Source organism: Canis lupus, chromosome 30 (assembly GCF_011100685.1).
Source record: "Canis lupus familiaris isolate Mischka breed German Shepherd chromosome 30, alternate assembly UU_Cfam_GSD_1.0, whole genome shotgun sequence".
In the NCBI taxonomy this organism is placed as follows: Eukaryota; Metazoa; Chordata; class Mammalia; order Carnivora; family Canidae; genus Canis; species Canis lupus.
Genome location: NC_049251.1, coordinates 39,071,871 through 39,211,184, shown reverse-complemented (window position 1 = coordinate 39,211,184; position 139,314 = coordinate 39,071,871). Strand labels below are relative to the sequence as shown.

Genomic DNA, 139,314 nt, shown 5'->3' with positions numbered 1-139,314 from the left:
TGGGTGTCGGGCAAAGCTCGGGTTTGGACACCGTCTCCCCCCTAGGACAGCACAGTCAAGTCTCCAGTATTCTGAGAGGAGGGCACGTCCATGTGACCCAAGGGGTCAGGACCACTGGGCTTGCGCCCACCTTGTGGCTCCTTTGCACTTGGCCCGGGAGACCCGCCGTTGCTGAGCTGATGGGATCAGGGTCTGATCGGGGTGAAGGACGGTCACAGAGCACGGCTGATGGGAAGTCGTGAGGGCAGACCTGACGGTTCACAAGCCTGAGGTCAGCGCAGGGGGAAGCAGAGAGAGCTAAGGAGCTTGGCTGTGATGGGGCCTGGGGAGGGGGTGCAGGGGGAGAGGCGAGAGGGGCTCCACAGGGCCCCCTTACCCCACCCAGCCTTTTTTTTTTTAAAGATTTATTTATTTATTTATGATAGACATAGAGAGAGAGAGAGAGAGAGAGAGAGAAAGAGGCAGAGACACAGGAGGAGGGAGAAGCAGGCTCCATGCCGGGAGCCCGACGCGGGACTCGATCCTGGGACTCCAGGATCACACCTGGGCCAAAGGCAGGCGCTAAACCGCTGAGCCACCCAGGGATCCCCCTGCCCAGCCTTTTGAAGTGTGTTTGTACTTAATTTTATGATCTTATGATCTTAAAAATATTTAACCATATACTCACATAATCTGAATACATGAATACATTATCCCCACAATGCACAAGCGTGTCACACGGGAGGCTTCCTCTCCCTACTGAGTATCCTCCACTGTTTACCATCCTTAACAGTTCGGGATGTCGCTTGCAGACTTCTCCCCACATATTATATTTATATACAAAATAACTGCCTGTGGAAAAAAATAAAATAAAATAAAAAATAAAAAAAGATAACTGCCTGTGCACTGATACAATGTTCTTTAATGACATAAATAGGATCCTGCTAGATACATCTTCGGTTTTGGAATTTACGTTTTTTCCCCAAAGCTTTGGGGTTCTTCCCACGTTATTGTGTGTAGATCTGCCTTCCTTTTTTTAGCAGCTCCCAGGTGTTTCTTACAAAGCATGGACCTTAGTTCTTTTTTTTTTTTTAGAGATCTTATTTATTTATTCATGAGAGACACACACAGAGAGAGGCAGAGACACAGGCAGAGGGAGAAGCAGGCTCCATGCAGGGAGCCCGACGCGGGACTCGATCCCGGGACCCCAGGGTCACGCCCTGAGCTGAAGGCAGACGCTCAAGCACTGAGCCACCGGGGCGTCCTGGACCTTAGTTCTTTTTAACAATTTCTCTGCTGATGAGCACTCAGGCTGTTCCTGGTTTTTCACTGTTACCAGCAGAGGTTCTGGGAACACCCCGGAGGACCCCGCTCCCGTGGGCTGGGCCAGTGGTCCCCTCAGGCTGCAGGTATGTGGGCCCCCAGCTGAGAGGAAGTGTCTGATCCACAGCCCCCCCCAACCCACCCAGTAGGAAGGGCAGAAGGCCTGGTCCCTCCAGGGGAGAAGCCGAGTGCTGAGCCCAAGGGCAGCCTGTCCAGCTCCGTGCTGGTCCCCGGTGAAGAAGCATTTCGGTGGGGGACAAACGAAGGAAGCCCTATCTACCCCCTGTCAGAGAGCCCCGGCCAGGCCTGGTGGACAAATGTCAAACCAAGCCAGAGTTTGGACTCGGGCTGCAGGGGTGCAGGGAAGGAGGCAGCCCAGGGCCCTAGATCCAATAATGAATGAGGTCTTCACATTGGCAGACGGATTTAGCAGCACACCAGCAAGACCGGCTTCCTGGAGGAGGAGGACGGAGACTGCAAGCCAGCGGGTCTCCTAGGGTGTGCCCTGGTGCCGGACACACCTGGTAATCCTGCCCCCTCTCACACTGGATGCGCTGGATGTGCGACAGCTGGGAAGTTGTGAAAGCAGAGGTGACGGTTCACAGCCCTGAGGTCAGAGCGGGGGGAAGCAGAGAGCTGGCTTTGCCTCCCCGCGCCAGTGCCCTTGTCTATAAAACAGGAATCATAATCGGTTTAAACCCGGAGGGCCGTCGTGAGGATCCCAGTCGTTTACGATGGTGCCTGCCTGGCACAAAGAAACTGCTCAACAAAGATGAGTCGTTTTCGTGATTATTTTCATTAATGTAGTTCGAGGATGGAGAGAATCTGAAAACGTGAAGGTGCCATGTGCACTCCAGGTGGCTGCCACCGTGGGGGGAAGAGCCCCAAGGCTGGAATAACCCCAGAGCCGCCACCTACCCGGGAACGAGGGAGGCCAACGCCTATTCACAAGCAGCAGGAGTATCTAGCGCCTCCAGCACCCCCCACCTGGGGACCCAACTTTGCCAGCTTTCACCCCCACGACCGTCCCCACCCTAAGATCCAGCTCGTGACGGGTGGAGGCGAGGTACGGTGACGGTTAGGGAAGGTATTTGGGGCTGGCAGTGGGGTAGGAAGGAGGTAGGTGGCCACCCACTGTGTGCACAGGGTCAGCTCTCCTGGGAGGGAGCAGGTGGGCTGGTCAGTCAGTCAAAGGCTCTCGGGGGACAGAGCAGGTGCCTTTCCTGCTCTGGGCCGCTATTTCCTCATCTGTCCGACAGGAGGGCGGTGGCTGGAGCTGGTGGCCCAGCTGTCAGTGGCTGTCTCTGAGCTGGCGGTCCGGGTCAGAGGAGGGATGCGGAGGGTGGAGTAGATCTGACCTCGGGGAGGCCCACCCAGAGGGAGGGGTGGCGGGAAGCTGGACTAGGACACACCCTGTTCCTCCCTTCCGACTGCCCCACGGGTGACAGCTCCTCCACGCCCTGAACAGGCTGAGGCTGACTGACAAGAAGGCTCCAGAGCCAGGCTGTCAGCAGGTGCCCCCTGCCACCTTTGCGTGGCTAATTTGCATAAAATTTGCACAAATCTGCATAATTTAGGAAGCAGCCGGCGCTCATCCTGGGCAGTCCAATTCACTGTGATTGTATGAGCTTGGAAGCAGCGCCTCTTCTGCCCACTCCCCCCTCCTCCCTCTTCCCTGAGTCTGGCCTGTCAGCTCCCACTGCCTCTCCCGCCTCTCCCGGGCCGGCGGCTGGGCCTCCCGGCTGGCTCGGGTCCCGGAGGGAGAGCCCTCGGAGGCTGCTGAGGGTGGCCAGCGGCGAGCCTGACGTAGGCCCCAGCCCGCCCCTCCAAGAGGCCTTCACAAGGCCGTGTGGAGACGCTGAGAAAGTTCCATGTGGTTCACCAAGAATGGGGCAGGTCAGTGACAGGGCTCTCAGGGGCAGACTGTGTCTAGGTTCCTTTGAGACTTTGCACCTGATGTCGGTAAGGCCAGGACGGTGCCCCGAGGCTCGGTGATGGGGCGAGCGCTTGGACGGACGGGTCAAACAGCTGTCCCCAAGGGAACCGACTCATGGATTATTGAGGGTCCAGACAGGTGTCCTTACGGCTGTGCTGCCAGGCTCTGTCCCTGCCCTTTCAACATTTTTTTTTTAAATTTTTTTTTAAATTTATTTATGATAGTCACACACAGAGAGAGAGAGAGAGAGAGAGAGGCAGAGACATAGGCAGAGGGAGAAGCAGGCTCCATGCACCGGGAGCCCGACGTGGGATTCGATCCCGGGTCTCCAGGATCGCGCCCTGGGCCAAAGGCAGGCGCTAAACCGCTGCGCCACCCAGGGATCCCCCTTTCAACATTTTTATTCTTGGATTAGTCAAGACTCCTCTGGGTGCAGATGACACTAACTCAATTCCAACTGGCTTAAGGAAAATAAGAAAAAAAAAAGAGAAGGGGGCATTTATTGGCTGATATAACTGAGAAATCCAGGGACAGCTGGATCTAGAGGCTCAGTTGCTGGATCTAGAGGCTCAGTGGCTACCATGAGGACATTGTGTCTGTGCTCTGCTTCCCTTGGTGTTGGCTAAAGCTGTCATCGGCCCTGGAAGCTCCTGTGTTACATCCTGCTAGCTCCGAGTCTAGAAGAATCAGAGCCTCTTCCCAGCAGTTCGAGTCTAGAGTGTAGTCATACGGGTCTCGCGGGGGTTGCAGCCCAAAAGCTGAAGGCATTATGGTGACCAGAAGCACGTGGCCCTCCTGCTGGCCAGGCGCAGGTCACAGGGCCACCGGCTGGGAAAGAGTCAGCCCTACTACCAGGACTGAGAGTGAGAAGGGGGACCCTTTCCTGACGACACCGGGCGCACAGTGCTTTCCGTGCAAGGATATGTGGATGCCAACCTGAAGTGCAGGGAGCTGGGGACGGGCAGGGGGGGCTCTGGGAGACCCTGGAGGGAGGGTGCATGGTGGGTGCCTGGCGACCTGAATTCTCCTTCCTTCGTAAGCTAAGACAGGACTTGGACAGGCTCTGGACCCAGCCCCACTGGTACCCGGGCCCTCGGCGGGGAGGCCGTGGTATCCAGGGACTGCGGAGCCCGAGCCCCGTGGCCTCTGCAACACAGAGAGCGTGAGCACTGCGGGGCCGAAGGGACTGCAGCGACCGTCTGGCTAAGGAACAGGGGACGTGCATTTAGCTCTGATGGACGATGGACAGGGAGACCCTGGGTTTCTTTCCATCAAATGCCGACCAAGCCCTGGCCCCTAAAGCTAGGGAGGCAGAGAGAAGGGAGTAATTACAGTCACAAGAAGCTTCCATCTGAACACATTCCTCTATCAGTTGCAGGCCCTCCAGCCCATCGGAGGCCAGGACTGCTCCCTCCTGCCTCAGGAGCCCAGCACTTGCCCTGCACACAGGTCCCTGGGCTGCCCTGGCTGTGTGTCCGGCTGGGATGGAGGCTGGAGCTTGGATCTGGGGCTCTGAGCTGGGTGCAGGGGCTGGAGTTCACGCCACAGGTGGACTCTGCTCCCCGCCTGCCCACGTGCTGTCCATGGTTTGGGGCACACGGACGGGGGCCTTATTTCTGTACAGGGTCACACTGCTTTCCGGGTTTGGGCACCGAGCCCTCCTTTGGAGGATGTCAGCGGTCCCCAGGGCAGGAGGGGAGCCCATCTGGGGTCAGCACAGCCTTACATGTGACCAGCAATCTCTCCTTGAGCCCCTGTCTTCTCCCAGAGGGAGCTTCAGATGAAGAGGCCCAGGATCGGGAGCTTTCTACCAGTCGCTGCTCTCACCAAGGTGACAAACTGCACCTTGAGGGGGTGAGCTTCCCATTCCTCTGGATGTGCAGGCAGAGGGTGGACGCTGTCTGGTCTGGGCCACCGCACTGGATGTCGCCCTCCATGTGAAGTCATCCCGGTTCGCCTCCAGCGTCCCCCCGGATCCTTCACAGCTGATGGCCCTGGAGTGTCCGGGCCCGACCATGGGAGCTGGGGGTGCGCTCCCGGAGCCCCTCCAACTCCACTATGCAGCCCTGTCTCCCGTGGATGCCGTCCCTGCCCCAGGCTGTCCCTGGACGGAAGCTGGGCCCGCAGGCCCTTGTGCGTGCCTGAGGCAGGAGTCCAGAGCAGGGCCAGGGAGAGAGGCTGGGCGGGGAGAGAGGCCGGGGCAGGGGATAGATGCTGGGCTGGGGAGAAAGGCTGAGGCTGGGGAGAGAGGTCGAGGCTGAGGAGAGAGGCCAGGGCTGGGGAAGAGAGGCCGGAGCAGGGGAGAGAGGCTGGGGCAAGGGAGAGAGGCCACAGCTGGGGAGAGAAGATGGGCCGGGGGAGAGAGGCCAGGATGGGGAGAGAGTCCGGGCCGGGGAGAGAGGCCGGGTGGGGGAGAGGCTGGGGCGTGGGAGAGAGGCCAGCGGAGGAGAGATGCTGGGGCTGGGGAGAGGCTGGAGCTGTGGAGAGAGGCCGGGATGGGGAGAGAGGCCGGGGCTGGTGAAGAGAGTCCGGGGCAAGGGAGACAGGCCGGGGCTGGGGAGAGGCCAGGCAAGCAGAGAGGCTGGGCGGGGGAGAGAGGCTGGAATGGGGAGAAAGTCTGGGGTTAGGGAGAGAGGCTCTGGCTGGGGAGGGAGGCTGGGGCTGGGGATAGAGGCCGGGGCCGGGGAGAGAGGCTGGGCCTGGGCGGAGAGAGGCCAGTCGGGGCCCAGAGCGGGGAGCAGCCCTGAGCCCTGAGTCCCGAGGTGGCCCCGCTGGCAGTGTGGGGCTCCCTGGGAAGCCGCTGTCCCATCTCCGCCTCCACCTCCCGGGGTGGGGCAGCTTCGGGAGGATCAGTGCCCACGCAGGAGGCCCCGGGGCCCTGCCCGACTTCTCCGACTGTGTCTGATTCCGAGTCCTGGGCTGCCTGAGTTCCCTCCACGTCCTCAGTCCCGCAGACGCCGGCTCCCAGGGCCACTGGTGGTCACGCGGCAACGCAGCAGGTCCCCGTGCCTAGAGGCCGGCCTGTGCCCCCATCCCTGGGAGTCAAGCAACCCCGTGGGCTCTGCCTATTTTTTTGAATATCTGGAGACTAAGTAAAAATAACTCCACTCGGCAAAAACCTTCCTGCAGACCCCTTGTCTGAGGGCTTTGTATTTAGGGACTTGGCTGGATCGCTGGGGGGACTGGCAGGGACAAGGAGGGGATGGATGAGAAGGCGGCTTGCAGCAGTGGAAAGAGGGAGCCGGGCCTTGGGGTTTAGCCTGGCTCCCCAACCTCTGGCAAGTGGAAGGGCGGGCCCTCCCCGTCAGATCTGCTCTGACCCAGAGCCTCCCGTCTCAGCCCCTGCCAGCAGCACCCCCAACGCTCCCCCCAGCTCCACGTGCCTCCTCCCAGGGGTTCCAGGGCTGTGCCCCCACTCCCACCTTTTCCTCCGCCATTCAGCACCCACAGGCACCCACCCACTTTTCCACGCCATTCAGCACCACCCCTTTGGCAGCCCCCAAAGGCCCATCAGAGCCCCACGCTGGGTCCTGTGAGCCTGGAGCTCTCCGGGTGCCCGGCCAGCCTCCCCACCCCCCCCAGTCCCTCTTCCCCAACCACTGCTCCGCCCCCTCCTCCCCGCCCTCCCTTTCCCGTTCTGGGCTGTGGCTGTCTCCAGGGGCTGCGGCCTAACCACCCTGTCTGTGGGGAGCACGCAGCTGGCAGGGGCACGGGGGCACGGGAGGGGAGGACACTCCCTCACCAAGCATCTGATGGGACGAAGCTCAGCCTCCCCTCCGAGGAGAAAGCCAAGGCCCCCACCGCAGCCCATGTAGCCCACGTGGTTTGGTGGCCTCCCCGCTCCACTCTCCCCCTGCCAAGTCACTCTGCCCCTGCCCTGCTAGCCTCTCCCAGGGTCCCCACCACGCCCCACACTCGCACCTCAGGGCCTTTGCACCTCCTGTTGCCTCATCTCTGATTCTGTTTGCCCCGCCCCGTGGGAACCACTGCCCCCCTCCCCGCCCCCCGCTCCTGTTCTCAGGAGCCACCTTCTCGGCGAGGCCTTTCCCGACCATCTGTGGAAACAGAACCCCCAGGTTCCCGCTCGTTTTCTTCCACGGCACCTATCGCTGTCGTACATAACATCCCTCGCGTCCCTCCTTGGTCTGGTGCTGGTGTCCCCTTAGAATGAAAGCCCAGGAGGTGAGGCCCTGGTGGCTGCTCTCTCCGCGGTGCTGGTGGAGGGTGCGCAGAATGGACTTTCCGGAACACACGAACGAACGAGTAAGTCACCGCAGTGCTAAGAGCACCCGCCCCTGTACGGCCAGCCCTTTGCACCCCTGTCCCTGCGAGTCCTGCCCACTCCGTCCGGCTCATGGGGTGAGAAAACTGAGCCTCAAGAGCTTAAGTGGCCCCTGAGGTCACTCGGCCAGTGGGCGGCTGAGCCAGGCCGGGAGGAGCCGGGGCCCGGACGCACCCAGGCGCGGTGGCCTCTGCGGGAGGGGCCCAGGCCTGCGCTTGGCGTGGCTCGCGTGGCTGTGGCCTGGGCCTCCCGAGGTACCTGCTCACCCTGACATTCCCCACCGGCCATCGGTGGCGGGACCCAGGCTCACAGGGACGGCGGGGGGTGGGGGGGAGAGGAGCTGGCACCTGTCCTCCGTGCGATGGACCCCAACTCTGTCCCCTGCAGGGGCCGCCTGGGCCCAGGCCTGTGACATCCTGTGGGGCTGGCCTACCTGTGCGGCGCAGGGTCGGTTTTCCCAGCCCACCTCCTTCTGAACCTACTTGTCGCTCTCTTCTCCTGCAAGTCCCAGTCCCCGTTCCCCACCATCCTCCACCATCGCCTCCTCCAGCGGGGGCCCCAGGTAATGCTGTATATAAAATTACTGTGTGAAATCCAATAAAAATTTTCATTTGGTCAACATCATTATAGGAAAAGGAAATGATGGATCTTCCCTGGGGCAGAAAAAAATGTGAGGCAGCCCCCTGCCCCCGCCAGTCCATCAGGGCATCCGTGTGTGCACCCACCCCTGCCGATGCACGGGGCCGCCCTGCCTTGGCACACACGTGTGCGTGCTCGTGGGGTTTGTGTATCTCAGTGTCAAGTCCCTGGAGCCCACTAGGCCTCGGTTTTGCCATCTGTACGATGGGGAGTTCAGGGCTGTACTTCAAACCCCTCCCAGCTGGGAGGCTCCGCAGGCTGGTGCTGGCTCGCAGGGGTGCCCATTGTCACATGGCCCCGTGGACGCGGCTGTCTTGCCCCACGCCGCAGACAGCGACCATCTCAAGGCATAGATAATTGAGTCTTATGCCCCAGGCCCCTCCCCAGGCTCACCCCTAAACTTCGTGGGGTCTGGGGCAATGGTAAAAATGGAAATCTATATGCTGTACATCTAGATATTTACATCATAAATCAAGGGGCAGCCCGGGGGGCTCAGCGGTTTAGCGCCTCCCTTCAGCTCAGGGCCTGATCCTGGGGTCCTGGGATCGAGTCCCACATCGGGCTCCCTGCATGGGGCCTGCTTCTCCCTCTGCCTGTGTCTCTGCCTCTCTCTCTGTGTCTTTCATGAATAAATAAATAAAATCTTTAAAAATCAATCAATCAATCATAAATCAAGCTAACAGATTGTTAAGCACGTCCTGGGCTCCTACTCTCACAGATATACCTTCAGAGTGCCCTGAAAGGCCAGGTTCAGACATAGAATTCTCAAGAAGAGCCAGTCCCTGGACTCCAGCTCTGGGCCCTGATCTGCCCCCTGTCTTTTCCCTCTACCCTGGCTCTGTCCCACCCTGCAAGGGCCATGCTCTGTCCCCACCCCATGAACACAAGCCCTGAGTGTGACAGCAGAGGCGTCCCAGGGAGGAGGCCCCATGGAAGGGTTCCAGGGCCAGAGCAGGGTGTCTAGAGTGCAGGGCTCGGGGCAGGAGCCCACTTACCTGGGTTTAGGGTTTAGGGCCCTGCCCAGGCCTATGGGGTCGGCTCAGCAGGCTGCCCTTAGGCCACTCTTTCCCACACTTGTCTCTGGTGCTCCCTCCGTGGCTGGCATATGGCATTTAAGGGGTGCACACCCGGGCGACTCTGGCCACACGGGCATGAACCGGAGAGGATAGGAGGTGTCTCCGCATCTGCCCTGGTGGCGAGCCTCCCCACTCGGGGATGTGGGCGGAAGCCGGCCGTGAGGACACCCGCGGAGAGCGATGAGCAGCCGGGCCCTCGTGTTCTGGAGCTGTTGGTCAGGGCAGATGTGCACGTGGGAGGAGCCGTCACTGCCCCGGAGGGTGTTGTGTGGGCACTTTAGGAGCCCTGCTCCAGGGATCTCCAGGCTGCCAGAAACGCTTCGTGCCTGTGATCCTGGAAGACGTTTGTATTAACCCACTGGTGCCCACTGGTGCCCACTGGTGCCCACTGCCCCACTGCAAGGTGCGGGGTCCTGAATGCAGACAAGGGAGGACAGCCTCCCTCTGATTCATTTCCCTGTTCATAGCATGGAGCAGTGATCCTGGCCACTCTGGGTTCCTGGGGCAGTTACGGGGGGCTGCATCTCTGATGTGGATAGGGCAGGGACAGAGGAGACCCCCCCCCTTCTATACCCCTGCCTCTACCTCCCCTTCTGACATTCACAAGTCCCTGCCTGTCCTCTCCTTCCAGGTAACACCTGAGCTTCCATCTGGGCCAGCGGGGCAGTCTGTTGTTTTTTTTTTTTTAAGATTTTTTTTTAAAGATTTTATTTATTTATTCATGAGAAACACAGAGAGAGGCAGAGACACAGGCAGAGGGAGAAGCAGGCTCCATGCAGGGAGCCCGACATGGGACTCAATCCCGGGACTCCAGGATCGCGCCCTGGGCCAAAGGCAGGCGTCAAACCGCTGAGCCACCCGGGGATCCCCTTTTTTAAATATTTTATTTATTTATTTGAGAGAGAGAGAGACAGAGAGAGCGCGAACGAGGGGAGGAGCAGAGGGCGAGGGAGAATCAGCTCCCCACTGAGCAGGGAGCCTCACGTGGGGCTCGGCCCCAGGGCCCTGGGATCATGACCTGAGCCAAAGGCAGAGACCTCACCTGCGGGGCCACCCGGGTGCCCCATCCGCAGGGCAGTCTTGAGGGCGCGGTCGGGAAGCTGCTCGGCCTGACCGTGTCTGGGGGCGGGGGGCAAGCATCTAGAGCCCCTGCCCTCCCCAAGGCTGGCAGGAATGGAGGGATGAGTGAGGGGAAGTAAAACAGAGCCAGGAGGACTGGGGAGGCTCCCCGGCAGGCACAGCGCCTCTCTTCTCCCTCCTCAGCTTCCCCCAGGACCCCTCCACCGCCCCCCAGGATGAAGAGGCCTTGGCCCCGGGCCCATCTCTTCAGCTCCTCACTAGAGTAATGGGGCCTGAGATTGCTCAGTGTCCTACGCCAGCCCTTCCCCTTCCTCCCTGGCCTTCCCAGCCCTGGCCCTGTGGCCTCCCCGAGCATCAGGGTCTGGGATGAAGGGGGCAGGGCTTGCTCTCTGTGGATCCCCAGGCCCCCGGCAGTCCCTGCAGGCCTCCCTCCCTCCCTCCCTCACCTCACACCGGGTGCAGAGAGGTGTAGGCAGCTGACGCCCCAGGAATGTCCTTAGCTGTACCCAAGGGCCTTCTAGTGGCTTTGCCCATCTGAAGAAGAATCAGTTACTCATGCTTCTGTCTGCGGCCATGGGCTAGGCCCCGGGCAGTCATGAGTGACCCCACCGTCAGGACAATGCAGTAGGATAATCAACGATGCTGCCAAAGAGGGAAGGAAAGCTCTGCCGAGTGTCTACTACGTGACAGGAGCTGAGCTACTATTATGTCATTTAAAGTCCAAAAAACTATTCCCATGTTAGAGCAGATCAAGGCTCAGAAGTCACATGACTTTCCGAAATGCACCGTGTGGCGGGTGCGCCTGGGCCCGGCGCACGGCCCCTTCATCCCTCACACGGCCCCTGCTTCCGGGCAGACGTTTACAGGTCTTGGCTAAGAGCTTCCTCTAGCCCAGGAGCCGGCTCAGCCTGGGGGTGGGGGACCCCCCAGTGTCAGGTGCTAGCCTTCCGAGGAGCGCCTCAACCAAGGGGCAGGGCTGGGGTGGAAGGGGTAACTCCTCCAGGCCTCCCCCCACAACAGCACAACCCTGAGGGCCCCCAGAGTTCTCTGGGCGGAGGAGGCCCTGGCTGCCCACCGGGCGCCCGCGCTGGCTTCCTCCCCTCTGCCCTCCCGGTGCCTCCTAATCCCCCTCCTGATTAAACTCTTGCATTCGAATCCTTGTTTCCATGCCCGCTTCTGGGAAATCCAGCCTGAGACAGTCGTGTGTGCGAGTGTGAGTGTGGGCGGGTGTCAGTGTGGGTGTGAGTATGGGTGTGAGTGTGGGTGTGGGTGTGAGTGTGGGTGTGTGAGTGTGTGAGTGAGAGTGCGGGTGTGCGGGGCGAGTGCCAGCTGGGACTGGATCCCTAGGGCGCAGGGGAGCCTGGCCATCCCACGGAGCGACACTGGAGTTCCGAGCTCCTCCCGACCCGAGGGCGCCCAGGTCCCGGGGCACCCTCCGTGCTCCTGGGGCCCCCGCGCTCCCCGAGCCTGCAGCCGTGGGGCGGGCCGGGCGGAGCTGCACCCGCGTGGCACCCACAGACTTGGCAGGCCGGGTGAGCGCAGGAGGCCGCCGGCCGGGCCTCAGGGGTTCGGTCCCCTCCAGGAGGGCCTGGCGACGGTTCCGGCCGAGGAGGCGCCGCCCTGGGCCACGAGCGGGCGAGGATTCCTCTAGGGGCCTGCGGAGCCGCCCGGCCGCCCCTGCCCACCTGCAGGGACCCTGCGCCTGAGGGCAGCGTCCTGGTTCCGACGTGGGCCGGGGCCTGTGTGCAGGCCGCGGGGAGGGCCGCAGGGAAAGCCGGGCGCCGGAAGGAGCCGCCGAGGGGTGCGGGCGAGTAGTGGGGGCCTCGGGGCCTGTCCCCCAGGAGGCGGCCCCCCACCGAGTCTGTGACTCCTTCCAGGAGTAGAACTGGAACCTCAGGGCCCCCCCCACCCGGGCCTGTCCCGTCCCTGGGGCTGGAGGGACCCCGGGCAGGGCCCTGTGCACTCTCGCTCCCACACCAGGGCCTGAAGAAGATGCCACCTGGGAAGAGGCAGGCAGAGGTGCGCCCCCAGATCCCCGCTGCCCGCTGACTCGTGAGCGCAGCTTTCGCACCTGGAGCCCGAGAGCGACGCCTGCGCTGCACGCAGGGCCGGGGGGCAGGTGCCTTGTTCCCCCGGAGCCCGCGTGCCAGGGGCCACGCCGCCGGGAGGCAGGGGACCCAGGCAGCCGCTGCCAGGCCGCAGGATGGCCAGGCATCCGCGCTGGGAGGACCCTGGCAGGGGGCCCGGCTGGCGTCGTGGAGGCGCTGCTGTCTTGGGGGCCAGGGGGGCCGCGCGGAGGAGGCCTCATCGGAGCAGCTTCTGCAGGAGGCAAGGGGAGAGGTCGCAGGGGTCCTGGAGGGGACAGACGGGGGCAGCGAGAGCAGGGCCGAGGGGCGGCAGGCGGGCGGGGCGAGGGCAGGGCGAGGAGCTGGGCCTCCGTGGCCTCTGCTCCTGTTCTCCGGGGAGGACGACAACACCTGACATGACAAAGCACCTGGGCACCGGGGGACGCCGAGGCGGGGCGGGAGGAGGGAGGCGGCGAGGTGGCCCCCCTGACGGCCCACGGCCCGGTGGCCCTGACGAGGGGGCCTGGTGATGCCCGGGGCGGGGAGGGCGGGGGCACTGGACGTGAAGGACGGGCTCGTCGTCATGTCCTTACACTGTCACTTGACGGGAACGTCATTCTGCCTGCAGCTGGTGACAAAAGCCTTCCGGAAACACAGAGAAAGTCTCCGCTGGCTCAGCGTCAGCACCTCTAACTCTCGGAAATCTCCCCTTAAGCAAACACGACCAGAATGACAGGCCCCAGACTCAGGACCCCCGCCTTCCACCACTAGTTAGCATCTCAGGATGGGGCTCCATCTTTATCGCTGCCGTCATATTTGGGTTTACACGTCCCTTCCATTTATGAAAATCGAGACTAGATCTTCTCTGAAGTTATTAGTAGAAAGGTTGTTTTTTGTTTTTTGTTTTTTAATTTATGTATGTGTTTGAGAGAGAGGGAGCAGGAGCAGGAGGGGCAGAGGGAGGGGGAGACTCAGAAGCAGACTCCAGGCCACGCTGCGAGCCCACCTCAGGGCCGGATCTCAGGACTCTGAGATGATGACCTGAGCAGACACTGAGAGTCAGAGGCTTACCTGACTGTGGCACCCAGGCGCCCCTGGGAAAATAGATCTTAAAAGGAACCTTTCTGGGGCTCAGGTCGTGATCTCAGGGTGTGAGATGGAGCCCCAGGTGAAATCCCACATGGAGCCCACGTTGGGCTCTGCGAGTGTGGAGTCTGCTTAAGATTCTCTTCCTCTCAAAAAAAAAAAAAAAAAAAAGATTCTCTTCCTCTCCCCCCCTCCCCCCAGCTCTCTCTTTGTCTCTCTCTCAAATGAATAAATAAATTAATTAATTAAAAATAAATTTATCCAAGAGAAAAGGAGGTTAGCCTAAAGAGCGTTAGAAAAAGCATACGCATAGTATAAAGGTTCAGCAGAAGTCGTGCAAGGAAGCCTGCACCTTGGGAGGCTCCCACAGGAGGTGGGGAGCCTGTTTCCACAGCTCACTACGTCTGTGCTTCCCCGGACGCGGGACAGACAGGGATGTGCCAAGGCCCTGTGGCCCTGAGCAACACTTTGCACGTCCCTGTGATGCCCAGGCCTCGCCCAGCTGCCCAATCCCGCCAAGTGCCTGCCGGGACCCAGGGACCCAGCCTGCTCTCTCTGCCCCTCGTCCGGCCTGCTCTGGAGAGGGCCCGCGGGCGGGTGGGCCGGGCCCGGGTTGAGAGCGGGAGCGAGGGCGCCGCGCAGGGGAGAGCTGGCTCAGCCAACCGACACTGGCTCCTCCCGCTGCCCCTCAGCAAGAGGCGACAGTAGCCTCAGCCGCCTGCCAAGGGAACATCCCTAAGACTAGGGGGAGAAGGCAGTGGAGTGGGGAGGAAGCTGGGGAGGACTTCAGTCACAGGACTGTCCCGGCCGGACCAGCCTCCTGTCCCACCAGTCCCGCGGGAGCTGAACCACTGTCACGGTGTCTTGGCCTCCTCTTCAGCCTCAACCAGCCCCTACCCCCGCCCCACTACAGCCTGTGCATACCTTGAAGACTGGCACCAACCACAGGGGACGGAGGCAGGGAGGGGAGAGCCTGGGGAGAGCCCTGGGAAAGGGGATTGTTTGGGCCCCAGGGCAGCCGTTTAGAGGCTCGGTTCAGGAAGGACGGGCCTGGACGGCCACCACCCGGCGGCCTCGAGGCTGGCTGGGGGCCTCTTGCCCTGCCCTGACGAGTGTGGTCCGGGCCAGGCCAGCTGAGCCTGGGGGGGATCATTTTGAGCCACGTCAGGGTCGCAGCCTCTGACCCCATTGTCCCACCATCCATTCTGCACACAGCGCCCCTCGGCTCCTGTTCCTGCCATGCTCCTGCCCATGCACTGGCTCCCTATGGCCTATAGATTTGGATTCAGAGCAAGCATACCGAGGACCTCCTGCACCCCAAGCAAGATTCTGGGTGCTTCCATAAATATCACCCCTTCTGAAAGACTCTTCCAGGATTCCAAGGCTGTTTGGCATCTCTGACTGAAGGGCCCCACTGCTTTCGGGCCCTCCTGTGGAATAACCTAGAAGACGCACTGTCAGCTTTCTAGGGTGTTCTGCAGCAGCTCTGCCTGGACACCAGGCATGACAAAGAGAATTCCCAGGGGCCTTCCTGTCCTAAGGATTTAGAGTGCACCAAGGATATGGGACCAAAGGTCGAGAGGGTGGGCGGTGCGGTTATGGGATGGTGGTGGGAGGACAACACAGGAAGCCTGAGAAGAAGAAGGTGTGAGGGCTAGGCCATGAGCAACAGCAGAATTTTACCAGAACATTCCAAATCCCTGGGTCAAGGGTTTAGACATACCCAGTAGTGTATGACAAGGGCATGCAAAGCAAATAGGCCCCAAAGGTGGTGCATCTGGGAGGAAAATCCTGGGATGGCCTCGGGTCAGGCAAATCAGTTCAGACCATGTTTACCCAGAGCAGGGGCAGTGGGGAGGGCGGGGGGCCAGGCAGTTAACAAGGCTTCACACGAGACGCTTCCGAGGGACCAAGGTCCTTCCATCCAGGCGTCTTGGCCATGCACCCACACTGGAAGCATCTAAGATGTGATGACAACCCTGAGTGAAGGTCTCCAAGAGTCCACAGCATGGCCTTGAGCCTTCCCGACTCTTTTTTTTTTTTAAGATTTTATTTATTTATTCATGAAAGACACAGAAAGAGAGAGAGAGAGACAAAGACACAGGCAGAGGGAGAAGCAGGCTCCATGCAGGGAGCCCGACGTGGGACTTGATCCCAGGACCCTGGGGTCACAATCTGGGTTGCAGGTGGCGCCAAACCACTGCACCACCGGGGCTGCCCAGCCTTCCCGACTTGAGGCCCCAGTGTCCCTACCTTGCTGGCATACACCTGGGGCCTGTCCTCCGTCCTCCGTGGGCTTGAGAGAAAGGTGGGGAGCCACCGTAAGACGTCTGTGCTGTTGGCTCTGAGCGTCCGAGGTCTGTGAAGGCCAGGCTCTGGTTGGTCTGGACAGTGCAGCCTTTGCTTTTGCAAGGGACGAGGTCATTTTCCTTCTTCACTGGGCTGGGCCGGGCCTGCTGGGGAGCCTGCCGCGGGGCGCTGCGTCTAAGGGAGCTCCCAGCATGATGGCAGCAGGGGGCTCGCCAGGAGGAAGGAGGACCGCTCCGCTCACGGATCCAGTGAAAGGGAAGGGGCTTGCCTCTGGGGAGAGCCTACCTTCCCGATGGGCAGATGGGCAGCCTCTGGTTTGGCTCGCTCTTCTCTGCCCCCCAGGACACCCCCAAGTTCAGAGCAGCGGCGGCTAGGTGCGGAGGGAGAAGAGTGAGCAAAGGATGGGGTTGGAGCTGGAGTCTGGCCTCTCTTGTCCTGGTCATGTTCTTGCAGGCCTCTCACCTGCCTAGACCCCAAGGAACAATCTCCCAGGCTCGGGCTCCTCCCCTCCTCTCTCCCCAGGAGGTGGGGGATGCACCTGTTCCCTGATAGTCCTCCCTGTGGTTTTCCCCCTCCAGGCCCCTGCTTGAGCGGACTCGGAAGTAGGCACTTCACCTCCCTTGTCGTAGTGTTTTTGTTTTTTTTTTTTTTTTTGCGTATTATATGATTTTATTCATACAAATGCTATAAAAACCAATCTATACTATAGTGACAGAAAACATATGAGCAAGTCTGAGCGGTTGTGTGACTGGAAGCAAACATGGGGACTTTGAGGATAATGGATATCGTCTGCTTTTTGTTCGGAATGGTGGTTAAAGGTATATGCACTTGGCAGGAATTGAACTGCACACATGAGTGTATTGTATTTGAATAATACATCATTAAAGTTGGTCTTGAAAAGTATGTCTTAACCATGATGGCCAAGAATTAACCCTGACATCAGTAACATACTGGATTTCCTTCTCTTTCTCTTTTTCTTTCTTTTACTTGAAAATGGACATAATTAGGGCAGCTCGGGTGGCTCAGCAGGTTAGCACCACCTTCAGCCCAGGGTGGGATCCTGGAGACCCGGGATCGAGTCCCCCGTCGGGCTCCCTGCGTGGAGCCTGCTTCTCCCTCTGCTTGTGTCTCTGCCTCTCTCTCTATGTCTCTCATGCATGAATAAATAAAAGTTCTAAAAAAAAAAAAAAAAGAAAATGGACATAATTAGAATCTGCTTAATTATCGTAAGAGATATTTAATCACCCAGAGGAGGGCAGTCTCATTTATATACAAAATATAAAAGAGCAAACTTAAAAAAAAAACTTAAAAAAATAAAATAAAAGAGCAAACTTTACTATATCACATTAAATCAATTTAATACATAATTGCAAATGTACCTGGTTCTTGTTCTGGATTCATTGTTCCAGCCTGTAAGCGCATTTCTTCTGGCTGGAAACCTGCAAATGGTGGATATGTGTGTGTGTGTGTGTGTGTTTATCACACCCCTATAATTATTAGATATATAGCTTCCTTACCTTGTCGTGGTGTTTTAATGGGACGCAGAGTGTGGCCGCCCAGGGCTGCGAGCCGCCCAACATGCAGCAACTGATGCACTTGGGATGTGGTTCATCTGAGTCGAGATGTGCTGGAAGTGGAAAGTGCACACCAGCTTTCAGGGGCCGACACCTATAAAAGAATTTTAATACTGATTCTATGTAGAAATGATATTTTGGACACATGGGGTTAAATATACACTTAAATTCATGACACCTGTTTCTTGTTCTCTTTGAATGTGGTCACTAGCGATCTTCAGTTTTGTGTGTGCCTTGCACTGGCGGCCCTTGTATCTCAGCTGGCCAGCGTTGGTTTAGGGCTTTCAGACACCCCGGACCCAGAGCTGTCCATGCAGGAGAGCCCAGGCGACACGGAGGTGCTGACGGCGTGAGTTCCGGAGGGCTTTTCACCTCTCACCTGACAGCCAGTTCTGGGTTTGTGAGGAGCTCTTGTGGCAGGTGTGGGGCGGGTGGGACGGGGACTGAGGTCTTTACTGGCTCCGGTGCCGGAGGTCACAGACTCTGCCCTCCAGGGCAGCCCTTGGCAGGGAGGCCTTAAGGCCAGGCCCTTAGCATTTAAGGGCTCTGCTGGGTTTAAACCCGAGATGGCTGCACTGCGTGCCTCAGTTTCTTCGACTTTAAGATGAATACCTCAAAAAAAAAAAAAAGATGAATACCTCTCTCACAGGCTGTTTACAGGATTAAATGGGTTAATGCACATAGAGGGTCAGAAGAGCATACAGTCCACGGCGAGTGCTGAGCATGCAGCAGCCAGCGGCGTCGGAGCCCCAGCCTGGGCCACTCTGAGGGGAGAGGAGACAGGAATTGGGGGGATGGGGCAGGGCAGCTGCATGGTTATTTCTGCCATGGCCTCCGTGTCCTCAGTTTCCTCCCTGTCCCACGAGGGCCATCAGAACCCCAAGAGCCCGGGGTGGAGACGGTGGCCCCGTGAGCACCCACTCTCCCCCTCTCCTCTTGCCCCTGAGGTGCCCCACCATCTCCCCCAGGAAGCCTGCGGGGAAGACTAGAGTCCCACGCTGACCTGGCCAGCGGGGGAAGGTGACCTTGAGGCGGGTGGGGTGGGGGGCAGACCAGGCTGGCGAAGGGCTAATAGCTGGAGGACCCAGGAGCCTCGACTCAGCCAGCCCCTTGGAAAGCCTGATCTTAACACCACTGGATAGTCTTAAGCTGGGATTTCAGTTTAATTACATATTGATTAAATGGAACAAAGGCACAGAGGCTCCAAGGAGCAGGCTCAGTGAGTGCCTGATGGAATTTCAATTCTGCTTTTTCCCTGCCTTTCTCTCTTAGAGCCTTGGAGCTCTCCCCACCGAGGAGACCTGGCTCTCCACGAGCTCTGCGGGCATCACAGGCCCCCTGTGAACAGAGGCGCAGCATGTGGCCCTTGGCCACACAGCGCTGGGCTCACCTCCCTGCCTTGGCTCCCAACATTCCCATCTGCCCACCAACCCCAAGGCCTGGTCCAGCCCAGAGAGGTCCTGCCCAAGGACACACCCAAGGTCAGAGGGAGATGTGGCACTTGACCTTGGGTCTCCTGACCTGGCCTCTCCCTGTGCAGGGCACTACTCCCTAGAAGGGCCTGGTGGCCAGGGGACCTACTCTGTCTGCCAACCTCAGCACAACTCCGCAGAGAGAAGTGCCCGAAGATGCTCCTATTCAGCAAGTATTTATTAAGCACCTCCTCTTTGTAGGTTCTGTGCCAGGCCCTGGGCAGTGAGTCTGCTGTGGTGTCTGTCCCTCATGGGGTCCTCGATCTGATGTCGCCTTCCTATGGAGATGGCATCTGGCCCGAAGCTTAGAGGACAAGAGAAAGTAGCCAGGCAAAGGGGAGGACAGACTTCCAAGAATGGGAACAGCATTCCAAGAAGGAACAGCATGTACAAAGCCTTAAAGGCAAAGGGGAGACTTTAGCGGGTCAGAGGAGGCTAAAAAAGTGGGAGGCAGGGTGTGGCAGGGGTAAGCTGGAGGCATGAGCTGAACCCATCACAGGAGGGCTGTGGAGGACCCTTCCCCAGTGCAGTCGGGGAATTGACCTCAACTCAGGGGAGTGCAGTGGCCATTCTCTACTTTACCGGTGAATGATGGGCTCAGGGATGACCCAGTTCTGGCCAACGGGAAGTGAGAGGAGGCCCACCTACTTCGACTTCATGTTCTATGAGCCATTACCTCTCTTCATGGTTTAAGGCACCACTAGTTCCACATTTTGTTACTTGCAGCAAAAACCATCCTGACATATATCCCCGTAGACCACCGGAAGGGCTTCGGGCTTCACGTTAAGAGCAGTGGGGAGCCACCCAAGAATCTTAACATGAAAATATTATGGTTATATTGGCTTAAATAAACCACATTATTAAAATTAATTTCACCTGTTTCGTTTCACTTTTTTAATGAAGCTACTAAAAATTTTAAATTACCCATGTGACTCACATTATTCGTCTATTGGATCCGTTGCACTAGAACAAGGATTGACAAACTAGGGCCCATGGGCCAAACTCAGCCAGCAGTCTGTTTTCGTGCGGCCCATGAACTAAGAATCGTCGGTGCATTCTTAAAGGGTTGTAAGAAAACAAATAAAGACGAATGTGCAACAAAGGCTGTATGTGGCCCATGAAGCATAAAATATTTACTTCCAGCCTTTACGTAAAATGTTTACACTAGACTCTAAGATTGACAAAGGCAGGAGCTGTTCTCGGTTTTGTTTTTCACTGAGTCCCCAGTATCGACAGCCAGCAAAGCACTGCCTGGCACACGGTAGGTGTTGAATTAACACTCGAGGAATGAAGGGATGAATCATTTCTATCCTGGACGCTGCCGCACCAACTGTCTGGCTGCCCTTTCCCCATGTACCCCCGTGCGTTGGGGCGGGGGCAGGAACAATATACTCGGGGTGGTGTGCTGCTTCCTCCCACCCCTTCAGAGGCCCAAGTCAGCTCCATTATTGCTGCTGTTCCATCATCCCTGCTTGGGGAGTGGGGGGGGGGGAGGTGAGCAGAATTCATCCACCCTTTAAATCAGAGAAATCCAGATCCCTGTAAGGGACCAATCTCTAGACAGAGAGAGGGAATCAGCTTTGGCCTGGGCAGCTGGGTTTGGGTTATTTCTTCTTCAGGGTCAGTTCTTCTCTCAATAGATGGCAGTTGTAATGGATTATCGTCATTTCGGAGACAATTCCCTCCCCACGGGCCAGATAAGAAGTCTAGATAGCTCCCACCTGCTTGGTGTAGCCAAGAAGCTCTCTGGCTGGAGGCAGCATAGCTCGTCTTGGGGCCAGAGATGACCAGGAGGTACCAGTGTGAGGACCATTCTCCAATCTGAAAGCCTCCCTCCCACCACCTTTGTCCTGGCTCTGAGCTCCCAGGATGCTACAGCAAGAGGCTGGCATTATCTGCACCCTCCTTCCCCCTCTCTCCCTCTCTTGTTTATTTGTTATTTGTTTCGTGAGCTGTAATTAAGGAGGAAAAATCTGTAAAACATAAGTGATTCTGAAGGTGCTGAGCAGGGACTTGGGAGGGAGTGGAGGGAGGCTACATCCTTCTTTCTTGCCAAGGGCGCTTTGGAGAAAAGGTACTGAGGAAGCTCCTAGAACTATTCCCTCCTTGCTTCTTCTGGAAATCCGAAAAGTGCACCTCTGTGTGCCAAGAGCTGGGTGAGACGGACCTGGGCTCTGGTCTCTCAAGTACATGGAGACAGACACCTAAATAGACAACCACACTGCAGATGACAGAGGGAAGGTGGGGCCTTGTTCTGACCTTTTGCTTTCTTCTTGACTTGCTTAGGAACAAGCCCTTTGGGGGCAATTCCTCATGGAAAAAGTGAGGTTTCTTTAAAATTTGTCTAAGACGTTACCTTGAGTGGTTCCCTTAGGTGGCCCCAGAGAGAGTGATTACACAACTCAGCCTGGGGTGGGGGGTGGTCAGGGAAGCCTTCCTAGAGGAGGTAACATTGACACAGGGTTTTGAAGGCTGCTCAGGAGTTTAGCAGTCTGGGGCAGGGCTAGGGATAAAGCAGAGCTGAATTTCTAGTCAGAGGAAATAGCATGTGCAAAGCACAAATCTGTTTAGGACGGGGTTGGGGTGCAGAGGACGGTGGGGGAGTAACTAGAGAGGTGGAAAGAGCCAGGCCAGGTGGCCTGAATACTGGCCTTAGGAGCTTAGAAACCTTGGTCTAGGCGGGCCTGGGTGGCATCCATCAGACTCTTGATTTCGGCTTAGATCATGATGTTAGGGTCATAAGATCGAGCCCCACGTTGTCAGGCTCTGCACCCAGCAGGGACTCTGCTGGAGTTTCTGTCTCTCCTTCCCCCTCTTAAATAAATAATCTTAAAAAAAAATCTTGGCCTGTATGTGATGGAAGTCATGGTGTTACAGTGTGTGTGTGTGGGGGGGTGTGGAGCAAGGGGCATTTTTGCCTCAGTTTATAGGTGAGGGCTCTGAGATGTGAAGGCCTTGCCTGAGTTCCCCCAGACTGTGGGCTGGGCCTAGAAGGCAGGCGCCAACCTCTGCTGGCCTCTGATAACAGTGTTAATGACTCTAATTCACTTAAGTCCATTAACGAGTCTCCATTGAGCAGAAGCAGGCGCCAGTAGTGAGTGGGTGTGAGCTGCCTGTGGGCGCTCCAGAGCCCTGCCCCCAGAGAAGATGTACACCTGGGTCACCCTGGGCAGCCATCTGGGAAGCCAAGGTATCTCCTCCTGGTCCCTGTCACCACCCCTGGGCTGCGGTGCCCCCACACGTCCCCCTAGGCTAGTGAAGCCTTTATTGAGGAAGTAGATGGCAGACAAGGAGATGGGACCATCCCTTCAGTCGCTTATGACCTAGCCTTAGCCTCCTCCCTCTTGGGGTCCAACTGAGGCCTCGGGGAGGTGATGGGATGTGTGGGGCTGATGCAAGTGTTCCTTCCCACCAGGTGGAAGGTGCAGAAGCACCAGAGTAGCAGCCAGAGGAAGAAGGAAAGCATCCCCGCACCCCGAGGAGCTCCCTGATCAGCTTCCCCCTTCAGCTCCCCGTGTGTGTTGGTGTGGAGTAAGGTGGGCCTCTGGGTGAGCCCGAAGGAAACCTAGAAGGAAACCTAGAAACATAGGGCTGACAGAAGGGTCCTAGAGCGCAGAAGGACCCTTGCTGGAAAGCCCTGCCTTAGCTCAGCTCAGAATAGGAATAAATCATACATATGCATGAGACCTCATGACTATGCATGTCCAGAAGAAGCCTAAATGCCCCAAGGGGCTGGCTGAGCTGAGCATCGGACAAGGCAGGGGTCTCTGGCCCCACCATCCCTGTGGCCCTAGGACTCCAACTTAGGTGGCTGACAGCTGTCAAAGCAGTTGGAGCTGGAGCCAGAGCCTCTTCAGTTCCTGCCTTGGTTCTGCTCCTGTCTCCTGCTTTGGCACAGGGAAGATTACTACCCTGCATTGGGCCTCAGCTACCCCATCTGCAAAACCGGGATAGGTTTCTGTTCCAATGCCTCTGGGGATTGTGCTGAAGGTCAAACCAGGCAATAGCTATCACTTGGATTGGATCCCCCCTCCCCCCGGGGAAGTTCAAGAAGAGTCCTTTAGAGTCAGGGGTTGCCCGGGACTCGCGATGAAGGTCCCAAAGAAGCAGGGCTGCACAATTAACTCCTTGAAAACGATGGCCCAAAAAAATAAATAATAAAAAAAAAAAAAAATAAAGAAAACGATGGCCCAGAAAGACAGAGAGACTTGACCACGGTTACACGGGTGGATCCTCAGGCGGGAGGCCTGGGTCCCCCGGGCAGGTCGACTTCAGCACCACGGACAGGGGCGCCTGGGCCACCCGGGCCACCTGGGTCCCGGACAGGTCGACTTCAGCACCACGGACAGGGCCGCCTGGGTCACCTGGGCCGCCTGGGCCACCTGAGCCACCTGGGCCCCGGGCAGGTCGACTTTAGCACCGCGGACAGGGCCGCCTGGGTCATCTGGGCCGCCTGGGCCACCTGAGCCACCTGGGCCCTGGGCAGGTCGACTTCAGCACCACGGACAGGGCCGCCTGGGTCATCTGGGCCGCCTGGGCCACCTGGGCCACCTGAGCTACCTGGGCCCCGGGCAGGTCGACTTTAGCACCGCGGACAGGGCCGCCTGGGTCACCTGGGCCACCTGGGCCCCGGGCAGGTCGACTTCAGCACCACGGACAGGGCCGCCTGGGTCATCTGGGCCGCCTGGGCCACCTGGGCCACCTGAGCTACCTGGGCCCCGGGCAGGTCGACTTTAGCACCGCGGACAGGGCCGCCTGGGTCACCTGGGCCACCTGGGCCCCGGGCAGGTCGACTTCAGCACCGCGGACAGGGCCGCCTGGGCCGCAGAGCGCTTGCGGCCCTTTGGCCGGAGCTTTCCCAGCCATTGGCTTTATGTCCGCGTGTTGGGCGGCCTGCGAGCACCGCGGCGTCCGCCTGCGACTGTAAACTGACAAGCGGCGCTGGCGGACCGTGGAGCCTGTCAGCCCGGCAGCCGCCTGTGAAATTAACATGATACCAAAAGCGTCAATGTTTATTTACTGGAGATATCTGGACAGGATGCAAAGCAGGCCCGCGGCGGCTGCCTCGGGGTAAGGGCGAGGGTCACTCCCGCCCGCCTCTTTGCCAGCCACCAGGCCCCGCGAGCAGAATCAGCCGACCCCCGGGTTAAGACCTCCCCCTCCTCTTGCGGAAGAGCAAGCTCTCCTGCAGCAAGTGTGGCTTCGTTGAACTCCATCCAAAAGTGATCTCCCTCCTGTCCCAGAGTTCCAAGGACGGTGTCCAAGAGCAGGTGAACAAGGGTGGGTCCTTGCTCTCCACGGCAGCCCGCCCCCGTCCCCAGCTGAGGGCACCTGGGCCAAGCAGAGTGCGCCTTCTGGGAATTTAACATCAGGGCACAACTGTTAGGGCAGCTGCAGGGGCTCTGGGCAGGGGCTCCGTGTTGGGTGGTCAAGCTCAGCTAAGTGCACGCTGGAAAGTAGAAGAGCTTGTTGTCAGAGATGGAGAGGAGGATGGAGCGGGTAGGACAGAAGAGCCGAGGTGAGGGAACTTCCAGCTCCACAGACAGATGGTTCTCAGTTTTGAGGCAGAAAAACCTGGCAGCTCATTGTGCACCGGGGTTTCTTTAAATTTCTCTGTAACCTTACGTTCAAAGGGCATTTTTTTTTTCTGGAAAAAGGAAATAAATCCACTGAAACTGGCCTTAAAACAGAGACTGAGCCTAGGACTCACCTGATAAGAAACAGACTCTCAGAGGAAATGTGGAGTTAGCCAGGAAGGGGGTAGTCAGCGCGAGCAAAGCCGCCAATTACGCTGTGCCTGCAGTTGTTGGGACTCAGAACCGGGGCCCCTCAAGAGCCAGGCTCAGGGCACCACAGAGAAAGGCAGAAGCAGGGGCTCTCCCCGCAGCCTGCCGCCGCTTCTCCAGAAGCTTGGCTCTAGGAGCTCCAAGGTTGGCCTGTCCCGGTCTGTGCTCCAGAGAAGAACCAGTATTGGAATTCTCCGGCTTCAGGTTCAAATAGCCTAGGGAAGGCTTCTGATTTGGCTACACTTGGGGTGGGTGCCGGGGGTTTCCTTGTCTACTCACTCCAACAAGGAGACGTGCATATGGTTTGGCTCACATGGGTTGGGTACCCTCTCCTAGATGGAGCCATGAGCAGGGCAGAGGGTTCCATTAGAAGACAGCAGTTCTGCGTCTCACCACGCGTGGGGGGCAGGCACTCACGCAAGGCAGACAGAACAATGGCTGCATGTCCGTTGCGTGGATAGTGGATAAAGTCACCATTTAGCTCCGTGTCCTCACCCTGCTAGGTGACGAGAATCAGCAGAGCTCCTCTCCAAATATTCAGATTCGGTAGGGATGCACCGGACCGCCCAGTTAGGATTCTGACCTTCTCTTGTCTGGGGGATGGCTTGGGAATCACTGACTCAGGCCACAGAGGATGAACCTCTCATCTGGCTTGAAGGAAGACCAACCTAGAGGGACGGATGACACCGGCAGTGTGGACCCAGCCAGCCCATACGTCTTGAACGTGATGGTCTATACCTTGGCTGCACTTTAAAATCACCTAGGGAACTCTTGGAAAATTTTATTACCCCGGCATCACCCCAGGCCAATGAAATCAGATTCTCTGGGAGTGGGAGTTAGGTAGCAGTATTTTTTAAACCTCCCCTGGTGATTCTAGCGTGCAGCCAGCTTTGCGAACCACTGGTCTAGGGAAAGCCACCATTTCCACTCCGCTCACACTCCTACTTAAAGACCCCACTCCTCCTAAAACCTAGAAAAGATGGCCTTCCCTACCTTCCAGTCCCTGCCTCAGCTGACTGGACAAAGGGTGGACACTTGACCTCGTCCTGGCCCATCGAGGTTTCTCTTAGGAACTTGGAATTGAGCACAGAGGCTATGGGGAGCGGAGGCTGCCCTCCTGTACTCAGTCAGACATCCCCTGGTCATCTCTGCAGGGACAGACCTGAGACTGTGCAGTCAGAAGCTGAGTCACCAGGACAGAGGGGACGCTGGCTGTGATGGGCTTCCCTGGGACCATCTGCTTACAGAAAATCCCTTGCGAGAGTACACCTTTAAGTGAGTTTCTGCTCATTGTAGTCAAATCATTTTGGATACAGACAGCACTGAAATCTAAAATGTATCCCAGCCTGGAGCCCCATGGTCCGGGAGGGCCCAGAAAAGGACTACAGCTGGCACCTACTGGGCCCATCCCGCAAGCCAGGTATTCTCCATGGGAATTGGGGCCAAGCTTCCTAACAAACTGTAAGGTGGGAACGATTATCCCGTTTTTAGGGAGAAGCGCAGCATTATGCTCCAGGGCGCCTGGCTGATTAGCGTGGAGCACAGACGTAAACCTGGGTGTGCCAAATCGCTTCCGATGGATCTCACCGGAAGCCAATTATGCAAAGCAGTGCAGAGTGGAGATCCTGCTGCGATAGGGGAGAGGGGGGGCTGCTGCCAACCTACCCCCCAGCGTGGGGATAGGGCACAAGGGGTTGAAAAAAACACCACTTGGCCCCAGCCCCGAGCGAGACTGCAGGAGAAGCAGAGGCAAGGCCCGCACACAGGGCTTGCTCGGAGGTGGGGCACCTCTCCAAATCACTGTGGCTGTCACGCAGGCTCTAGGGTGCTCCGTGAACCACTCCTCCCGACCCCCATTCTGTGTGATTTCCTGTAAGGCACAGTTCTGACACCTCTGATTACAATTTTTATTTGATTTCAATTCCAGTATAGTTAACTGATTGCGATTTTAAACTATGTATTATATGAGGGACTGGCTGGTTGGAGTCCATATACCCCACCAGACGCTAAGCTCCTCAAGGGCAAAAACTTTCCCAGTCTTGCTCCTCATTATATCCCCAGGGCCTGGCGCAGCTTCTGGTGAGAGTAGGTGCTGAAGAATATGTGGGAAGGAGAGAGAGAGGAGCAGAGGGGGTGCTCAAAAGCAAGAACAGGGGATCCCTGGGTGGCTCAGCGGTTTGGCGCCTGCCTTTGGCCCAGGACGCGATCCTGGAGACCCGGGATCGAATCCCACGTCGGGCTCCCAGTGCATGGAGCCTGCTTCTCCCTCTGCCTATGTCTCTGCCTCTCTCTCTCTCTCTGTGTGACTATCAAAAATAAATGAAAAAAATTAAAAAAAAAATAAAAGCAAGAACGATGGTTCCATCTTCTAAAGGGGGGAAATGAAACCCAGGGAAGGGAAACCAACGGGCCAGGGCCAGGCATGATAACAGACGAGCTGGGCTGGGTCATGACCCGGAGTAAGGAGCGAGGCCCAAGAAGGCAAACCAGAAGTGAAGCTTTAGGCATAAATAATCCTGGGGAAATGAATAAGTACAAATTGATGGTGGGATGAGAAAGTGCTGAGAAGGCTCTGAGCAAAGGCCTCCCTGTGACTGAGACCTCTGTCTCTCTCTGGCAGGGAATAGCCTCCCCTTCGGACCGGAGCAGGTGCCATGAGCAGCAGCAGCTCTCTCCAAGGCCGAGAACCATAGGCCATCCCAGGGTGAGCAGGAGCTTCCCGTGAGCTGGAGAATGTGAAAGGAGGTCCCCAGAACCTCCCTCGGGCCTGTTGGAAATCATGCTGGCTTTTAACACTGGGAGGGAGGGAAGAGGGAGAGAGAGGATCAAGGATCAACTTGTCCATTCAATAGGATAAAAGACTATTTAATTGCTTGTCACCATGGACTCTTAATTTCTGCCCCAGTGGAACAAATTTCCCTCTTGCTCAGGGCACCCAGTGTTACAACAGGTCTGGCTGTGTGTCCGGGGCCCCCTCCCTCGCTCACCACCCTTGAGTCTCCTGATCGTGGCTCTGAATGGGGCCGGGGCCTGGAAGCTGTGTGGGGAAGGTGGCCTCATGCATAATGGGGAGTCCATGAGAAGAAGAATACTAGAAGCATCTACTGGCCAGGTGCTCTGTACCAGACACTGTTCTGAGTGCTTTGCAGGCACGATCTAATTTAATCGTCACAAGTTCTGCAGGCAACTTGCCCAACGTCCCACACGGATGGAGCCAGGTCGTCTGGCTCCGGATCCCATCCATCCCTATGCTCAGCCCCTCGGACCAGCCTCCATCTCTCGGGATCCCCTGTGTTTCGATGTGACTCAGATGCTCAAGGTGCACCTGGTCCTGGTGATGCAGCCCCGAGGCTCTAACGCAGGGGATTGATTTCGAATGGGGTGCGGGGGTGGGGGGGCAGGGACGGTGGTGGTGGGGAAAGGACTATTTGGAGAAGTGACCTCTACCACGAGCTGAAGGCTGCCGGAAGAAAAGAAGTGTGCGAGCGGGCCTGGTGCAGGAAGGGGTGAGGAGGGGCAGCCAGGCGGACAGACACCATGCGGGGAGGTCCCCAGGGGCAAGAGCTTGGGCACTTGAGGAAAAGAAAGGAGGCCAGTGCAGGCTCTCCAGATTCTTCTAGAGAGAGGTGGCAGGGGTGGGTTGCCCCCCCCCCCAGCCTTCAAAGCCAGGTCCTCCCATAGACCCCTGGGGTTGGCCACACAGGCATCCTGGCCAGGATGCTCACCTGCCCCGGCCCCTCCTGGGGACCAGCGTCATTGGGGTTCATGTGGGGCTCGACACCTGCCCCAGACATCTCTGTGGTCCCTCCCCACCTCGGGGAAGAGTGAGGGCCTGGGGCAAAGGGGTCCCCGGGGCCACGCCCCCTCCCTTCCCGACCCTCTGGTTGCCTAGGAAACGGCTCCCCGCGAGCTCTCATTGGCCAGCCGCAGCTCGGGGGCGGGGCGAAGCTGCGTGTGCACCTGCCTCTTAGGCTCCCGTGGGGGTGGCTGGGTGAGCGAGCCCCCATCAGCCCCCATCAGGGCAGGGCGTGGGCCCAGGGGCTGCCCTGGGGGCCTGTGCGGATGCTCGGGTGAGAGGGGCGAGCAGGCGCCCCAGCGTCCACAGGTATTACCTGCACCCGTGCGTGCACTGAGGGTGTTGCTTGCTCAGGTGTGTGCAGGGCTTCTGTGCGGACATGCAGGTCGCTACGTGTTTGGGGGGGAGCACGGGTGAGGTTGTATACACCCGTTTGCACATGCACCTGCTGCAGGTGTGCGCCTGCGTGAGTGTATGTGAGCACAGATGTGCCCACTCAGGTGTGCATTCTGGGCCTGCGCTTCCGCTGCGCCCACACCTCAGATCTCTCCTCCGTAGACTCTGAGAAGCGTCCCTCTCCCGCTCAGTGCCCGTCATAGCTCCCCACGGCCCAGCCGGTGCTCTACAGAAGGCCTGCCTTGGCTTCCACAGACCGGCGGGGGCCCTGAGGGGCTCCTAGGCGAACCCCAGAAAGGTGGCAGCCAGGTGTGTTCGTAGAGCGGGGCTGCGGGGCTGGCCGGCCTCTGGGGCCTTCAGCGGTCCTGGCTCCACAGTGGGAAGCGCCAGAAGGAGGCTGGAAGGAGGGGGCAAGAGATGGCCTCCGCCCTGGGAGGGCGCTGGGCTGGGAGGCCGCGCCGGCCTCTGTTCAGGTGACTGCATGGTCGGTGCCAGGCATGGTGAGGGCGATTTATGGGCTCGGCTCAGGGCCGGGCAGTGAATGTCGTGCTGCTGGAGAGGCTGTAACTCCTCTGCAGCAGCGTGGGGGCAGGGAAGTGGGATGAGGGACACCACTGAGGTCTGGGGTGAATCCTGAAGCCACGGGGCGGGGGGGAGTCCCGTTGCTACGGGCTTGTCTCAGGCCCTTGGGAAGGGTCGGCCTCAAGGTGCTCAGGGAGTCGGGCAAGGTCACACAGTGCAGAGTCTCACCTCGCAGCCCCGGGCTCTGCACAGAGCCCTGGAAAGAGACCCCCTCCACCCAGCTTGGGGTGCTGCCCCCCAGGTCCCCTGCCTGTGCCCTTGGAGTGTCCTGCAGAGGCTCTGGGGCTGGCAGGAGACAAAGGAGAGGAGGGTTTGCTGTGCCCGCCTCTCTCCCCTTTACGATGCCATATTCCTTAATGAGCTATTGCCTCTCGCTGCTCCGCGCCTCTGGGGCCGGTGCCCCTCGGGGCCCTGCCCAACCTTGTGTCTCCCAGGGGAAAGCTTTCTGGATGCCGCAGCGCTTGCCTCCCTGTCGCCGCCCCCATAAGACTGACTCGTTCGTTTTGTGACCTTGGGTCTGTCACTTCCCCCTTCTGAATCTCAGTTCCTTATCTGCAAAATGGGAGCACAGTGAACATTGTGTGTGTGTGTGTGTGTGTGCACGTGCGCGTGTGCTTTCCAAGATGCTACTGCTTAGCTTAGCAACCTTGGGCAGCAGCTCAGCCTCTCTGAGACTCATGTTTCTCATCATCAAAACAGAGAGACAGTCATGCTAGTCACTGCATTCAGGCTGAGCGCATTTGGGCTGGGAACCGGGGGTGGTGGCCATCCCTCCCATCCCCTCCCATCCCCTCCCCTGCCCGGCTTTTCCCTTCCTCTGCAATCAGCTTCCTCCTCCTCTGTTCCTCCAGAACATCCTGCCTGCGCCATCCCCAGGATTAGCCTTCTCTGGGGCAGTGTGTCACAGCCCAAACCAAGGATGAAGGGATGGGGACATAGTTGGAGGGGCAGAGGAAGACCCCAGGGAGGGAGCCAGGCCCCGGTGGGCAGGGGTTGGCATGAGGGCTGGGGCACGATGGAGCTGGCAGAGAAGGGGGACTGGGGCTGAGACACCGGGGTGTGCTCAGTCTCCGCGGCCTCCCAGCCTTCCCAGACACCAGCAGTCCACCGGCGTGATGACAGGGCCCCGGGGACACAGGATGAGCCATAATAGGTTTATGGGGAGGTTGTAAATCCCTTTACAGGCTGAGAATCAACTCCTTCAGCAGTCAGAGCTGGAGCACCCAGGGGAAGGCCCTGACCCCGCTGGGCCATGCTGCATGGCTGCCCTCCTTAGGCCCCACCAGGGAGGTGCCAGGGCCAGACCGCAGGTCTTCAGAACAGGCTGCTGGGCCTCCAGGTCCCACAGAGATGCCCGGCGTACGGGGGGCTGGTGGGCGGGCGGGGGTACTGACTGGTACCCAGGGCCCTTGCACTCACCCCCCTGCGCCACGGCACACGGTCCGCTCCTGACTCATCCCGGCCCACAGAGGAAGGCGGCCACAGGAGGGGATGTGTGGTGGTGCCACCTCCTGTGATGAGAAGCCGCAGTCGGGGGTGGTTCACCGTGAGGGGTCCAGGCTGGTACTTTTTCTGCTGCAAGGTCCTGGCGCCCTGAGTACGAATCCGGGCTTCATCACCCAGCGGGTGGTGGGCCCCGGGCAGTAACTTCTCCCTGAACCTGAAACCGGAGCATGTTAGAACCTCCTCTGGTGGGATTCAAGGAGACCATATAGGTGAGGGGCGCCTGGATGGCTCAGCCCACTGAGCATCCGACTCTTGACCTCAGCTCAGGTCTTGATCTCAGGGTCCTGGCTCCAGCCCCGTGTTGGGCATCACACCCAGTGTGGAGCCTACTTTAAAAAAAGGGGGGGGGCAATGTAGGGGAAGCGTCTGGCCTGCAAACAGTAATTATTATCAGTATTGCCGTATTCCCCCCGGGGGCCCTGCCTCCTGCTTCTGCTCCAAAGGATTCTGGCCCGGGGCAGCAAGCCTGGTTCACGTCCCGGCTCTTACCAGCTGGCCGTCCATCTGGAGGGCAGTCGGCATTGCTCACTGATTCCCTCCTCCTGGGTCAACTGTAGGGGCCCCTGCGCCAGTGCGTGGCTCCTAAGAGAACAAAGGCACGTCTGAGGTCCCTGTGGAGGCTCCACAAGTGGCTGCAATAACCCTCGCATCCTGCATGTCCCTGTGTCCTGTGACTTTGCAGCTCTTCCCAGCAAGAGCCGGGGGCTGTCCTCCGGCCCCTCGACTCGAGGAGGGCCTGCGACTCGCCCTGATTCCTGGCCAAGGCTTCGAGAGGCCTGGCGGCTTCGGTGTGGCCGTCCTGAAGAGCTGAGCGACCGTGAAAGAGCCCAGCCAGCCTGCTGGAGACGTCGCGCGAAGTCAAGAGGCAGAGTGGCCCCCGGCCCTTGCGGCCTCCCCCGCCGAGGCTGGGCGTCCAAGCCTCCGGCATCAGCGCCGCGCGCGGCAGGATGAGCTGCCTCTCTCCAGGTTGCAGATTGGAACAAACACATGGTTGTTGTTATTTTGAACCACTAGGTTTTGGGGTGGTTGTCGTGTAGCTGTAAATAACCGATACGATCCCTTAGCTCTTTCCACGACATCTTCACCCAAACTTGGCTTCGGGCGGCTGAGCTCCTTGGGCTCAGCCAATTGGATAAGGGGACGAGCACCTGACTTAGGGCAGAGGAGCCACTGGCCGGCAGGTGGCCAATCAGATTTTTTCCTCCAGGGAGCGTGAATGAAGGGCTCAGAGATCCTAGTGAGCCAGTCCCCGAAGGAGGCTGGAGCTGGGGTGACTTTTAACGCTGTGTTATCAGAGGGCCTCAAACCGGGGAGAGGCAGGAAAGGTGATGGACCGTAGAACCGGGTTCTGTGGGGGCCCCAATAAATCACTTCATTCCAGATGGCCTGTGCTGCCCCCTGCTCCTTATACCTCATGAACCTCGACTTCAGGCCCTAAAAGGCTCAAGTCTCCCCAGACTCCTCCCACCAGCCAGGGTCTACGCTGCTGCTCCTCCGACCCCTCACCCCTGCTCCCTGTGACCTCCACCCCTGCCAACACGCGCACGTGCAGCCTTGTCCTCAGGGCCCGGGCATGGCCACTCTCCGTCCCGCGCATCAGCGGTGATGGCCTGGGGTCAGCTCCCACCCTCCACAGGAGCCCCTAGGCCTTCAAGGGCAAATCAGAGGCCATCACCAGGCTTGGCTTCTACCCCAATCTCGTTTGTGGTTCCAGCTCCTTTGTTCCCCACTGCCGCCCACACGGCTCCTTCCTTCCCAGTCCTGGGTTCGACCGCTCCTGCCCTGCTCGTCCGTAGGGATGCCAGGCTGCCAACGGTGGTAATCAGGGCCCCCAAACAGCTGTCGCCCACCCCCAGGGAGAACTGGAACCGAGGTCCGCCTGACTCCAAGCCCACGCCCCAGCATCACTCTGCTGTGGGCTCTGGGTGGGTTACTTCCCGTCTCTGAGCCCCAGGTTCTCCCCCGTGGGGGTTGCCCCGGGGATGGGAGGCGTCGGCGGTGCCCAGGTGCTGGCAGCCATCAGCCTGCTGGGGGCCGGCCCCACCCGCGCCCACTTGCTCGTCGGGGGTCGGCTCCCCGTCTTGTCACCCCCTCTCTGAGCGTGCATGCCTCACGTGCAGGAGCGGGCCTGGGGCTCCCGCCCCTGGTGTCGGGGTCCGGGAAGCAGGCCGCACTCCAGGGCTCAGTATTCCGCCTTCTCCCCAGGAGCATGGAGCCCGGCCTCCCGCCGCCGCCCATGGGCCGAGGCGCCTGCACCACTGGCGTGGGCCGCGGCCACCGGGCTCGGCTCTGGCGCCCTGCTGGGTGCAGGCCCCACACGGTCGGGGCAGAGACGGCCGCCGCTCGCCTTTGCCCGTCCGGCTGCCAGGCCAGGACAGAGCCTCTCCAGCCCGACTTGCCAGGCCCTTCCCCCTCTGGCTGGCGGGGCTCTTGGCACCGGAGTTCACTGCTGTCTTGAACAGGCGGAGGCCCCATCCCGCAGCCCCCGCCTGGGCACTCGCCTTCCCCCAAGGGACTCTGTCCTGTCTGAAAACCACCTCACGATTCTCTCGTGTCCTTGAATTTCCTGAGGTCCGGTTCTTGCCCGCAGCAGCCAAGAATTAATTGGCCCCTTGCACCTCCTGCTCTTACCGGAAGCCAGTGAAGCCCCAGGCCTCCCAGAGGTCAAGCAACAGTCCCACGGGCAGGCCCCCGAGGAGAACGGTGCCCCCGCGGACGTGGGCTGGGGCCGCGGGCAGCCTGTGCACCTGCCCCTCTGGAGCTGAGCAGGCCTGTCAGGGTCGCGGAGCCTCACGTGATGCCACTGGCCTCTTGCTCAGTATGAGCCCAAGGACTCCCGTCCCTGCTCCTGTGCTCCCCAGAGCGTTCTCCTGCCAGGTGGGGGGTCCCCACGCCTGAGCCAGAGAAGCAGGGCTTAGGAGTCTGTGGCTCCAGGAGCCCGGAACTCCCACGCCCTGGTCCTGGCCCTGGGAAGCTGTGTGGCTCTGGATAAGCTACCGCCCTCTCCGGTCCTCAGTCTGCATCTGCACCAGACTGGCCCGGACAGCGATCCACAGCACCGCAGAGGGCTGACTGGGAGCCAGGTACCACGGCATCAACGGGCACCTGCGCGCCTTCCTGTGACATCCCGATGGCCAAAAGTAGGAAGATCATCTTTACGTGACAGATCAGCAGACTGAGGGTCAGTTGGGTCAAGTAACAATCCCGAGCAGCCAGCAAGTGCCAGAGAGGACCTGGAACCCAGATCCAACCGCAATCCCCGGAGCCTAGACCACTTAGTCTAGGCTGCTCCCCAAGGACCATCAACCTTTTCCACAGCAACGCTCCGGAATCCTAACGGCAGACGCTCTCGTTTGTTCCAGGGGATAAAACCACAGTTCCAAGGGCTTGAGGCTTCCTTGGAGCCCGGGACCACCGTGGGGTGGTTGCTGGGACAGGGGAGCCAGGGTGGTGTGGCCGCATCAGCTGGGAGCCCGGGGCAGAGCTGGCTCTCGGGGCCTGTGGGGATCGGATGATGAGTGACTGGGTGATGAGGGCCAGCTCCGTGCCAGACCCACTCACCGTGCCGCCTCACCAGGGTGGCACGCTTGCTTCAGAATACGCTAGGCATGCAGCTGCCCGGGCCACGCCGGCTCAGGCTGGGCACGTGTGCCCCGGACGAGCCCCGACCGGAGGAGCTGCATTCTGAAGCCTCACTGCGGAGGGCTGGCTTCCCGACCGCTTCCCCTCCTCGTTCAGCTCGCTGTGTGCCGCTCCGACCCTGCGCGGCTGGATCCCCCCGAACCTGACGACCACCAGGCGGCAGGCTCAGCCCGCCGTGGGGCTGCATCCACGGAGACCCCGAGGACAAGAGGAAGGGTGGAGGGGAGAAGCCAGGCCTGCGGGGCTCTCCCGGCCTCTGGAGACGGCGGCGAGCGCCCCAAGTGCCGGCCGAGCTAGGGCCCCAGCTTCTCGAGCCGGGCCCACAGATCCAGGGAAGCTACAAGGTGACCGAGCTGGCCCTTCGCACCGTGTCACCCGGGGCAGCCCTTCCCAGGGCTGAGTTCGCAGCGGCTCGATTTGGAGCGAACAAGCAGGGCGGCTTCTGACCCGCTGGGTCCGCTCTAGTGCTGCGGATCCCGCTCCCAAACCGACTCTCCCGACCCCAGGCTGGGGCGCTGCTCTGAGACGGGCCTCGGAAAGACCCCAGAGCGGCCCTCCCCCGGGATGTCCCCAACCCTGAGCCCCACTCCCCACGGTGAGAGAATAATGACCATAATGAGAGCAGTCACCCACACATGTGCACAGCGCTTTACAGGTTACAAAGTGTTTCACATACATCATCTCATCAATGCCTCACAACAGCCCTGTGAGGTAGGCAGGGCAGGGAGTCACGTTTCCATTTGTACAGATGTGGAGACTGAGGCCCAGAGAGGGTCAGCGACCTGTCTGAAACCACACAGTAAGTCAGCGGCAAAGCGGGGACCAGAAGTTAGGCCCGGGTCCTGCCTCCAGCCCCTGGCTCTCTCCACCGACTGTGCCGTCCTCCAGGAGGACCCCGGCCCCTGTCCAGAGTCTCAGCCACACCCGAGCCAGGCCCCCAGTCCCCGGCAGCGGTGCTTCCTGGCAGCTTGGCCGAGGGCCCCCACCCCATCAGGCAGCCCTGTGTCCTTCACCTGCTCCCTGCAAACAGCCAGCCTGGGGCTGGGCCCGCCCCCGCCCCCTGCCCGCTAGTGTCAGCTGCCCGGGCAGGTGGGGCTGGAACCTCCTTTCCTGTTTTCCTGAGTGATCCCTCCCCATAGGGGAAGAGAAGAGAAAGGAGGAAGAGAAGGAGGAGGAGGGGGGGAGGGGGAGGAAGAGAAAAACCAGAAGCTGAGTTGGAAGAGGGCCCTGGAGCAATCAGGACGTCAAAAGTTTGCATTCCGACTAGCTATAGGAAATAGTTTTTTTTTTTCTCTTTTTATTATTTCAAGTTTTCATAAAAATCCATAATTATTGAAACCCAAGTTACAGAGGAAGTTCGTAACTTTTTTTTATTGAATTACTGACTGTGCGTGTCGGCCTGTCAGCTTCCGCCTCCAGTCTGTCAATGCGTGCCCCTGTGCAGCGGGGTCCCCGGGCCTGGGCGGCTGAGGTCCTGGTGGAAGGAGGGCGGGTGGGGAGGGGGCAGGGGCGGGGGAGGGAGGGCGGGAGGGACGGAGCGTGTGCGGAGGGAGGAGGCGGCAAGGACTGAGGACCAGGCCCCTTCCCCTGCCCCCCTGCCCCGTCCTCAGATCATCTTCATGTTGAACTTGCGGGGCGCGTCGGCGGCGCTGACGCCTGCGTCCGACTTGCGGGGCACGTACTCGATCTCGATGTTGTGCTTCGTGTTGCCCTTGCCCCGGCTCCAGAGAAAGAGCAGCACCAGGCAGAAGAGGACGACGCCCAGGAAAGAGATGAAGCCCATGGTGGTGGCAATGATGAGGGTCTTGATGTCGAAGGGGAAAGGCACGGTGGCTCGGGTGCTGTTGGCCTCTCCCTCGCCCGGCTGGTTGGAGATGAAAGCGAAGGTCTTGTTGGGCTGATGGGGCCAGTCGGGTGAGTAGCTGCGCACGTGCAGGTGGGCCGGCATGGAGTCGTTGCCCCCCGCGTTGGCCGCGATGCACAGGTACGTGCCATTGTCCTGCACCTGGGCGTAGCGCACCTCCAGCGTGCCGTCGGGGAAGACTGTGAGCCGCCCGTTGCTCTTGGCCGAAACCAGGTGCTTGCGGGGCGAGAGCCAGAGGATGGCGGGCGGCGGGTCGCCGTCCGCCCGGCACACGAACTGCACCGTGTGACCCTCATCCACAAACACTTGCTGGGCCTTGCGGTCCCGGATGCGGGCGCGGCGGCAGGTGAAGTAGTTGGGCAGGAGCACGTCCGGGAAGTCTTTGAACTCCTTGCCCTGGACGAACTCGGGTGTGGCACACGTGGGCTGCTGCCGGTTGAAGTTGAGCCGCCAGCGGCGCCGGAACACCCACAGGAGCCGACAGTCGCAGGCCAGCGGGTTGGAGTCCAGGATGAGCGTCTCCAGGTTGCCCACGGAGTGGAAGGCGGACTCCTCCAGCGTGGTCAGCTGGTTGCCGGACACGTTGAGCACGCGCAGGTAGTTGAGGCCGCGGAAGGCGTAGGGCTCCACCACGGCCAGCTGCCCGCCCACCAGCTGGATCTCCTGCAGCCGGAGCAGCTCATGCAACATGGAGCCCTCGATGGTGCCGATGGGGTTGTAGGAGAGGTTGAGGAAGCGGAGATAGACCAGGTGGCGCACGGCCAGGTAGGGCACGGCGGTCAGGTTGCAGTGAGTGATGGACAGGGATGTCAGGTTGAGGCCGTAGAGGCAGTTGGGCGTCATGGTGTCCAGGTAGGGCCAGTGGGAGATCTCCAAGACCTTGAGCCGATACAACCTCTTGAAGGAGTAGTCCCGGATGGCGTTGATGTTGAGGTGCCGGAGCCTCAGGACGATGAGGCTGTGCAGGTGGGACAGCGCCTCGGTGGGGATGGAGGTCAGGTTGCACTTCTCCAGGGTCAGCTGCTCCAGGCTGTTGAGGCCGCTGAAGGCCCGGTGCGAGATGTAGACGAGGTCATTGTCGCCCACCTCCAGCGACTTGAGGTTGTACAGGTCCTGGAACATGTAGTCCAGCAGGATGACGATCTTGTTCTCGCTGATGTCCAGCTTGGTCAGGTTGCTGAGGCCCGTGAAGACACCCAGGGGGATGAGCTTCAGCCGGTTGCTACGCAGCCCCAGAGTCCGCAGGCTGAAGAGATTGTTGAAGGCGCCGGGCTCCACGGCGCTCACGATGTTCTCGTTGAGCTCCAGCTCCTCCAGGTGTGGGAAGCTGGCAAACTCGTCCTGGTTGAGCGTCTTGATGCGGTTCTTGCCCAGGTCCAGCAGGCGGGTCTCAGTGGGGATGCCCTCGGGAACCGCCACGAAGCGCTTGCGGTGGCACAGCACCGCGCGGTCCTGGGCGGAGCACTCGCAGCGGGGCGGGCAGCCGGTGGCCGAGCCTGACAGCACCGAGCCCAGCACCAGCAGGAGGATGGGCTGCCAGCAGGCCAGGAGGGGGCTGGGCATGCTCCTCGCGCCCCCCGCCAGCATCCTCTCGCTCACCTGCAGCCGGGAGCAAGCACAGGACACGGGGTGGTTAGAGGACGGTGCTTGGCTGGCCCCACCCGGGCCCCCCACCCCGTCAGGATGTCCCTGGCACACGTACAGAGCTGCCGCTCCACAGTGGCTCAGGGCACCGGCTGCGACCCCGCGGTGAGGCCCGGATGCCCAGGCCGCAAGGCCTCCTGCCCTGCCGTGCTGCTTCCCCCATGCTCCTTACCCTGCCCGGAGCCCCCCCCAAAAGGACTTCCCCAGCATCCCCGGGATTGAGGGGTTCGCTGCAGGGGCATCTCGGAGGAGGAGCCTGGCCTCGGCACCTCCTTCATGGTTTATGATTTCCTGGCGACGTGATCCATGCACGCACCCCCTCTGAATGCACCCCACCCCACCCACCCTCTGAACCTCAGCTTCCCCCAGCGCTCACAGGGATGAAGCCAGACCTGCTGAGTTGCCCTCGGGGCTCACAGAGGGGATCAGAGGGGCTCAAAGGCTGAAGCCTCCGAGAAGAGCCTAAGGAGGAGCAGGTCTGGTCCCCCACCTGCCAGGCCGGGGCCCCCGAGCTGCTGGGGCCACCCCGTCAGCCTCCGCTTCCCCGGGCACAGACACCACGGCCCTCTCCTCGCCAGCCCCGCCCGAGCCCCCACCCGGGAGCCCCAGGCTATCAGCCGACCCGGTGGCACCTGTCCGTGGCCACGAATCTGCTCCCTGGTGGGCTTTCCGGGTCAGCAGAGGGCACCCCGGCCAGGAAGCCGGGCACCTGGTGCCTCCCTGCGGAGTCCCCCGACCTCTCCCTTCCTCTGGGTCCAGCATGACCCGCCCAGGCCCCGGAGCTCAGGCCTCGGCCCCCGCGGCCCCTCCTCCCGGAGCGCCCCTGCGCCTGCTGCCGAGACCCCAGCATCCAGCGCTCCCAGGAGGTTTTTCTGACCCTCGGCGGGAAGCGCGCTCCTCTCCGAGGACCACCAGCCTTCATTTGTCTCTTGGGGTTCGGGTCACGCTCCTCCCAGAGCCCCGGCCCCGGGCCGCTGCTGGTCTGGAGCATCCCATGGCCCCCCACAGCCGGTCCGGCCCACGAGGCGCTGGGGTTGGACTGTGAGGTGACACGGGGCTTGGGTGGCGGTGACACGGGCGATACTGCAGGTACAGGCTGCGGGTGGGTAAACAAGGGGTGTGCGGGGGCCGCCCCCGTGACCCTCTGCCAGCTGGGCTCAGAGGCTGCTCTGCCCCCCATCCCTGCCTCTGCTCCGTCCTGCGGAGAACGGGCCCAGCAGGGTGTGCAGGGGGCAGCAGGGCTGGTCTGGACTCCCCCACGCTGCAGGGCCTGGGTCACATGGTCTCCAGAGGCCGGACTATAGTTGGAACACACACCCACACCCATGGTGCCAAGGGGGGGCTCACCGCAGGAAGGGGGGCCCCACAGCTCTACCCCCGGCCATCGGGGCTGCCCAAGGACACCCAGCCTGTAGAAGGGGGTGGACCTGGGACCAGAGCTCTGGCCACTGGGGCTCCAGCGGTCTCCCAGGACTGACAGGTGCTCTCCAGTTGATCGACTAGGTGACTGATTAACCAGAGAGGGCTCTGGGTGTCACTGACATGTTCTGGCATCTGCAAGGTCCTGTCATCCCCAGTGGCTCTGTCTGGCCCCCCTGCCCTGGGCCCCTCTCATCCTCTCCAGGCTCCGTGGTTCAGCCTCCCCCCCGCCCCCCAACCAGGCCATTTTCAACAGTCACACACGCTCCAGTGAGCCACCAGGAAAGCAAACATCCTGACAGGCGATCAATAAGTAATTGGGCCGGCAGCTGGGCTGGCTCGGGGTGGGGTGGGGGGCGGGAGACGTAGGTGGGGCTCCCAGCGTCCAGCTCAGGGCCGGGCCGGTGGGCGTAGCGGGGGCTGCAGGAGGCTGGGGTGGGGGGCACTGGCCACCAGAGATGTGGGGAAGCCCCGCACACACCAGGGGCTGAATAAGGCACTCAGCCCGCCACCGCCTTGCCTCCCACCAGTCTGCCCCGTGAGGCTGCCCAGGTGTCCTCAGCTGCTCCTGGCTCTGCACCACCTCCTTTTGGAGAACCCTCCCGGCCTCTAGGCCCAGCGGCCTTCGTGACCTCCTTTCCCAAAGGCCACCTTCTTAGTGAAGCCATCCGTAGCCCACGCAGTCAGAAATCTTCCCCTTCCTATAACACGGAGGCTCCTTACGCTCCTTAGCGACATCACGGAACTGCTATCGAGCACATCCCTCCTTCTAAAAATAACTTGGGCCCATTGACAGAAGATGTTATGCCACAAGATGATAAAAAGATAAAGGAAGCCCGCGAGGAGAGAATGCCACGACGTCTTGCGTAATGGTGGAGGGGTGAGCTTCCTGGCAACCAGAACAAAGAAGGAAATATGCTCGCAAGCCTCTGCACTTGGCGCTGCGCCTCCACGTATAATCCTGGGTCAGCCGTGGGTGCTTCTGTCTCACAGAACAGCCCCTGGGATGTTCTTTGAAAGACAGGGTGTAGGGACACCCGGGTGGCTCAGGGGTTGAGCACCTCCCTTCGGCCCAGGGCGTGACCCCAGGGTCCTGGGATCGAGTCCCGCGTCGGGCTCCCTGCATGGAGCCTGCTTCTCCCTCTGCCTGTGTCTCTGCCTCTCTTCCTCTCTCTCTCTGTGTCTCATGAATAAATAAATAAAATCTTAAAAAACCCCACAGGGTGTCCACTAGAGTTTTTGCAGGGCCGAGGCCCCTGAGTGGGCGGTGAGAATTCAAATACTGATGGAAAAGCTGACTGGCGTTGCCTTGCGTGGCCGCCGTCCCCCCCCCCCCAACCTGGCAGTCAGACCCTCAGAACAGGTCCCGCTGCGCAGGACCAAGACCGCCCGGAGGGCACGTCCTCATCCCTCACCCTGTTCATGCGGACTGTCCCTCCGGGGGTACACTGAGGCCGGGAGCGGTCAGGATGCCTGCCCCAGCCGGCGCGGCAGCTACACAGGCACACGGCGAGCCTCCCCTCTAGCAGCCCTACGGGGTCGCTGCCGTCTCGGGGCGGACGGGGCCGCGTCTGCAGGGTCACCCCAACTGCTGAGCGGGCAACGTGCTGCTCCTGCGCTCCCGGCGCCGCGGGTCCTGCTGGTTAGCCCTGTGCTTGCAAAGGAGAAGTGTTTTATGCATTTTAATCAGCATTTTAGTTTGGATCCCTGCCCCCTGAAGGGCTTCCCACAAGGGCAGGAGTTTAAAAATTGGACCAATAAATACAAAGGGAATAAACGTCCAAGGCAGGCAGGTGGGCAGCCAGCGGAGGAGCCAGGCCCGGGCACAGTGTTCGGACCCCGGCACAGCCGGAGAATCCCTGGCCCCACAGTGGTCCCGGGGCAGGACCCGGGGCTCCCCACACTGGCCCCACATGGTTCCCGGCCACCCCACCGTGTGACCTCAGCGAGGCCGGGCCTCCCCGGTCTACTCCCCGCACTCTGCGGCGAGGGGAGGACTCCAGGCTCCCCGAGGGAGCCCACGACAGAAACGGACTTTCCCCAGCTAGAAAGCCAAGATTCTCAAACCTGGTCGGGCTGGTGAGGAGTTCCACCGGGGCTGGAAGGATCTAGGGGAAAGGCCTCACTGTGGGGCCGTCCCCTGAGGGGCTCAGGATGGGGCGGGTGACTGCGGGGGGGGGGGGCGGACAGGAGGGGCCTGGGGCCACCTGCGAGTGGGCTTGGGGAGGGAGGCCAGGGGGCACTGCGCCTCCCCAGGCCATGTTCAAAAAACGTGTCTTTAAACCACTTTTAGGGCTTCCCAAATGGAATTCATTCGCCCTCAGGCCTAGGCACCAAGTCCATCCACGGGCTCTGAGTTCTGGACCCACGGGGAGGGGCGGGCACAACGGGCCTGGAGGCGCAGGGCCAGGGCCGGCCCCAGGCCTTGGGAGGTGTGAGCGCCCTGCCCCCAGGCCCCACAAAAGCCCTTCCTCAACCGTGAGTGTTGAACACACTGGATGATGTCCCCGGTGCCCGCCGCCGCCTCCGCCGGGCTCGCACCTGATTTGGGGTCGGCTGCAGCGCAGGATGCAGGACGGGAGGTTAAGTTATTTTCAGTTTATAGTATCAGCGTGTCATGGTGCTCCCACTCGGCGCTCCCCAGGGAGCACGGGGCTCCCCAGCACACGCGGGCGGGGGGTCCCTGCACGGAGGCGCCCGCTGCCACCGCTGGGCCCAGGGCCTCGGGTGGCAGCCCGGGTGTGTGACCTGAGCGCCCGTGGCGGGCTGTCGCCCCCGTGGAAATGAGGCAGGCGTGCACCATGCACCACGACGTCCTGGTCCTGTCCTGCCAAGCTTCGTGTCTACCCCGGGGCTGCAGCAGGAGGGAAGGAGCAGGGACCGCTCAGCCCTGCCCGGGCGCTGATGAGCAGAAGCGCAGGAGGGAGGGGGGCCCAGGAGGAAGGAAGGGGAGCAGTGGCAAGGGTGGGGGAGGACGGGCGAGGCTGGCCCACACTCAACCACCAGGCCCCAAGCACTCGGCAGGCCCGAGTCCTCAGCATCAGCACCGCCCCACGAGGTAGGCCTGATGGTCCGACTCCAAAGGGGAAGGGACCCCTGCAGGGTGACCAAAGCCCCGACACAGTCCTCAGACTTGCCCTGTCCCCGAGTCCCCACCAGCCTGAGGCCAGAGCGTGGTCCCCTGCATCCACTTCCTGAGACTGACGAGGTGTTAGTGGGAAGCAGGCAGCTGGGAGCAGGCAACGGGCTCGATGGGGTGGGGGTGAAGCCTGCCTAGGAAGCCCTCCACGGTCACCCAGGTAGGGCCTCCGTCCTGCAGAGGTGGGGGGCTGCCCATCACGAGCCACGAACCCAGGACTGACCACTCAGCTTGCGGAATCCAGCTAAGAAGGGATCACCGCCCAGAGCCTCCCGCATCTGCGGGGTCTGAGGACTCTGCACCTGTCTCCCTTCTCCCCGCGGGAGTTTCTGCGGCCCCCCCCCGTGTCTCCCAGCGCAGGGCCCGTCCCACGAGTGCTGGGGCAGCTCCTGACACAGCTGCTCCTCGACCAGGCTCTACCCAAGGGGCTTCCTGGAGGAGGCTGCGGCTCACTTGAGCCCAGGCTCCGCAGGGCTGGAGAGCATCCAGGGACCCTTAACTGCTCTCTCTGATCCCAAATCGGATCCCAAATCGGATCCCAAATCCACCATCCTGGGCTCCTTCCAGAGCCGCTCCCTGCTGGGGTGTGAATGGCTGATAACCCTTGGCAGTGAGCTGCTAATGGGGGAACTGGCCGGGTCAGCCTAACTGGGCAGGGGCTGCCCCCCGCAGGGGGGGTGGGAGAGGGGTGGGAGGGCCGGGAGCCCTGAGAGGAGGGCCTCTGTGTCCGTCCTCCTGGGCTGGCCACCCGCCCTGGCCCATCCTCCCTCTCTCCCTCCTCCTCCCCCTGCTGCTGCCCCCACAGGGAGGAAAAAATCAACCTGGAAGAAAATTGAGGTCACGTCCTTTGTCGTGTAGGATTCTTTATTTTCCTCTTGTTCTTGGTTCCGGCAGAGTTGCTGGACCCCCAGGGTGTGCGTGTGCCCGCATGGGTGTGCCTGTGCGTGCGGTGGGGGGCTGTGTGGGCGTGCCTGCCTGCTGCCTCCTCCCGCCTGGCCCAGTGCCGGGCCCAGTGCCACCAGCCCGGCTCTCAGCTGTGCTGGGCAACTCCAGCCTCTCCCCAGGGTGCTCGCCGGGCCCCTCAGCGGCAGCCAGGTCGGAGGGTGCCGCCTGGGCGCAGTGGGGCCGCCTGCTGCTTGCGTGGCCCTGGGCAGGCACCCGCCCCACCGCCCACCCCACTGGGGCAGCTGACCTCAGGAGCGGCCAGCCTTCCGGCCAGCCCACAGCTCCAGGCCGTCTTCGGGATAAATTATGAATTTTAATTGTCAAAGCATCTTAGTGTTTAAAGGCTTCTATATATAGGCTCTGGCCTCCAGGAGCAGCCGGCCTGGTGGGGCGGAGAAGAGCCAGTTCTGGGTGGGCGGAGGGCACTGGGCCCACAGGTCCCACGTCTGCAGTCCAGTCCGGGCACCCTGCGCATCCGCCCTGCTCTCTGAACACGGGTGAGTCCTGGACCACTCTGGGCCCTGGCTGCCCTTCCCAGGCTGGCTCTGAGGTTAGGAGTCCAGCTAGGAGGCTAGGAGCTGTCCTAAGGGAGGTGGGAGGGAGCACTGGTTCTAGGAAGCTTCCGTACTGTCTGTGCTGAGCCCACCTGAGTGCACAGCACGCCTCCTTGGATGGGAGCTGTCCCAGAACCGAGGAGGGGTGGGCAGGTGCCCAGGGGCAGGTGTCCCAGAACCGAGGAGGGGTGGGCAGGTGCCACAGACTGAGGAGGGAGAGGGCAGGTGCCCAGGGGCAGGTGTCCCAGAACCGAGGAGGGGTGGGCAAGTGTCCAGGGGTAGGTGTCCCAGACCGAGGAGGGGTGGGCAGGTGCCCAGGGGCAGGTGTCCCAGACTGAGGGGGGGGGCAAGTGCCCAGGGGCAGGTGTCCCAGCACCGAGGGGGGGGGCAGGTGCCCAGGGGCAGGTGTCCCAGACCGAGGAGGAGGGGGCAGGTGCCCAGGAGGGTAGGTGTCCCAGACTGACGAGGGGGGGGCAGGTGTTCAGGGGCAGGTGTCCCAGAACCGGGGGCGGGGGGGCAGGTGCCCATGTGGTAGCCTGAGGATGCGCAAGGAAAACACGGGTCTGGGCCGCTACAGCTCCCTTCCCACCTCTGCCCAGGTCTAAAAGGCCAACCTAGGCTCAAAGGGGCAAGAAGGTACCCGCCAGCCCTCACCTGGGCCAGCGTGGGAGGTGCCTGGAGACCTCCTCTCACCTTCCCGCCTCCCCCAGTCCTCAGGGCTCCTCTACCTTGAGGACAGCTCAGGTCGCCCATCTCAGGCTTTGGAGGCCTGGAAACCAGCCAGCCCCCGCCCCCCGCCCGCCAGGGCGCCGCCCCCCCACTCCAGCAGCCACACAGCCACGCAGGGGAAGGCCAGAGACGGAGCATCGCGAGGATAATGACGGCCTTTCGCGTGCGGCATCATTCTAAGCACTTTACGTACAGAATTCACTTCTCCCAACATGACTGGTCGAGGTAGGACGTGCTATTTACCCCCGTTTTGCAGATGGTAAAAAACAGAAGCACGAACAGGTTCTCCAACTTGCTCAAGGTCACAAAGAGGTCCCGTAACTTGCTCAAGGTCACACAGCTCGCAGGGTGTGACTGCAAACATGAGCTTGTTTCACCTTCGCGACAATCTCGTTAGGGTGGTATCATTCTCCCTGTTTTACAGATTCGAGGGTTGGCGACGGATGCACAGAGGAGGGGCAGCGGCCCCGAGTCCCGCAGCAACAAAGGGCGGAGCTGGGGCTGGGCCGGGGCGGTTGGAGCCCGGCCGTTCCGACCCGCATCGGGCCTTTCTCTGAGGCAGGTTCAAGGGCCTGCTAAGCTGTAGGGTGGCTGACGGGCACGCGGCTTCATGTCTGGGGCTCGAAACTCCCCCTCCAGAAAAGGGGAGGACAGACCTCTCGCTGCCCTCTCGCAGCTGGGGGCAGAGAGGTCAAGAGAAGGAAGGAAACACACTGAGTGCTTTGCAGAAGGACCTCACCCACCCTCATCACATACCCCACTTCGTGGATGGGGAAACTGAGGCTCCAAGCCATTAGTTCACCTGCCCGAGGTCCCTAAGCTTGCCTGACTCCAGAGGCTGGGTAACCCTAGAGACCATCACACAGGTGACGGAAGGCCCGAGAACATCAGGGCCTCGTCCCTGGGTCCCACAGCATCTCAGGGCCAGGGCCTGAGAGGAAGCCCAGCCTCTTGGCTGCAGCCAGAACCTTCTCTCCGCAGCGTGCCGCCAGGATCCCGTGCTGGGGCTAGATCAGGGACAAGTGAAGGTTTGAGTTATTTCTGCCTCAAAAAGACGAGATATAAGAGCAACCCCCAGATTATCCCAAATCAAGGTCCAGCGAGTTTTTTATAACATGGACGGGGAAACCATAAATAAAAACACTTGCCCTTCCACCGCCACAGACTAGTCAAAGCCCTCTCTGCTCAAGTGGATCTTGGCCAACCCCTTGCCGAAACCCATTTATCCAACCCGTACACGGAGATCAGAGTCAAGGTGGCGAAGCCCTCTGGTTAGACGTGGGTGAGTGCTATGTTCTTCTCAGGCACAATCGATGCCTTTACCCAGCTGCCTGTTCATGAGCAGCCCAGGCTTGGGGTGGCCTCTCTGCAAATCTCTAGGGGTGTCCCAAGGCAGAGAGTGCAAAGAGCCCGATGCTGGCTAGAGAGGGTGGAGTCAAAGCCCACGGGCGGAGTCCTGGGGGAGGCCCACTCAGCTCAGTGCGAGAAACCAAGTGGAAGACCACACGGTTCAGGATGGAAGATCTGCCCTAGTAGTAGTGGGCGAGTGGCCTGCCACGAGAGGTATGCAAGCAGAGCAGAGCAGATCACTGACGCCGGAGGGGAACCCCTCTGCTAGGACCACACCTCGGTGGCCCCTCTCAGCTCTGAGACCCCTCCACCGCACACCTAAGTAGAGGGACTGGAGACGGCCGGGCCGGCCCTCCCGAGAGCCCTACTAGGACTGGGCTCCCCCCCTGGGCCAGGCAGAGGAAGCATGCTGGCCGGGCCCCCACCCCCTCACAGAGACACGAGCAGGTTCTCTGCAGAGGGAAGCAGAGGAGGTGGCAGAGAGAGATTAATTCCCTGAAAGGGGAAAAAATAGAAAAACACACACACACCACACACCCTAATAACATGTAATAAGAGGTTGGAGACAAGGAACAATGCCCTGGTAATGTCACCCTGGCGGCAATCAATTTGGGTGTCACATGAAATAGGCATAATTATTCCGCCAGCCCTGTCGCTCGTCTCTAACTAGCTCCAGGGGCCCAGGTCCGGGCGGGGAAAGCGGCCTGGAATCAATCGTTGGTGCACCAGCTGGCAGAGAGAGTGGCTCCAAATTACCTTGCCAGCCCCGAGCTTCTCGGCCTCTGGGGGCACGCAGGGTCCTGAGGCCTCCCGGGAGGACTCTGCTAACGCCCGGGAGCTACCTTGCTCAGCCAGCCCTCACCCACTCAACGGGCAAGAGCAGTCAGGGAGGACTCCCCAAGGAGGTGGGAATACATTTGTCTCATCCAGTATTCATTCCCCAGCTCACCAAACTCTGATTAAGGACTCCTCAGGCCAAGCCCCACACCAGACCCCAGGGTGTGGAGACAGGGTTTTCAGGAGGCCATGTGTTATTAAGACAATGAAGCACAAGCTCGCTCCCTCTCCCAAGCGAGCACCGCCCCTGCCCATCCTGGGGGTGAAGGCAGAACCACTGGGGTTTCTTTGGCTCCAACTGTGCAGGACTTTATCTCTCTTTGCTCTTCCTTCACCCCCCATCCCTGGGGGGTCCTCCTGACTGCTCTTGCCCATCCCTGAGCTCAGGGCTTGTCGAGACAGCACCCCCACTAACGGGGGATGCTGAGGTACAGAAGGGACAACTGCTTCCTAAGCATCTGTTACACGTTGGCTGTTGCCCATCTCAATCCCCATTTCCTACATCAGAAACCCTGAATCCCGGAAATGCAAATCAAGACCAGAATGTACCACCATTTCACACTCAATCAATTGGTAAAACCCAGAAGGCTGACCACACCGAGCATTGGCAAGGGCGGGGGGAGCACTGGGGACACCACTCCCCTGCTCAGGAAGCATAAATGGTCCTGACTCATTTGGAAAACACTTTTAGTAAAGGTGAATATGAACATGCCCTGCGGCCCAGCAATTCCGCTCCTAGCCAGATGCCCCAGAGCCACTCCTGCACATCACCTCAGGCGACGGGGCAAGAAGGTTCACGGCAGCATGGTTTGGAGGGAGCAACCCACATATCCATCAACACAAGAATGATAAATACACTGTTCAAACAGAACATAAAAAAAAAAAAAACCCAAGCAGAACATTATATACCCGCAAAAACAGACTACATCTACCGTTCTTTGCCATAATACCAACAAAGCTTAGGAATATGACGGTGGAGGAGGAAAAAAAGCAAGTTCTAGAGGGCTGCAGCCAGTTTCAGGTTCTTCTGACAAAGTTCAAAAGTAACCCAAACTGAGCAATTTCCATATATTAAAAGACACGATTTTAGAAAGGCGAGGGCATGCTCACCCGATAATTAGGATAGTGGCTGCCTCAGAGAAAGCCACCAAGGAATAAAGTGAGGGGAAGCGCACGGGAGGCGCGCACCACTATCGGAGCGCTAGTATTCACGCTGCGGAGTGGCGCTGCTGCCTCTGTAATACTGTTATTACTACTAATGCTAAATACGTGAATCCATTCCCAGGCCACACCCAGGTGAGCGAGCTCTGAACCCCAGGAGACCGAGGAAGGCTTCTAGACGGAGCGTGTGAGCTGGGGACTTTGGGCGAGTCAGTCTACCTGTCGGGCTCTCTCAGATTTCTCAGCTATCAAATCAAATCTCTGTACCAGCTCCGGGGGGAAGACTGAGAACACATCACTGATAGAAGTTACGAGTAGCTAAGGCAGCCCGGGGTGGGGGGGGGGCTCAGGTGTGATCCTGGAGACCGGGGATCGAGTCCCACATGGGGCTCCCTGCATGGAGCCTGCTTCTCCCTCTGCCTGTGTCTCTCATGAATAAATAAAAATCTTAAAAAAAAAAAAGTTACAAGTAGCTAGCATTTCCTGAGAGCTTACTCTGTACTAGGCCCTGTTCTAAATGTTTTGCATATATTTGCATACTAAATTGTCCCGCTGGGCCTACAGGTCAACAACCTTGCTATCCTCCCTTCATGGATAAGAAGCCGCCGGAGGCCCAGGGAGGTTAAGTAACCAGGCAAGGTCTGAACCCAGGCATCCGGCTCCAGGGGTCACACTCAACAAGTTCACCGTAGAGTGACATCAGAGGAACCAAGTACATAGGGGGAGACACTGTTGTCAGTATGTGGCTCTCCCAGACCCACAGCACCCAAGGACATTCATTCATTCATTCATTCATTCCATAAACAAAGGTATCAATGCCTCAAATGCATTTGGACGTGAACGTGCCTTGCCACCACACATTGTTTCTACAAAGAACTGTCCCCGATTCTGGAATCCCGTTTTCTGTGTCTCTGCAAAGTCTGCTACTACCTCAGGACCCGCAAATCTCTCTCTCTCTTTCTGGAAGAATTCTGACTACTTCAGCCTCCCCAAACAAATCCAATCCTTCTCTGAGGGCCTGGGTGTGCTACCAAGTACCCTACCTGGGGCATCCTTGGTGTCACCTGGCTCTGTCCATCCACACAGGCTGAGGATATGGAGTCCCCTCCAGGTGGTCCTTGCTACCAGCCAACTACTGCTCCCCAGTGCCTCCCAGCACCTTCCCTATCCAGGGGGCCAAGCAGGGGAGCCCCGGGGGTGGGTACGTGATTCCCCAGGGCTGAACATTCAAGGCAATCCATGGGAGCCCTAAAACGGCCTAGTCCGGAGCTGAACAGACAGTTGGTCCAGGATGTGTAGAATTAGCACATGAATAATTGGCACAATATTAGGTCCAAACCAGTGTGGCTCTTCACTGTGGGTGCCTGGAGGAGGAGGGTCAGTAACTTGGAGCAATCAGGAAGGCTTCCCTGAGCAGAGGCAGGGAGAAGAGGAGGGGGAGGGCCTCTGGGTAGGGATGCTGGACCAAGACAGGTGGTAGGAACTGGTGGGAAGGTAGGGGAACTGGTGGGAAGAAAACAGAGCCATCACTGGGTGACCACTGGGAGGAGGGGGAGGGGCCCTGGAGCTGGAAGGCACCATCTTTCCATAGAGTGCCATGCAGAGGACAGCAGGACGGAGAGACCCCGGCCAGCAGGCTAAGACTCTGACTTTGAAATCACCATCGTCCACTGCCTCCCCGCCCTGGCTGTCACTAGCTCCACATCGGACACACTGCCTCGAGCCTCCATGGGACCCTGCATAAATCACCCCGCACCGCCTCGCTCCTCCAGCCCCAGCTGTGATCCTCCGGCCCTTTGCTCTGGTGGGCACCTGGAGACAGCAGCAGATGAGCCATCACTGGTACCAGGGATCCTGTCTGGCTTTATGCTGAACAAAGACCCACACACAAGAGGTTTCTGGGTCTTCTCTGGTTTTGGTTTTTCTTGGTGTCCCTCTGAAATTCTGAGTTTTAGAAAACAGTATCTAGGCAAGAAAAACATGGGTGGTCAGAGGCAGGGGATGGAGCAGCTGACTACTATGCAAGGGGCAGAGCAGCCTCTCCACTTCCCTCTAGGCACCCAGGGTCCTCTCCCCACAAGCCAAGGTTCCTGGGCCTTGAGCACGAATCTGGACCCCCAAAATCTGGACCGGTGGACTGAGGACCTTCTGTAACTCTGGGCCCTGGGGAGCACTGCAGCCTTGACCAAGCCCTACCCAAGGCCCACCTCACACTTAAATTGGCAGGGGGCGGGGGAGGGGACAGAGACAGCAAGCACATCTCGGTGAGCCTGCCCTCACCCTTGCTAAGCCCTCCTCCAGGCAGGCATTGAGGCAAGCGGGTGCTGCCAGGAGTCCCTGCCTGGGTTCCTAGGAGTTCCTGGCCTCTCCCCTCTGTCACTTTATCCTCTCTCTCCTGCCTCAGGCAATGAGGAGGAAGCAGGCAAGCTGTCCCCCAGCAGACCAGATCCCACATAAGGACAAAGGATTTGGGAACCCGTGACCCTCTCTCCCCTCACCTGCACTCCTTGCTGGATGTGGGGAAGCCCCGGGTGCTTTGCCGCCCGGATGCCCTGGCTCATTGCTCCCCGGGCATGGGAGGCAGCAGTGTTGGTGGCATAATGACCAGCAGGGCTGAGCCCAGAGCCGTGGGCAGGTGCACCTCCGGCCGGCCGGCTGCCCAAACCAAGCAGAGGAGGACCAACGGTGGGCTGGGCCGGAAGGGAAGGGGCCAGCCCAGACGGTGGTGCCTCCCACCTCAGGGCCTCCGGCAGTCCCAGGGCACCTCCCACATGCCCCTTCTCCCCCACCCTGAGCCCAGGACCTCGGAGAACAAAGGGGATGCCTTCAGCAGAGCCAGGGCTGGATGGGGCTGGGCTGGGACCCAGGGTGGGAACAGGGGGCACTGCCCACGGGCCTGGCCCCACCCCTCCTCACGGTGGAAGCCACCTGGAGGGGCACGGCCTGGGGGGGGGTTGCTGGGCCACCTCACAGAGGGTGGGGAGGCGGAACTGGATGCTCCCTTCTCACCTCCCTTTTCTCGGTTGCTTCCCACCTCCCACCGGCAGCCTCAGAATGAAAAGTGGGACAGGAGGAGGTGAGAAGCGGGGCTGAAGACAGACAAAGGGAGGCCCCTGAAGGGTTCCCGAGTCCTCCACAACCTCAACTCCGTCCCCTGCACCCTCCTCACCCCCCGGTTCCCCTCTCCTCCCTCCCCGTGGGCCAGGGCAGGAAAGGGGCTGCTCCTTGTCGGGGGGAGGAAGACGGTGCCCAGGCCGGAGCCCGTGGAGAACACTGGTCCCCGACCGGCATCCACCCCGGGCAGGACCCAGGAGGGGTGCGGCGCCCGCTGGGCAGGGGCTTACCGTCCGGGCCGGGCTGCGCTGGCCTGGCGGGCGGGGGCAGGGGTGCGGGGTGCAGGGGTGCCCTCCGGGGCTGCGCGCCCAGCCAGCCAACACCCCGGCGGCAGGGGAAGGAGCTTCAGGTCTGAGGCCGGAGGGGGTCGGGCCTGCGACGCACGGGGGCCTGGGGGCTCCGCATCGGGCCCCGCGCTCACCTGCATCTCGGGCGCGCCGTCCGTCCGCTGGGCTCGGGCACCAGCCGCATGTCTCCCCGCCGGCTCCCCCGGCCCAGCCCCCTCCCCGTCTCCTCCTCCTCGGCCCACACCTCCGCCCGGCGGCGCTGTCTGTCCGTCCGTCCGTCCGTCCGTCCGTCCGCCGCGCGCGGGGGAGCCGGGCCGGGCCGGGATGAAGCGCGGAGGGCGGGGGCGGGCGGGGGCGGGCGGGGGCGCTCAGGCCGAGCCTGGTTCCGCGCGCCGGGCCGGGCCGGGGTCGCCGCCGCCTGAGCCGCCGAGGCCGGGGCCGGGGCTGGGGCTGGGGCGGGGGCCGGGGCCGGGGCCGGGGTCGAGGCCGGGCGCGCTCCGCAGCGGGGCGGGGGCGGGGGCGGGGGCCGGGGCTGAGGCCGGCGGGCAGCGGGCGCGCATGCTGCTGCCCGACCCCGGGCGGGAGAGGGCGGGGGGGGGGGGGGTCCGCACGCGCCGGGGCCGGGGCCGGGGCCGGGGCCGGGGTCGGGGTCGGGGCCGCCCGCCCGCCCGCTCCCCTCCCGCTCCCGCTCCCGCTCCCGCTCCCGCTCCTGCGCCCGCACCGGCTCCCGCCCGGGCTGCGCGCTCTGCCGCGGCGCGGGGAGGGAGCGCGAGGAGCGAGCGAGCGGGAGGGAGGAGGGGCCGCGGGGAGGGGAGGGAGGAGGCGCGGCCGCGGGCCCGGAGCCCGGGGGCGGGGAGCGGGGCGGGGAGCGGCGGGGAGCGGCGGGGAGGGGCAGCGGCCGCGCCCTCCGAGGCCCGGGCGCGCTTCCCTGCGTGTGGACGTGTGAACGCGCCCTCCCGTGCGGCCACATGCGTGTGCGCGTGAGCACGTGAGTGTGTCCGCACGTGTCCAGCAGGTCCGTGCGCACGGCCGTGGGGCGGACACGCGCCCGACAGCGGCCAAGGCTCCCCCGGCCGCGGATGCTCGGAGGACGGCGTGGGGTCAGGCCCGGAGCGCCCGTCCCCGTGTCCCCGGGCCGAGGCGCCTGCGGGTCACACGCCCCGGCCCCGGGCCCCGAGGGCGCAGGGGGCAGCTCCGGGGCGCCCAGCGGAGGGCGCGGGCTCCGCGGCTCGCGCGCCCCGGCCCCGGCCCCGCCCCCTGCGGCCCGCGCCCCGGCCCCGCCCCCTTAGCCCCGCCCCGCCCCGCAGGGGGCAGCCGCCGCCGCGACCCGCGCGGGCCCAGGGCGCTGCACCCACAGGCCGGCAGGGGGCAGCGCGCAGCCTCGGGGCGGGCACGGCGGACCCCACGTGCGCGCCTCCCGCTGATCCGGGGCTCCGGGCCCAGGGAGGGGCCGTCTCCGCGGGCGGCGGATCCTCCGGGACCGGCCGACGCGCGCGACCCCCGGCGCCGTGGGCTGCACCGGGACTCGCACCCTGGGGCCTCACCCCTCCCGCCCCGCCCCGCCCCGCCCCCCCGAAGCGGATGCCCTTCGGCACTAAGTTAACTTGGTCGGAAAAACCACCAATGACGGCGCCCCCCGCCCCCCGCCCCCCTCCACTCCGGACAGTCTAGCGCACGGCGCCCTGCGGTGGTCGGCCCGCGGGGGCGGGGGAGGGGTACGGGTCGGGGTGGGGGTACGGGTAGGGGGTAGGGGTAGGGGTAGGGTACGGGGTGAGGGTAAGGGAGGGGTAGGGGTGGGGAGTAGGGAGTATGGGGCCGGGGTAAGGGTACGGGTAGGGGGTAGGGGGTAGGGGTAGGGTACGGGGTCGGGGTAAGGGACGGGTAGGGGTGGGGAGTAGGGAGTATGGGGTCGGGGTAAGGGATAGGGGTGGGGGTAGGGACTACGGGGTAGGGGTAAGGGGTACAGGGTAAGGGACGGGTAGGGGTGGGGAGTAGGGAGTATGGGGCCGGGGTAGGGGGTACGGGTAGGGGGTAGGAAGTACGGGTAAAAGTACGGGTAGGGGGTAGGGGTATGGGGTCGGGGTAAGGGCGGGGTAGGGGTTAGGGTACGGATAGGGGTACGGGTAGGGCGAGCGGGGTCGGGGCAGGGGGTCGGGGGGAGGGGGAGGGGTCGGGGCAGGGGCCGGGGCAGGGCGCTCCGGCGGCGGCGGCGAAGGAAGCCCGGGACCTCGGGGGCCTCTCCCGGCGCCCCCACAGCGCGCCCCGCCCCGCCCCGCCCCGGCCGCCGAGCCCCACGCGCGCACCCGGAGAGTCGCACGAACCTGCTCCAGCCGAGCGGATCCCGGGCGCTCCGCGGCCTCCCCGCCGCCCCGCGTCCATCGCCGGCCCCGCCCGAGCGCCCCCGGCAGGTGCGCGCCGCCGCTCCTGCCCCCGCCGCCCTCCGAGGCGCTGCGCCCCCGCGACGGGAGGACGGACCCGGGCTCGCCGCGGGGGGGCGCCCGGCCGGGGGCAGGGGGGCGGGGGGCGGGGGGCGGGGAGGCGGCACAGGTGTCCGCGCCCCTAACGGAGCCCGCCCCGGCCCGGCCCCTCCCCGCGCTCCCGCCCCCCGCGCGCCTCCCACCAGCCCGACAGGAATAGACGCTCTCGGGCTCCTGCGTAAAGGCTCGGCGGGCGCGGGGCGGGCGCAGACCCGCAGGGGGGCGGCGGCGGGGGCGGGGGCTATTCCTGGTGCGGCGACTGACGCAGGCACCGCGCGGCCACGGCATCGCCGCCCCCGACTCACCTGCTGCCAGCCTCGGTGACGGCGGAGGAGCTGGGGGGGCGCCCCTGCCCCCACGACCCGCGCCGGGTCGCCCCCTGCGCGCACCCAAGAGCCCCGCCTGCGGCTCTGCCCTGGGCCTGGCTTCTCCACCGGGCACGGGTCCCCGCCCTGCCCCTTGCCGTCTCTGCAGAGGACCGACCCCCTCCAGCGCTCCGGGTGCACTGCGGTGGGTGGGGCGCAGCTGGGGCAACCAGGCGGAGGAAGGAAGCGCCTTTGGGAGGGTCCAGCCCGGGCCTCGTGCGCAAAGACCCCACAGAAGGGCGGGGAGGCCTGTCACCGGGTCCCCACGAGATGGGGAATGAGGCGCCTCTGCGCTCTGGCCGGTGGGGGGACCCCGCAGAGCCCCCTCCCGGGCCCCACCCTGGGGACCAATGTGAACATCGGGGCGGCCTGGCCCAAGGCCTCCTTGGCATAACCTAACCCGGGGACCCTGCCGGCCTACAGCTGCGGACTGTTGCCCCCACACTTGCAAGCCTCAGCCTCACTGGCCTGCCCGCACCTGGGCTTCAAGACCAAACTGAGACCTCTATTAGTGGTCTCCATTCCTGTCTCCCCTCCCCAGACCAAATGGCCTGGGAAGCCAGGCCGCAGTCTCCTCCCTCTCTGTCCTCAGACTAGCAGCTCCCAAGAGCAGGCCTCGACCTACCTGTCTCGCGGGTGGGCACACGGCAGATCCTGGCTTCAGGGAGAATATTCGGCAAGCCTCAGTCAAGCAGGAGCCGATGGCTGGAAGCAGCAGCCAGCCTGCAGTGGCCTGAGTGAGAACAGCAAAGTAGAGAAACTGGAACGGGTTTGCCAGGGGACTGGGGAGGAGGGGACCGGGCCCTGGAACCTTTGCTCAGCCCCTACTGTGAGCCAGGCTCAGAGCCACAACTTCGAGTACTTGTCACTTCAACCCTGGTATTACCACCCCTATTGTACAGATGAAACACTGAGGCTCTGGGGAGGCTGGTATCTTGCCCAAGTTCAGTCTGATAGAAGCAGGGCTGGACTTTGAAGCTCGGCGCCTGCCTGATGTCACAGCGCCAGCTCTGGGCTCCGCCACTCTGCGAGGCCGTCGATGCAGGAAGAGGGGCCAGTTCCCCAGGGCCCAGGAAGGAATGGGTGGCACACGCAGGCCCGCCTGTGCGCCAGCTCTGTCGGTGCTGGTGCTGCCTGTGTGGGGCCCGGCAGCTGGAGGGGTTTTACGATGATGATTATTTCTGAAGCCACTTGAAATTAATGACAGCTCTAAAATGGCTGGGACAGTGGAGTCATTGCTGAGACCTCTAATTAGCAAGAAAAACGGAGACCAGGAGCTGGGGAGGGGGTGGGGGCTGGGCAGGCGGCACAGGGCATGGAGCAGGTTGGGGAGCAGGCTGGAGCGGGAGCCAGCAGGAGGTCCCTGGGGAACTAGTGGACACCCCCCCCCTCAATGTCCTAATTCATATCACAAATTTGATTCCAAGCACTTTTAATAACTTGCTCTGCGACCTTGACAGGCCACTGCCCCTCCCTGGGTAAGAGCTTCGCTGGCTAGGCAACGGGGGTTGGCAGGGTGGGAAGGTGCTGTCTCTGTGGCCCCACCTGGAGAGTGGGGTGAATGGGATGTGACCTCAGGGGGGGCTCCTTCAAGGCTTCTGAGTTCCTAGAAGGCTGAAGCCCAGGAATGGGGGGGCAGTGCAGCCTCCAGGGGCAGCAGGGGCCCCACGCGCAGCCCTCCGTGCTGGGGTTGCTGAGGCCGCGGGTATAATGAAGTCCTAAGGACTCAGGCTGCAGTGAAGTGGATCAGGAAGTAGCAGAAAATCCATAGGTCAGAGCCCCGCACTGGTGCAGCCATGGAGGGGGTGGAGATGCGGCCTCCGAGGGGCTGGCAAGGAAGCCCCTCTTGGAGGTGGGCCTGGAGCTGTGGCCAGGGTTACGACCTTCTTGACGCCCTCTGAAGCCCCTCGATGAACCAGAGCGACTCAGGGATGCCAGGGGCCCAGTCAGGCATGTGGCGGAGGGTCACGCCCAGGAACCGCGAGGGAAAAGACAGTCCTCCGGGTGCTCCCCAGTCCCTGTCCCCCATCCTGCATGGGGCAGCCGGCCCCGGGAAGGGCACTTTGCACAAAGCGCACGTGGAGATGTGCTGATCCCCACAGAGGGATTCCCCTTGCGGCCGAGGCCGAGGCCAGGGCTCCAAGGGCAGAGGTGCAGAAAGCCCGCCGTCGCTTCCCCGGTGTCTCTTCCCCGGCAGCCCCCTACCTCACCATGTCTTGTCACTGAAGCTTTCTCAGACTCTCCACCCATTTCTTCCAAACGTTCCCCTCTTCCCTTTCAATCCGGGGCTCTGTGTGGCCCCCTCCTTCCAGAAGCCTACTCTGAGCACCTCAGCCTCCTGCTCTGTATCCTTGGGTACCTCTCTGGGCCTCCGTTTCCTCTTCTGGAAGATGGAATATCAGTAGAACCCATTTCATGGGGAATGACGTGAGGGTCTCATGACTTAATACATATCCAGTACTTGATGCGAGGCCTGGCACACGGTAGGTGCCTAAAAAACGGAGGCATATAATAGGTGCTTAATAAATGGTTATTATGCTGCTACGGTTGCTCTCCGTTCCCTGGCCCTCCAGCCCCTCCTCTATAACGACAGAGGTACCTTTCAATGTTCCCACTAAGAGAAGCCTCGACCGAGTTCATCCTCTGAGAATCAGGAACACCCCGAAGGCAGGGATTGATCTTGTGTCTCTTCCACTTTCTGCAGAGAGCCCAGAGCCCTGATTCCAGAGGCGATGATGTGTGCAAATTAAACTCCGCTGAAATCCACTCATCGGGAAGGACTAGTGGGTTCCCCTTGGAGGCGGAGGGGGCCAGGGCATGGGGGCAGAGACACTCAGATCCTCAACTCTCACTTCCCCTCATCTCGGGGCCTTGGTCACCCACGCCTCCACTGGAAATGTTCCAGCATCCATGACATTCACTCATCTAGCAGCAATGTAGGCAGCAGCCTCCACTACTTGGAATCCCACTGAGAACTGGCTCCTGGAGGACCCAGGGTAGGAGCCGTGCAGACGCATAAGGTCCGGGGACTGGCCCTCACTCCGCCTGGCCACACAGCCCTGCTGGGGTTCCTGGGGTGCCTGGTCACTGCATCCAGGAGAGCGGAGAAGCAGGAAATGCATCTGGGGCCAGTGAGAGGGCTGGTCAGCCCCGCCCACCCCAAAGTTCCTCCCCGGGAACACTTGATGTTCCTGACCTTGCAGTTAGCTCTCCTGAGAACGCAAGGAAGTGTACACGCCACTAAAACCAAACCCTCCCCCCGCCCCCAAATAAAACCCACAGATACACCCAAATGATTAAATCGAGAGCAAAAAAAAAAAAAAAAAGCAAACATAAAAAGCAATCTGTAAAAAGGGACCACTCCCTGGCTCTTTGGGAATCTGGGCTCCAGGCTTGGCAGAGCAGCTTCTCCTGAGAGCCTGGGCTCGGCTGTCCCCATGGATCATGTCAGGGGGCACTTGAGCTAATGTGTGCAAACAGGCAGCACTATTAGCAAATCCATTCATTAAGCGCTTGTCTTGAGTTCCGTTGTGCAGCAGCCTTGTTTATTAACTTAAGTCGGAACCCGTTATTGAGTCAAAGGCAGCGGGTGGTGGCTCAGAAGGTGTCTAGCCTTAGAGCCGAGCAGTCCTGAGTTCCAGTTCTGGCTCCACCTCCAACCGCTGTGCGACCCCGGGAAAGTCACTTCACCTCTCTGAGCCTCCGTCGCCCTGTGACAGGCGGCAGCTCCCTCAAGGACTCCCCGTGGTCCCTACCTTCTGGCATTTCCCCCACTGAGTGCAATCCCCTCCCCCTGAGTGTGGGCTGGACTAATGGAGTCGCTTCTAATGACGAGGATATGATGGCCTAGCCCTTCTGAGGTCAGGGTACAAAGCTACAAAGAGACTAGCTGTCATCTTGGGAACCCTCTCTCCATCACTGGCTTGTTCACTGGGACAGGTAACAGATGCCCTATTATTAGCTGCCCTGGTGAGGAGCCCACATGGAAAGGAACCAATGTCTCTAACCAACACCCCCGTGAGGCCCTGAGGCCTTCCAATACCCACACGAGCAAATGTGGAAGCAGACCCCTGCCCAATTCGAGCCTTGAGATGACTGATGCTCTGGCTAACACCTGGACTGCAGCCTTGTGAGACACCTGGAGTTGGCGGTCCCCAGCTAAGCCTCACCTGGATTCCTAATCCACAGAACCTGTAAGATAATACAAATTTGTTGTTTCAAGCGACTGGGTGTTGGGGTGATTCGTTACGCAGCCATAGACAACTAACTAATACATACTCCATCCGTGAGATGAGCAAAACATTACTTTCTCCCAGTGTGGCCGGCCGGGGGCGTTGAGATAATGCAGGCAAAAGTGCCTACTGCCGGTCGGGGTGAAAAATGGCACAGCAACTTGGCGGTTACCAAGTAGAGTTGAAAAGATGCACACTCTATGGTATGTGCCCCGCAGGAACATTCACAGGAGACAAGGACACAAGTGTACAAAATGTTCGTACTAGTGAAGACCTGGAAACACCCTACATGCCCATCACTAGGAGAAAACATGACCAGAACAGTGTGTAATCGCACAGGGGATGCCACGTAGCCTTGAAAATGGACGGGCTCCACGCACCAACGTGGGTGACCTCACAAACACCAGGTGGAGGAAAGAAACCCAAGGATACGTACAAGATGGTATCACCTACATAAGGTTTAAAAGCAAGCCCCAGATCTTATAAACCGTGTATGGATACCTACATATATAAGCAAAGTCTAAAAATATGCAAAAAAATGGTCAACGTCAACAAGGTGGAAGTGGTAGAGGCAGGCCCATCCTGAACTCCACACTGAGGTGCTCCCGATGGTTCTAAGTGACACAGGTTATCCTCTTGGCAGTCCCATGGGTCTATCCTATTATTATCTCTTCTTATAGAGGAGGACTCTGAGGCACAGGGTCTCAGACGAGGCGTTCCTAGCTTTTGAGTCCAGCCAAGAGGCCAGAGCTTGGCTCCTCACTCTGCCGCCCATTTGGAGGAGGCCACGTCACCTCCCTGGCCTCAGTCTACTCTTCTGGAGCATGGGAGAGACTGGTCCACTTCCCCTTTCGCAGGTGTGGACTGAGACAGCGGGAGTCTTGATTAATCTATCTAGGATGTTTGCAGGGCTCCCATGAGCGGAGCCTGGGGCCACGGAAAGAGATGTGGACAAGAGAAGGTGTGAATAGAGGACCCATCCACCCATCCACCCATCCACCCATCCATTCGCTCCTTCCCTCAACATTCGATACGGCTTTCTCCGAGCCCCAAAGTGCCCATGGTCTAGTGTGCAAGACTTAATGCAGGTGGAGACGGGAGACGCACACACAGGGGAATCAGAATGGGTCACCGGGAGGTGGTGGTGGCTGAGCTGCAATCTGGAGGCTAAGCACGAGTCGACCAGCCATAGGGAGGGTGGGGGACAGTGTCCCGAGCGGAGAGAAGGGCAGGTGCAGAGGCCTGACGCCGGGATGATGGGGACAGACAGCTGGCCCTCGGGAAGGCCCAGGTGGTTCCAGCTGCCCCGAGAGGGGGTGTGCAGCTGAGGCGGCCACAGTCTCGCAGGTACAGGTCTGCCTGCCGCATCCTCCAGCCAGCTGGGCCCCCGTGTCAGCTCAGCCCTGTTGGGCAGGCCGGGCCCTGCTCCAGAGGGACTAGGAGCAGGAGCGTTCGAACCATCACGGTGCATGTAATTATGTGCAAAATGAAGGCCAGCTCCTTAATAATTGATGGTGGGAGAGAGTCAACATCGGCAGAGGCACCCGGCTGCATCGCCTGGTCCTGTCTGGCTGGGACCCAGGGCGGCCGCCTGGCCACTAATATGCCCATAAATTATTGAAGTTAGAAAAAAGAAGGCAGGTGTCATGTCGCACCCATCAACAGCTTGTTAGCTAAGACTAACAAAGGGGCACTGGGCGCCCGGCATCGCACAGCGTCCCCAACACCCCGGGAGCGCAGAGGGAGATGGATGCGAGCAGGTGTGGGGGGAGCCTAAGGGACTGGCCGGCCCTGCTGCCCGGCCCCTCCCTCATCCAGACCCCCGAGGAGGCCCACAGACCAGGAGCCAGAGGCAGACTGTGCGCTCCCTCGCTGCGGACAAACCTCCAGGGGCGGTGCTACAGGGGCCTGCCCAGCTCCCGAGGTCGGGGCCACGCCCACAGGGTGTCATCCCAGGGAAGCCACCTGCTGGCCTGTGACCTGGAGCAGCTCACCTGCGCCCTCCGAGCCGCTTTCCATCCATGCCACCTGGGGACAGTTGTGCCTACCCTGGCGATTAGGAGGAGGTCCTAGGAGAATCTGTGTGTGATATTCCTGGTACACGGGGTGCTCCCTCGTCTTCCCAATCTCGCAGGAGCTCCTAATTAGATCAGGTCTAATGAGGCTTCCCTCTGCTAGGCTCTCTTTCCACTCCATTAAGGCCTGCGTGCAGGACATTAGTAGGAAGGGGGAAGAAGGCTGAGGAGGGGAAGGCATCCAGCTGCCAGGGCTCGGCCCACCCCAGGCTCCACCACACACGGGGCATCCCCACGCTCCAGGGAACAGAGGAGGAAGACGGAGGCGGGGCTGCCAACAGGGAGAGGCCTCACGGGGCATGGGCAGGAGGGGGAGGGATGGATGGCAATGCTGGCATTTTGGAACCTCGGTGACGAAGAGCATGGCACCCCACCGTCTCTTGGGCCGAGCGTCCCCAGTCTCTGGGATACTTCCTTCAGGGACCAGGGAGCCCAAGCTGGGCGTGTGGGTGCCCACGGTGCACCCAGCTCTGCCGAGGGCCACGCAGGACAAGGGGAGGCAGGCCTGGGAAGGCAGCCCTCTCCCGGACCTGGCCCGAAGGAGGCAGCCAGTTCACCCAGAACCTGCTGGAGGTCACGCAGGGAGCAGGCGAGGCACGTCAGCTGGGCTTTGGGCAGCAAACGGGCTCCTCTCTCTAGTCCTAAACTATCCCCAGTGGTATATTAGTTCTACGAGGGTTTCCGTCTACCAGAGGAGTTCTCACCAGTGACGCTTGGGGCTGGGCCTCCCCTCTGGGGGTCCTCTCTGTACCTCCTGCCTTTACAGCCTTGGTCTGTCCCATGGCACCCGTTTCGCACGTGGACAGAGAAGCATCACAGCTGCCAGAGGCCACACAGCAAGTCAGTGCTGAGCCTGCAGCCTCGGCCTCCTGCCTCTCCCCACGTGAGTTGGACTCAGTCCCAGGAGGAGGTGGGGAGATTCTCACGCTCATGCCCATGCTCAGCGTCATGTTGTGACAACCGAGACAAGCGCTCTGACAGCCGCTGTGGTGTGGCATTCCCAGGAGCTCTCTTCCTGACCAGGAATTCCTGGTCCTTGGCACCTGCTTGCCCATCAACTGCCCGGTGGGGTCGGGGCAGCTGGGGCGGGTGCCTGTGGTAGCAGCCAGATGGCCTGGGCAGAGGGGGATGGGGGCTCTTAGAGGCAGCTCTTGGGACCAGGTGCTCAGTCTGAGCCCTCCAGAGTCCTCCCTCCTCTGAGAGGGAAGGTCTTTCACCCAGGATTGCATAGGTCATGTGAGGGGAGCTGGAACATGTCTGTCCAGTTTCAAAGTCTGCTCCAAAGCGATTGCACCTGCCTGCCCATCACCCGGGGATGGGGGTGGGGTGGGGGAAGCATGCAGAAGGTGCAGGGATAAGACTACCAGCTGCTACAAGGACCCGAGCAGGTGTACTTTCGGGGCTGCGCTGGTCGGGTCAGGCCACAGCCCCTTGTGACCTCAGAATTCAGCACCAACCCCTCTCTGACCCCTTTCTGTCTCTCCCTCCGTCTGTCTGGCTTACTCTCCTTCACTCAGAGGGTCAGGGGAGAGCAGGCAAGCCAGAGCCCTGGGCAGGTAACAGGTGGCCCTGACCAGGCCCCCGGGACGGTGCTGGAAGCTGACGAGAAATGGGGAGCAGGACGCCTGCCTGCCCTGGACCAGGTGGGAGGGCAGGGCTTCCCGGGGGCTCGGGGGAGCGATCCAAGATCCTGGGGGTAGGACTACCTCAGAGGCGGGAAGGGCCCTCTCTCCCCCCTCATCTGGGTCAGATCGTGGCTCGACGGCTGGAACCGTCGGCAGTGGTGACTTACAGCGAGGGGTGAGCGGCTCCCAGGGGGCGTGTGGACGGCGGGGGGGACGCAGGGAGGAAAACCCCGAGGCCTCAGGTCCCTGGGGCTCCTGCGGGGCCTCTCCTGGCCACGTGGGCCTGCACTGCCTCTCCCGCCATCCTTGGGTGCGCCACCCGGCCAGTCCTAGTGCAGGGGGCAGCGGGGCAGTACTGACGCTGCTCCCCCACGCGCCATGCTCTAGGGCTTGTAGGGTTTGAGCCCCGTGAGCAGCCACGGCACTGGCCCAGAGGCAACGAGCCATGGGGGAGCCTCAGGCAGGGACTCGGGAGACAGGGGCGTCCTTCCTGAGAGTCTGCTGCCGCCCCCAGGCAGGATACCCAGGTTTCTGCCCTCCTACTTCATCCCCCTCTAGTATCTGAGGACAGGGAAAGGAGTGAGTGTGGTACATGAGAGAAGCTTCTAGAATGGAAAACCCAGGGCCTCCTTCAGGGCTTCCCAGCTGTGCTGGAGCAGCAACTGGGCTCTGCATTTGGGCAGTGCCCTCCCTCTCTGTCCCTCCTCTGCCCAGGCTGTTTAGCAGCCCAGGATGTCGGGTTGGTGAGGGGCACCCTGGTTCCTGGGGTCCCCGGGGCAGCCTGAGCAACAGTCTGCTCCTTCTGGGCCCACCTGCTTGTGGCATTTCTGTTTCCTAGGAAATGGGGTTGACATTAGAAGTGTGAATGACGCCAGGAGGGCAAGAGAGAAGCCAGCACATGCGCCCTGAGCTGACGGGGAATGGGCTCCAGAACAGGGCTGAGCTAGCAGCAGGCTGAGCCCTGGGCAACTCCTCACTGGCCATTCCTGCAGCCGATGGGCACAGCACCGGCTGCCCCAATCCCTCCAGCAACACGGGCGGAAGGAGCCACTGTGCCCATCTCACAGATGTGAAAACTGAGGCTCAGGAAGGTGAGGTGACTCACCCCACTGAAGCCACAACCAGCAGGCAGGCCTGACCCTGGTGACAGTCACAGAGGTCTGGGGGCAGGAGGAGGACCCTCGTGTGGAGTCCTCTCCGTGGGGGAAGTGACGTGCGGCTCAGGCTGGCAGGCCGAGGTGGGGAGATCTGGAAGGCAGACAATGGGAGAGCCCCCACACTCCCAAACCAAAACACAGACATCCAGGCAGTGTGTTCACACCACCTGCTGGGGCGTGAAAACCAGCCATAAATACCTGCACTGTCGTGGTGGCTCACCAGACAAGTGGGGACAGAGGCCCAGTGTGCCCTCAGGAAATTTCCCAGTGACTCACACACTTGTAGCCGTCCCTCTGCACACCCAGACGCTGCTCCCCCACTCATACACCCCCAGAACCCACTTGCCAGGGGGCCTCTAGCCGCCTCCCACCCCGCAAAAGAGCGCGGGGCGGAGAAGACCCCCACCCACTCCCCAAATCAGGGGCCGGAGGGGTCTGGAAGGAAGCAGCCCTGGCCAGGCAGCTCACAGCCCAGGAAGCCAGGCCAGCGGGGGCCCCGGGCACACGGTGCGGCGGGCAGGACGGCGTGGAGTGAGGGCCGACCCTGTGCCTGGCTCCCCCTCGCCGGCCCGTCGTGCCCCCACCGCCGCCCAGCTCTCCCTCCACTCTTGAGCGTGGCAGGAGCGCCTTCCCATTCAGTCAACATGCTGGCAGGTGGGGGAGGCACGCACCTGCGCGGACCGCGGCTGAGGATGAACCCCGATGGCGCCTCAGGTGCGGAGAGCATCACGAACGCGAACGCGCGCAGCAGCCTGCCGCCCGGCCCCCCCGCCCGCCCCCAGGCTGCCTGGCCCCGCCCACGGCACGGCTGCCGCCCAGGTGAGCCCGCAGCCCCGCGGCTGCATCACTTGGTGCCCGCACATGACTCACGGGTCCCACGAGACAGCTGGCTCCGGGCCCTACTTGAGAAAGGCTGGTGGCCTTTCCTTAAGCCAGAGGTTAGCTCTGGAGGCTGAAGAATAAAGAGAAGCAAAGTTCAGCACGTTGCTGGGGACTCTCCCCTTGTGGTGGACGTGAGGCAGCCTTACTCGGGTGTGGACGGAGAGGCCGCCCAGGAAACGAGGTCCCCGAAGCCGCTCTCGTTCCCCCGCTGCCCAGGGGACCAGGGAACGAGCGAGTGCGCGAGCAGCCCTCCGTCTGCCCCTCTCCGTCGGGGGACAGCACTGTGTGGCTGCCTGCGTCGTGCACGAGCCCGGTGGCGGTGTCACAGGGCGGACCCCCAACGGCAGAGGCACCGCCGGCTCCTCGTGTGCTCTCGCTGCACGTCAGGGAAGAGCGTGTGGCCTGGAAGGGACGTACGGCCCCACCGCACACCAGCTGCAGGAGGGCCCCGCCCACCCCGGGCACACACGCTGGCACACCGTGGTTCTGTCCCCATACGGGAGTCTGTCCCCAGTGCCCCGCGGTCATGGCAACCGAGAGCGCGGAGCAGAGGCGGTGTGGACGGGCGAGGAGGGGACCGGCTGTGGCTCACAATTCTTCCAGAGGGCTACCAGGGGCCGTCCAGCCCTCCCTCCTGGGAGCGGATGGAGCAGGGTATAAACCCACATCCGGGCCAGGACCTGGAGGCCCGGACGTCTCCCATCTCCTTCCACACAGCCTGGAGGATTTGCTCCACGGGGCCCCTGAGCCGGCTCTGTCCCGAGTCACCCCAAGGAGGGTGGGAAGTGGGCCAGCCTCCAGTGCCTGGCCTGGAATTAGCCGACCAGCCAGGGAGGGTGTGTTCCCCTAAACGGGGCCGGGCTCTCCCCACGCGTCTCCCCTGCACCAGGCGCCAGGGTCCTCCCGTGTTCTCCACAGTAACTTCTCCCACAGTCTCAAGAGCAAAGGGGAAAGCTCTGCTAGTGCCGGTGTCTCCCAGGGAGGGAACCGAGCCACAGAGAGGCACAGGGACTCCCCCAAGGGCTCAGGGAAGTGGGTGGTAAAGCTGGACTGGCACGACGGGTACATTCTAGCCGAAGAGCGCAGGGGCGCGGGGAGGGCCCCGGCTGGCTGGTGTGTGGTGGGGGACTTAGAACTTCCGCGGTCCGGCCGCCTACTTCACAGGTGCTGATGCTGAAGCTGGGGGCAGTTTCCTCGGTGGCTTCCCTGCTGGGAGTCTAGGGACCTGGAGGTCCTCAGACCAGGCTCTTGCTCTGGACCTTTGGCCGTCCTGGCCCCGACCGCAGAGCACAGACCCGTGGAGAGGGAGGCCCAGTCTACGAGAGGGTCTGACACGGGCGGGTGGTCCTCAGAGCAGGAGGGGAAGAGCGGTGAACTGGGGCGTGGGAGCCCCAGGGTCTGCCTCGAGTGTCCTGCAGGAGCGGTCAAATCCTGGCATGCAGAGAAGGGAACATCTAATGGGAAGGAACAGAGGTACGAGGTGCAGAGGCTGCACAGAGCGGGGTCTGCACCAGGCCCGCGGAGCGGCCACAGCTGCCCAGCAGGGGCTCAGAGTCGGGGTATGCGAGCGGCCCGCTGGGGGCCTGGAAATGCCTCTCCAGGGCCTCCCGCCCCATGCCGTGGCCCGTCTTACGCCTCGCCGGGATGCCCCCGATGCTCCCCGAGGTGAGGCAGGCCGACTCACAAGCGCACCCAAGGTGAGCTCTCACGGCCGCCCCCCAGCACAGCCCGGCTCCGGCCGGCACGGGGTCCCGGTGGCTCGGGGCGGCCCTGCCAAAGCCTGGGGGTCATCTGGGCTCCCGCACCTGCCTCGTCCCTCCCTGCGCCCCGCCCTTCTTTTCTTGTATCTTCCTATTATTGTTCCTTTATTTTATTTTCAGCCCTCAGCACTTTTCCTGAAAGGGAACAGCTGGGCTGCTGGAGTCACAGAGGAAATATTTTTTTGACTACTTTGCAGATTCCCCTTCTCTATGAAAACTGACACCACCCTTGCTAACTGACGGACGGACAGTGAGCGATCCCCTTCCCTGCGTCCTTCCTCCCTCCCCCTCTCTGTTCTAGGGCATCTAGGAAGGACGGGGCCAACGGCAGCAGACACGGAGAGTGGGTGTCGGGAGCCGGGACGCCTTTGGCATCAGGTGGCAGCTGGGGCCCCCAGCAGCATCACCAACCCCATTTTACAGATGAGGAGACTGAGCCCCGAGATGGCCCAGGCGCAACCGCCCTTATTGTGTTGACGTCAGCCACGGAGCTAGCATTCAAGGAGCGCTCGCTCTGTGCCAGGCACTGTGCTGGACACTTCACGCGCAACGGACCCTCTGAGGCCGATACATCGCCGGCCTTGTTTTATGGAAGGGAAATTGGGGCTCAGAAGGGAGGTCAGGAGCGTCTGGCCACACGTCCGGGCCAGCAGAGCTACAGCGCTGACCATGCAGCCAGGGGGTGGCCGTTCTGCAACCACCGCACCCCGCCCTCTGCAGCCGGCTGGTAGTGGGAGAAACGAGCCTCGAACCCGCGTTGGTCCACACTCCCATCCCAAGGCTGAGCGCCACTCCCAGGTCGATCCCTGTCGCAGGGGGAACGTTAAGTAGCAGTTGTACACACAGGATGGCCTGGTCCTGACCCCGACCTCGATCCCTGAGACGAGGGGTCCAGAGCTCCTGGCCCTTGGGGCCTGGCTGCCAAGTGACAATCACAGGGAGGCCAAGTTGACGTCTACACGGCATGTCAGCACGGGCACAGCACAGGCATGTGTCAGAAGCCCCGAGGCCCTCGGCGACTGCCACGGAGGACGGAAGCCAGGGGGGAGTGAGGCTTCAGGATAATCTCAAAAGTGAAAAAAATTATTACGCGTCTAAAGGAGTCGGGAGGCTTAAAAGGCTCCCGGGTGGGACACAGACTAGGACAGGCTTCGCTGTTATTTTGCGACGGTGTCCACACAGGGAGAGACCCCGGGTCAGCAAGGCAAGCCTGGGCCCTGGTGGGACGGGGACGGCTGGCAGGCGGGCAAGGATGGGCCGGGGACATCTCAGGACGGGGACTCCCCGGGATCTGGCCTCACCGGGGCCTCGAAGGCCGGGGCCGGACGGGCACATGAGGGGACAGATGCCCACGGGAGAGGAGTGTGGGTCGGCCGTGGCTGGGAGCTGGCGGAGGCACCCTGGCCGGAGAATGCTGGGGCTCACCCCTCTTGCGCTGTGTGACCCTGGTCCCTGCCGCTCAGACACACCTGAGGAAACGAATGGACGACAGAGACTGAATGGGGGCGTTTAGAAGGCTCCCCGGAGCTCTAAGGAGGCGCCCCCTCCCATCGTTTGCAGGCTGGCATCCAAGGAGCTGAGCCGCGAAGGAGGCCAAACCCACGGGAGCACCTGCCTGGCTCACGCCGTGGAGCCCGTGACTCTCGGTCTCGGCGTCGTGGGCCCGAGTCCCACGTTAGGGGTAGAGATTACTTAAAAGATACACTAAAGGGGGACCCCTGGGTGGCTCGGCGGTTCAGTGCCTGCCTTCGGCCCGGGGCGCGATCCTGGAGTCCTGGGATGGAGTCCCACGCCGGGCTCCCTGCATGGAGCCTGCTTCTCCCTCCTCCCGTGTCTCTCTCTGTCTCTGTGTCTATCATGAATAAGTAAATTTAAAAAATCTTTAAAAAAAAAAAAAAGATACACTTAAAAAAATTTTAAAAAAAGAGAGAGAGAGAGAGAAACCAGACTGACCTAAAAATGCAGATGGGCTGGTGGCCAGAAGCCACAGCAACCCCCACACCGCGGGGGCCAAGGCGCGCCCGGAGCTCCCACAGGTGCATCTGCAAAATGAGCTAACGGTGCCTTCCTGAGGCCAAATGATCAAAACCCAAAGCTGTACCGAGGAGTCCGCGGTGACAGTCAATTTCCACCCAGAAGGTCCCACGTTGCACCCAGGGCTCTAGATCTCGGCCGTGCTCCGACTTAGTAAGTGGCGGTTCTGAAGCAGGCGCTGGCCTCCCAGCCACAGGCGACACTTTCTAGACAACTGCAGGTGAAGAGCGAGCACCGCACCCTCCAGGGGCCCTGATGGACGAGCAACGCCAGCGGGAGGGTCCACGGACTGCGGGGCAGGGTCGTGGCCGACCCCGCGCCCTGTGGCTGCCACTCTGCCTTCCTAGGGGGAGACGCCCTGCAGCGTGGGGGCTTGGGGTCTCCGCGGCTCCGGGTTTGCTCAGGCCCTCGGGGAGCCTGGGTGAAGGCCGAGCAAGGGTGGCCCTGGGACACGTCTGGAACCCGAGGAGGCAAGGAAATCCACCGAGCGGGAAACCGAGACCCAGCTTCTCAGGCCAGCACCCTACCTGCCAAGGAGACGTCCCCTTGATGAAGCCCACGTGGCTCCTAAAAAGCAGGCACGGATACACCGCGGGGTCACGTGGTGTGAACCTACCGCACGGACCCAGCAGCTCTGGGCACATCTGGCCGTGAATCAGGGAATCCGCGGGGCAGAGCAGCCCTCACGGGGTCACGGGGAGGATCGAATAAAACCACGGAACCAAAGTGCTTCACGGATGGTAAAGTGCGAGGAAGGGTGCCTACTGCTCCTGCTGTCACCGATTCGCCGGGGAGAAGGTCCCCGGGGCACACGGGGGGCTCAGAAGCCTCTCCGGACCTTTCTCCACATTATGAAATCCAGGTGACAGCGCTTCTGTCCTGAACAATCTCAACATCTCTTGCCTGCGGCTGCAGCTGGAGAAAGGTGTGTGCGCGTGTGGGTGTTGTGCCACTAGAACACGGAAGTCACCTGTCCCCGTGTCACTGTATCCTCCGGGTCACGTGGGTCACTCACTCCCACCCCAGACACACCCGCCTCCAAGCCATCGCTCCTGCCGTCCTCCAGCTGCAGCCTGCTCCAACCTCTGACCCAGCGACGTGGTTCCTCCCTCACCAGGGAGTCCTCCTGGATTTCTCCAGCTCCGTGGTGGTCAATGGGGGGGCCAGAGGGGAGAGGCAGGAGACTGAGCTCAAGCTCCGGCCTGTCTGGTTGGTGCCATGGCTGCTAACCAGTGAGCCTCCTCGGGGGGAGTGTTCCTCGGTCACACGGCCCCGTCTTGGCCTGATACCCGTCGCTCCTCTGACCATGAGCTATGGCAGGGGAGCGTGGCGGGGTCTCACAGGCCCACCGAGCACAGAGTGAGGGGTGGGGGGTGCACAAGGCCCTCTCCCCTCACTTTGGGAAAGGGAAACACTGGTTGGTAAAGAAGCTCTCAGAGCCCTGACGTTAGGATGGAGACGCGGACCTAGGCCTGTGTTTCAGCTGCGGAGACTGAAATCCGAAGAGGGAGAGGGACTTGGCCACGGACACACAGCCTTGTGTGGCTGTGGACTCAAGTGACCCGAGCTCCAAGTCCGTCCCACTGTCCCTTACCCTCTCCACCTCCCCAGGCCTTGCTAAGCACCTTGGGCTCATCTTGAACTCTGGCTTCCAGCCGGGGAGGATGCATCTTCCTGAGGACTGAGCGGAGGTGCCGAGTGGCAGGCGGGGTCCCAGCCCGGGGGTCCGCCCAGACCACCCCGGGCCCTCCTGGTGTAGAACAGAACATTCACTGAACAGAATTGAGTTTACAATTTACTGTTCGATTGCAGGAGGTGTAATTGGATCTGGGTCTTATGAAGCCCTTAATAAAGTCAAGGTATTACTGGCATCTGCTGCTTTTTTTTTTTCATTTGTTAAAAGCAATGCTGGGAGGGGGGCAGGGTGAGGGAGTCCTGCCCATCGTGGCCTCCGCTGCCATATGCCATGTCCCCCTGGGAAACACACCCCCCCCCCTCTGTCCCAGAAGCAAAGGTCTCCCACCGCAAGGCAGGCACGGTCCAGCGACCCTGGTGACCCATTCAGGGAGCCCCCCAGGAAAGAAAACAGGGTGTACATTCCTAGGACCTGTGAGCGAAGGGGAGGAGAGCTGAGCCTTTATTTGGCACCTTCTGTGTGCCACAGCCCCCATTCCTCCCTGGGGGGCAGGTGCCTGCAGTCATCAAGGAGGAATGTTCCCTAAGGGCCCCTCTTCCTGCTGCCATATTTCTGGGGTACAGGCCGGTGCTGGGGGGGCAGCTCCTTCAGCCTGGGGTCTGAAGGGACAACGAGAACAGCCCGACCCTGCCCCGATTGTAATCAGAGCAAGAAAATGCCCCAGAGTTGTGTGGACCCTCTGAGATGTTTGAGGTCATTATTGCAGCAAAAGCCACCGAGTCTGGCGGACGGAGGCCGCTCGGCTCCCGTTTGCTGGGTGAGCAAAGGGAGGCGCAGAGGTCAGCTCACTTGCCGGGGAACCACGGGGAATCGGCGGCCAAGTTCAGAATCGGCCTCAAGATCCCCGGTGCCGGGACTGTGCTCCTCCGAAGCCGGGGTCCCGAGGCGCCCCAGGCTGGCTCTACGGTCCCACTCCGGCCGGCAGGGAGCACCCGTGCCTCCTGGTTTCTCTGTCTTTGCTGAGTGCAGCATCCTCGCAGCCAGCCTCGCCCTGTGGCCCATCGGGGAGGCCAGGCTGGGGCCTTGGTGTGGGAGGGCTGGAGGAGAGAGGCCCAGAAGGATCGTGGGCAGCGCTCCAGGGCCGACCGGGGCTCTAATCCCGGTGCTGCTACCCTAGCTGGGGACGGGGTATGGGGGCAACTACTCTCCTCCTCTGATCCTTGGTCTTCTCAGGTGTCAAGTGGGAATAATGCAACTGCCCCATCACTGCCTCCTTCCTGCCGTCCCTCTCCTCCTCCCCGTCAGGGCAGCTCCTCTCCAATGTCGCCTCCCCAGAACGCGGCTGTGCTAGGTCCCACCGCCACACCTTTGCTCAGGGCGGGCACCCCCCCTCCAGGCCCAGGGCCACATCCGCTTGTCCCTGGGCCCCCACCCAATGCCAGGGCCCACGTCCTGAGTGACACCACCAGGGGCAGATGCCACTTAACAAGGTCCACCCCCCCCAGGTGGTAAGCACTGCAGGAAGCCCGCAGCAGGTGCCATCACCCCATTTCACAGAATGGGGAGAAGGAGGCTAGAGGAGGCTCATCTGCCAGAGGTGCCACAGGTATGAAGAGACAGCGCCAGATTCACACCCGGATCTGTCTGCCCCCAAAGCCTGTATTCTTAGCATATCCACCTCCCCCATCCCTTACCAGATGGATGGTGGAAACAGCCCTCTCCTCTCAGCTCCCCAGCCCTGCACGATTCCCCGTTCTCCAGGCAGCCTTCCACGTCTGTCCACCCCGCCACGTGGAACCCCACCGCCCAGCTACCGAAGCCGTGGAGGCTGTGATACGCTCGGGTCAGAACAGACGCCTGCCCCTGACCTCCTTGCCCCAGGGCCACTGCACACAGGCTGGGCACTCAGGGACAGGAGGGAGGATGAGAACCCAGGAAGGGGCCAAAGCCTTGGCTTCCAACTCAGGCAGGGCGCGGGGTTTGTGTGTTGAAAGGAAAAGGTTTACAAGGCCTGGGTAAGGGGTCAGAGGGGACACCAAGCCCCACTCTGGCCCTGGGCTCCGCTCCTGCGAACAAAGGCCCCTGATCAACCCCACAGAGCTCCGGAAAGGACACAGCCCCCGTGGCTCCCTGTGCCTCACTCCATGTCTCTCCCTCCTTATCTTTTCCACCCCCTTTCCCTGCCCTTTTTCCCTTCCTAAAAAACACAGAGAAATGGGATTCAGAAGCCTACACCGCCTGCGAAGTATGGTTCAGCTTCCCCAAAAGAGGAAATGCCAGCGTGCGGGTTCTCATGGCAACCCCAGCTCCTCCCCCTGCACCCACCCAGCGCCCATATGGTGAGCTTCAAATGGCACTGACTCAGCTGGGCCCTGGGGTCCGGGGCCTGGGCCGCAATGGGGTGCTGCTGGTCTACTTGGTTGCTGGCTGCCCTGGTCAGGGCCTACCGTCCCCAGCAAGCGAGCCCATCTCCTGCAGGGACTCTTATGATTGGCGGGGCGGAGGCAGGGCGGTGGGGGGCTGGAGGTGGTGCTGTCCTGCTGGCCCAGGCCCTGCCCAAGGAGCACAGAGCTCCCCAAGCCCTGACAGTGATCTGGTGCAGCCTCTGATGGGGACAAGGGGGACGAGGGGACGGGGGGCCATGGGACAGAAGAAGACAACTCCCTCTGCCTCCTGTTCCCTCTGCCTTTGCTCCCTGACACCTGCCCTGGACTTGGAAGTTCAGGTGTGTTAGGTGCACAGGGACACAGGGCACAGGACAGAGCGGGGCTGGTTTCTTTGCCCCTGGCCGTGGCACGCCAGCCACCTGCCCCCACGCCAGCGCAAGCCATGGCACAGGTGCCCAGCAGCCTAGGTGTCTGAGCTGCGGAAAGAGGACGTGAGGCTCGGCCCCTCGCCATGACTGAGCTGTCCCAGGGCACGGCCCCTTCTCACTCTGAGCAGTTCCCAAAGCCCAGGGCATCTCCTACCAGCCTGCCGTGTGTACTCCTGGTTTTCCAGGCCAGTTGGCATTTCCATGACTAATGAAATGGAAGCCAGAGCCAGGCAGGCTCAGGGCCGAGAAGCAAGTCTTTGAGGACCTAGTGCCCGCCCTGCTTCCTTTCCTGCAGGACAGAGGAACACAGTGGGGCAGTGGAAAGACGTCTGGGTCCCTGGTACGACCACCTGGCTCCTTCCCCCCCGCCCCGCCCCGCCCCAGTTCCTCCCCGGAGCAGCCAATCCGACCTGGTCACCCTCCAAGCACCACCCGGGGTGGACTGGGTGGAGTGGGGATTAGGTTGTGACAAACCCGAGCCGCAGGCCTGAGGGGAGTGCAGGTTGGGACACACTGAGTCTGGGGTCGGGAATGTCGTTCTCACTACCACGTGGGGGCCACGATCCCTGGGTGCTCTGAATCCCAAACTTCCCTTTCTTCATTCTCCCAGAGTGTCAGAGTCACGGAATCCGATGGGGATGGGCCTGACCCCTTAGGAACACGGGGCGGGGCCGGGGCTAGAGGGTCAGGAACTGCACAAGGTCCCACAGCAAGTACGGGGTCAGGCCGACGCCCCAAAACAGGTCCCCCGCCTCCGTGCCCGGGGCCCTCTGGGAGTCTCAAGCCGCTCCCTACTCCTTGCTTCCCCTCAGCCGACAGGAAGGATGGATGGACGGACGGCTGGAGCGACGGCAGGGTGTGGGGGTGCGGGGATTCGGGAACAGATGGGCTCGAGGCTCCGCCGCGGGGGCCTGGGGGAGCCGGAGGAGGCCCGGAGAAGCTGGAGCTGTTACAAAGTTGCGAGTTAAAACATTCTCACACTCCCGCCTCCTTTACTGTTCTGATGCACCAAGACGTGACAAAAATGTGTCAGATTTTTTAAAAACCACACACATACACAAATGCCAGTCCTCGTCTCTGCCACCCGCCCAAGCTCGGGCCATCTGTTTCTCGGGGGTGGCGGGGAGCGGGGCTTGGCAGCTGCGCCATTGCTCTGGACACCCCCAGCCCTGGGTCTGGACCAGGAGCCTGGCCCAGAAATGGCCCTCAGGTGATGGTGGGACACGTGGGCAGGTGAGGGCTCTGAGCCTTGGCTCCCTCCCGGCCCCGCTGCCCCCGCCGCCGGCTCTGCCCCCGTCTCCCGCTTGCTGCATGGGGGGGCCCTGGGCCCAGAGCCGTCCCCGAGGCACCCGGAGCCCACTCTCCGGCTCCAGGAAGGGAACTCAGGCCAAAGAGGAAAAGAGACTTGCTCGGGTCCAAGTCCACGCCCCTCACTCATTCATTCAACAAACCGACTGAGCGCGCGCCGGCGCCGGCATCCTTCTGGGCCCGGGGGGTTTGGGGCTAGACGGACACGCAGGACTGCTCTGCTCTCTGGCAGCTCAAGGCCAGCGGCAGGGACAACTGACGGAGGAGGAAAAACACCGGGACAGGCTGGTCTTCTAGCAGAAGAGTGGTGAGGACAAGAAGAGAGGCAGGCTTGGCAGTAGGGGCTGGAGGGAAATCAGGGTGCCCAACCACGCCCATGTGTCGGGGACTGTCCTGGTTTCAGCATTAGAAGTTTTCCGGAAAAGCCCTAGTCGCAGGCAAACCAGGATGTCACCCGGTGGCTACTGGAGCTGAGCCCCAAATAGGAGGCTGCGACGCTGGGGTCTGGGACATGGAGAGGGGGTTTGGGTTCTGGGGGGGAGTGGGAGGCGGATCCCAGAGGGCCTGGTGGGCCCTGGAAGGGAATGGGGGTCATCTGACCACAGAGTCAGGCGTTACTGTGGTCACAAGCGTCAGGTCAGGGAGCAGCTTGTGCAAAGGTCCCAGCTCGGACAGAATGAGAAAGAAGTTGGGCGCGGCCGGAGGCCTGGGTGCCCGAAGCGGGCCGGGACCAGGCATTGCCGGCCTCTGAGGGACTCTGGCCCCGGGCGTCGGGAGCCGCTGAAGGGTATGTGCCGCGGCCTACATGGTCAACAAGTAGGAACTGCAAGTCAGAAACTCCCAGGCCGCAGGTGGGCCAAGCCCCCGTGGGGCCCTTCTAGCCACGGAGAACACCATCGCCCGGTCTGATGGTCCTTCAGGGCCAGCCCAAGTGCCACTTCCTCTGAGAAGTCCTCCCTGACTTGCTGACAGGCAGGTGTCATCGCGCCCGACGCTGGCCTCCCCCAGCCCGAGGACCTCCAAGGACGGGTCCCTTGGGAGCCCTCATCACGGCGGCCACCCTGCCAGCTCCCTCACTCGATCACACTGCACCCTCAAGGCCATCTGACCTCCATCCGTGTCCTGGGTGTGGACACAAAGGCTCAGAGAAGGGAAGTGGTTTGCTTGAGACCACACAGCAGTTGGTGGTTGAGGTCAGTTCGGAACCGCATTACCCAGAACCACGTCTGGGCTCAGAGTCCCCGGGGCTGTGCCCTTGGGAGTGTGGGGTGGGGGAACAGGGAATGGCCAGCTACCTTCCCACGGGGGCATGGATGACCGGTCACCGTCAGGGCAGCTGCGAGGAATGGGCTGTGGGGCTGGCCGTACGGGAAAAGCCGGCTACGCGGGGAGATTTCCAAGGGAAGTCTCCAGATCAATGACTGAATTTCCAGGCCGCCTGGCCTCGAGCGCTGGCAGGCAGGAGACGCTGAGCTGGTCTGGTAGGTGGCCACCTAGGAGCAGTGCTCAGGCTCCTCCAACGGGGGCTGCCCGCAGGATCCAGGCGACAGGGTGGTGGAGATGCAGAGCGATGGGGCCTCAAAGGCCACCACTACCTCATGCTCCTTTGTTCCAAGGGGCGAGCGTCCCTGTCTGGGTGCAATCAATCAGCCTTCTCACCCCTCACTTCAGGAGGAGTCCATTAGGCCATCCTTCCGGAGAATAAGATTCAGCACAGTTATTTCTCTTTGAGCCTCGGTCTCCCCATCTGCAAGATGGGGATGCTTGTCCCTGCTCCACTCACTCTGTAGGGTTTACTTGAGGCTTGTGTTAAACCACACTAATAGGCTCTGGGGCATGTCCAGCCTGGCGCCGAGTCAACGGTATGGTCATAAGGCCAGACGGCTGTTCAGCCACAGGACACCTGGAGGGGCTCAGGGACCATGGAGGACACTGCCTTTGCCTCCCAGTGGGGGGGGGGGGGGGGCGGCTGTGTGATGACCCTTAGCAGCAGCAAGGGACTTTCTAAAGGGCGCTCAGAGATCCCAGATGGAGGGGGCAGGCTGCCTAGACTGGGTGCCACCCTCCCAGGCGTCTCTGGGAGACCTGTGAGCCCCAGGGAGAAGCAGAGCCTCCCCGCCCTCCCAAGGTGACCTCAAGCAAATGTCGGACACGGTTCGCAGTGCAAACCCCTGGACTCCTTTCTATAGCAAGTGGGAGCTGGGATGGAGGTTTGGAGGAGAGCGGTCTGCCCCCGCCTCCTCATTCTCCTCCCGCCCCTCAAAATACTTTCCTCATCTTCCCGCCAATTAGAAATTCATCAGAGTTAGTGGATCAATTAAACGATGTAATACGTGTACGGTGTCAACAACAGTATCCGACGCAGCAAAAGCTGAGTTAGTAGTTTGTTACTGTTATTATTAATATCATTGCTATAACGCTCCTCTGTTCAAATCCAAATACCATAGGTAGGATAAATGGCTATCAGTCACTGCCACCTTAGTATGAATTAGTTAAAAGCCACCTTGCTTCCCTGCTCCCCCTGATCTAAGGTCAGCTTCTCTCTGGATGGAGGCAAATCGGGGGCTTGTTGTAGGGGGCAGGGCACAGTAAGCAAGGTCTGGGCCTCTTAGCATCAGATTTCAGGGTGAACCCTAGGTCTTCCCAGCCTGGGTGGATAAGGTGGAGAGAGAGTGGAGAACAGCCTTCAAGGGCTTGAGAGGGACGCCCGGGTGGCTCACTGGTTGAGCACCTGCCTGCAGCCCAGGGTGTGACCCCAGGGTCCTGGGATCGAGTCCTATGTCGGGCTCCCTGCATGGAGCCTGCTTCTCCCTCTGCCCAGTCTCTGCCTCTCTCTCTCTCTCTCTCTGTGTCTCTCATGAATAAAGAAATAAAATATTTTTTTAAAAGAAGGGCTTGAGAGCCTGCCCCTAGATCTCAACCAAACCACAAGCCTGGTTTGGGAGCTGGGAAATCCCCAGACAGGCCGGAGCGGGGAGGAAGGGCTCTGAGCCTGCCTGAAGCCTGGCTGGCTGCTCAGTGCTGTGCTGGGCTCTGCGGACACACACTGGGAGAGAGGAATGGACAAAAAGGGTGGAAAATAAGGCCCTTTAGATGGCAAAGGAGTTCAGCAGAAACGAGATGGGCGGAGGCGGTGATGGGGACGGCAACACTAGGCAAAGGCGAGCTATTCTCAACCAGCCTGCTGCGGAGGGCGCTGCGGAGGGTGCTGCGGAGGGCCGCGTGGTCAGTCTGGCTCCTGGCCCCCAGGGGCTGGCCAGGCTGCGGGGCCCACCCACAACCAAGAAGACAGAGGAACAGAGGAGAAGAAGCTGGGGCCTTTGGATTGACCAGACCCCACAAGAATGGTGGGATCAAGGTAAAGCGTGAGGGACCCTGGTCAGACTCACAGAAGAAATTCTTGGCGAGCGCAGGGAACAAAACGGGACGTATAGCGTCCTAAAGACAAGCGTGCATCCTCCCAGAGGAGCTGGGCCCAGCCCTGCCTCAGGGCAGCGAGGAACGCCTTGCTGAGAGTGTTCAGCTGTGGAAGACCCCCCCCTGCCAGGAGCAGGGCTGTGTACCCTTCGGGCAGGCGCTGCCCCTACCCATCCATGTGCCCGGGGAAGGCCTCCTTTGGGCCTCAGTGTGCGCATCTATGAAATGGGGATGCTAGCACCTACCTCGCCAGCCCACGTGAGACTGCAAAGGGGACCCAGTGCAGGTCGCTGTCCATGCTCAGCTAGGCCACCTCTGCGGAGGGCAGGGCTGGGACAAGCCCTTCTCCGGCCAACATCTGCTGGGGGAACAGCTGGTCACATCCTCACACCACCCTACACCTTGCATCCTGTTTTCCTGACTTTGCTGCCCTCTGCTCCTTCTCGCCTCCTGCCCTCTCGGAGGGGCCGAGCAAGCTGGGGCAGGGTGGCCCTCACCACACACAGCCAGAGGTGAGCCCTCTACATTCACTAGGCCTCAGTTTCCCTGTCTGCAGCTGTGCCAAACCAGAGGGTCTTACAGACCCCCCCAAGGGCCAGTGCTGGGGGGCAGATGATCTCAGACTGTCCCAATCTTCACGGGCCATCCCTGCCCAGGACACTGCCCACACCACAGCCCACCCTGCCGTCTTTCCAGCTGAGGATCCCACGTGGCCCTTGGGGTGCCTGCCCCTCCGGGACCCCAGCCAGCCCCATCCCTTTTCCTTTCTGACCGGACCAGCCACATCCTTTGGGCCTGTCTCGGGCACCCACTTGCCCCCTCGGGGCTCTAGCTCCATCCTGAAATGGAAGTGACCTCTTCAGCTGTTTGTCTGTCCACCTTCTTCAGAAACCCACCCCTGAGGCACCCAACCCGGACCCTGGCCCTTGCCTACTGCATGGAATTCCAGCAGTAGGGGGCCTGCCTCGGGTCAGGCATTCTGTGCACGGGGTTCCTACCACGTGTCCCCAGCTCCAGGGACGGTCTTCCCCCAAACCAGGGGCTGAAGCCGGAGGGTGCAGCAGGGGACGGGAAAGCCTGCATCGCCCTCAACATGGCCAACAGCAGAGCACAGCACGGCTCACCCCCATTCTCCAGGTGAGGAACTGAGGTGCAAGGAAGCTGAGTGCACCCAGCCCCCGCCCCCCCCGCCCCGTGTGAGCCCTGGTGTCTGGCTGCGGGGAGACACGGAGGCCGCCGTGTGAGGTTGCCCGGGCAGGGGGGCCCAGGGAGGGGTCCCCGTGCCGGGCAGGCCCGAGGCAGGGCCCCGGCTGTCAGACCACGGCCCAAGTTTGCCACACGGAGCATCTGCTGGGGAAGGTGGGGAGACGCCAAGAGCCTTCTCTGGGAGACTGACCCAGATTTCTCTCCCTCTCTCAGCCACACAGGAACACCGAGCGTGTGTGTGCGTGCCTGTGTGCATGTGTGTGTGTATATTCTCAGCCCTGGCAGGCGGAAGGGTGGGAAGGGAGGAGGCTTGCTGAAAGCTCTGGGAAATGAGAGAGAAATCCTCCCCAAATCCCTCGCTGCTGTCACTAATAGCTAAAATATGCTCTTGACAACAAGGTAAAAGGCCCTGAATCCCCAGGCCCGACCTCACTGCCAGGAGCCCACGCCCCAGCTGAGCCGCGACCCTACCCTCCGACTCTCCCAACCTCTCCTTTCTGGGCACCTGGGTGCTGCTCTGGGAGGCCCTGAGCTCCCCGTCATGGCAGGGGAGGGGCACATAGGGATGGGTGGAGGGCACCCGCTCGGCTGTCCCCTGGGTGCCCACCTCCACCCCCAGTGTCTGCCCCGGGGAGGCCGGACCTCGGGGCCCCACGAGCTACGAGAGAAGAAATACCCCCAGAGACAGGCCACTTGGTGCTCAAGTTAAATTCTGGAAACCCTTCTGGGCGGTGGTAGGTCTCCAAAAGGAAGCCGCCTCCTCGGCCACCTTCCAGGCTCCTCGCCTGACCTCTGCCCTCGCTGAGCCCTGCACTTCTCCACAGCTCGCCTGCTCCAGACCCCGAGAGCTAGGGTCTCATCCCTGCCGACGACCCCAAAACCCCTCCGAAGGGCGGGAAGCAGCCCGCCTCACCCACTGCTTGTGCGTGAGCCCGTGCGGGACCCCACCACTCTGGGGACTTGGTCTCCCCGCTCCTACTGGGGTGACCCCGTAGGAGGGGCTCACGGAGGGGCTGGGAGCTCTGACGGCCGGGAGGCGAGGCACAGATGCGTGCAGCCCCGGTCCAGGTGTGTCTGGCTCCCGAGCCCAAGATGCCTCCAGCGAGTGTGGTCAGGGCACCCTTGGTCCTCGCACGGGCCTCTCCGCGGCTGGCTCAGTGAGCAGGCTGGGGACCAGCACCGCCACCCGACCGCGGACACTGGCCTCGCACACGTCCCCCTACATGGGGCAGGGAAGATGCGCTGAATGGCCCTCACGGGCCCCTCTGGGGGGGGGGTGCACATCCGCCCAACGGCCCCAGCCAGCCCGCCCCGCCTCAAGCAGGCCCACCCACCACATATTTTGTCACTGAACTCGCCCCGTCCCGAGCCCGACGTGCTCCCTCAGACTCTGAGCTTTGCACAGGCTGTTCCCTCTGCGTGTGATGCCCTTCCCTCTCCTTCAGCCTGAAAATCACTCCTCCCCTTCCCGCCTTCCTCCCCCACCCTGCCCAGCCCCACACGCTGCCCTGGTACTTGTCCCCGGGCGAGTGTTACCCCGCCCGCTGCTCCCGTGCCACCTAGGCTGCGTGCCCGGTGGCCTGGTCACCTCATCGAGCCGAAGGCCCTCCGCGGGGCCGGGCACCGAGCGCGCAGCAGCCGCCAGGGCCCGTCCAACAGAAGAGGAAGTGATGGGAATGTGTGGGGACCCTCGCCAAGTCCCGGGAAGAGCTGAGACCCAGCTCCGATCACCCCTGCGGCGGCCGGGCCCGGGGGAGTGCGGCCCGGCAGGCAGCGCGGCCTCTCGGCGCGTCGGGGCGCTCACAGGCAGAGCGGGGCCTCCTGCAGGACGTGGGGCGCTAGACCCCCGCCGCGGTGCACGCAGCTCCAGGGAGGGGAGTCATCTGCTGTCGCTGCCACTACCCTCGCTGGCCCATCAGGCGCCCGCTGTGGGCCGGGCACTGGGCGGGGGGTCAGGCAAGGCGTGACCCCCACCTGTCCTGGGAGCCCAGGGGGAGGGAGGCAGGTGGAGGCAATGGCTTGGCGGGCGACAGCGGGGCTGGGTGCACTCAGCTTCCTTGCACCTCAGTTCCTCACCTGGAGAATGGGGATGATCCGTGTATTTACCCCGTAGGGTTGTTTTGAGGACCGGATTGCTGTTAAGAGGCTTTTAACAGAACCTATCACAGGATAAACACTCGAGAAACAAGAGCAGCCGCTTTAGCGCCGTCGCCTGTTTTCCCGTTAGGTGAGGCCTGCAGCCTGGCGGGCTGGCAGCGAGGGAGCTGGGGAGATGGCAAGGGCGGGGAAGTCCCCGGATGACAGCCGGCTTGGCTTCTGCTGCTCAAGGAGCCAAAGGATCTAAAGAGATCTAGGGGAGGGAGGCGGAGGGGAGGGAGGAGGGGAGGCCCGAAGGGGTGGACAAGGAGACTCCAGGGGTCTCCAGGGCTCCTCTTGGCCCCCCTGTTTGAAAGAGCTCATGGATGAGGTGCCGCCTGGGCCCCCAGGGGTACGCAGGTCCGGCTGGGACAGGGCCCGAGGCTCCCGGGGCTGCGGAGGCCGCTCTCCAGTGGAAGCCAGCGGAGCCGAGCGGAGGGCCGAGGGGCCGGGGAGCCGAGGGGGAAGCGAGCCCCCAGGGGGACACGGGCCAAGGGGCCGCTCTAGAGGGCCACGCTCAAGGGCACGTCCCAGGGGAGCGGGGCAGAGCTGCGGGCCTTGGGCTCGGCGTCCGCCTCTCCTTCTCCCCTAAGGCCAGTCCCCCGTCGGCCTTGTCAGGGTGACGGTAACAGGCCGACACTGCGAAGTGTGCCCGGACCTCCGCCTGGGCAGCTGCTAATTACCGCCACGGGAGGAAACACCAGCGACGGGCATCACGCCCACCGCCTCCGGCACCCCCGGTGCTGCTGCGGAGAGGACAGGGGCGCTGGGGCCACCTCTCCCAGGGGCAGGGCCCCCCCGCCAGGGGAGGCGGAGCCGGCGCTCCCGCTCACAGCCTGCTTCACCCAGAGACCTCAGCAGGCCTCTGCCTCTCTGGACCTCAGTTTCCTCCTCGGCCGGACGGGTACGACAGCTCCAGCCCTGCCTACTGCGCAGCGTGGAAGAGGCAACCGACTGCAAAAGCACGATCCAGTGGCAACACCCTCACACCCTCTGTGCAGAGGCCAGGCTCTTCTGGGCTGCACGAGACCAGTGGGGTAGCCAGGGGCTGGGGGCACCGACAGGGCCAGACATCGTCCCGCCCTCCCAGCCCCACATCAAGTCCTTAAGACTTGCCGGCAACCAAACGAACCCTCCCGTCAGAAGAGAGGCAGAGCCTGAGTCCAGTGCACGGCGGGCCAGGGCCATGTGCGTCCCTGAGCCCGAGCCCGTGAGGACCCCCAGGCCTCCAGAAGCCCGCGTGCCGTGCGGTCACGGGCAGGACTCACGCCCGAGAGGGTGTCGCACGGCCCTGCCGCCCAGAATCACAGACGCGGGGCGGAGCGGGGAAGGCCCTTCAGAGACAAGCCGGGGGGCTGCGAACTGGCCTGTAGGTGCCGGGGCATCGGCACACGCAGCACCACGTGCACACGCGGCCAAGTTCATACAGCAGTGTGCACAGGCTAGAAGCAGCAAGCACCCCCCAGCACGCGCGCGCACACGCGTGCAGCATCTCAGGCCCAAAGCCAAGGCTCTTCCAGCCCGTGGAAACCTCTCCCTGTTGAGAAGGAAATAAAAAGCCCCATGTGGCCTTCCAGGCACATGTGGCCTCTCACGCTGCGGCCAAGCCAAGCAGCAGCGATTAGGCGGCTGGGAAGTGAAGCCCAGCGTGGCCTGAATATTTCACGGGAGAATTTGCTTCAGAGAAAATCCCTTCTTTGCCTCCGTGCACGTCAGGGTATAATTACCCATTAGGTAGCGGAGCAGAAGCCCGGGAGGACGCGCGGCTCCGGGTGCGGGCCCTTGCCCTGCCTCTGTGCGGGCCTGGTCCAGCCCATCCCGCCTCTCACTGGCCCCGGAGGAGGGACAAGCAGATGCCATTTGGGGACGTGAGGTGGCCTGGCCCATGGTGCCCTCTGCCCTAGGTCCTCGGACTGTGCCCCCAGCACCCAAGCCCCCATCCTTGGGCCCACCCTGCTTGGGGTCTCTCTGCAGAGGCCGTCGGCTGCCCTCACTCCCTCATCTTCCCCTTCTCTCAAGCTGCCTGAAGTTCCCTGAACAAATGGCAGAGACCAAGGCTGAAGGTGGAGGGAAGGTGAGCACCAGAGGACGGGACAGAGGACACCTCGGCTGGGCCCTGGAGCCCCCCCTGGCCTCCCAGCGCCTGCCCACCAGGCCGGGAAAGACCCTCCCTCACTCTTTCTGCCCTAAAAAATGTCCACTGGGCCTAAGTAAGGCAGGTGGCATCTCCTCCAGGAAGCCCTCCAGGACGCCTCCCTGGGTCAGGAGGCTTCTCAGTCTCCTACAGCCCCGACATTTCCCTCCACCACTGTTCTGTAATCAAAGGCTGAATACTTAGGAGGCCTACAGGGGCCAGAGAGGAGATGACAGGGACCGGAGGGGCGCCGTGACGCCATCAGGAGTGGCAGGACCTGGGAAGTGGAGGGCACAGGCCCTGAGTGAGGCAGAGACGCAGACACCTCACAGCCCAGCCGTCCCAGCCCCGGGGTAGATGCAAGACGACAGGACGCACGTTCCCACAAGGACCGTCGCACAAACGCGTCATTCCTAATCGCCAAAAAGAGGAGAGAATCCCAATGCCCGCGAATAAACGCGTAACAGAAAACACGGTCTCTCCGTAGCACGGATACGGTTGGGCCACGAGAAGGACTGCGGGGCCCGTCACAACGCGGATGAGCTCTGCAAACGTCCCCTTGGGTGGCCAGGCCCAGCAGGCTACGTGGCGCGGGACTCCAAGGCTAAGAAACGCGGACGAGGCCAGCCCAGACACAGGGAGCGGAGCGGGAGCCGTGGCTGCGGGGCCTGGGGGCTGGAGAGCGGAGATGGGCACAGGGCTCCTCCGAGGGCTGGAAACGCTCTGAAATTAGAACAGCGACCATCGTACACTCCTGTGAATGTGCTAAAAAAGGACCGAGCTGCACACTTTAAAGTGGTGAGTCTCAGGGTACGAGAATTAGATCTCGGTGTTAAGGAACCAGCGTGTTTGAAATGGAACCAACACATCCACAGGCCACATCCCCGGCCGCGGCCTCCAATTCCTGTCCCGCAGCTGACACATGGGTGACTCCCCCGAGAACCGAGAGGTGGCCGCCCCGAGGCCCCTCTGCAGGCCCAGAGCTGGCACCCGCGGGCAGGCCCTAGAACCACCGCTGTGCCCAAAGCAGCACGCTGACCCCCCTTTTGTGCCACATTTTGTGCTTTCCAAACCCCCCTCAGGGGCTCTGGCCCGAGTCCCAGCCGAGTCTCAGCGGAAGCCGCGAAGGTCCAGTTTCGGGGCCGCCTGTCCCCGGGGCCACACAGCGAGCTGCAGGCCGATCAGCAGAGGAGCCAGGCCTCCCGCCCGGGGCAGCCGGTGGCCACTCCCTCGCCAGCACGGCCCGGCCGGGTGCCCCAGACCCGAGTCCGCCTGCTGGATCTGGCCTCCCGCCTCGGGCAGCCACGGCACGGACGCCTCGCCCCTCGCCCCTCGCCCCTCCAGCAGCACCCCAGCCGGCCCACAGCTGCTTCCCAGAGCCCAGGCGCGGCCGGCACCAAGGCCTAGACCCCGTCCAAGCGACCGGCCGCTCCGGGCCGGCCAGGGGCAGAGTCCGGGGTTCGGGGACAGAGGGGCCTTCGGGGGGCGTGACGGGCCATCCGGGGGCTGACACAGCTACGGTGGGACAGTCCTGAGCAGAACGGGACGGCCGGCCACCACACCTGCGAGGGCCTAACCCCCTTCTCTGCCCTGGAGGGTGGGCCTCAGGGGGTGGGGTCTCCTCTCCTGAGAGGTCTCTTCTGCTCGCCTCCTCTTGGACTCAGCCATCCTCCCTCCCAGAACCTTCCGTCAGCAGCTCCTTCGGGCCCCATAAGGACAGCAGGTTTCCAGAACCTGCCCCATGAGCCCCTGTGTCTGCGGAGATGGCCTGGGGAAGGGGCACCAGAGCCGGCCCCTTGGTTCCCATCAGCCGCCGGAAGGCAGGGGGCGGTTTTCTATTTGGTTCACAGCCACGGCTCTGGGTCCAGAAGACCAGGTGCCCAGGAACTCGTGCTCGACGAACACGCTTCCCTGCGATGGCTCTGCACGGCCGAGGACTAAACAAGCGGAAATGACCGCTTGGGAATAAATTCTGAGGTCTCTGTGCGGCCCAGGAGGCCTCCTCCATCTGACCCCTCCTGGTCACACACTGAGCCCCGACCCTGATCACACACTGAGCCCTGAGCCTGGTCACACACTGAGCCCCGACCCTGATCACACACTGAGCCCTGAGCCTGGTCACACACTGAGCCCCGACCCTGATCACACACTGAGCCCTGAGCCTGGTCACACACTGAGCCCCGACCCTGATCACACACTGAGCCCTGAGCCTGGACACACTGAGCCCCGAGCCTGATCACACACTGAGCCCTGAGCCTGGTCACACACTGAGCCCTGAGCCTGGACACACACTGAGCCCCGACCCTGGACACACACTGAGCCCTGATCCTGGTCACTCAACAGAGTCCTGACCCTGCTCACACTCTGAGACTGACCTTGTTCACCCTCTGAGCCCTGAGCCTTGTCACATCCTGAGCACTGACCCTGGTCACACACATAGCCCTGACCCTGGCAGGGTAGACTGGCCCTCAAAAAGCTAGAAGAGGCTCCAAACACCTCAGCCTCTCTCCTACCACTACTCCTCAGGGCTAGGTGACAGATTCGGTCTGTGGGTGTCAGAGACAAGTTCCAGCCTTGAGTGCCTCCTGGCAACTGGTGTGGCAGCTAATGGGTGGCTGATTTCCTGACCTCGAGGCCAGGGCTGAGAATGTGACAAGCCTCCTCTGATCCCAGGACACAACAAGTATCTAATAGATGTCAGCTCCCCCTCGAGCCAGGCATCCACAGAGGAGCTGCCCCCACCCCCCACCCGCGCCCCCCTAAACCTGGCTCCAGCTCCACCCCGCTCTCTTTCCCAGGGCCCCGAAGAAAGCTGTGAATTGCTAGGTACCTGCCTCCTCCTCTGTCACCCTTCCCCCTGCCTGGCCTTTCCCAGCCCAGATACACATCACACCCGGCCCCCATTCCGTGTCCTCAGCTGGCTGTCAGCTAATCCCTGCAGAGGTGTTAACTGATAATTAAGATGTTAGCTGTAAACTTAACGTGTGATTCCCTGCCAGGAGTATTCTGGTTTTAACAGGTTCCTCTTCAAAATGGGAAAACCTTCAAGACCCAGCCAAATGGCAGACAGGGAAGCAGAGAGGGGTGGAGGGGTGTATTTTATGCCTGGAGCCCTTCCAGCCTCCCTGGAAGCCGCTCCCCTCCGCCTCTCCTTTCACCTGCGTGGACAGAGCGCAGGCATGGCTGCAGGGAGCCCGCTGCCTCCCGGTCTCAGCTCCACCTCCTAAGAGCTGATGCCTTTGGACATGTGATGACAACTCTCAGGGCCTCAGTTTCCACATCTGCAAATGGATATACAGAGTACCACCCCCGCAGGACCGCGAGGGCACACAGGAGGCCCTCGGGACTGGAGAGCCCTGTCCTCCCTGACTTCCCTCTGCCTCTCCCCGCTACCCCCGAAGGCATCTGTGTCAGCCTCCACTCCAACCCCCCCCACACACACACTCCACCCCCGTCGACGACTGAGCCTCCATACTCTCCACTTCCCAAACGTCTCCCCAGGCACAGATCAGTGGGATCAAACGATGGCAACGGATGGACGGACGGACGGAGCTGCAGAGCAGGGAGGAAAGTTTACTCCGTGAAGCATCAAAGCAACTGGCGGGTCGTCTGGGGAAAACTACTTTGATCCCCACCTCAAGCCACATACGTAACAACGTTCCAAATGAACTACAGAGCTACATGTTTTAAAATATCATAAACAACCAGAAAGTAACGCAAGACAACATTTTCAATACTTTGCAGTTGGGAAAGGCCAGAAACCGTAAAGGACAAGAGTGGCAAACCTGACCGCGGGACAGTTTTGAACATTTAAGGAGGTTAAGAAAAGCTCTGTAAGTGTGAATGACAAAAAAAAAAAAAAAAAAAACGTGAAAAGCTATTTGCCACATATGACAGATAAAGGGTTAAACCCCTTAACCTCTCATAAATCAGTTTGTTCTTGCAAGTCAATGAGTTGCATTTCACACATCCGCTCCGCCCCCACCCCTGAAACCAAGGTCATCTGCGATCTCCCGCAGCTAATGCAAGATCAATGTTCCCTCCGCCTCTCATCCCACCTCAGGCCTGAAGCAGGTCTTGCCCTTGGCTTCCAGGACCTCACACCTGCCTGGTTTTCCTCGGCCTCCTGGTTGCTCTTTCTTACTCACCTTTCCTGTTCCTCCTCAGCTCCCAACTCCTAACTGGGGAGGCCCCAGGGACAAGCCTCTGGTGCTTCTTTTCTACGTATATTCACTCCCTTGATGCTCTCAATCAATCTCAAGGCTTAAACTACTACCTTTAGGCTGATAATCCTGGGCTTGTATCTCCAGCCCAGACCTCTCCCCCAGACTCCAGCCTCACACATCCAACTGTCCCTCCACACTTCTTGGACGTCTACTGGCATGTCACGCTTGGCATGTGCCCAGCCAGGGCCTGCTCACAGGTGTGCCACCTGGGCAGTCACACAAGGCCCCTGAGTGTCGTCTAATGCTTTTGGTTTAATGCTCTACTGTTCCCACTTTGCAATTCTTAATGATTTTTTTAAACAAAGTGTGTCGGGAGGCCCGGGTGGCTCAGCGGTTTAGCGCTACCTTCCGTCCAAGGCCTGACCCTGGAGACCCGGGATCGAGTCCCACGTCGGGGTCCCTGCATGGAGCCTGCTTCTCCCTCTGCCTGTGTCTCTGCCTCTCTCTCTGTGTCTCTCATGAATAAATAAATAAAATCTTTAAAAAAAATAAAAATAAACAAAGTGTCACCCATTTTCACTTTGCTCCGGGCCCCACACATTAGGTCGGCAGGCCTGCCGCCCACAGATGAAGCCTTCTCCTTCCCTGCACCACCAAACTCACTCCTCTGTCCAGTCTCCGTTGATGGCAGCGACTTGGGCCCAAACCCTTGGAGTCATTGTTACAGACTGAATGTTTGTGCCCCTCAAAATTCATAAGCTGAAGCCCTAACCTCTAATGTGGTACTTGGAGGTGGGGCCTTTGGGAGGTAAATAGGATTAGATGAGGTCGAGTAGGGCCTCTTGATGGGATTAGTGTCCTTCAAAGAAGAGGAAGACTTCTGGGTTCTCTGCAGGCAGGCAGACTAAGGAAGAGGTCATGGGAGCCCAGGTGAGACGGTGGCTTGGTCTGCAAGCCAAGTGGGGGGTCGTCCCCAAGAGCTGAGTCTGTCAGCACCTTGATCTTAGACTTCCCGGTCTCCAGAAGTGTGAGGAACACACGTGTGTTGTTCAAGCCCCCAAGCCCATGGTGTTTGGTTATGGCCGCCTGAGATGACTAAGGCAGTAATCCTTGGCTCCCTCTCCGTCTCACACGCACACTCCGCCTCACCCAATCTGTCAGCAAGTCCCACTGGCTCTACCATGAGCACGCACCCAGACTCCATCCGCCTCCCCCACCTCCATCAAGCCCCCCCACTCCCGGCCCCCACTGTCTCTTCCCTAGATCGTTACAACAGCCTCCTGACTGATCTCCCTGCTTCCCTGGCCCCCTTCACAGCAGCCAGAGGGATCGGATTCAAATGAAATTCAGATCACATCATGTCATATTCAGAACCTTCCACGGCTCCCTGCTTCGTCCTGAGTAAAAGCCAAGTCTTCGGGGCAGCCATGTGATCTGCTCTGGATCCCCCTCTGGCCGTACCTCCCACCCTCTCTCACTCCCCATGTCCCAGCCGCTCCCATCCCTGCCCTGCTGTATTTTTTCCTCCTTTAAACTTAACACTCAATGCACACACCAAATTTCACTCATTTATCTGTTTTTCTCGGCCATCTCTCCTCCGCTAGCGCGTTAGTTCCAAGGAGCAGGTCTTTTTCTCAGTTTTGCTCACTGTTAGGTCCCCGACCAAAAGGGTGCTTGACACATAACAAGTGCTCAATAAACGCCTGCTGAATGCACGGACAGATGAGTAGCACAATGAGCTGAGGACATGACGTCAACAGGCAATTCGCAAACGAAGAAATGGAAGTGGCCAACAAACATACCTAGTCGTGCCCGACCTCATTCACAATCAAAGAAATGCAAAAGAAAAGCTATTTTCCCCTAACTCATCAGCAGAGATTTCCGTTACTGCTAATGCCCACGGCTGGCAAGGATGAGGGGACGAGGCCTCGTGCACGTGGTAAGTGGGCACTACCTTGTTGAGGTTGCCCTGGCCGTACGGATCACACCTTGGAAGATGTGCACCCTCCGACCCAGGCGGCCCACTTTCAGAAACACTCCTGAAGGACCCACCACACATGCACACAGACCACCAACTGGGAGGTTCCCTGGGGGAGGTTTATGGACGGCCAAACGCTCTAACGGGCCACCAGCAGGGCTGACGAGGATGCATAATTTTTTTATTTTTATTTATTTATTTTTATTTATTTATTTTTTTGGGATGCCTAATTTAAAGGCCCCCCAAGCCACGGGCAGGAGAGGACAGCTAAGAGCTCTGCAATGCTCTATACTACGTGTTGTCGGGTGAAAACTCAAGTGACAGAGCAGTGTAACCAGGATGAGTCCCTGTGTTTGCTTTTAAAATATTTTTATGGGATCCCTGGGTGGTTTGGCGGTTTAGCACCTGCCTTTGGCCCAGGGCACGATCCTGGAGTCCTGGGATCGAGTCCCACATCAGGCTCTCGGTGCATGGAGCCTGCTTCTCCCTCCTCCTGTGTCTCTGCCTCTCTCTCTCTCTCTCTCTCTCATAAATAAATAAATAAATCTTAAAAAATATATTTTTATAAGTGCAAAGAAAAAGAGTCTGGAGGGAGATATACTGAACTAGTTAGCAGCGCTTAGTCCTGGGGAGGAAAAGATTAGGGGAAGGACTCAAAGTGCATGCTTCAAATACTTTGGATTGTTTGATAGATACATAGATACATAGACAGATGACATACGGAGAACATATTACCTAACTGATCAGAAAAAGGATTCCATTTGCCATGAAAACACTTCCCTGGTCTCCCCAGTTTTGAAAGATGCAGAAATAGGGCATCCCAAGCCATGCATTGTCTGGCCCTGCCTCATTCCTGTTACCCCCCACCTCCATCCCCACACCCCAAGCACTCTGGGTTCCAACCTCATGAAACAATTTTCTATTCTTGGTTCTTTTCACGGCTCCAGGCCTGTCTCACAGTTCTGTTCACGGGCACAGAGGCTCAGCTGGCCACACCCCATGACCCTGCTGTCAGAGAGCCACATAGGGGGAGGACCCTGAGGGCACTGTCAACAGCCTCCAGAGGGAGCCCCCAGGTCTCTGCCCCAGGGTTGGCCTGTGGGACCTGGGGGAGTCAGGAGATGTCCACTGATTCCGACCTGAGCAGGCTGGGCCACCAGGACAGTCATCACAGGCACTGGAGCCAGCTGGTCCAAGGGGGCCAAGGCGGGCCCAGCAGGGAGACTTGCCAGAAGTAGAGAGGGGACCGGAGCTTCAGTCCCACTAGAGTTGTCAGATTTAGCAAAAATTGTATCCAATGCAAGATCGGGGATACACTTATGCTAAAAAAAATTGTTACCTGTCTGGAGCTCTAATTTAACTGGACATCCGGTATTTTTTCTGCAATCCCACAGTCCATCCCACCTGGGGGGCTGTTGGCCCTGAGCAGAAAGCCTCCACCCTTCGGGGTGCCCCGAAGCAGCAGAGAAATGCCAAGTAGATCCAAAGTGAGCGGGGCTGGTCCTGGTGCCCAGAAGAGCACCTGTGCCCTGGGGGAGTCCTGCAGGGGTCTGGGGCCTTCCGGAGTAAGAGCCGTCCCTCGTGGAAGCACACACGCAAGCCTAGCTCGGCGACTCCGGCAGAGAAAGGCCGGAGTGACGGCACCGGGAGCCCCACGGATGCAGAAGCTCCCAGAGCCACAGGGCTTAGGGAAAGGATGCTGAACAGACCACAGGACGATCGGGGTGGCAGCCTTGTATGTCCTGGGGCCTCTCGGTGCCCCCAGGCGCCCCAGGAGGCCCTGCTGTGGTCGGAGCCTTCACAGCCACCTGTGTCCCACACCGTCGCCCGCAGCCCATCCGCTCCTCACTGCCCGAGCCCTCCCCCCCAGCAGAGGCAGGAGGCGGCGGGAGCCCCTGCTCTCCCCCTACCTGGGTCAGACGGCGCCGGGAGGCCAACAGATCTGCCTCTGGGGGCCCGGGGAGCAGCAGCCTCTCGGTCGCGGTCCCAGCATGCACTGCAGTGGAAGAGCAGGAGGGTTAGTGCAGGTGAGATGGGCCTCGGCTACTCTACCCGGGACGTCTGAGCCCTCCCCACGGGCCGCAAGAGCCCCAGCAAGGTCCAGAAGGTCCCCTGCACCATCGGCGCCCGCGGGCTGGCTGACCACTCCTCCCGTAGGAGGCTCCCTGACCCCTCCATCCATGGTCCTCCTCCTACACGTGGTCACAAGCTGCTGTGCCCTGTCCCCCGTCCTCCCCGGCTGCCTGGCCCTGTGTATGCCCAGAGTGGAAGCCCGGCCACGCGGCCACGCTGCCGCTCCTCCGGGCCAGGCTCCTTCTCCTCCTCGGAAAGCCTCCCCTGCCCTCCGTGTGCGCGAGGCCCTCCTTCCCCGTGTCGCACTACCCCGAATGACCTACCTGTCATCCGGATTTCCCTGTCTCAACAATCTCACCGAGAGCTTTTTTTCCAGGCAGGTTAATTGAGCTATAATTTACCTAGAGTAAAATTTACCCTTTCTAGCACACAGTTCCGTGCGTTTTGACAGCTGCACGCAGCCGTGGAACCGCGACCACAGTCAAGACAGAACAATTCTATCAAAAGTCTCCCCGCGCCGTCCCTTTGTAGCCAACTTCCTGCACCCCAGCCCCTAACAACCACTCATCTATTTCCTGTCTCTGTAGGTTTGCATTTTCCAGAATATCAGACGAAGGGAATCATCTCCATGTAGCCTTTTGAGTCTGGCTTTATTCACTTAGCATATAATGCATTTGCGATTTACCTTTGTTGTTTCTTTGTTCCTAGTTTCATTCTTTTTTTATTGCTGAGTAGTATTCAATTGTTCATCCGTTTACCGGCTCAAGGGCATTTGGGCTGTTTCCAGCTTGTGGCGACTATGAATAAAGCCACTATAAATATTCACATACAGGTTTCTACGTGAACATAAGTTGTTACTTCCCTTGGGTAAATACTTAGCGGCAGGATTGCTGGGTTCTATGGTAAACATATTTTTAACTTTATAAGAAACTGCCAAACGTGGTTTTTTTGTTTTTTTGGTTTTTTTTGGCCAAACTGTTTTCTAAAGTGGCTGTACCATTTTGCATTCCCACCAGCAACACGGGAGAGTCCCCCTTGTTCCGTATCCTTACTGACACTTGATATTGCCAATTTGGTAGACGTCAATGCAAGAGACACACGGTGGTATCTCACTGGTTTTAATTTTTCATGTACCTGATTTACTGTTTTCGTACCATCTCTATTTGCAATTATCATCTTAATTTAATTATTTACATCTTTCTTTTTTTCCATTTCCCCCATCATCCATGAGAGCAGAGACCCTGACGTCTACTCCCCCAATACCTAGCACAGCATCTGGTACTAGATGATGGTGGTGGTGGTGGTGGTGATGGGGGTGGGGGTGGTGGTGATGACGGTGATGATGGTGGTGGTGATAGTGGTGATGGTGGTGGTGATGGGAGTGATGGTGGTGGTGGTGGTGGTGGTGGTGGTGGTGGTGGTGACGGCAGCTGCAGTGTTGAGAGTTAATATTTATAGAGTACTTATCATGTGCCCAGCGCTGTTCTGAGGACTTTACAAATACTAACCCATTTAATGCTCACCCTTCCCCTAAGACAGATACATGCTATCAATACCCTCATGTTAAGAGAAGAAAGCTGAGGCAGAGGGAAGTACCTGGCCCTAGGTCACTTCGCTGATAAGGGGCCAAGCCATGCTTCCATCCCAGCTGTTCTGGAATCAGACCGCACAGTAGTCATCAGTACATTCCATGACCCACATTTGCTGAAGGAATGAAAGCCTGGATGAAAGGCAGGATCTTCTAGCTCTCTCTCACGGTGAGGGTATGCTCCTGGGCTGGAGGCCATCATACCCAACATGCCATAGACTGAGTGTCTATGTCCCGTCCACACCCCCAAATTCCTGTGTTGAAACTGAAGTCCAAGGTAATGGTATTTGGAGGTGAGGCTTTGGGGGAGGGGATTAGGTCATGAAGGTCTCATGAATCTCATGAATGAGATTAGCACCTTTACCAAAGAGACCCGTCCCTTGTGCCATAGGATGACACCATGAAAAGATGGCGTCGATGACCTAGGAAACGGGCCCTCACTAGACACCAAATCTGCCGGCGTCTTGGTCTTGGACTTCCCAGCCTCCAGAACCGGGAGACAATAACCCTCTGCTGTTTACTGGCCACCCAGTCTGTGGGATTTTGTTAGAGCAGCCCAAATGGACTTAAGACATAGCTTCTGATGTCTTCTCTTGGATTTTCTCCCGCCAAAGCTGAACTTGTCTTCACTCCCGTTCCTGCTTCTCCTCTTGAGAAACTCATTTTATGGGATGGTCTTGGTATTCGAAGCAGTCATTGGGGTAAGAGGGGAGAGGCTGAGTCAAACCTAGAGCTTGGTGAGTGGAGGCCTGGACCTGGGCCTGCCATGGGGCTTATTCATCCATAGGGACTCTTCCCCAAAGCTTCTCTCATCAAGCCCTCCCAGACACTCTGGCTTCCCCAACCCCAGTGGAGAGAATGACAGCAGGTCGTGGCCTTGGCGCTTCTGAAGCCCTGGCTCTGACAGTGGTCCTGTAACACCCCTTGTAGAGAAGATTTTACTGGTCGCTGAACATCTGGGTGCATTTCCTCCACGCCCTCCTGTCCTAGCAGGATGTCCCCTCTCCTCGTCCCCCTTATAGTCAGTTGAGGCTGCATGAGAAGTTCTGGCCAATGGGTTGGGAACAAAAGTGATGTGTGTCATTGCTGGGCCGAGGCATTTAAGAGCAGAGTGTGATTCCATCTTTTTCTCTTCTTTGCCACGGTGACTGGAGGAGGCCCCGCGTTCCAGGTGGGGCGGCTACAGGATGGTGGAGTTCCGGCCAGCCTGGGTCCCTGCGTGACTGTACGGACCAGAGTCCGCCCCCGTCCCCACTTCCCTCACTGGACACGGAATACGAGGTCAGACTGTCCATAGAGGAAGAAAGAATAACAGAGCCTTTGCTGCCGTAGGTCACCGGTAGTTCCCAGAGCACCGGTTCGAGCAGCACGGCCCTGCACACCCCCCGGCATCCCCATGGGCCACCTGGGGCACATGACCTTGCTGTATTTGCTTGGAGAGCATGTTTGCATGACGTTCTGAGGGAGAGAACTAAGCTCCATTTGGAAGCCCCTAAATCACTAGCACTTCAGTGGGGGACACAAATGCATCAATCCCCAATTTCACAGGTTCTCCATCCACAAGTAAAAGGGGGAAGTTTCCAGCCCTGTAGTAGGATCCGCCAGCGGGATGATCCCCCCTGCAGAAGGGAGGCGCGAGCAGAGGCAAGCGGTAACACCTCCAGGACAGCGGGCGCCTCGGCCTACATTCAAGGGCTTGGAGTTGAACTTCGAACAAAGGCTAGGGCGCCCTCAGAGCTTTAGCCCCGCTCGGCCCGGGGCCCCTCTTTGTCTGCCCTGGATGACAGCTGGGGCAGGGAGGTTCCAGCAGGGCCCTTGAGCCACCATGACAGCGGCCACAAGCTTAATTCACCTTTGTATTTTGAAATTATGGTCACTTTACTTTGGCAATTATCCCCTTCAATGCTCTGCGCTCCTGTGGGACAACCCGGGACCACAGGGAGAAGAGGGAGCCCCTGGAGGCACCAACCGGCTCTGGCAGCGACCTGAGGGGAAGGGCCTCGCGTCCATTAACGCCCCCGGGGTTCCTCGCTTTTTCCGAGAGCGATGGTTCGGCAGTAGTGGGTTATACTGCCTCCCTTGTACCCACGTTGGGGAGAACCTTAAAGGGTGCCGTGCAGCGTCCTTGAGGCCCGCAGGACGTGGGCAAGCTTGGGGAGGGTCGTGGTCCTCGTTGTCGGAGGAGGAGGAGGAGGAGGAGGAGGAGGAGGAGGAGGAGGAGGAGTGCTGACGTGGCTAGGCCGCCCCCAGTGCCCAAAGGCTCACCTGGCCTTGTTCGGCCAGGTTGGCTGGGAGTCCTAGGGGCGCCCTGCAGGGGTGCGGGGTGAGTGGAGGCGGGGCTGGGCTGGAAGCAGGCAGAGATGGTGCAGGAGCCCCGGGACAGAGCCAGCCTCCCCGAAGCCGTCACAAGGACCCTGTCTCCTACCGGCCGGGGTTCTGCTGTCCCGGGTGTAACCCCCCCCAGCCCCCCAGGCAGTCTCAGGCAGCTCTCTCGTCCTTCGGGTTAATAAGCAGGTGTGCCTGATGCCGGGCAACTGAGAACAAAACCCTACAAGCGCTGGCGGCTCCATCCTTTACCACGAGCATTTATTTACCCGGCGGCTCGTTCCGGCGACGAGAAATCCGCAGTGGTGAGTCTGATGATTTCGGTGGGAAACCTTTACCTGGGTGTAGACCTGAGGTTCGAGCCCAGTGTGAACACCTTGCTCTCACCCTTCGCAGCCACAGGATCTGCTCTGATCTGCTCTGATCTGCTCGTGGGAGGAAACCGTGCCGGGATTTGCGGGGCTTTCGGCTTTTGTTTCCTGTGGGTCGGGCTGCTGGCCGGGGCTCAGGGCTCCAGCGACGGCTGCGGCCCGGGGGCCGGTCGGGCTGGGTCAGCTGGGCCCTCGGCCCCAGAGCACACCCGGCTCCACCCAGGGAGCAAGGGGTGTTCCAGACACCGGATCCGGATCCGCGTGGGGTGCACGGAGGCTGCCCTGCCCCTGGACGCCCTTTGCCACCAGCTGCGCTTCAATTCACGGTCTGCCAAGGCCTTGGGGGCTGACGCCGAGGACAGAGGTTCACAGGCACAGGGTGAAAGAAGGCCCCGCGGGGACCAGAGGAAGAGCTGGCACGGGGTGAAGTGACAGGTGAAGAGAAGACGAGAGGAAGGAGGCAGGACGGAGCAGAGACCGAGGTGAAGGCGTCGCCTTGGGCCGTCGCCATCGGCCTCCCGGGCGGAGCGCGTCGCGGGCGCTAACACTTCAGTGCCGCCAGCACCCTGCGAGGTGGGCACCGGGATCGTCTACGTTTTCAGAATGGGGACACTGAGGCACGGAGAGGGGCCGTAACTTGCCTTGTAAGGTCCCGGCACTCGCGCTCAGAGTCCCCGACGAAACGGGGTTGGTCAGTTAGAGGCGAGGGCAAGGCTCCTAACAGTGTTGGCGGGAGGGACGGTGGGGGCTCAGCCGTGGAGCGTCTGCCTCTCGCCCGGGCTGTGACCTCGGGGTCCCGGGATCGAGTCCCACGTCGGGCTCCCTGCAAGGAGCCTGCTTCTCCCTCTGCCTGTGTCTCTGCCTCTCTCTGTGTGTCTCTCATGAATAAATAAATAAAATCTTTTTTTAAAAAATACTGTTGGGTGGTCAGATCTAAGTTGTCGAAAAAAATCCCCTTTCTGTCTCGTACCGCTCTGCCTCCTTAAGCCACTTACTTAACCAGAGCCTGGGTCCTTGTCCATAAGACAACCTCCTACGGTGGGAGAGGTCACCGAGTGAGCGTGCGCCGAGCCGCGGACACTACCTGGCGGAGAACAGACGCTCCACGAAGATGAGAGTCCGTGCCGCGGCCCCTCCGTGCAGCCACGGTACAGAAGGCCAACCCCAGACCCCGGGTACAGATGGCCAACCCCAGACCCTGCTGGTACCCGTGTGCATAGATGTGTTCACAGATGCCGCGTCCCTGCACGGGGGAGCACCTGCAGGCACCTGCATGCATTTCCCTCCTAATCTGTCCCCACCTCACAGTGGTGGTGGCACGAGCCATGCAGACCCCCAGCCGCACACCCCGGCATTGCTCCAAAGTCCTTTCCCTCTCCCTCTTCCATCGTCACATCCCATCACTATGGGCAGCCAATCGTTGAGTATTTCCCAAACTCACCTTCTCCCCAGTCTTGCCCCAACCCCACCCAGGACAAAGGTCTCAGCTGCTCCCCGTCCTCCGGCTCGCTGTCCCCCTCCGCCCGCCCTGCACACAGCGGCCATCAGAGCCACCTTTCCCAGTCACCCATCTGACCTCCACTTAGAACCCTTCCAGGAAGCCCGGCCAAGCAGGATGTGAAACTCAGAAACTCAGAAAAAGTCTGACAGATTTGACTAAATAAAGATCTAAAGCTTCTCTAGGGCCAAAGAGACCATAAACCAAGTTAAAAAAGACAAACAGCAGACTAGGGAAAAGATGTGCAATGCACCCAACAGACAAAAAAGTCTGAAAATCCCTAATATACTAAAAGCTCCTTTGTAGCAACAAGAAATAAGGAAAAAAGGAAAAGGAAGAAAAATGGGCAAAGGATATGAACAGTCAATTCACGGAGGAGGAAGTACAAATGGTCCACGAACAAGATGCTCAGCTCCGCTGGGGAGAAGGAAAGTGAGTGTTGAAACCGCAGCAAGACGCTCTCCTGGATTCTTAGCTCAAGTTAAAAAGCTTGGTCAGTTGGGTGCGGAGGACGGTGTGGGGGACGTGGCCAGCCACAGATTCCGCGGGCGGCCCAACCTTCTGCAAGAGCGCCGCGGCCACCTACCAAAATGTGATAAACGTGCCCTTTGGCCAGGCAACCCCACCTCTACAAATCCATCCTAGATGCTCACGCGTGTCAGCAAGATGTCTACTCGAGGGCGGCCGCTGACGCCTTATTCGGAAGAGTGAAAAACTGAAGATGACCTAAGTATCCGTCAACCCAGGACTCGTTACCCACACCACCCTTTGGCCAAACAAGGGACTATTAGGCAACCATTAAAATGGATACCACAGGGATCCCTGGGTGGCGCAGCGGTTTGGCGCCTGCCTTTGGCCCAGGGCGCAATCCTGGAGACCCGGGATCGAATCCCACGTCGGGCTCCCGGTGCCTGGAGCCTGCTTCTCCCTCTGCCTGTGTCTCTGCCTCTCTCTCTCTCTCTCTCTGTGTGACTATCATAAATAAATAAAAATTAAAAAAAAATAAAATGGACACCACAGACCTGTGTGCAGGGCCCCTGACAGATGCGCACCCCATGCCGGAAAGGGAAAGGGGGAGCCGCATGTGCTGGACATGAATCCATGTTTTTTTTTTTTAAAAAAAAGTGAGATACAGGGGACGCATGGGGGGCTCAGCGGTTAAGCTCTGCTTTCAGCTCAGGTTGTGACCCCAGGGTCCTGGGATCGAATCCCGCATCGGGCTCCCCCTGCTTCTCCCTCTGCCTGTGTCTCTGCCTCTCTCTCTGTGTCTCATGAATAAATAAATACAATCTTTAAAATAAATAGATAGATAGTGATATACGGGGCACCCGGGTGGTTCAGTCGGTAGAGCACGTGACTCTTGATCTCGGGGTTGTGAGTTCAAGCCCCATGTTGGGTGTAGAGATTACTCAGAACTAAAACCTTTAGGGGGCGCCCAGGTGGCTCAGGGGTTGAGCATCTGCCTCTGGCTCAGGTCGTGATCCCCGGGTCCTGGGATCGAGTCCCGCATCGGGCTCCCTGCAGGGAGCCTGCCTCTCCCCCGGCCTGTGTCTCTGTGTCTCTCGTGAATAAATAAATAAAACCTTTTTTTTTTTTTAAAAAAAAGAACTAAAACCTTTAAAGAAAAAGTGATATATAATACATATGTTTGTAAAACGCAGCAAAAAGCTCTGGAAGGAGGCACCTCAGACCCACGATGGTGAGGCCTTGGCAGCACAAGATTTAAGGGCAAAGAGGGAACTTCCATGTGTATAGACACACGTCTATACTGTTTCAATGTCTTTGCATGAGCAAATGTTAAAAAAGAAGAAAGAGAAAAAAAAGACCCCATCCCATGGCCCCTCACGGGCTATAGGGCTATACTCCCCCATGTGGCATCCAAGGTCCCTCAGGACACAGCCCTGGGACCTCCCCTTGACCCCCCTTTTTTTTTTAAAGATTTATTTACTTATTTGAGAGAGCAAGGTGAGACAGCATGAGCATGAGGAGGGGCGGAGGCAGAGGGAGGAGCAGACTCCCCGCTGAGCAGGGAGCCCGACTCAGGGCTGGCCCCCAGGACCCTGAGGTCATGACCTGAGCTGAAGGCAGACACTTAGCCGACTGAGCCCCCCAGACGCCCCTCCTTGACCCATTCTTAAGTCTAGACAGAGCCAGATCCCTTGCATGTCCCCAAACTGCCTCTGGATCTTCATCTATGGTTCCCTCTTCTGGGCACGTCCTTCCCTGCCTCTGGGCCTCATCATGTGTCACCACCTTCTGGAAACTCCCTCAACACTGTACCTTCAGGCCCCTCCCAGAGTCACAGTGACAGCGCACAGTCGCTGTGGGTCTACGTCAGGGCTGCGCCATGGGCTTCACGCTGTGTTCAGAGCAACCCCAGAGGGGCTTGTCAGCACCTCATCTACCAGAGGAGGAAACTGAGGCACGGCGAGATTCCACGACTGGCTCAGCCACACCACCAGGAATCAGCAGAGCCATCGAGGGTGCCCATGCAGAGGGGCCTGCGCTGGGGCCCGTAGACTCTCCTGCGAGCCCCAGTGGTGGGCCTTGCCTTGTTCCTGCCCTGCTCCCCGAACCTGGGCCCGGGGAGGTCTGCTGGGGCCTCAAGGCAGCCCTCCATCCCCAGCAGGCACGGCTGCTGCAGAGCATCTGGCAGGCTGCGGGCCGGTGTCCTCAGGGGGCTAAGGGACCCGGGACTGCTGAGGAAAGGGACGGGTTTGTGGAGGTGTGACCCCTCCCAAGGAAGCCCGCCCCCCACTATCTCTTGTACCCCTACTGTGTGCCAGGCCCTGGGGGCCACCGGCCCTGCCTTCCAGGAGCCTCGAGGTCAGACCCAGGAGGGCCAGGAGCCTAGGGGGCAGGGCGGAGAGCACCTGTGGGATGGTGCAGGGAGCGCGGGTGACTTCTGCCTGGAGAGTGAGCCCACGGGTGGCTCCATGAAGGAAGTGGCGTCTGGGCCCAGCCTAGAGACATGAAGGGGGTTTGGGCAGATGGCGATGGGGAGGAGAACTCCGGGGGCTGAATCAGCTTGAACAGGGCCTAGTGTAGTGTGGGGGGCGGAAAGTGCGGGGCGGCCGGGGGTGAGTCACGGTTGTGGCTCCAGAAGGCGGCAGTGGACGAGGAGGGGCGCGGGGGGGGGGGGGGGACAGCAGCAGAGGCGAGGCCAGGCTGGCCTGAGGCGGAGGGGTGGCTGGGCCCAGGGTGGGAGGGTGTCAGGCAAGCTCCCTCCGCCTCTGCACGCAGCGGGTGGCTCTCGGGGGGACTCTGGCCCAGGCCCAGCCACCTGGATAAACACCTCCCCAGACTGCTAAGGGGTTTAAAGGAGAAGGTGCTTCCAGCACTGGGAACCTGCAGAGGGGAGGTCAACACGCCTGGGGGGCCTGCCGGGGCCGGGGGCCGCCGCCTGCGGGGTGTGGACTTGCATCCCACGCAGTCCTGTGCTTGCGTTCGGGGTAACGTGATTCAGACCCTTTAACCTTAAGGACGGATGAGAGGCACAGCCCCGTGATCTGGGAGGGTCCCGGCCTCACTTTGCCCACGACAGTGGTGGGCGGCTGGCTGCGTGGGTTCTCTGGGCCGGCTTTCTCAGGGAGGCAAGAAGAGGGGGGGAAGAGGAACCTAGTGGAACCAGGAGAGGGGACAAGCGGGATGGGAAAGCAGCAGACTTCCTTCGGGGGCCGGTCCCCTACGCAGCCGGGACCCTCTGCTCCCCGCAGGCCTCAGGCTCCAGCCAGGTGAGGGGGGAGGAGTTGGAAGGGGACAACTCCTGCCCCCCAGGGCCCAGGCATTCCCTGAAGGGCGGTGCGCAGGCCGAGAGCTCCGGGAACTGCCCCCACTGGGCAACGTCGGGCGGGTCCCTGCACACCTGTGAGCTCCTGGATGCAAGGGATAAAAATGCCTCCCTTGTAAGGTAACACTACCGGCCGGCGCCCTACCAGCCCTCCCCACGCGAGTCGTGCCAGCCAGTTCCTGCAGGAGAGTCACTCACCCGGGGGGGTTCCAGCGACCCGGCCCCCACACCAGCCCCGCACCATCCTCCTCCGTGGCGACCAGCGTCAGCCCCTCCAGCACCCCCAGCCTCCCCACCTCAGCTCCGACCTCAGTGCCCGCGTGCTTGTCACTCCCCCCACCAGCCCTGCGGGCAGGGACCGTGTGTGACTCATCTTGGCCATTTCAGAGACTGGTGCGGGCCTCGCAGGGCAGTCCTGCCGATAAGCAGGAGGGCTGGCGCTGAGGACGGACAAGTAGGGTCTCCTGCCCTGCCCACCCCAGCCCGTTACTCCGCCCGCAAGCCCCTGACGATGCTGGGCTGAGTGAGGCTGGGATCAGGGCTCAGTCTAGGACTGGGATCAGGGCTCGGGGTGGGGTAGGTCAGAGCTCCATACAGGAGGTTTTCTGCCTCGGGACTCTCCCCAGCCTCGCCCACCGCTTGCAAACCACATCTTCTGCTCTCGAGAGGCAGGGGCCTGCCTTCCGGTCCTCGTTATGCGCACCCCGCACCCTGGCAGGGCCCGTCCTATGCTGCACCCTCCACAGCTCTGCTGGGATTCCCATATTCCCGTTTCCCCGGCCCCCAACCCCAGCCCAGCAGAAGTGGCCCGAGGCAGCAAGCACCTCCCTGCATCCCTAACTGGGCTTCAGAAACACAGCCAGGACGGCCGTCCTGGCACGGATGCATCCCCACGGCCAGGAGAAGGGGTTTGCGGATTGTCCCTGATTTCTCAATTCTCCACCCCGCTGCCCTCACTCCCTTAGCCCAGAGACCACCAACGGCCCTAAACCCAGGTCTGGCTCAGCATGCAGGTAAGGTGTCCACTGGCCCGTGCATGCAACAAGACGTGACACCCCAAATGCCCCCACCTGTCGCAGTGCCTGAAACCCCTGCTTTGTGCTCCTTGCTCTCAGCCACCCTTGCCCAACCCCCTCTGAAACCCAGTTGTGGGTCAGTTTTCAGCTGTCTGGGTGCAGGGACTGTTGGATCCCTCAGTCCTGGGTGACTCGGGCCTAGTCCGAGCTCAGGGGAGCTGCATCCGAGGCCGCCCTGGGTGGGCACCAGAGCTAGGCTTCCTCCCAAGACCGCCAGGGCAGGGGGCTGCGGCCACCCCTCTGCCCCCACCCACAACGCCAAGCCCCCTACCCTCTCTGCCCGCTACTCTCAAGCAGAGGGTCAAGTTGGTTTGCTGGCAAGACACATGGTTCTCATTTTAATTAATTAAAGAAAAATCTAATCACTGCATTAAACTTCTCATTACTCCACTTGAATACCCGTTAAGTAAATTTAATTACCAGAGGATTGGGTTTCCCAGCCTCTTTCATTAGCTTCTGATAAGATGAGAAGCGGGGAGGGAGCTGGGCGGGAGGCAGAACAATGTCATTCGTGACCCGCAGAGGGCAGGGTGGGCACTTCCCCCCGGGTTGCCACGGTCAGGCCTCCGTGTCTCCCTGGGGACAGGCTCAGCCCGGGCTCTGGGGGAGACACTCCCACCCCAGCCACCTTTGGGAAGGGCAAAGCCCGGCGTCCGGCTGAGAGCTTTAACCCAGGCCACTCTTGCTTATTTGTAATTTAGACCCCACCTTCCCCGAAAAGAGTCTGAGGCTACTAAGAACAGCACAAGCTGAAAATTAAGAAATCAGAAGGAGAAAATGAGACAGAGGAGGCCAGAGGTAAGGCTACTGAGCGACCACGTGACAGCACTCTGAGCCCTAACGAGACGTGGGCCACAAACCAGCCACCTGCTTCCTGGCAGCCAAGGCAAAGAGAGCAACACGCTTCGGCACCGCTGCTGGAACCCACAGAGCGTTCACGGGGACGTGCCTCCCCGTCTGTCGGAAGGGTGCAGCCGAGGAAGGACTCAAGGAGACAGACAGTGGCCGGGGCAGTGAGCAGAGGCCTCCCGGAAAGGGAGGGACCCACACAGGCCCTGAAGGAGGATGCAGAGAGCAAGAAGGGGCACAGGAGGCGGGAGGACCACATGGCTGAGGCTGAAGGCAGAGGGGGAGAGGCGGGGAGCAGAGGGAGGACGGGGAGGCCTGGGGCGGGGCGGGAAAAGCTTCTGGAGAGGAGGGGACAACGGTCCACCCCGTCAGCAGACCCCAGGCTGGGCAGCCCAGCTCGGGGCCACCTTGTCTGCGGGGCGGGAGGTTCTGTGGTGTGAACCCGGGGACCAGCCCGAGGCTACGCTCCCTGAGACCACGACCTCACTCACGGGCTCATTCCTACCCCATTCCTGCTCTTTCCCCCTTCCGGGGATCCCGACTGGCAATACTTGCTCTGTGGCTCCTTCCAAATTTGAAGAGGATAGGATGTTCCCAGCTCCCCGGAAAAGGAAGGAGACGAGGACAAGGATTTACGGAGCACCTGCCAGACGCCAGCGCTTCGCACAGATCATTTCGAGTAGCTCTCGAAGCATCCCTGCCCGGTGGGGTCATCATCAGATCAGGAAACCAAGGCTCAGGGAGGCGCAGGGATTTGCCCAAGGACGCGCAGCACATCGGCATCTACCTGGGACTGGCGTCCAGCTGTCCAAGCCGGACAAACTCCACCGCTCATTTGTCACTTGCTTCCCTCAATCAGGGGTGACTCCTTCTGCAGCTAGACTCCAAGCTTCCTTTGGGGAACACCCTCCCTTCGCTCCTGGTCACACGGCTGGGGAGGGACAGGCCCTGACCCCCAGTCCCTTTAGGTTTCCAGGACCTGTGGACCCCGTTAAAGGGTCAGGACGATCCAAACAGGGATCCAATCGGGCCCAAGAGATCAACCCCAGGACTTCTGTTTGTTCCATCAAGAAAGCAGAATTCATCTCCAGCCCTGACCCCAGATTTTAACCTGGGAGCATGTTGCCTCAGAAACTCTTGGCAGACATCCTGTGACCGTGTCATGTGCCACGGCTCCCAAGAGCAGAGCCATCACCCAGGACGAGAAGCAGAGAAATACAGACAGGAAACAGGTCCTGGTCACATTGTTTGAGCCACTGGATCAAGCCCTGCCCGAAGCCCAACCTACCTCTGAACCCTTCAGTTATGTGAGCTGCTAATTTTATTTTATCCAAATGGTTTTTTTTTTTTTTTTTTTTTTTTGCCATTGCAACCAAGGGAATTCTGACAGAGACCAAGTTCAGAAAGGTTTCCTTCTTATTCCAGAGACCACGAAAGCCCAGCTGAGTATCCCCAGGAGCCAGGGAGTGAGCAGAGTGAGGATGCCACCTACCGTGACTGCTACTGAGCCCCTCGGAGTCCTGAAGCTTGCGGAGCCCCCAGGCTGGGGTGAGGGGTAGGCTTGGAAGCTGGTCCAGGGACTGGATGGGGGCAGAGCCCTGTAGATGCAGGTGGGAGGCTGGGTGGCCTCACAGGCTCAAGGCAGCCAGGACATGGCCATGGGATCCCTGGAAAACAGGAGAGACAAGGGTGAGCAGTAGGGCTCGTAGCGGGACAGAGGAGCCCGTGGGCACAGGGGCAGGGTGAAGGCAGCTACTTTGGCAAAGGTGAGACCAAAGCCAGCCGAGCTCCTCTGCACACCCTCACATCCCGCCTCTGCTTCCCCCTGTTCACTGCACCCCAGCCCAGGCATCTCTCCTCCCCCTGCCGCACCTCCAGGCTGCAGAAAAGCAACTATGGGGGGCTCCTCCGACAGGGAGGGAGAGACGGGGGCAGGCGTGGTCAGAACCCTGGGTCGCCAGAGCACGTGCACCTGCTGCTGGGGAGACGCAGCTTCACCCTCGTGCTGCGGGCTCCTCTCCCAGCAAGTGCCCGGCGCCGGCCTAGGGCTGGAGGCAGCCAGAGCAGCGCAAGGCGAGCGAGGTGGCCATCCTTCTGCTCTCTAGGCCACACCCCCCAAAGGAGTCCTAGAGAAGACAAGGCACCCCGAGGGAACCGGTGACGCCTTGGGCTGCCCCCAGCCGGGAGACCCCCTACCCTGTCCCTATGCCAGCCTCCCCTGGGCGCCGACCTTGGCTGGGGCTACCCTTCCAGAACCCAGACTCTCACCCAGCTTCTTTCAGAGGCCATGCTGGGACCTCTGGAGAGAGAAACAGGGGTGGGTATTTCAGACTCTGGAGGCTACCAGAGGTCCTGGCCTGTGCAAGTCACTAAGCCTTGTTAGGCTCCTAATGAGTCCTCTGAGCTCTGGGCTGCTGGCCCTTCTTGGCATGATGACATGAGATCCTGAACCATAGCACACGAGGGCTGACGGGGTTTCTGGAAACGTCTCTCGACTAGCACAGTCCAGTAGGGCCTTCTGCAGCAACAGGAATGTTCTATACCCATAATGCCCAGCGTGGCAGCCACCAGCCACGACTGGATTCTGAACCGTGGACACCGTGACTACGAAAGTGATCTGAAAATCTTAATTAATTTCTATTTAAATCAAAACAGCCACAGGTGGCTTAGTAGCCGCCAGAGGAGACAGCACAGCCCCAGCCCAGCCCCTGGGTCCACGGAGAGGAAGGGATTTGCTCAAGGTCATGCAGGGCGTGTGGGCGAGTGACAGAGACACAAAGGCAAGACCAGAGCCTTGCTGCTCCGGCTCCCGGTGGAGCTCCTGCCCGCCGCCCACGTGGCCTAGGTTGTCCAGGCCGGACGCTTGTCACCCTCACACCCGATGCGCTGCTTTTCCCACCATGCTCAGTGCTGTCACACTGGCCGTGTCGCTGCCCCGCTAGCCCTGCTGCCGCTCCTGGAGTAGGCTACAGGCCACCCTCCCGGCCACTGCCGCTGGCCCGGCCCTCGGCCCCCACCCAGAAAGCAGCCTCGGTCGGTATCCATGAGGTTGCCTGGGGAAATCACCACCCACCCCGCATCAGAGATGAGGAAGCGCATCAGGACACCTCTGCCCGATGGAATATTACGCGGCCGTTAAAAATGACAACCATGAGACTGGTAGCAACACGGAGCTACAATGATGCATTTTTTTAAAGATCTTATTTGTTTATTCATGAAATGCAGAGAGAGGGAGGCAGAGACCCAAGCAGAGGGAGAAGCAGGCTCCACGCAGCGAGCCCGATGCAGGACTCGATCCCGGGACCTGGGATCACGCCCCGAGCCTAAGGCAGACGCTCAACTGCCGAGCCACCCGGGCGTCCCGAGTTATAATGATGCTGAGCAAGAAAGCGGAGAAGATGGGGGAGGGTGGGGCCTGGGCGACAGCGGCGTCCGGGGCCCTGTGCTCACGGAGCCCACGCACACCCGCGGCGTCGCCGGCGGCAGATGACAAAACCATCTTGTGGATGGAGGAGCTGAGGCAGAGAAGCCACACGTGCTCCTGGGACACGGGCAGCGAGGGCAGTCGGGGCGTGAGCTCTGGAGTCCTGACCCGAAGGACAGGCTTCCACTGCTGCCTCTCCGTGCCGTGGGGCCTCCTGGGAGCCCCTTCCTTCCTATTTATTTACTCCTCTGATTTAACAAACTCCTCCTAAGCGCCCGCAGTGCGTGGGGAACGCGGCCTCGTGCAATCTGCACGGGAACCGGGGAGGGAGCGAGCGTGATGCCCTTGTTGTTGTTACTACTTTTGGATGAGGAGACCGAGGCATAGAGGAAGCCGCTCGCCTGAGGTCCAGAGCCCCCTGTACCCCCCACATGTTCTCCAAGGTTGCAGGCAAAGGGCAAGGAGGCAGACAGGGAAGACTTGTTGCCTTGGGTTGTTGCAAATACAAGTCTGTGTGTGTGTGTGTGTTTTCCGTTTTAAATTTCACAAAAATTCTTTCGATTCGAAAGAAAACGTTTCAAGAAATGCATGTCTCAAAATTCTTCTTTCAAAAACAAGCACACGCACAAAAATGAACACCTTGCAAGGTCAAGCTCCTGAGGCATCCGAGCAACCGATTACGTGAACATAATCCAGCTCCCAGCAGCAAAGCTCGTGTCTCCAGGCTTTCCTGCCCGTTTCCGGCGCCCTGACCCGCCCCCCCCCCCCCCCCCCCCCCCCCCCACTGCTGGGCGAGACCCGCGCCTCCGAGGTCAGCGGGAAGCAGCCCCGGGCGGAGGGGACTGCAACAATCACCTTCCAGCCGGTGCGGCAGGCCGGCGGGGCGGGCACGCTGCCCGTGGGTCCCTCCGCAGGGCATCCAGCGGCCCTGGCCCTCAGGGGAGGCGACTGGGCCGGGCGGGCACGAGGTTACAGGGCTCCCGGGCAGCGAAGCACGTCTGCGTGCGTGTGCCCCCATGCACGCGGCGCTCCGGGCTGGGCCCGGCCCTCTCGTTAGAGGAGCAGATGACCCCCAGCCACCCGCACACACTCACGCGCACACGAATGTTCCACCCCGAGCTGCTGCGATACCCACAACTGTATCATCTGCTATTTCTCCTTCACGTGATCCCGAGTTCCCATTTTCTCTCCCCGACTTATTGAGCACGTACTGTGTGCAGGCCGCACGCCAGGCGCGGAGGGCTCCGGGCTACAAAGCAGACAGGTCTGACGCGCCCACGGGAGGGGCACAGAGGACAAGCAGACAAGCAAGGCAGGCGACCGACCGCAAAGAGCAGCAGGTACAACTAAGATCATCAAACCAGGGACGTGAGGGCGGGGCCCTGGGGCGGGGCTGGGGACCATCCTACCTGGGCGGACGCCGCACCTGAACTCACACCTAGAGGGTAGGGAGCCAGGCTCTCCTTGAGCAGCAGCAGGAGCAGGGCAGAGGTGGGCGGGAGGCCGGTGCTCGGGGAGCAGCAGGCAGGAGGGGGGCCCGGCGGGGGGCGTGGGCACAACTATGGGAGATGTGGCTGCGAGGGGAGCGGGGCCTCCGCGGAGGCCAGGGCCCGGGTGATGAAAGGTCGCCAGGGAGGTGGGGGGCCGGCCTCCTCGGGGTGCAAAGTTCCCGGGCTGCCGGGTGGAGACTGGCCTTACAGGAGCAGCCGGGAGGGCCCAGCGCCCCACGGGTGGCGAGGCGGGCCGCTGGGGACGTGAGAGCCGGCTCCTGGGCGGGTGGCAGGTGCGACAGTGGGGTAAGGAGAGGAGGCAGGGGGGACTCCCGTCTTCTAGCACACACGTGTCCTTCCTTCACCACCGCCCCACACCCAGCACCCAGCACGGGCCATCCCAGCCTCCCACGCCCCTGCCCCTGCCGCCTCTGATTCCAGAGCCCCTGCTCCCTCCTGGGGCCTGTACGCGGCGTGGGAGGAGCAGGAGCGGAGATGCTGGAGAGACTGTCCCAAAAGACAGGACAGGGCTGGACGGGAGAGGGCGCCAGGGGGCTGGCCCAGAGCAGGCCCCGCCCGGGATGGGAGCCGGAGCCGAGCTGGAGCCAGAGCCCGGGCAGGCCCACTTCTGCGTCCTGGCTCCACCCGGACCCCCAGGACCTTCTGCTTCCCCAGGCTCGGCTCGCTCGCCCTCCTCCCCCACACAAGGCGGTGATGAAGAGTCGGTGAAATGAGATATGTCAAGAAGTGGCATTTTTATAAATATTAGCATCCTTCCCCTTTTGTTTTAAAACGACGGGTTAAAAAAGCCAGTTTGGGGGGATCCCTGGGTGGCGCAGCGGTTTGGCGCCTGCCTTTGGCCCAGGGCGTGATCCTGGAGACCCGGGATCGAATCCCACGTCGGGCTCCCGGTGCATGGAGCCTGCTTCTCCCTCTGCCTGTGTCTCTGCCTCTCTCTCTCTCTCTCTCTCTCTCTCTGTGACTATCATAAATAAATAAAAATTTAAAAAAATATTTTTTAAAAAAAGCCAGTTTGGGCTTAGAGGGGCAGCTTCCATCCAGTGTGATAGAAACTCCAGAAGGGCTGCGCAGAGCCCAGGCAAGACAGCAGCACCCTTGAGTTCACCTCCCGAAGCATCCTGCAGCCTAACTGCAAGTCCTCCCCCGTGCGCTCCGGCCGGCCAGGGACGAGGCCCTCCGGCCCCTCGCAGAGGAGGCCCCAGCTGTGGGCTGGCTGCCTCGGGGGTCAGCTACGACTGGGGGCCCAGGTCACGCTGGCTCCGGGGGAGGATTTGCCGCCGCACTGGCAGGGCTGGCCCTTGGCTCTGCTGGCGACAATTTTTCTTTCTTTTTTTTTTTTTTCTTTTTCTGGCAGGGACTAGGATGGAAGCTTGGAGGTAGGTCCAGCCCAAAAGGGGCCGATTAGGGAGGCAGGGTCCCCCGACCAAGCCCTCCACGTGCCCCAGGAATGGGCCACAGTATCCAGGCGTTACCAGAGCCTGGGGAAGCTCCGTGGGAGCTCCAAGGGCCACTACGCACAGGGGCCAGGACCTCCGGGCAGCTGCGAGCAGCAGACACAGAGGCTGCGTGAACCAGCTGCTTCAGCTCTGGAGCCAGCGCAGCCACTTCCAGAAAGCCACGCCCGGGCATCTAGGTCCCGGCGAGAAGGTCTGTGATAACATGAAATCTGCCCACGGAGACCCTGACAGGAAGAGGCGGGCCTAGCACCCATGTTCCCCGGGGAAGCCTCAAAAGGCCTGGTCATGATTTTAGGTCCCTGACAAAGACACGCAGCGTTTGCATGCCCAGAGAGTGGAGCTAAGTCCAGGGAATAAGAGATTCTAGGGGGGACAGATGCCTGTCCATCATGAGGGGTAGTGAGCTCCCTGTCCCTGGGGGCATGCAAGCAGAGGTCTGGCAACATGGTATGTTGGGCAGGAATTTTGCACTAAACGCAGAGGTTGCTTTCAGCCGCGTGTTGAATTCTAGCAGCATAGGCGTCAGGCAGGATTAGGTTGCCTGGATCAAAGTGGGAGCCACAGAGAGTGAAGGGAAAGCAAGCGAGTGGCCAGAATAAATCACTGAACGTTCCCAAATATTCTCTGACCCGGATCTTCTGCTCATCCCGCGAGGTACACAGGGCAGGGTGACTAACCCATTTATAGGATGAGGCAACTGAGGCCCAGACAGGAAATGGGACCAGCTGAAGGTCCCACAGCATATCAGCACCAGATTCTGGGCTGACGGCCCCACACCAGAGGCCTTCCCCGCCTGCACCCCTCATGGTGACCCCACCGCCCCTGCCCCGGAAGGAGCAGAAATCTCTCCGCCACCTGGGGTTTCATCCAGTTGCCGAGACCCTTCGTTCCTGACGCTTCGAGGTTCTTTGTGCTCGGCCCCCTGTGCCCTGGGAGGGGAGTCCCAGCCCGGGAGGTCCATCCTCCCAGGCTGCCGGGGCCCCGGTCTTCCATCCTCCCCACTCCTTCCCCTGAGTCCAGCCACTGCCCCGACGTGGCTTCCTTCAAATCAGGCACTAGGCTTTGCCCAGGAAGTGGACTCAAGGAGACGGGCCCCTCCACCTTGGCCTCATTCTTCTCCTCGCACCTACGTGGGCGGCTCGTGCGCGGGGGAACCAGAACCGTCCCTGCCAGGCACCCCCCGACCACTTGCCCTTCTCCTATCCAGAGGGCATCGGGCAGGGCAGGTGGGAGCCTCCGGAGGGGGCGTCTCTCAGGGCAGCCACCTCTAGTGCCACCCCCCCACACACACCACGGCCTGAGCCCTCAGGATGCTCTTCCTCTCCAGGTGAGGGAATGAAGCCTCAGAGAGATTAGGGAACCCGTCCAAATTCAAACTACTAAATTGAACAGAAACAGCTTGTAAGGCTGGGAGTCAGGATTCGAACCCAGGACCGGCTGAGGCCCAACACGCCCCGCGTTGCTGGCACAGGAGTACGAGGCAGCTCCGAAGGCAGCCTGGTGAGCAGATGACAGGGGCGAGAAGGCAGGACAAGGGCAAGACTCTGGGCGGCGGGGACGGGTGAACTGACAAGTGGCCCCCGCAGGGGCCGGGCTGGGACAGCCCAGAAGTCACCCTTTTGATCAATGGAAAGCCACCAAGTGCCACTTTGCTGCCATCTGCCCTCCAGTCCAGCCCTGGGCGTCCCCAGATCCTTCCCCGGGTGTCCGGGCCTGAGCGGCACGTGGAGCCTCCCGCCTGGGGAGTTGCCCGTCGCGGGGGTGCAAGCCCGGGGCAGGGGGGCGGCGGGCAGAGGGAGGGGGCAGGGCCGGGCGTCCCCGCGCCCCGCCGGCCGCCGAGCCCCTCCGCTGTCCCCGGAGCGTGCGGGGTTGGAGCCACAGCCTCTCTGCTGAATCCTGAAGAAGGAAAATACCTTTTTTTTTTTTTCCAAGAAAGAGAGAGAGAGAGAGAGGCAGGGAGGGAGGAGGGAGCCGCGGGGAGGAGGAGGGAAAGCAGGCGGGAGAAACCTACCGTCGCCGCAGTCAAGGTCACAGGCCCGTGGTTGCGGGGCGCGGGCAAGGAGCCTTTAATCTGAGCTCAGGCCGCGGCATCTAGACGCTCGAGCCGGAGGACATCACTGCCCTGAGTGATCTGTCGCCTTCTATTAGGCTAAATATCTCTGTCTAATGGGGAATTATCCTCCGAAAAGGCAAACCGCCGGCCTCTGCAGGGAGGGGGCGCGGCGGGAACCTCTCGTCGTGAGGGTTCTCCCACGGGAGGGGGGAGGCAGGGAGGAACAGGACCAACTCAGAAAGCCACCCCCCACCCACACCCCCTCCCCGGAAAGTCACAGTCAGCAGCTGTTGGGTGCTTCTGGCGGGCGCCAGCCTCCCTCCCCCTCCTCCTCAGACTCTGCCTCCCTGCCTCCACTCTGGAGCCGGAGAAGGTGCCAGAGCCCGGGTGGAGGCCTGACAGCGCGGGGGGACGGCCGGTGACCCCGGGGGGGGGCCTCCGAGCCTCTCTGAACCTGCTCCCCCATCTTCTGGACGGAGCTGTAACAGCCACCCACCGGGCGGCGGTGCCGGGCAGGGGAGGAGGCTGGCACCGGCCCAGCGGGGAGGCGCCCAGGACAGCCTGGCTCTGCTCTGCCCACTGGAGCGCACCGCCCCTGCAGCCCCTCCTCCAGGACACACGCACTCCAGGAACCGCTCGTGAGTATCTCCTGCAGCGTCCGACCCGCCGGGCGAGCCCTCCCAGGTCCCTGGGCCCGGGTGGCACATCCTTCGCCCCGTGTCCCCCAAGCCCCCTTCCAGGTCGGGGCACCCAGAGCTCTGCCCAGGTTTGCAGGCTCAGAGGCAGGGCCCGGGTGCTCTGGAAGGTAACAGGCAGAGGAAGGCGGTCAGCGCCCGGGAAGCAGGAGTGCGTGAGAGCAAGGGGGTGGCCAGACCGCCTGCAGGACCGTCAGGGCACGAGGCGGGGCCGGGGCAGGGCAGAGCAGCACAGAGCCGGGGCTGCGGCTGGGTTCCCCGCACAGTGCTGACAAGCCGGAGGCTCGGGCCAGGAGGTCCCAGGGGGCACGAGGGGCAGGGCTGGCCCAAGAGGAGGCACGGGTCAAGTGGCTCCAGCCGGGGGGGCGGGGGGGGGTGCAGGGCAGTAGGGCGGGGAGCCGGGGGCGACCCTGCAGACCCCGCTCCTTGGGATTCCGCAGCCCGTCGTCTGCGGCAAAGCTCTGGGCGGCTCAGGGGAGCCTCTGCTGCAGACACCTGCTGCTCCTGCGCAGCCGGCTGGGCCAGGAAGGCCGCTGCGAGGGCGATTCCAGAACAAGTGACTGCAGCCCAGGGGGCCCCAGGAGGGAAGGCCTCCCCCAGGGTAGGTTGGGGCTGCTGGGCTGCCCACGTCCCACTGCAGACCCGAAGGGCCAGCCCAGAGTCCCCACAGCGGGGCGGGGGTGCAACTCATTCATTCATTCAGTCCGTCAGTCCGTCAGCAAATGCTCTCTAATGCTTTCTGTGAACTAGAGGTACAAGCACCCCCAAGGTCCTGCATCAGGGCATTCACAGCCTAATGGGACAAGTGCGTACATGGAGCCCCCAGGGAGACAAGGCCAGCGATCCAGGGACTGCACCAGAGTGAGCCCAGCTTGCTGGGGAAACGGCAGGAGGCCTCCAATCCAGGAGGGCTTCCAGGGGAAGGGTCCTTGAAGAAAGGCCTTAGGGGAAAAGGAACTGGGTTTATTTATTTTAGTTTTTTAAAAAATATTTTATTTATTTATTAATGAGAGACAGAGAGAGAGGCAGAGACACAGGCCGAGGGAGAAGCAGGCTCCATGCAGGGAGCCCGACGCAGGACTCTGGGGTCACACCCTGGGCTGAAGGAGGTGCTAAACCGTTGAGCCACCCAGGCTGCCCAGGAACTGGCTTTAAAAGCAGTGGAGCGAGGTCTGCAGGCAGAGGGGCAGCCTGTGCCAATGCCCGGGGGCATGGACGGCGGGCGGAGGGGGAGACCGCTCCTCTCCCTCGGGGAGGGCCCTGGGTGCAGAGGCAGGGCCTTAGCTCTAACCTGGAGAGCCTCGGGCAGCCTGAAGGGTTGGTTCTAAGTGGGTAGTGACAGGGCCCAGTGAGGACGGACTACACAGGAGGAGACAGGGAGCGGGGAGTCAGGAGGGAAGGTGGGGCCCAGGGCAGGCAAAGGGTGCGGAGGAGGGGCGGGCGCAAGAGCGCCTGGGAGGCCAAGCCTGCAGAGCGAAGGCGAAGGCGGCGGCGACGTGGTGGGACGGGAGCACCGGCCCCGCCAGCACGAGGGCCACCAGCCCAGACGGCGCCGTCAACGTGCTCGAGTCTTTTTCAAATCCAGCAGCTGCTCGGATCGCACACGTTCAGGTGAGCAGGTGCGCCGGGGCTTCGTGACTGGGTTCACTAGCGCAACAGGCATCTGTGCAGCGCCCACTGTGTCCCGGGGGGGTGGGGGGTGGTGCCGAGAGCCAGGAGAGCTGCCCAGGAGGTTCCCCGGAGGCACGGGGCGGGCGGGCAAGCAGGGCTGCTGCCACGGCCCGGCCCGAGAGCCCCTCGGCCACGCGGGGGCCAGTCCCCGCAGACTCCGGGGGCCTCGCGACGCCTCTGCTCCCTTGACTTCTACTGACCCGAGTTTAAGTGCCCAGCAGCTGGGGAGTGGCCGGGAGGGCGGCCACGCGGGGGGCCCAGGAAGTGGGGGGATGCAGAAGAGGTGGGGGCTGCGGCCGTGGGGGGCCTGGTTCTTGCCACACTGTAGGGTTCCTCAACAATCAGGCGAGCTGCCAGGTGGAGGGGGGTGAGAAGGGGGCTGGGGTGCGCCCAGGGGGAGGGCCTCACGGCCACGGGCCCCCTAAGAGCACGCACAGCCTTGCGAGCTGCTCCCCCAACTGCCCCTCGCCCACCCCACCCGGCGCGTGCCTGGCCCTGCCCCAGCTACAGCCCTGGGAGGAATCGACAGAAGGCAAAAGGGAGGATCCACTCCTGGGAGAAGGGGCGGAGCCTGGGAGGCTTCACAGAGGTGGTGGCTTCTTAACTGCTCCAGGCCTCACCTTGCTCTTCCACGAAATGGGACTGCTATCCTCCTCCCCGTCTTCCTCCTCCCCCTCCTCCCCCTCTTCCTCCTCCTCCTCCCATCTTCCTCCTCCTCCCCTCCTCCTCCCCCTCCTCCTCCCCCTCCCCCCCTCCTCCCAATGACGACAGCTGAAGCACGTGCAGCGCTCAGTCTGCGCTAGGCCCTGTGTGAGCACCTGGTGCCCAGAGATGGAGGCAGGGAAGAGGCGAAGCCTGGCACACTCCTAGACCCCCTTCTGCTGGTGTTGGGTGGCAGGCAAGGTGGGAGTGGCTGGTGGCGGGAGAGCGCCAGGTGCTTCCAGCCTCCGGAGCTGAGTAAGTGGAGTGGGGGCGGGGCTGCAGGGGCAGGGAGGCTTCCAGAGCCAGGTCAGGGCTGCGCAGGGCTGCGGTGGCGGCGCCTCAACCCAGCCCTCGCTGCGGTGCTGAGTGTGGCCTGCACCTGCGCTTCCCCCATCCTGCCCTCCCAGGACCAACCTCACCCACATGCCAGGCTCCAGAAGTCCTAGGGCTCGAAGCAGGCAGGGGTGGAGGGAGAAGGAGGGAAGAGGAGACAAGCAGCTGTGGCCCGCGCCGTGTGCGTGTGTGTGTCTACGCGGGAATTGCACAGTAGCCCGGAGGGTGGGACTACTCCCACTTAATGAGGGAGCAAGCTCCCGGGGGTAGTGCCCCTTGCCCGAGGTCACAACCGGGACTCACACCTACAACTGTCTGTTGAATGGACCCGGAGGTGGATGCCAGAGGCCAAGAGGGCTCGCGGGGCTGAAGGTGGAGGGCGTGTCAAGCAGTCAGCAGGCCCAGGACGGGTCTTTAGGGGCAAACTCTTCCTGACACCCTTCCCAGTGGCTGCAGGTCGTCCCGTACCCACGGCTGGTGGCGGCGGGGCAGGTGGGGGGTGGATGGGGCAGTTTGAGAAGATGAGGCAGGAGAGGGTGAGAGAGGTCTCTCCTCTGGCTTCCAGCAGCCCTCTGCCCCACTCACCCCTGCCCCAAAGCATCCCAGCTCCCTGGTGGGTGGGGCACCTAGGAGGCCCTTGCACGTGGCTGGGAGTGTGGTTAAAGGGAGATGAAACTCCGCCCAGAGCTACGACAAGGCCACCTGCGGCCCAGGGACAAGGAGCACCGGGAAGGCCTAGGAGAAGGGGTTGCAGTGCCCGGACCCCCGCAGGCGCAGCATCATCCCTTTGAGTCCTCAGAAATGTGCAGTTTCCAGAATGCTGAGCCTGGGCGAGGCACCACCCGGGAATATCGGCCGGGGGAGAGAGGGCCCTGAGGGTGGCCCCTTCCGCTACTAACACACTATGCTTCTTGGCACAAGTGTCATCCCCTCTCTGGTCCCCAGGTGCCCCGTCTGCAGAGGCTGGCGCACACCTGACGGGGCTGGTGGGGCCCCCAACATGCCACCCCTCCCCACGCCTGAGCTGACTGCGGGCCGTGAGCCCGGCGCCATCCTCCAGGCCTTCCCTTAGCCTCTCAACAAGGCCTTGATGCAATCAGCAGCAGCACCCCATTTGCTAGGAGAGCACCCCGAGGCTCCGGCGTGAGAAGGGCCCCTCCCAGGGGTCCAGGAAGAGGCGCAGACAAGGCCCCTGGAGCGCAGCTCGTCCAGCACTGGCTGTGGCTCCAGGCTTCCACCTGCACGCCCCCCCCCCCCCCCCCCCCGCGCAGCCGCAGCTCCATCCGTGGCCAAGCCCTCCTCCTTCTAGACTTCACCCCTGCCCAGGTGCCCCCGTCCCGCCTGTGCTCCTGGCACGGCCCTGACCAGAGCACACAGCATCATCGGCTCGTGCTCCTCCTCTCAGCAGCTCCTTGAGCGGCGGGAGCTGTCTCCCTCTCCTTTCTAGGCCCCAGCCTGGGACACGGACGGACTGGCCTGGGAGCCGGCAGGGGTGCGTGAGAACCGGGGGGACAACTGCAGGACCGTCACCGTCCCCTCCGCCGCCCCACCAAGCTTCAGGTGCCCCAGCGTGGACAGAGCCGCTCCCATCCGCCTCACAGGCCCGCCGGGGTTTCCAGAACAGCGCCCGTAAGCCGGGGGGGGGGGGGGCGCTGCTGACCCTCCGTCCACCCCGCCCTCCAGGGACCTCACCCAAATCCTGCACCGCGTCTCCCCATCAGATTGTCCGAATGGCCTACAAACGGGCAGACTCATCACCGAGATGCCTGAGGCCAACAGAAGGGCCAGGAAGCCCCCAGAGAACTGGCCCGGGGCTCAGAATCCCATTATTAGAATGTGATTCCTCTGTGGGCTCGTGAGTGTCCGGTTTCCACCAGGGTGAGGAGCCCGGGAGAGGGGACATCTAGGAACACTGGCAGCAGGTGACAGGGCCCTGGGGCTCCGGCCCCTCCTCTCTGAGGACCTACCCAGCGTCGTGGCGCAAGCGTCTTCCTCTCTTGGCCTCCGCCACCCGGCTCCGTAGATGAGGTGTCCGGGCCTCCACGAGGCAGGGTGGCCCTCTTCACACTATTTCCTAAAGGAGGCAAAACAGGAAAATGCTTGTAGGGTGATGCCAGCGCGGTGGGAAGGACCCTCCAAAGCTCTCGAACTCAGGACCACGGCAGCCCAGCGCCTCCACTCGGACTGTCGCCTCCCTTCCCTTCCAACAAAGGGGCAAAGTCAAACTGCCGGGCTTGATGGGGTCCCACCGGCAAGCCCCCCCCCCCCCCCCCCAGTCCTAGCCCCGTGAGGACAGGACCTGGCCCAGGAGGATCCCTAGTCCGTCCTCAGGCCCAGCCGGCCTCCCCCGGGAGCCCCAGCCCGAGGGAGGCTGAACTAACAGCCCCCCCACCCCCACCCCCACCCCGTGCACACGGGAAAGGGAGCAAGTGGGCCTGAGTGTGCAGGGCTCTGCTGAGAGCTCGCTGCCCCGGGGGTGCTCAGGGAGCCCGGGAAGGGGGGAGGGACAGAGACCCTGCTCCCAGCCCCACTGCGGGACGAGCTGCCTGACCTGAGTCACTCTGCCTCTGTGAGTCCCAGTCTCCTGGTCTCCAAGAATAAAACGCACCCAGAGGGGCCGGCACATGGCAATTCTGGACAAGCCACCAACACGGTGACCAGATTCCTGGCCAGCGCTTTGGCTTTCGCACGTCAAGGCCCAGAGTAAGCGATGTCGGCCTTGGGCACTTAAGTAATAAGCCCCTTGGGGGAGGGGAGCCCTGGGAGCCCAGAGGGAGCGTGGCCGTGGAGGGTGTGGGGCCGGCCCCAGGGGCCTCCACCAGAGAGCCTGAGCCCTGGCCCTGGTCACGCACTGAGCCCCCATCCTGCTCACCTGCTGATCCCTGATCCTGCTCTCCCATGAGCCCTGATCCTACCCACACACTGAGCCCCCATCCTGCTCATCTACTGAGCCCTGATCCTACCCACATACTGAGCCCTGATCCTACCCATACACTGAGCCCTGATCCTACCCACACACTGAGCCCCCATCCTGCTCACCTACTGACCCCTGATCCTGCCCATACACTGAGCCCTGATCCTACCCATACACTGAGTCCCCATCCTACCCACACACTGAGCCCTGATCCTACCCATACACTGAGCCCTGATCCTACCCACACACTGAGCCCCCATCCTGCTCACCTACTGACCCCTGATCCTACCCATACACTGAGCCCTGATCCTACCCACACACCGAGCCCCCATCCTGCTCACCTACTGACCCCTGATCCTGCCCTCCATGAGCCCCGGCCCTGGTCACACACCGAGCCCCGCCCCAGTCACCAGCTACTGCGTCCAGTCCACACCAGAGGCCAATGTCATAGCCGGCCCCGAGGAGGGCTGCTGGGTTCCCATCCTCTCGTGGAAAACCTGCTGGTTTAATTTTCACATGAACCAGCCCATTCCTGTGTGCCCCCTGGTCCCTTGTGCCTCCTGTTCACACCCTCCCCGTACCTTCCGGGAAGGCGCCCCCCCCCCCCCCGCCCACAGCTCCACACCCATCACCCTGGCCATGTTTCCTAGGCACCCCGACCAGTTCTGTCCCCTGACCACAAGCCTGCCGTCGCGGCCTTTGGTATGTTTTTCCTCTCGGACCTCAGAAGATGGAGAGCTTGGAATGCCTGAGGGAAGAAGCCTCAGGTCTCACTCATTTCCTGGGCTGTCTGTCCAGGCGGGGACCCTGAGGTCACTGGGGGTGAATGGGAGCCCCAAGACTCCCGTCCTGGCCCGGTGCTTTTGCTACCTCTGACCGCCCCAGCCAGCCAGCAGAGGAGGGGCCCCCGTAGACAAGTCCCGGCAAGTCCTAAGCCCCCTCCCATGTCCAGCAAGGGGGTAGGAGGTAGCAGAGCCCCAGGGAGCCAGCCCGTCCGGGGCTCCTCTGCCTCCACTCAAGGCTGACTTTAGACGCTTCTCAGGCTGAACGATTGAAAGACTTTTCTAGATCCTTCCTGGCATTATGGGCTGCAGAGCTGAGCTGCCTCCCACCATCCCAGGGTGGCCGAGGCCCCCGGACCAAGAGCACCGCAAGTGCAGCACAAGGGGAGGGTCCGGAACTGAACCCAGATGCGGCCCTGAGTGAAGACCAAGCCGGTGACACTGGGAGATGCCACCCACCTAAAATCCCACCGTTCACAGCTCGTGCATTGCTCTTCTCAACCGTAAGCCTAGACGAGGGTGGGGGGTCACCTCGAGAGGCCACGGCTCTGGGTCCATGTCCTGGCTGGGGAGACACTCAGCTGGGTGGCCTTCCTGAGCTGCAGAGCCATCATCCGCGAAATGGGGATAAGAATACGTCAGCTGCCTGATTGTTCCCACGAAAACCCTGACGTCCCTGTCCCGTCCCCCAGGGACAGCCCCCCCACACCTCCTCCCCGTCCTCCCCGAGGCCCTCGCCCTCTGCCAGCGTCCCTGTCTCTGCGAATGTCCCCACTGGCCCCGCTGCACACGCCAGAAGCCGGGGAGCCCCTGGGACCCCTTCCCAACCCCCTTCCTGCAGCCCAGCACGGTCCTGAGTGTATCTCCAACCTGCTCTGCACCTCCTCCCCCGCCAGGCCCACCGCCACCCGCTGGATGCACCCATCTTCCTTCTGCCTCTGTGTCCCCACAGTGACCAGGGCAGGATCGCTGAGCCCTAAGTTAGACGAGGTCCCTTCCTTGCTCAAAACCATCCATCAGGGCAGCCCGGGTGGCTCAGAGGGTTAGCGCCGCCTTTAGCCCAGGGCCAGATCCTGGAGACCCGGGATTGAATCCTGCGTCGGGCTCCCTGCGTGGAGCCTGCTTCTCCCTCGGCCTGTGTCTCTGCCTCTCTCTCTCTATGTCTCTCATGAATAAATGAATAAAATCTTAAAAAAAAAAAAAAACATCCAACAGCTTCCTCTTAGGACAAAACGCACCTGCCCTCCTTACCGTGGTCCACGCGCTGTGCCGGGCCCAGCCCTGCCGCCCACCCAGCCCCCACCTCCTTTGGCTCTTGTCCTCCCATTCCATGACCTTCCTTCTAGCTCCTCAAGCGCCAACACTCCTCCAGGCACGGATGTTCTTGGCCCCTCCTTGCTCAACAAACGGGAATCCTCCCCTGAGGTTCATCACTCGGGAGCAGTCGGGACAGTGTGCCCTCGCTGCTTTGCCAGGCAGCCCCAGAAGCCACCTCTGGAGTCCCAGAAGAGGAGTCGGTGGGCGCAGACACTCGAATCGGCCCGGCTCTGCCTCCTTGGCCAGTGCCCACGGCTGTGGCTGTGCCAGGACGCCGTGCAGAGCCCCCGAGGAGTCAGTGCAGCTCGGGGCAGGGCAGGGCCTGCAGCCAACCGTGGCCAGGTGTGCGGTGAGCGCCTGGCACCTCCTGCTCCGGCCCCGGGCAGGCCCGCGCGACGGGCTTCGGGGAGGGGACCCGGGCTACCTGAGATGGTCCCGGAGGCGGGTGGACCGTACGGTCCCCTGGGACACAGAGCCAGAGGCCTAAGCCTCCCATCATTCAATCACGGCATAGATGTGTGCCAGGACTCGGGCCCTGGGGGTGTGGGCTGAACAAGCCTCACCCGGCTCCTGAGTGACCATGACTGGGCGAGGCGACCATACCAACGAAAGCACCTTCGGGCCCGCCTGTGCCGAGGGGTGAACAGGAGACGGGAGCACAGCCTGCGGCAGCAGTGCAGGCCGGGGAGGGGCGGGGGGACCGGGACAGGGGAGGGGATCCTGGTGCCAGACGTGCCCTAGGAAGGGTCTGCGCGGACAGTGTGCTCAGGAGGCCGGGGCGGGCGTGGGGCAGGTGGGTACCAACTCCCCCTGCCCCCCAGCCCACTCCAGCTCCCGCCCACCAGGCTGACGCCCGGGATCCAGGCCTCTCTCCGGAGCCATCCCATCTCGGGCACAGCGGCTCCCTTGGGAGAGGGGTCCAGGCTCCGCAGCGTCACTGACATTTCCACAAGCTGCCAGCCCCTCCCAGGGGCCCGGCTCACTCGTCAGTGGGGACCAAAGTGGTCACCACAACCTATCACAGTGCCAAACCCCGGAAAGGTCAGGACAGCAAAAAAAAAAAAAAAAAAAAAAAAAAAAAAGCCCCATGGGGGTATATCCAGCGAGGGGCACCCCACGGCCCTCATTTCTCCCCCTACAGCTCCCCTGACACATACTGGCACCCTCGCTGGGGCGGGTGCGGGGGAGGCTTGGGAAGTGGGCAGGATGGGGTGGGGTCATGGGAAAGGGAAGCCACCGCCCAGGACACGGGAGCAGGGACGGGGCACAGGGGAGGGCAGGGCTACCGAGGGACCCCTGAGCCGTTCTCGGCCCCCTCGGGGCAAGGGCCACAGTGTGGGTCCACTTGCCCCTCGCGAGCCCCACACCGGGCATCCCACACCCGTGGCCACAGCCCCTGCTCACCACAGCCCTTGAGGGAGAGACAATCCTGATCATCCTGCACTCGGGGAAACAAGCTCAGGGAGGCCACGGCCTTGCCCAAGGTCACACAGCCGGGATCGGGGCCGCAGTGGGGCGGCAGCAGCTACTCCCCGCACAGCTTGGACAGAAGCCCTGATTCTGGGGAAGATGATCCCAGGGAGCTGGGCCGGGGTCCCTCCTCAGGGGTGCCGGGGACGGCTGGGCAAGCGGCCGAGGGCAGGGGCTGGGCCTGTTGGGACCAGCAGGCAAGCTCCACCGGGCTCCGGGCGGGTGGGCTCGGAGAGAGGCTGGACGGTCCCCAGTGAAAGTGGGGGGGGGGCTCCGAGCATCGCAACGTGAGCACCGATGTCCCCAACCCAGGCCTCTGCAGCTCTGCTCTTTCTCTGGGAGGCTCTGACTTCCTGGGGCCTCCAAGAGGGACGAGGGGCCCAGACCCCGGGGGACAAGGGGCCGGGGAGGGGGCAGGGGCTCGGCTGTAGTGGCCAAGCCAGCCGGTCGTGAACGCCGTCCCGCGATTTCGGCGGCGCCAGGCAACCGCCTGTCCAGAACCCCCGTCCTGAGCAAGGTAATTACAGTCCCTCCTGTGTAATGAGACGGGTTTTAAAGGCCATTCAAAAGAAATTCCTTATAATGAGGTGACGGGGTTTACGGTGCTCCACATCAAGGCGGCTGGTAATTGGCGGGACCGGGGCTGAGTCCCGGAGCGCAGCCGTGGAGTCCCCAACCCGAAAGGTGAGAAGAACCGGAGACACCCCAAGGCCTGGGAGGTCAGACAGGGCCTCTGCCAGAGAAGCGGCGGCGCGCCCAGTGTCCCCGAAGGCCGAGGGGAGCCTCGAAGGCGTGCTGGGGCCCTGTCGAGGCGTGGGGCTGGGCGAGGGCAGTGGGGGACCCGCGGGCGTGAAGTCACAGGAGACGAAGTCTGGGCTCAGGGGAAGGAAGGAGAGCGAGTGGACTGGCTTGAGCCGCGGCCCCCGGCCCCCGCCCGCCCCCTCCGCCGCGTCGCCTGGGACCTCAGACTCTGACTTTATTTGGAAACAGGTATTTGTAACCGCGGAGGTAAGCAGCTGAGGTGACGTCATCCTGGGTTAGCGTGGATTCTAATCTAACAACTGGTGTCTTTATAAAAAGAGGTAAATTTGGACACAGACGCACACACAGGAGAACGTCACGTGAAGACGAAGGCAGAGATTGGCGTGATGCCTCCGCGAGCCAAGGAACGCCGAAGACTGCCAGCAGCCCCGGGGAGCTGGGAGAGGCCAGGGGTCCCTCCTGCAGGGCCCTCGGGGGGAGCGTGACCCCGCCAACTCCCCCACTGCGGACGCGAACCACGAGTGCAGCCCCGTGCTGAGGCAGCAGGTCTGTGGGAATTCGTTTCAGCAGCCCCGGGGCGTGCAAGCAAAGCCAGGGGTGGCTCTCGTCCCCCCACCACTCTCAACAGCTGCCAGGGCAGGTTGGCGCTGACTCCCCCGCGAGACGTCCAAGAAACCGGCCAAGACAGAGCGGCCATTCCCAACCCACAGATTTGGCAACTGAGGCCCACGGAAGGCAGAGAGCCGGCGCCCGGTGGCCACCCCGGCCCGGAATCCTGGCATCTTGGCTGCCAGCCTGGGGCCCTTTCGGGCTCACCGCCCCGAGTCTACCTCCTGCCTTCCCAGGGGCAGTTCGCTCACCGTCCTGGACGGCCGAGAAAAGTCCAGGTTCCCTGTCCCCTGCTGTCCCAGAGCGGACGTGCCCTCAATGCCGAAAGCCCAACTCCAACCGGACGCTTCCGAGGGAGCCTCGCGGCCCATGGCCTCCGACGTGCGTGTCGGGTGCAGTCACCGGGCGAGGCGGGCGCCACACGGGCTGATAGACCCTGACTGAGTGCCCTGCTGTGTGCAAAGCCCGGGCACGGGGCGTGGGGGGTGCACATCAAAATCAGGGGAAGGCAGGACCCTGTATCTCCTTGGGGACCCAGGGTCCACGCAGCTCAGACCAGCCAGCGAGCCCCCGGGGGTGACCCCAGGCCAAGTGTGACCTCGGGCTTGCATCCTAGGCCCCGTCCTAGGCCCCTGCCTGGCAGGGGAAGGGAGGGAGGGAACGTGGCCGAGGGACGGCAGTGGCTCCTGCGTCTCCTCTGGCTCCTTCCAGGCCTCTGGGCCCCGCGCCCCCACCCGTGTCTGGCCGGAGCTGGGAGGCGAGTGGAGGCCCTGGCGCGGGCACACTCGCCGGCCAGGGCAGCGCAGCTCCCAACGCTGTGATGGGCACTGCCCGGCGGGGACGCACGGGAGCTCTGAAGCCACCTGCTGCGACCTGTCCAGCGGACGATGGGCCACCGGCCGGCACAGAGTCGGGCCCCTTCTAATTAGGTGTGGCTTTGAACGCCGAGGCAGCCGATGCACGAGGCGCCAGCCCGGTGTCAGTGCGCGGGGCTGCCTCTGCTCCCTCCCCGCTTGACGCCAAAACCCCCCAAAGTCAAAGGTTCCCCCAGAGCCCTGCTTTCTGTCGGGTGGCCCTGGCAGGGAGCCCCAAGCCCGCAGCTGCGTCCAGCCCCCGCGACGGAGCCGGGCGCCACGACCACCTGTGTGCAGAGCGGCTGGCTCGGGGTCCCGGGCACCTGGCCAGTGGCACCCTGGCGCCGGTCCCCTTGCGTCCCCTGCTTGGCGGCTGCACGCGTGTGGGGCCACGGGCGATCCGCTGGCCCCCTTCCCACCCCTGGCGTGGTCCGCGAGCCCTGGGGCATCTGGCTCACGCGTCCCTGGAGAAGACTGAGGCCGCAGGGAGGCGCCAGCCCCCAGGGCCCACCCGCCCGCCTCTGTGCTCCAGCAGGACCCCTTGTCCCGTCCCCAGCCCCGCGCGGGGCCTTTGCTCACACAGCTCCCTCCCCGCCCCGCGCCCTCCGCTCCCGCCAGCTCCCTACCCTGCACATCCCAGCTCCTCCACGGCCGCCACAGCCTTCCCTTCCCCTCTCCGCGATCCTCCAGGCCTCAACTCCGGCTCCTTCCACTGTCTAATGGCTCTACCTCTACTCGCTATTTCGTCCCGTCTCCCCTGTGTGACGGTGGCACAGGGACAAGAACAGCATGTGTGTCGCGTCTGTGTTCCCCGCAGTGAGGACTGGCTGCTAATAAAGACTCCAGCCTCCGCCGGCACGCTGGGAGACACGGGGGTGAAGACGCCGTCTCGCCCTCAGTTTCCCCATCTGTCAAATGGGAGTGAGGCCCTCGTCCTGCTTCCTGCGTGGGGCTGTTGGAGCACCCAGGATGACCTGGACAGACCACGTGTTCTGGGGGGAACGGGGTCCATGCAGTGGGGGGGGGTGACCCTGGGGCAGGGCATGGCCCCGGCAGGGAGGCTGGGGGCCACCGGGGCTTGGACAAGCCAATTCCTCTCTCGGGGGCTCCAGTTCCCTACGTGTAAGAGGCTGGCCCCGCGGTGCACAAGCGGGATGCATGAACTCATTCGATCCTCGAGGCCACCTCTGCAGGACAGACTGGTCAGAGCCTCATTTCAGAAAGGCCTGGAAAGACCTTAAAAACAGCTACGGGTGGAAGCAGCAGGACTTAAGCCCGGGCGACACGCCAGTCCAGAATCCGCCTTCTTCCCCACTCCGCTGACCTCCAAGCAGGCCCTGGCTAGGCTCCCGCCACCTCTGAAGCGTGTGTAACCTCCCTGGGCCTCTGTTTCCCCATCTGAGGACTGGGCGCCAAGCAAGGCTTTGTAGGCAACCTCTGCTAGGCCCCTTCCAGACCCCAGCTCCAAATCTTTCCACCAAAACTTTCCTGTCCCTTCGATGCCTGCCCCATCAGACTATGGGGCCCGCACCCCCAATCTCTTCCCTCCAACCTTCTGGCCCCTGCTCCTCACCCACAGCAAGGTCCCGTCTCCCTCTGAGCTCCAAGCCTTGCGATCCACACCAGGGATGGCCGGCGCCGGGGCTCACGGTTCCCAACCTCTGGTCCTCTGGTCTCCAGGGACCTCTGGCCTCCATCCCCTGCAGCCGTCACCCCGGGCCACAGCCTGGGCCTCGTGTCCACCATGGCTCTTGGTCAGGCACCTCACCCCCCGGGCCACCACTGGCCCCCCGCCGGCCCTCTCCCCCCCACCTCCTTCAGGGCACTGGGACCACCACGCCTCCCACGTCTCATCCCTGCTCTTCCGTCCCCACTCCCCCTGCCTCGCTTGGGCTCCCGTGTGCCACTGCACCCTCCAAACGCACCGTCCTCTCTGCCCCCCAGCAGTGCTCCCATCCTGATCTGGATGGACCCAACTGGCACCCTCTTGGCACCTGCGGCTAGAATGAGCCCACCACGGAGCTGTGCCCTTCACGAGCTGGGATCTCAGACCTCGAGCCCTGGGCCACTCGCGTCCCTGCTCTCCAAGGTGGCGCTGTCACCCCTGCAACACTGGCCTCACCTCTCCCGTCTCCACCCGACTGGCCACTCCCAACGGACACGTCCACCCGTCCTCACTGAGAAAGCAGGAGCCAGCGGATGTGAACTCGCTCATCGGCCCACTGCAGGCTCCGGAAGCCCACCTGCTCTGGCCCACATGCCCTGTCCCTGCCTGGGGACGGGCCGTGCTGCCCCTCAAAGCTGAGTTGTCCCCTGGGGCTCTGAACCCTGTCGCCTCTGGTCCCAGGAAGGTGGCTCCCGTCACTATGATTTCCTTAGGCACCATCCACCTCGCCTCCCCTGGTGGATCCATCATCCTCCCCATCAGCATCATGGTTCGGAGTCTCCCATCCTTTAAAAACCCCCTCACTCATTGTGCTGAGTTTTAGGAACTTGCGTCTCAGAAGGCTCCACGCCGCGCGATCCCGTTCCTGCACCACCCAGGAGGCAGCGGAGCCCCGGAGATGGAGGAGCAAGGAGCAGGTGCTCGGGGAGGGGCGGGGTGGGGCAGAGGGGTGTGTGCAGCACGGGGCCGCCGCGTGGTCACCCGAAGCTACGCCGGGGGCTCGGGCACCCCGCTCCGACGTGCCTGTATCACCAGGGTCACCATTTCGGCCCCGGCCTCCATCACGGCTACCTTACCCTGCTTCCCCCCTCGGCCCCTCCTGCAGCAGCCACAGGGGTCTTTTAAAGGCATGAATGCGGGCGGCCACCCCGGCATTCCAGGTCCACCACCTGGAACCCCTCAGCAGTTGGTCGCCACCCCTTGGAAACACCTCTGCTCCCCCCACAGCCCGAGTGCCCTGCGGGTGCCCTCACTTGCCCCCTCCCCCGCCATGCAGGCTCCTCGTCCTCACTCAGCACCCTCCCTCGGGCTCCCCGTCACCTCGGAGGCCTGAGCCTCATCTCGCAGGCGACCCCGTCCATCCCGCCACTGCACCATTAATCTCGAATTCCCCGTTTGCCTTTACTGGCGTCTGCTTTACCCACCAGCCCGAGGGAGCCTGAACAGTCCGCACGTGGCACCCAGTAGGTGCTCGCACGAGAGGTGTCGCCCGCACGGACGCGAGCTCCCCGGCCTCCCCGGCAGCTGGTGGAGGCTGGCTCGCCTGTGCACAGGGGAGGGCGCACACGTCTGTAAAGGCCGGCACGCCCCACGCTCCCCAGGCAGTGACCGATCCCCGGATGGCTCGACGACGTGATGGGGCGGCTTCCCGCCGTGAGGGTCTGCCGTTTTATGGCCCCAAGAAGACGTCAGCCGTGATGTGCTAGAATTATAACCCAGCGGAGTCCTCTGCTTCATACTCTGGAGACCGAGTTCCCGGGGCCGAGCATGTTTCTCGATTGCCCGGGCGCCGCTGGGGGGCCTGGCCGTCCGGGATGCGGGATGCGCGACCCCCCGGGCGGGCACCTGGAGCTTGGCTCACCTCCTCCGCGCGGAGAGCGAGGCTCGTGTGGATGCGGCAGGGCCACGCGTCGTGCCGGCACACGGCAGGAGCTCAGCACGGGGCGCCCTCCATTCCCGCCACGCGTGGGGGGCGGCCCATCGGCGGCGCCGGGACCCGCAGGGCACGGCCCCGGGAGGAGTGGAGCCGCAGGAACACGGCCTGAGCCGTCCTGAAAGGTAGAGAGCCCCCATCACCAGGCCCCCCATCATCCACGGGCAGGACGAGCAGGGGTTTGCGCGGAGCCAGGCACACGTCTAGCTCTCGCCGCTGCCCCTGGCGGCGGGGGGGACCCTGGGCAAGCCGCGTGCTGGGGCTCAGATGCAGCTTCCTCGGCTCCACGGCGTCAACGTGCCACAGAGTCTGCATCTCGTACGCGTCGCAAAATATACACGGGCGCCCAGTGAACGTGGCCTGTCCCCTTCCTGCCTCCCCCCAGAGCCAGCCAGATGCCTCCCTCTGGGCCTTGGCGCTCTCCAGATACCCTTCCTGCCCTTCCCCAACAGGTGCCGGGGGCAATTTACGGAGGTGCTCCCCTCTATTTACCCGAGGCCTGGTGCCGGTGCCACCTCCTCCAGGAAGCCACCCCGGCTGCTCTGCTAAACACCGTCCTCTTCTTCATCGCAGGCTGTGGTGCACACGAGGCGAGGGAGCCTGGTGGGTGTGGGCACCTGTGACTACTGCACCTCTGGTCTCCTGTGGTCAGTAGCTCGGGGGGGGGGGGCGTGCTCTGTGTGCGCATCTTACAAAAATGACCGCAAGCACTTATGCATACCCAGCGCCTTACAAGGAACTAACTCATTTAACCTACACCTAAAAAGTAATGAGAGAGGCACAATTTTTTTTAAGATTTATTTATTTATTTTACGGGGTGGGGGGCGGCCGGGGGAGAGGAAGAGAGAGTCTTCAGGACTCCACCCTGAGCACAGAGCCCGACGTGGGCTCGAACTCATGACCCTGAGATCACCACCTGAGTGGAAGCCGAGGGTCGGATGCTTAACCAACTGTGCCCTCCAGGAGCCCCAGGGAGGCTCTATTGTTATCTCTGGTTTGCAGATGGGGAAACTGAGGCCCAGAGAGGTTAAGTGGCTTACCCAGGGACACGCGGCTGTAAGTGGCGAAGCCGGATGTGCACCGAGGCAGCGCAGTCTCAGAGTCAGGGCTCCTAATCTGGACCCGCGCACCCGGGCTGTCGACTCGGACACGGCTGTGCACCGTGGGCCCTTCCGCACGTCCCACGGGGGGTCAGGAGTCACCCTAGGAGGACGGCGCTGGTGCTTCCTGGCCCTGGAGGCCCAAACGCATGAGCACGTGAGACACACACACGTGCACGCCCAGGCAGGCAGGACACATGCAGACTGTGCGCATAAGAGGAGCCAAGAGCCATGTCTCCTGGTCCTGCGGCCTGAGCGTGTCCCCTGGGCAGGGCCTGGAAGGCTCTTGAGCGCTGCCATCCTCCGCGGGCCCGTCCGGGTGCTCAGATCCCCTTGCACAGCTGTTAACCCGGTGGCACGGGAAGGGCTGGACACCCCTGAGCTCGTGCAGCAAGTCCAGGTCCTGACAAACGCCTTCTCACGCCACCTGGGGGCCCCCCCATGATCCCCAATTGCAGACACCCCCTCTCTTCCGACCTGCTTGGAGCAGGACAGAAGCAAACAGAGACGAAGAGACAGAGGAGCAAGAAAGGCAAGGAGGGGAGAGGCCCAGGAGGAGCGGGTGCGGGGACGCCCGGCACCCCCGCTCCCCCCTGCGGCCGCGCAGCCGCCTGGAGAGGAGTGCAGGGAGGCGGGGGTTAACTCTCCGCCGCGGAGCAGAAAATGAGGTTCCAGTTATTAGTTGATTTATTGCTCTGTCCTCAATCTGCGCTCGGGTCCTGGAAGGAAATGTTCCACTCGAAAGCATTAAGCGTCTTCAAAGAGCAGAGGCATTAAAAATTGAAATCATAAAACAGACACGTAAATACAGTGGAGGCGGGAGGGGGGGACCCTGGGCGGGCCGAGGTGGGAGTGGCAGGCAGGTCCCCTCCCGAGGCGAGGGGGGTGCCCCCAGCGTCACTCCCAGTAGGTCACGGCGTCTGAGGGGTCAGACTGGCCCTGTCTGGCCCTCCTGGGAGACGGCCACAGCCCAGCCCTGGGCCGGTCAGACAACGGCGGGCGGAGGGATGGGGACGGGAGGCAGGCGCCCGGAGAGCTTAGGTGACTTCCACCTTCGTCAGTGTGCCTGGGCGGGGGCGAGGACCCGGGCTGCTGGAGGCATGGACGGGGGGGGGGGGGGGGGCAGGTCCTTGTCAACGCAGCCCCGTCCCCAGAGCACACCTGGGTTTGCTTCGGCCGCGCAGGGAAGGGCTTGCCCCTGGCCACGGCCGGAGGCGGTGCGGAGACCTGTGCCAGCACACCTGGGCAGTGGGGTCTTGAGGTCTGTGCAGCTCACACTCTCTACCTGCCAGGGCTTGGGGCCCAGGAGCCCGGGGCGGGGATCCAGGCCCACCCAGAAGCCAACGGGACACTCCCGGCACCCAGAGATGGTCCCCACGTGCGCCAGAGCTCAAGCCTCCACCTGGTCAGCACCTGCTTAGAGAGCCACCCTCTTCCGGGGCCGAAGGACGGGCCTTGCCACATCCGCCAGCTGCACACACAGACCCACATGGGGAGACACCCCCGTGCGACGATGTAGGAGCAGGGCTGCCGGGAGCTGCACCCGAGGCGCACACATGCACCTGCCGTGAGCAGGGCCGCGTGCACGCAGGAGCACCCACACGTGCAGACACACAGGTCCTGTCGACGCCTGCACACACGTAGACGTGGGATGCACATGTGTGAGCGCCCACCCCCGTATGCAACGGGAGCCTCTGGGCCCCGACATCGGGCTTCAGGCAAGCCAGGGGCTGGTCCGCAGCGTTCCCATGAGGAAGGGCCAGGGGTCTAGGGAGCCAGCAGCATGGCTTCCTCTGGTGGGTGGTGGGGACCCTCCAGTTTCAGCCCCGGGGCCTTAGCCACCCTCATCACGAGGAGCATGGCCAAGAGGGCGGCAGCGACAAAGACCTGGGGACGGGCGTCCAGCAGAGAGCCGGGGCTTCGGGTACAGGGACGGGTTGCTGCAGCGTCTCCTACGGCCCCTCCTCTCTGCCTTGTTGGGAGAGTCGCCCCCCACCCCCGCCGCCTTGTCTGAGCCCCTCGGGGCTGCGAACATACTGGGGAACCCCACAGTCTCCTTCCAGCACCTAGGGCACCCCGACTCGGGGCCTCCGTGACCCCACGTGTGCTCAGTCCTTTCAGGAGAAGGGGACAGCGGTCACCTGAGACATCCCCCGCCTTCTCTGGGGCCTAAACCCCCTTCTCCATACAAGACCATCCTGCCAGCCCTGACGGAGTCACGGGGTGCCTCCCCGAGATCAGGGGTTGAAAACTCACCACAGGGCCTTTGCACATGCTACTCCCTCTGCCCCCCCATCCCGAGTCAGACTGTAATATAAACGGGGAGGGGGCGTGAAGGCGAGACCAGCGGGAGCTGCCGCTGCCTGTGTCCACCCGGAGCTCCTCGCGGGGCGCAGGGTCCGGGCTTCTGACTTTCCAAGAGGTGCACGGCGCCTGGTTTTCGTGGCACGCCTCCCAACCTTTCCGAAATCTAAGGACTACGAATCCTGCCGCGAATGGACACACGCACGCACCCGGACACTCCTATCGTACATGTACGCTCATATTCTCACGCACACGTGCACACTGAGCCCACAGGCACACGGGCGCCTCTCACGCTCTCACACGGACACGCTGGGCCACATACACGTACCGAGACCCGCACCTGTGCTCACACCTGCACACACGCACGTGCTCTCCCCCGAGCTCACGCTCACACACGTCTGTGGGCCAGATCCACCTCCGGGCCCCCGTTCGGGCCCTCTGACGTGGGTGGAGCGGCGGCATCAAGGGTCAGAGCTGGGGGACTGGGAGTCAGAGGAGGCCGGCCCTGGAACCCAGTGTCCACCTTCTCCGGGGGCAGGAGACACCCCGTCATCCCCCTTCCCACCTGCCCTCCCTGCCTCCAGCACCCCCTCCCCGACCCCCCAGCCCAGAGCATCCACCACCAGGGCACCCCTCTGCTTCCTCCCAGCCCCCCCCCCCGAGCTCCCCCACCATCACCCTTCAACTCCAGAACCACTTCCAGCCCCGGCACCCTCTTTACCCCACACGTGATTTTTTCTTAACCGGGAGCTCGTTAATTATCCCCGTGCTTTTCCGAGGCAAATAAACAGCAATTAGAGAAATTAGTGGTCTTTTTACTCTCCAGCAGACTCCGCGCCATCCCCGCCCGCGACGGCCACTGCGTGTGCATCCGTCCCCACACGTGTGTGAGCCAAGTGCCCGCCACCGGGCCACCCCAGCGGCGGTCGCCTCCTGGAATCTGCGTGAAGAGCCGTAAATTGCTGAGAAAGGACCTCCTTCCCCGTGCAACAGAAGGTTAGAGTGTTTAAAGAGAGCAGTGGAACTGTTTTTATTAATCAGAACCGCTATAAAGAAAGCATTTTAATTAACATAATTATCCCGATTGAGGAAAGCGGTCCTTATCCCATAGATACTTCTCAGACTAAAGATGCAAGCTGTCACCATCAGTCAGAACTAGGGAGGGCAAGCCACTCGTTCCTTCGCGCTCCCCTCCCCTCTGGGGCACCCGGTGCTCCCCGGGTCCGGGAACCCAGGGCACACCCCCGCGGCCTCTGGAGCTGCATTTCAGCGCCTCGTGTGCCTGGCCTCAGCACGGCCCCCCGGCCCCCAGCGGAGGAAGGGGCGCCCTCAGACCACCTGCCCACCTGCTGAACAGCCAGTCCCAGGGCCCCGGGCCTCCCTCCCAAACACCCACGGGGACTTCACTGGGTCAGCCTGCCTCCGGGGAGTACTGGGTGACAGCGGGCACCCTGAGGCCACCACCCTGGTCCACGCCCAGATGCACACATTCACCCCCATCCACCTCCCCACTCCACCCTCGACTCATGTTCAGGCCACTCCTCTACGTAACAACCAGAAATCCGTCCACGCCCCAATCCTAAGTGTATCGCTGTCCCCATCCCGGGCCTCAAGGAGGCCTGGCCCAGCCCCGTCGGTCGCTGCCCAGAGCCCGCCCCACAGCAGCCACACTGGCCCTTCCTCGTCCTCTTGAGCTTCCACCACAGGGCCTTTGCACATGCTACTCCCTCTGCCTGCTGCCCCCTGCCCCTCTTGGCTTCTCCACTCATCCCACAGCACTTGGCTCGGGCATCACCTCCTCAGGGAAGCCCTCCTCAACCTCCCCGGCCCGGTCAACCCCTCTTAAACCCTCTCATGGCACCGCACATCCGCCCCATGGGAGGAGGTACGTGGCAGCCTTACCACATTGCTGTGGTTTTACACCCAGCTTTGGCCTCGTCCGCACAACTACTAGCTCCGTGAAGTGGCTGGAGACTCCGTCCTTGTGTGTGTGCGTGTGTTTGATGACACTGTCCGGTCGCTGCTGTACCCCGGCGCCCGTCACAGTGCCTGGCTCGTGACAAGCACTTAAGAAATACTCGTGGAAAAGAAGAAGGAAGAGCAGGGAGGAGGAGGAGGGAGGAGGGAGGAGCAGGAGCCCCCCCCCCACTCCAGGGAGCTCTCCAGGAGACTGTCCTAAGCCCCGTGAGGGGGCCCCGCCAAGCTGGGAAGCTCCCACGCCCCCTCGTCCCATCTGGGCATCACCGCGCTACCCATTTTACAGATACGGCCCCAGAGAGAGGCAGGGTGCACCGGAGGTCACAGAGACCCCACGCAGAGCCCAGGCCCGCCCCACGTCCTGAGAATGTCTCTTCGACATGCAATGAGGAGGGAGATATTGGAGGATGCTCTCTGGGTGCGGTGCCCCCCTCCCCGGGTCTGGGGGTGCTGAGAGCTGCTGGGGGCAACTCTCAGGGCGGGTGACCTCGGACCTTTCCTTCTCTGCTCTGGGCCTCAGCGTTTCCATCTGCAAAGTGGGCTGCCTGGAGCAGGTAATTTCGTCTGCCCTCCCCTCCCACCCCCACTCCACCTAACACCCCCAACGCTTCAGACCTCCCTCCCCTTCCCCCTGCAGAGCTGGAGTTGCTGACAAATGAACCCGCTCATCAAGAAACCGCCACCCTGCAAACCCACCGAGGGGTGAAGCTGAGTGCTGGATGCTCCCCCACAGGCACCTGCAGGGTGACATGTGCGTAGGTGACACCACGGACATATTTTAACCCGACATCCTGCAGCTTCCTCCCTGAAAAGGTGCTTATTTTTTAGTACATCTTAAATAGGAGCCACAAAGTGTGTTGTCAGCGCTTTTTAAATGGCTCGTTAATGCCCCGTAAAGCTCAGCGCTGGCCGGAGACAGCTCGCTCCTGGCCCCGCCGCGGCCGGACAGCCCCGCAGCCTGGGCCCAGCAGCTAGACACTGCCCGGCGAGACGTGCCCGGAGCCCCCCGGGCGCCCCGAGACTTGGCAACCTTGGGGGTGACGGGGGAAAGGGGAACGAGCGCGGGTCTTGTAGCCAAGCGCCTCGAGTGCAAATCCCTCCTTAGCCATTTATCGGCCGTGCGACCCCAGGCCAAGTGCCCACGCCTGTCTGCGCCCCCACTTTCCTCATCTATAAAACAGCAAATGCGACTTCCCCCAGGGCTACTGGGAGGGATGAGTCGGGTAACAGACACCCATGCCAGGTAACATTTGGGTTTTATGGTGTGGCGATGGCATCACGGTCACATCTTTTAAAGGGTCCTTTCCTTTTAGGGCCGTACAACACCGAAACGTTAATGGATAAAATTTTACGATGTCAAAATAGCCCAGTGGTGGTGGGGAGTGGGCGGGCACAGAAGAAACAAGTCTGGTCACGAGCCGACGCCTGCTGGTGGGAGCATGAGGTCCGGCAGCCTGTCCCCACTCCCGCGTGGGCTGCCGTCTCCACACGGAAGCACCACGCGGCCCGCGTGAGGCCCGGGCTGCAGAAGCCTCTGGGGGGGGGCGCTCGGAGCCGGCCCCGCGGGGCAAGAAGCACCAGCAGGAAGCGTCGGGCCGAGCCCCCCGGGGAAGCCTGCTGCAGACTCCACGCGGGGCCAGGCAGGGGCACCCGGGGCCAGGGCTTCCTCTCCGAAGGGCCTCCCACCCCGCAGGCCCGTGGCAGGTGCCTCATCACACCTGGGCACACGCCTCCCTCGGCCCTGGGAGCCCCCCGCCCCCGGGAGCCCCCGGGACATCCTCTAAGTGGCGCGGCCCCTGTGAGGCCACAGGAAACCCGGCCCAGCAGACCCGGGCCCCTGCGGACGGGGAGGGGGGGACACGCGTGCCTGCTGCAGGTGTGGTGATGCCGACGACAAGGACCGCTGGATGGCCGTGCCCTTTGCCACACCCGTAAGCGCGGCCCGGCCTGCACCTGCACCTGCACCTGCACCTGCTGGCCGAGCAGGCGGAGGTCAGAGCCGGCCCGACGCCCCGCAGGGCCCCGCAGCAAGCCCTTCGCGGGCCTCGGCTCCTCCGCGCGACACGGGGCAGCGACCCAGCCGCGGGCCCGGAGGAAGGTGGCACGGGCCGCGGAGGAGGCGACGTTCCGAAGGTTCCAAGCGGAGCCGAGGCGGCTGTGAGGTAAAGTTGGGGCGCGGGGGTGGAAGGCGAGAGAACGAGACAGATCTCCGCGGCTCGGGCTCAGGAGCTGTGATATTTTCCCCGGGTTATATTTTTAGATGGACTACTTTCTCTCCCCTCCCCCTGCCTCAGTAGGAGGAGGGACACAGAAATAGCTGGGCGTGCGCGTCTGAGCGGCTATATATAGTGGGCACGGACCCTGCGCCGGCCTGCTCCTACCCTGCCCCCCGGAGCAGGGCCTGCGAGGCAACGGGGCCTCCCCTCGCCCGTGGCCCCAGGCGTCCGCCCGCCCCGTCCAGGCACCCCTCACCCGCACACGCAGGTGCACACAGCACCCACGACGGCCGCGCGGACCCAGGTCTCAGGGGTTGGCGAGGCCCAGAGCCACCCGCGAGTCCTACCCGGACGCGTCCTACCTCGCTGAGCTCAGCCTCCTCATCGGTAGGCCCCCGGGCGATCGTGAAGACCAGACAAGACGAGGCAACGAGCTCCCCCATCCCATGAGGAAGAGGCCCCCCAGTCCCAGGGCAGGAGGTACCCCAGAGTCCCACCGTCTCCGTTGGCCGGGGCCCTGACCGGGCCAGAGCTCCAGCCTCACGGCCAAAGGCTCATCCGCTCCCCCAACACCCCACCCCGGCCTGTGTCCACAAAGTGCACGGCCAGCCCGCGGCAAGCGGAACCAGCTGCTTCCCGGGGGGCAGGCGGACCTTTCCCTCCCTCCTGGGAGAGCCCGGGAATATGGCCTAGCCGCCGCCGACCCTCCACGGGCCACACAGGCCACGGCAGGAGCACCGAACCCCGTGCTCCACCCTGTCCACACACGGCAGGGCTTCCTCCCAGGCACCTGAAGCTGGTCTGGATGCGCCCCGTCTGGACGCAGGTGCAAACGAATTTGCTGGTTTTCTCCCCAGGGCCTGGGTGGGACGACGATGCTGGATGGGGAATTTCGGCGACTGGGGTCTGAGTTCTAGGTCAGCCACGTGAGCTTGGGGCCCTCTGCTTCACCATCTACGCAGTGCAATGTTCTCGGGGGGCCTCTGCGGTGCCCGATCCAGAACTCTGAGCACGGCTGACTCCCCACAAAAGGAGTCGTCCTTACATCCATCATCTCGCTGAATCCTCAAAGTTCCCCTGTGTCACGGAAACCACGGCCATTTTACAGATGGAGAAACTGAGGCCCAAGGAGGGAAAGGAGGGAAGAGGCCTGTCGAGTTTGCACAGAGAGCGAGCGGGAGAGCCTGTTAGCCCCCGGCCTCACCGGCAGCCCCCATCACAGGCCGCCCGCCTCTGCCGGGCCCGGGAAGGCCAGGACCTCTGGGATGCCCGTGTTGAACGAGCGGCTCAGAACGTCCCTGAGCAAGCGGCAGTGGGTGCATGAGCGAGGGAGGCGTGCAAGCTGGCTGCCGCACGGCTGCGCTGGTGAGCGTGCACGGGAGCGGCCGCGCGGTCCCCGCTCCCGTGCCCACCCCCCTGGCCTGCGAGTTTTTGTGCCCAAGCGCAGAACTTCCTTTTTCTGGCTCTAGAATTCTATTTGGTTTAGCGGGGTTTGGCCCAGCGCTTCCGTCGGCTGAGCACCCAAGGCGAGAACTGCCTCTTGCTGGCAAACGTGGGACTCTCTGCTTTCACGTGAGCCAGGAGAGGATGGGGGCACGGTAGGCCAGGGCCCCAAGATGCTCTGCAGGGGCCTTCCTCCCACCGACCAGTGTCTGGTATTCTCCTTGGCCCCCTGGTCTGCCTCCATCCTCCTGAGTGGACTGGCCCTGGATACCCACCCCGAGGCCCCCGCGGCCCGGACGACGGAGGGGCAGAGGCCTGCATCCCTGGGCTGGCTCACACCCCAAGCCAGCCTTGCACCCCGACCCCAGCCTGGGCCTGCAGCAGGGCCTGCAGCAGTCGGGAGGAAGAGCTCCGGGGAACAGCCATCCCCCCAGGAGGAAGGCATGTGGTCCCTGCTCTCGGTGGACTCGGATGGACAGACGGCGCCCCAGAAGAGGCGAACTTGCAGCTGCTGTGAGCTACGTCTGGTTTCCTGCCATCCGACGCAAAAGAATGACACGGAACCCTTATCTTACGACATATGCAAGCATTGACTCAAAATGGATTAAAGATCTACACGTAAGATCGGAAACCACAAAACCCCTGCAAGAAACACAGGGCGAGAGCTTCGCGACGTCGCATTTGGCAACGATTTCTGGGCTGTACCGCCAAAAGCACATGCAACGCAATCCAGACCAGACAAACGGAACCAGATCACACTTAAAAATTCCCGTACATCAAAGTAAATAACCAACCGAGCGAAGAGGCAACCTGTGGGACGGGAGAGAGCACTCGCAGACCACATGCGGAAAGGGGGTTGGTACCCGGAGCCACAAAGACCTCCTACGGCTCGACGCCGAAATGCCCTGATCAAAAATGAGCAAAAAAGGATTTGAATCCACGTTTCTCCAAAAAAAAAAAGATATACAAATGGTGGGGGGGGGGTGTCCCTCAACCTGAGCCTGTCCAGAGAGGACCCCCAGGTCAAGGCTGCGTCTCCTCCCTCAGTCTGCGCCCCGCTCCCCAACCAGCTGCCAGCGGAGACGGCCTCTGGCTGCCCCTCGTCCTCCCCGTCCAGCCAAGCCTGGAGGTGGTGGGTTCGTGGCGGCCACACCACACGCCCAGCGGCCCGGGCCCGGGGGTGGCACCAGGACCTGCAGGAGTCTCAGCCCCCAGTGCCCGCCCAGTTCCCAGACCGGAGGCCAAAGCCCCGCCGAGCGCCGGGGCCCAAGTGATGGCCCCACCGGGAAGGCTTCCTGTGGCCTCACACCTGGCTCACGCCTGCTCCTCCAGGCTCCCGGGACAGGCCGTCGGGAGGAGCCAAGGAAATAGCAGGTGCCAAATGCTCGGAATGTAACGGAAGCACAGTGAAAGGTAGGCCCCTTCCCCTTCTAGCTCTCCCCTGGGCCACATCGGGGCTGTGTTGCTCTGGGCAAGTGACGTGGCCGCTCTGCTTCAGCTCCTTCTGTAGGAAGAGCCTCAGGGGTCGTGGTCCGGATTAAACAGAGATCCGTAACCTGCCTGGCAGGTGCCTGGCATCCAGCGGGCACTACAGAAGCGTGGGCCAGGCTGGTTGCGGGTGTGCTGCTGGAGTCCTATTCCATGGGGCTGTCCTGAGGCCTGGGCACTGAGGAACCATGCCCCTTTCTGCCCCTCCTTCCCTGCAAGGCTTTATGGAGCCCCTGCCCCTCTCCCCCTGGGAATCCAGGCGGCACCAGGGGGAGCAAGGAAGATTCCATCCTGTGTCTGAGCACCTCGAGGTGTAGGGGGGCAGAAGGCCGTGGGCAGGGGAGGGCAGGCTGGAGCTCCCAGTGACCACCCAGAGCCGTGGGCACCTGCAGACCTGGACCACGGAGGACGTGCAGTGCAGAGAAGCCGGCAGAGCTGAGCGGCTCGGGGCGGAGGGTCAGGGAGGCCGGGCGCAGGGAGCTGCAGCCGCTGAGAGTTCTGGAGGAGAGGACTGGAGCAGCGCAACGGGTGTCAGGACCTGCCCTGCGGGCGGACAGGAGACCCCGGGGGCCGGCGGGTGACGGAGGAGCTGGCAGGGGCACAGGCGTCGGGAGCCGTGGTGCCCAGTGCCAACCCACACCGTCCTTGCCCTGTGCCCCAGCATCACGCCCCTGCAGGCGGCGGCGGGGGGGGGTCTCCCTGCCTGGAGCCGCCCAGCCCCCCTCACCCAGATCAAGCATCTGCCCCCCACTCCCTAAATCCTGAGCTTCTGCGGGGTGCGTGGATGGCTGTGCAAATGCTGCCCCCACCCTGGCTGGCCGCCCCCTCGAGGAAGGAACGCTCGCTCTCTGCCTCTCGAGGCCGGACAGGCCTGGGTGCAGGGCTGGCTCCTCCCAGCTGCGTGGGCCCCGGGGAAGTTCAGGGTCCATCTCAGAGCCCCGGCTTGTTCACGCCCTCGGTAGGGCACCGAGGAGGAGGAAGCGGATGGTGGCTCCGAACACCTGGCACCCAGTAAGGACTCAAAACTCCCCTCTGGGCCCCCATTTCCACGTCTGGAAGAGACGCCCTGCGAGAGCCCTTCCGCACCAGACTCCGCCCTGAAGGGGGTGGGGATCCCAGCAAGATCAGGCCCGCTTTGCTGCTCATCAAATCCGGCCTCCCTCAGCCCGGGGCACCAGCTGCAAATGACACAATGACCCTGCGCCACCCCCAACCCCACCCCAGGGTTCCCACCAGGCTCCAACCCCCGCTCCCAGGGTCTGGAGGGGGGAATGGGGCAAGGGGGAGGTTGAGGCACACTTCAGCCCAGCCCCTCTTGGCTCTGGCCTCTGGTTGCACAAAAGAACCGGGAGGGCCCTGCTCTCGTTCTAGAACATTCCACACCTGCTAACAACACTGACAACCATGATCCGAGTTTGCTGAGCACATGCAACTCAGGAGGCGTCACTGCTAACGCACGACGCGAGCACTCCAGCTGGCCCCTAATGACCCTGGGAGGTGGGGTCTACGATCATCCTCCCTCGTCCCGATGAGAAAGCGGAGACACGGAGAGCTTCCATGAGGGCACGACTCTGAGCAGGGGGGCTGTTAGCCAGGCACAGGGAGGGAAGAGGGTCCTGGCGGGGACGGGCGGCTGGGAGAGCGGCCCCGCGGCTCCAGCTCAGGGCCCTGCGCAGCCCCGCTCCCTCTAGCCCGGAGGTGCAGGGCCGAGCGCCCCTAACCAGGCCCACCCGGCGCGAACCGGGTCGTGCTGCAAAGCAACTGGTGCGTGTTTCAACACTCGCGGCGCCAGCCTCCCTCCTTGGCCTTCCCCACGCCACACCCCCCAGGGATGCCCCCGAGGGGCCCCGGAACACACAAGGGGGTGTGGGGGCCTGGGTCACAGAGCCGGGCTCAAGGCCGAACCCCGACCCCCGTGTCAGCGAAGCCGCGCCCCGAGCTGCACACCCAGGCTGGGCCAGATGAGGGTGGGGACCCGGGGCCCCCCCGCAAGGCCCTGCTGCAGGCCCGGGGCTGCTGCTGCAGGCTCCCCCCTTCACACCGCCCTGCTCCCGCCGAGGAGGTGAGGCTGACTCAGCAGAGGCCC

General features: G+C 61.8%; 1 protein-coding gene across 7 annotated transcripts; it reads right to left on the bottom strand.

The window, feature by feature from the left end:
- Window positions 1–35,156: 35,156 nt before the first annotated feature.
- On the bottom strand, window positions 35,157–104,173 carry LINGO1 (leucine rich repeat and Ig domain containing 1). Of its 7 annotated transcripts, none has more exons than XM_038581051.1 (4): window positions 104,040–104,173; window positions 90,888–90,973; window positions 55,042–55,149; window positions 35,157–37,994 (listed from the first exon to the last, which is right to left on the bottom strand). In XM_038581051.1, the coding sequence occupies exon 4, from the start codon at window positions 37,980–37,982 to the stop codon at window positions 36,138–36,140; it is 1,845 nt and encodes a 614-aa protein (XP_038436979.1). In that variant the 5' UTR covers window positions 37,983–37,994; window positions 55,042–55,149; window positions 90,888–90,973; window positions 104,040–104,173; the 3' UTR covers window positions 35,157–36,137. The 7 variants fall into 7 exon arrangements, with proteins under 7 accessions (XP_038436979.1, XP_038436977.1, XP_038436980.1 ...); XM_038581049.1 differs by lacking the exons at window positions 90,888–90,973; window positions 104,040–104,173 and adding exons at window positions 56,776–56,907; window positions 57,016–57,157; XM_038581052.1 differs by lacking the exon at window positions 90,888–90,973 and having other exon boundaries at window positions 104,040–104,126.
- Window positions 104,174–139,314: the final 35,141 nt, after the last annotated feature.